Below are 117,484 nucleotides of genomic sequence, written 5' to 3' on the forward strand. Positions count from 1 at the left end.
CCCCCGGCTGACCTTGGTTGCTTAACAGATAACTGAGGGTAGAACATTTTGCTGTGCATGCCAGCGCTTTCAATGGGAAGAGAAATGCTGTGGCCTTGAAATTGTGTTGTGAAACATGAGAAAATACATCTTGTGATTGTAATATAATACAGACTCCATTAGCTGATTGTGTTGGTTGTTTCCATGTTCTCCCAATTATATTTAAAAGGAACAGGATCTATTTTCTCATGCTGCGTATACAAAAGTGCCAAGACCAGCCAAAATTTCATTCTTCCTGACCCACTGTCAAAACAGAAAGATATAAAAGCTGAAGGGGGGGGGGAACCCTTACTTTTTGCTACAAAAGGCATTTAAAAGAGACAGAGAGAGAAGCGATAATAGTTCACGTATTCAAATCATTGCCTCCCACTGATTTCCTTTCTTCATAGCAGTTTTTCTGTACATGGTCAAAGACACGTTTGCTATTAGGAATTTCTGATCAGAAAGTCCTTTCCTTCATTCAGAGCAAAGGCTATTTTGCTGCTCGATGGAGGTCAGTCCCTCTCACTGCCTCTAGCTCCATGCAAGCAGAAGCCGTCGGGGATAACTTTTAATCCATACAAGACTGCCGGAGAAAGGGATAACGCCAGACAAACTAGGGTCACAGTTATTCCTGACTTTTGGATAGTAAACCATAAACAACTACTCATTACAGAGCAAAATAGTTTAACTAGGATCCCACCTTCCTGTAATTTGAATCCATTATTTTGTGTCTTGCACTTGGGAGCTATAGAGAACGGTACTAACTTGTGTGGCAACTTAGCAGGTAATTGAAGAGTGCTGTTATATCCATTCCTCAGTCTTTAATACTCTGTTTCCTTCAGTTTCTATTCATAGGGCATTTTCTAATCCCTTGATCAACCTTGTCCTTCTCTGAATCTGTTCCAGTTGTTCTGAATAATTCCTAAGGTATGCACCCAGAACTGGACACAGTACTTAAGCTGGGCTCAGCATTAAGTCCAACCATTGGAAGAGTGTGGGAGGCCACTGCTGAACAGTGCCTCCAAAGCCCAACCCCACCACACAACCCAAAAGGATGCTATGGGCAGATTCTTACAACACTTGTTCTGTAGTGTAAAGAACCTTTGTGTTCTGAAGATGCTTAAATGAAACGGGGTGATCTAGTCATAGCTTGCATGCTTGAAGGGAGAATTATTTCTGATGCTCTTCTCTGTTCATCCCTTTACAAAAGGAAATATGGCCTTCTGTCAAATGAGTCTGCCCAAAATGTATTCTTGTCAAAGGTTTTCCTCTGTCGCCTCACATCCTTTGAAATTGATGAGGGAGGATTTCCAGGGGGGCATGGCAGGCTGAACAGCTGTGCTCATGGGCTCAGCGGGCAGAACTGACAATGTGGCAGTTTTTTTGAGCTCAGGCAGGTTTTTCCTGAAGCCCAGGAGTGTTTTTCTGAATAAGGAAAACACCTGGAATTACCCCATCTGTCCTCTGGATGGCTGCTTGCAGCCAGAAGATCACAAACAGTGTTGCGCTAGACTGGTAAGAGCAGCTGGGAGGCTGGGATGTCACCATTTCCAAGCCACGCTGTAGCCTTGAAGGGACACTAAGACCAGCCACCCCATTTCTAAATCACCCAATTCATATTTCTTTTAAGTACACGTACCCTAAGAGAGGCTTTCTGCAGCAAGGAGAAGGGAGTTCTCTTGGTACTTATTATTTTGGGGATTAATTTTTGAAAAATTCTTTTTAAGTTTTGGACTTTGTTTCCATTCAAATATTAAGGAGGATTGAGAGTAAATAATTGTCTCCCTGTTATTATTTTTGTACTAAATTTGAAGATATTAGCATTTTCCTGCACGTTGAATTGACTGTTTTGAACCTTCATATCTCACTTCCACTTGTGTAAGCACATTCAGGAATTCTTTCATATCTTTGTCTTTTGCTGATTAAGCTCCTAGGGGGCACCATAACCTACTGTGTGAGACATGGAGGAGTTTAAGCAGACTTTCTCTGACTTTCACTGAGATTTCAAATAGATTCTTTCTGATTCCTGTCAAGTTTTTATGCAAGACATTCAGGACATTGTGGAAAATATGAGGTCTAAAATGTGTCATCTGGCTGGGGATGTTGTGGAGGAAACTGAGGAATTTAACAGCAACAGAAATGTCTCTTCTAAGGGTGAGATCAGGACTTCTGTTGAAATGCTGGATGAAGATCAGATAGACAAGTTGAAGAAACTAAAGGGAGAGATCAAGTTGCAAGCCATAAGTGAAATTGATTTTCTGATGGAACGCCATGGAAAAGAAGGGGTTATTATGTATGGGAGGTCTCCTGAAGGGAAGTCGGAGTTTTTGAGGGGGGCAGTTGGGCTGTTCGATTTTTTAAAGAAAAAAGTTCTGTGCGCATTGTGGGGATATGAAAATGCTCTGGTTTATTTTGAAGTGGGATAAGGGTTTAAGAATATTTATCTGGATTGCTTTTAGGGTTTGGCTGATTTCATTTATCTTTAATGATTTGGATTAAGATTATTAAGGTATAATAAAAAATAAATGTTTGGTTTTGGGTTTAATATGATTAAGATTATTAAAATTGTTGTATTATCAAGTATAATGGCAGACAATTTATGTTTTTTAGTTTGGTCTTTATTATAGTAGACAGGAATGTATAGAATAGTAGTAGGAAGGACATAAATAAATCTTATCTTTGGCGGGGAGTTGATTGGGAGGAGTGTGTATGTGTGTGCACGTGTATATACAGACACACGTGTGTGTGTGTATGTTTCTTTTCATATAAGGGGAGGGAGCAACTGTATTTAGTGATTTTTATAATGTGTCAATGGAATGATTTATAGAACTAATGTGATTTTGGTTTAATATAGAGTAAGGGATGGATTATGGAAAATTGTTATATGTCCTTGCTGTTAAAAGTCGGAAATCACCTCTTTTTGTTATTTTGAAAATTTTTCTCTTGTGTTTCTACACTTTTTAATTTTTTTCTTTTTTTTTCTTTGTAGTTTTTTGTTTTTCTGTAGCTTTTATCTTTGCTTGAACTTAATACAATTCTTACAAAAAATGAAATTGATGAGGGAGAAAGCATTCTTGGGCTGCAGTATTTCACACACGGAATGCCCTGTTTGGAAGGGCTCTCTGAGGACCATAATGGATGTCCTTGAGATTCCAAGTCTTTAATTCACCTGGGCATTCCAAGAGAGTTTTGTAGCTATTACTAATTCTGTAATGCTTTACCCTCCTGAATTTTATAATTATATCATGCTTCACTGCTCATGTGAGTATAACATTAGGATATTTGCTTCTAAGTTTCAGTCACATTTCAAATTCCTTAAACTCTTGAACAAGATGTTTTAATTAAAACAAAATTATCCAAAATATCAAGTATAACAGTAAAATCAGTACAGTTAAAACCAGAATTAAAACCAATGTAACTAAAGTCAGCTGATAGTTAAAAGCTTGGCAAAAAGACACATTTTTGCCATTTTCCTAAATACCTCCCTGGCATATGCATTCTGTAGCTTGGGAACTGCACAGGAGAAGGGCCTCTCCCATGTACCAGGTAAATGACTTCTGGCAGTGGGGGCATCTTCAGTAGGGCCTTTCCTACTGTTCCAAATAATCAGGAAGATTTATTGAGGGAGAGGCAGTCCCTCAGATAATCACGCCCAAAGCCATTTACGACTTAAAAGTCCATACCAGTACTTTAAATTATGCTCAGTAGATGATTGGTGGGCACTGCAGATATTTCAGTACAGGGATCATTCAGTCTCTGTTTCTAGCAGGGATTAACCTGGCCTTCACTTTTTGCACCAGTGGTAAGCACTGGTACGGTGAGGACTGTAATCAAGGAATGGATAACTGTTGATAATTCTGACCGCAGGGACAGAGTTGGTGGGCTGCAGTAGTTGTGCAAACAAGCTCCTTGCCACAGCCTCACCTACAGAGCCAGTGACACTGGGGATAAAGGAGCACTCTCAAACTGCAACCTCCTCTTTTTAGGGAATTCAGCCTCATCCAAAAAAGGCTCTACGCTAGTCCCAGAGCCCAGCCTCCATCTTGTTCCAGTGGAGTCCCAATTGAGGCAAATGTAATTGACTTTGTCTGCAAAGAACAATGAAAATTCCTCACAGACTATCTTTGTTCCAGCTCCTCTCCCCAACATCTTGATGGAGGAAATGCCACACAGCATGGTAACACATCATCAGCTTGCTTTGCAGAGATCTCCTGCCATGGAGTAGGACTTTGGTAGGCCACAAAAATAGCCTCACTCCTCATGGTTTTTATCGTTGTAAGCTGCCCAGAGTCACTTGCTGAGATGGGCAGCTATAGAGATTAAATAAATAAATGAATAAATGTGTTCTGATCTGTGCTAGAAGCCCCTTCACCCTAACCGTCTGCCTGTTTGCTTCGTTGTGCTCAGTTCCCTGGTAAAGCAAGGTGCCAATTTAGCTTTGCTAGAGAGAACAGGGCACTTAGGAGCAGTAGTGTCAACTGGAGGATTTCAGTAATATTGTCAAATGACAATGCAGGAAATTCCTCAAGCACATGTAAAATACTGTCTGGTTCTGTCAGACAAATCTAGAGAGTGATCCGTCCATGGCAGTGGAGTCACAGAGAGCTCCTCCACATTTAGATCATGGCTCCATCTGAATAGAAGACTAAATAGAGTTGTGCCTGGCTACATGCGTAGGGTCAGAACCAGTTGGAGCTGGTCTGTGGGTGTCGAGGTTGACATAAAATCCTAAGCTATCTCATCATAGGGATTTGGGTCTCCTAAGTCAAGATGTTTAGAGAGTAGTGACCTTAGCTCAGAAAGAGAGACTTGTGCAGCGGGTGGGACAGTGCAGGACAGAATCCCTGCATGGTTCCATTGGCTGTGACACTACAGCAGATGCTCAAAATTAATGGAGCTTCTTGTCAATTGGAAATTGGTACAAATTATGGCCACATCACCTCCTTGCCTTATCATAGCCTGCAGTGACACAGAATTAATGGTTAACAAACTTCCTTTCTCTGCTATGACTCAATAATGCGTACGAGGTCAGCACTTTCATCCCAGATTAAATCCTGGATAATAGATGTGCCACTAGATGTGCATCAAAGAATAGGACCTTTAGGTTAAAGGACCAACCTTCATACTGCCACCTAGGTTTCCTTGATTAGACTATAATCCTGAAAAAAAGGGAGGCCAACCAGTAGCCTGTCCTTCTTTCCTTGAAACAACCGGATGGTAGCCTCCAATCACATCTTCCCCTGGCAGTGGCTACATCAGTATTTATTCGCAGGCTACACTCCATTCTTCACACCCCTCCATCTCCCTGATATTTCATAAAAACCAATAGAAACACCTCCTCCCTAGTTGTATCGTAGTTCCCTGTCAGTGCTTAAACATCAGGGTGAATGGGTTGGCCACCAAAAGGGGTTCCACAGCTGCAAATTCCTTTGGGATAGCCTCTTCAGTGGCAATCTTGCTACCTGAGGGCAGTGCTCTTTTTATAACTGGGAAATTGATCAAATCTCTGCAGTTATTTCAGCAGAGCAGAAATTTGGCTGTCCTGGCCTGCAACGAGGGCTGTCAGGGCAGTTGTTAGCTTCACAGCTTCTCTCCAGATGGTTGCTGGTGAATGAAGAAAGAACATTAAATTCTGTGCTGTGTTTGTACTTGTCCGGCGTGTGTGGAAGAAACAAATTGTTCCATGCACTGGCCAAGATCCGTTGTTGCTTTACCGCTACAGATAAGAACATAAAACATTTTGTCCCAGATATTTTTATTCACCTTGCAAAACATAAGAGGTACCATGAAAAGTACCTCTTCCTCCCAAGAACATCTGCCTACCATAGGCGGGGGATGCTCCAGGTTCCCTCTTTCAAACCTTGCTATCTTATGGGTCCTGGCTGGCCTGTGCTCTGGAACGATCCCCCTTCCCCTGAGACACGACAGGCCCCAACTCTCCTTGCCTTCAGAAAAACTGCCACGATCTGGCTTTTTACTCCAGGCTTTTGGGTGCAAGTTGAGTGGAGTCCCCTTTTGGTTGTCTAATTATCCTGTTCAGTTGCCATTTTAAATATTCAGTTCTTTTTTAACGTTGCAATTATTTTTCTTGTTTATTGTTTGTTTCTGTTGTACACCACCCAGAGTCACAAATAAATAGGAAATCCATGCTATTTATGTACATGCTTCGGTTCAGGCGTATGGTTGGAAAAATGGGCAACCGGCTGCTGTTTTTTCCCCTGATAATAATTCTGAGAGAGAGGCTGGCTTGAGAGATGAGGGCTGACCACAGATCATTCACTTGTTTTCATGGTTAAATTGGGATTTGATCCTAGTTATAGTCAAAGCAAAATTTCTGGTTTGCCTGCTTAAAAGCTGCGACTCAAATTCCCAGCCTTTTGGGGAAAAGCCAGTCTGATCTTTTAACTATTATACTACGCTAGCTCTGAGTCAGGAGGCTAATATGAATGCTCAATTCTTTGTGTGTGTTTAATGAAAAATACATATGATTGAAAGAATTCTTATTTCTGAAACACCCAGATATGGAAGTGTGCAGATAATTTAGCAGCTGAGGACTTGCTTGGCTTGCGGAGAACTAGTTTCCAAGGCAACAGAGTCCTTGATGGAATTGCAATGTGCATCTTGTTTCCAGCTACTTTATTTGTCATTAATCAGGAACTATGACTTTACCAGGAAGACCTCTCTTGTGTGCTTTGGTGGCAGTTTGCACAGAATTTCATTATCTTTCTGTGCTTTTTCCTCTTCCACAGCACTGCCTGAGTAGTTTCAGTGTTGGTGTTGAAGTGTTAGGCAGCATCCAAAATGGTACAACTTAATTGGAATTTCTTCAGTTCTATTATCTTGAAAAGAATTTATCAATTCTTTTATCTTGAAAAGATACTTAAATATATCCTGGATATTTTCCAAGAAAGCATTGTATCTGTAGACCATTTGCGTGCTGTAGTTCAAATGGGTCAACTAATGTTTGTATCCCATTTCGTATTTCAGGAGACCATATGTGTCAGTTCTCAGTTCCTCTACTGAAATAAAATATAAGCTGTCTGTTGCATCTATAATACCTTTATGGACTTGTATGTATGGGTAAATATTAGTTTAATGGATATTTTCTTGCTATTCAGACAAAAATGTAATAGATTTTCCATTCCAGAGATCATCAAAAAATCATAGTGGAATTAGTTTTAATCAAAATCTGAGAGATTTGGGGGCCAGTTTCTATAGGGATTGTGATATGGACTAAGTTTTTCTGTATGGTGAAGGTGTTGTGTTATTTTCTTTTCCATGAGAATGGTTTACAAATATATAACCTCCTTAGCTAATTGAGAGGAATATTGTTCCCTTTGCTCATCTGACCATAAAGATACTTTTACACCTTGATATAATAGATTTCAGTAACTGACAATTAATGGCTATCAAGAAAGTGGTACTCATACCAAATCATTGACTAACCCAGATGGAGACAGGATGTGGGACTGGGGCCCCTCCATACCAGTTCTTCCTACAAAACCTAAAGCAAAAAAAAAAAAAAATCAGTGAAGCAGGAAGCCAGCTCTGAGTCAGCTTACAAGTATATTGTGGGGCTAAACCCAGTGGTTTGCCAATTATGAATTCTCTTTTGGCTCGAGAGTTGTGATTGTCACACTTCTTCAACAACATCCAGCCATTCTCTCTTGGTTTGGTAAATGTGATTGAGTTGAACTTATGATGCTCAAAGCAGAATGATCACATTCATCTCAAGGAAGACCCTGTAGGATTACTCCTAAACTCTCGAACAGGATGTATGGGTCACAGCTGTGGATGATTGTTTTCGTTACTTTTGGAAGAAATCAAACCCTGAATGTGGTTTATTACCAAAGTTGAAAATCTAAAATGATCTCACTGCCTCACTGTACCCTTTCATTAGCTAATCTGTGTGTATCTCAGCATCATGCTTTGCACACAGTTTGGGAATTGTGGACAGAAGTTGATGAGTCACAATTTGCAGGCTGAGCTTGTGTGAAACAGCTCCAGTCATTGCGGTTGCTAGATACTCAAGTGGCGGACCATTCCCTATTCGATTCAGAACTATTGGTTTGACTGCACTGTTTTTAAGGTAAATAACTTAATATATATATACATGCCCTATTTCATTTTATTTCAGGATTTTTTTAAAAAAACAAAAATGCACGCTTATATTTTACAAGGAATGCTTAGTGGCACTTTGAACAGAAATTGTGGCGTGATTGTTCTCTGCAAAGGAGACTGGAGGAGATCAGCTATGAAAAAAATTCTCTTTTAGAATGTTTTATTAATTGCATTGTATTCCAAAAGTATTTGTTTGTACTCTGTGCATTGTCAAGTTCACATTGTATGCAAACTATATAATCCTGATTTAATATGCATTTCTCTTTTAGCATGTTCCTGGGGGTAAAATTACTGGATTCAATCAAGAGAATCCTAGGCATAATATAGGATTTCATGTAAGCAGTCAGACCAGTTTCTGTACAGCAACCTCTCCACTCACCTAGTATAGCACACCTCCGTGGATTTTTGATCTTCCATTTTATGCTGATTCACTGATTCAGCAAAGTTGGTGCTTTCTAGCCTAGGTGTACCCATCCTTCAGGTTCATGAGATGTACTTTACTTTTCACCAGAAATTCAGTATCCTGTCAACTTTAGCCAAGAGCTACATGCAATATGGTGGGCTATAGCGGTGAAGCTAATTAATTTGCATCCCATGATATATGCAATAGAATATTTGTTGCATTTACATTTGAGCTGCTAATATAGACCAGAGACTAATCAGCATCCAGGGAAAAACTGTTGGAATTGTGGCAGATAGTTTGATGGATGCGGTGAACCCAGCTTGCTATTGTGTAACTAAGGAATAAACTTCATATACTAAGGAATATTTAGAAAGTTAAAAGTAAACTGCCAGTGCTAGAAAGCCAAAAATGTATTGCCTGGTATACATGGAATGTTATGTACAGTTCTGGTTTCTACACTTCAAAAAAAGATGAAAAACATCTAAAAAAGGACAGTCAAAATATAAATAGGCTGGACAGATGTCTCTACGTAGAACAATTTTGGGCATTTTAGCTTTGAAGAAATGTTAAGAGATGTGGGAGAGGTGTGCAGAATTATTCCTGAACATAGCAGATGGCAGCATCTAGCTGACTTTAGCTGATCTTGAAAAACTAGTAAGCAGGGTGAGACTTAGTTAGGGCTTGAATAAGTAACCAGCTGCAAATCCTGGGATTGTAGATGAAACTGGGAAGTTAAAGCATCCCGGAATAAGGCAGTCCACTTCTGTATTGCTGTGAAGAAAAGTATATGAGTGGATAGTTTTGGAGTTGCAAAGAAACTACTTTGAGGCATTGAGCTTGTCCTGTTCAGACTATGCAACCAGGCGGGGTATTATCAAAAATACTCTTTATTAAGTAACTATTTACAATAATTAAGTCCTTGTTATATGAAGACTTGGTTCAACGAGCCCAAGTAGGCCACAAGAAGGCAGCAGAACAGGCTTGGAATTCGGAACAAGGCAGGACTCGGCTGGATGCCCCGGATTGGGCTGGATTCTCTGGACGGGGGACTTGGAACAAGGCTTGGAACTTGGAACAAGACTGGACTCGGCTGAAAGCCCCGGACTAGGGTGGATTCTCCGGACTGGGGGCTTGGAACAGGGCTTGGAACCTGGAACAAGACTGGACTCGGCTGAAAGCCCCGGACTGGGCTAGATTCCAGATCCTGAACAAGATAGGTGTGAAAGACCTGGACACTGCTGGGTGTACGAAGCACGGTTGGACAGGACCGAGGCGAAAAGGCGGCGCTGGAGTTTCAAGGCACGACTAAGCTGCTGGGGAGATCACGGAGTTTCAAGGCTGGATGCAAGGCGGACACTGCTGGGCATGGCTGACGCAGATTCCTTGGCGGCAGCAGAGGCAGATTTCAGTGCCTCCTCAGAGTGGAGCAAAGGCACTGATTCCTCTTTGGCAACAGACACTGCCTCCGACGCAGGTAAGAACCCTTCTTCTGAAGCTGCAGGCTTGGAGGATCAGTTGCCTCCGGCAGCTCGCTTTTTGCATGGCTGCTCTTTATCCCGATCTTTGGCGTGCTTGGACTCTCCTGTAGCCAGTCGGGCTGCTATCTCCTTTGCATGCTTTTCAGCCCATCATTGGTGCATGCTGATTGGAGGATTCAAATCCTCCCCTGAATCTTGGCCAATCAGTGCCTTATACTCTTCCCGCGCTGCTGACCCAGCCGGGTAAGTTTCCAATTCCTCCTCTGACTTTGAAAGAGTTTCACTTTCCGAGTCAGAGGCAGGCTTGGTTCTGACAGAGCTTGGCTTGAAGGAATCTTGACCTTTCCATTTTAGAGGAATTAGGTAAGGAGAGAGCCTATGAACTTGAGAAAAAAAGACTCAAAATAGATAAAAGGGTTTCTGCACATAGTGCAGAGTCACACTAAAGGCATATGGAGTGAGTATTGCAAACGTCGATAGGACAGTTACCACCTTCTATATCAGAGCAGGATGACTCTAAATTAGCAGGGGAAGCTACCCAAGAAGACTTGGATGCAAGACTCTGATATCTTGTTTACGAGCTTCCACTAGCCCTCCGGCTGGCTATTCTGGGATCACAGGAATGTGATCCAGTGAGCCTCCTCTTACTGAAAGGAGGAGCCTTTCATTTTCATTTATTTAGTACTGGAAAATAGGAAATCAGATTCTCTTTGTGATCTGCAGCAAATCATCAAGTTATGAGTAGATCCTGATTTGCCTCCTGCTTGCTATAAGTTCAAACAGAAGGGAGTCCAGCATTAATACTGGGATTCTGGTTCCATTTATTCTTTCCTGAATGTGCCACTTACAGAAGAGAGTGTTATAAGGATGCCATTTTAAAGAGAATTTTGATAAATTGGAAGGGACTGAGAAGAAGCAACAAGAAAGATCAGAGGACTGAAATGAAAAACCACCAGGAAAGAGTGAAGGAATTCGGTCTGTTTAACCTTGAAAAGACAGAGTTGTGACATAATAGACTCATACCAAAAAGAGTGTCACACAGAATGTCAGTACCTGGTTTCTACTGTCCAGGATGAAAAATCATGATCTTAGGCTGCGTGACTAGATTTCTCATCTAGAAATAGACCATTCATTCATTCATTCATTCATTCATTTTCTATAGTGCAAGGACATGTCTGAACTAGTATTCGTAATCTTATCCAACATGGCCAATGGCACTGGATAGTAAGAGCAGTACTTTGGATGGTTTGTGTGACAGAACCTCAATTTAATATTGAAAGTATCTGTCTGTAGAAGGTGCCAGACTTCTGAACTGACCAGGGTATGTATGTATGTATGTATGTATTGCCTTTGAATCAGTGTTCACTCCTGGTGACTACCTGGACTAGTCCCTGTGGTTTTATTGGCAAGATTTTTGGAAGTGGTTTGCCATTGCTGCCTTCTGAGGGTGAGAGAGAGTGACTGGCTCAAGGTTACTCAGCTGGCTTTGTGCCTAAGGCAGGACAAGAACTCATGGTCTCCAGGTTTCTAGTCTGGTGCCTTAACACCATATTTACATTTATAGAAATAGCTCTCTCTAATTTGCTATTCTCAGAAAAAATGCCAAACTAAACCCTAACCCTTGCATTAAACTTTATATATAGATATATAAATTAGAAAAAGTGGACTACAATCAACAGGGATCCCAGCTGAACAGAAACTGGAAAAGCATATTTGCCTTTGTCTAACAGGAGAATTTCTGCAAAGACGGGGTCTGAATTTGGGCCCTTCCTCCTTACACCTCAACCCTCTGGGTGGTTTCTCTTTTTAATAGTTTTTTTTTTTTTGAGCATATGCAATGCATATCACCTTCACCTTTATCACCATCACTGTTGAACTTTGTAATGGAGACAGCTTGGTCTTTCTGGGCCCTTCTTCTTTTGTAAGAGTTGAAGACTTTGTATTACAGTGATTCAGGAAAGTTCTTGCGAAGTTTATCTCCACTAGACCACTTGTAGCCAATTGGAGAGTGGGGAAATGGCCAGAAAACAGTAGGAGGGCTGGTAGATGGAGCATTCTTTTTGAAATTGAAATTTAAAATGGCACCTTTTACTGGGATCCTTGTTCAACAAGTTGTTTCACTTTGCTCAGTGCCAGAGCTGTTACAGAAATGGGGCGGAGATGCATGTAAATGGGCCAACCAAAATAGCACCAGAAAAAGTGAGAACAGAGCTTGAAATGCAAAGCAGGGCCCCCAGGGAGAAGAGTAGGGAATTTGGCTGTGCTCAGTGGTGCCTTAAAACCATGTATTAGCATTTCATCCATATAATCCTCAAATTGCAGTTAAAGAATTTGGGATGGGTCTACTATATAGGGAACACTCAGCTTTCAAACTGTCAAGAGGAGTGCTTTCTATCTTTATTTTTTTTGCAATTTGTGCAGTTGATCAAATGAATGTTAAGTATTTAGTGTTCTAATCAGAGAAAGCAAAATCACAAATGGTAAAAAAAAACAATTGGGCATTGTCTGTACAGTCTGTCCTTCCTATTAAATTCCATATATAAGCCAAATAAAATTTCTAAATCAAACCTATTTAATTAGAGCATAGTCCTTCCTGATGTGCAAGCATGGTGGGTCCCTTCAAACATGATTTCTCCCTTCTCAGTATTGGGGAGGCATGGAAGCAGTTGCCTTCTCCAGGGCAGTTTGACAAATGGGCAGCATTTTATGTTTCATCTGCTTAACTTTTCCTTTTCCCATCTTTTTCTGTTACATTATTCCCATGCCAAGTTAAGTAAAGAAAAAGGCCTATCAAGATCCCTTTTCATGTGGGATATTGGGAAAAGCTACAATGTTTTATGTATTAATTCTGAATGTCCTAATCATAGAGGCAAAGAAATACCAGTCACCCTTTTTAGCAACTACTAGGCAGTCCCTTAGCTTGTGATGTTATGATTCATAAGATATTGCTCTGGTATTTTCAAGGAACTTGATTTTGCTATACAAGATTCTGAAAGAGTGAACTGTTGTTAATAGTATTATAGTTTCTGTTTCTTTTTGTATTACCTTCTCTCCTGTTAAAAACTAGTTCGCATAGTGCAGTGTATTAGTGTATTAGAATCATAGAGTTTAGAAGGAGCCTTGAAGATTAAACAAATCAAAGACTAAGTATAGTACTTAATCAACTCTTTCCTAGGCTAATCATACGAGCTCCTTCATAAACCTTGGCCTCTTTGCTCTTTCGGCATCTTGTTTGCTTTCCTCTGGAGTTACTTGAGTTAGCCAATATTATTCTGAAATTTAGTGCCTAAGACTGGACACAATAATCCCAGTGAGGTTTGACCTGAACAAGTATGGTGCTAGTTTTTTTTCATCCATCCATTCATTCTAATAGTGTGCAAAATAAATGAAAAACAAGGTAGGCAGATTTCTGTTGAACGTTAAGAAAAACTTCCTAATGATAAGAACAGATCAGCAGTGGAACGAAGTTCTAGAGAGGTGGTAGACTCCTCTTTATTGGAGGTGTTCAAGTAAAGGCCAGATAGCCATCTCTCTAGGACCCCTAACTTAGATTCCTGCACTGGCCAGAAAGTTGTACTTGATGGTTTCAAGGGCCCTTTCTAATGTAAGGATGTTATGGTATGTTAAATGTGATGTTTGATCTTGGGCACATTTTTAGGCATTTTAAACACCCAATCCAAGCACAGGGATTGGACTCAGTTGAGTATGTGGCCCCTTTCAACTTTATGATTCCATTTTTTAAAAATTAAAATTGCTGATAAAAACATAGACTAGCTAGGCTGACCTCCATACTCTTGTATAAGTCATTGCTAAGGTTTGTGTCTTTTCAGGAAGGCAGTGTGATCAGAGGACTTCCACAAAATAGTCCTAATAGTAGACTTGAACTATATTGTTCAGTTTAACAGTTGCTCATCCTAAGACTAGGCTTGCACAATGCATTAAACGAGATTTAAATGGGATTGGGTAGTTTTTATTTCTCTGTGATGTGGCTTTTCCCACTCAGCCTTAAGATGTTGTGTAACCCAGTCTATCATGTTAACTATAAGATGATTTATTTATTTTGACATAGGTGGTCATCCAAACATGTAATAGTATATTATAAACCTGCCTTTAAAATTAAGATGTGGTGTGAACCCGGCCTATAAATGAAGTATTTCTGGAATAATATGAATACATTTAAGCTATATAGGAACATTTATATGTAAGACTAACTTGTTTCCAGAGGAGGGGAGATAGTCAAGGAAATATATGTGTTGTATAAAATAATTCAGAGTTTACAATTGGCTCAATTAGGCATGGCTAATTTCCCCTCTAATGTGAGAACAAAGTAGAGGATATTTATTTGAAACAAATGGATTTCTTATGTGACATATAATTAAGAAGTGGGACTTGTTCATTCTGGAAGATCCTTGAATAATTGCAGCAGAGGAAACACAGGGTGATCCAGTTATTTGGAGGAACTATTTCTCAGCTCCTGAACAAAAATACTTTAATGGCCAGAAAAGCATGGAAGCAGTGGCTATTCCTATAGACAACCAGTGGAATGGTAATTAAAATGCATGGCATATGTACTCATTTCCTTGATTGCTTCCTGCTTTATAGTGCTTGGTTAGCAGCATGCAAGACAATTGGTTCCCTTCTATACCATTTTCTTTTGCATGAGATCTGCTGGAGGATGCCTCCGAGCATCAGTGCATCTACAGTATAACTCACCTGTTAGACCCTCCCAAGAAATTACAAATTACATTTAAATCAAATTTCATTCAAATTTAATGGGCAAATTGAATCAGGCCTCAATCCTGTGACACTTCTACTGCTTGAGTAGGGAAATTTCACAAAAAAGTTGTATTTATGAGATTTCAGGCTAAAATACTGACATGGGATTTCACAACTTTGCATGATTCAAGTAATGGGGGGAGGTGTTTGCATATGAAAGTTATCTTTGATAATACAGAGATTACATTTATTAGTGACTAGAAACCCCTTGTGGACTTTTTGCTGAAAAAAGAAAAAAAAATGAATTTGGGATGTATGGGTTTGATGATTAGAAAGAGTAGCTTATGGAAGAAGGAAATTATGATGTAACCTTAGAGAGAGAAAGTAAAATGTAAGTGTGTTTATAATCGTTGTCAGAAGCTGCTTCTTTATAATCTTTTTTTTTCTTTTTCTTTTCTATTTCTTTTGCAATTTTTTCTTAATTTTTATTTTCTTAGACTCTTTTCTAATGTTTGTATTGCTTTTATTTTGTTAAAATTTTCTTCAATAAAAATTATATTAAAAAAAGATGGTAAAGAAATCGATAAAGAGCTTTACCATGGCTTGTTGAGATTCACACACACACACAAATCAATAAACCTATTCTCCAGTCTTTTATTATGTATACACACACACACACACACACACACACACTTATTTTAGGGCCAGATTGACAAGAGATCATGATTACAAGACTCAGCAATGGAAGACTTGTAAATAGAATTAACAGGCAGCGTGATATTACCACTCGCTATTAGCAATGATAGGAGACCGCAATTACATCCAGGCTCACCTTCCCCAGACCTGTCTTCAGATGTGCTAGGAATGCATATCCAAGAATTCCTAGCCTTCGGCTACCCATCCGATAATTTTGTTCATCACAACACAACCACATTTGGACAGTACCAAATCCTGAAAACCAAACACTGGGAGTAAGCAATAATGTTGGGATTTGTTTTTCTTGGTTGAACAGCATTTCTTCCTTCCTTATCTGGAGTGGTATAACAAATAAAGTTCCCCCAAGTCTACTCAACAGCCCTTGGAGTTTCTGATGATATACATCTTACTAAGTAGGGCCAATCATATTTGACTTTTCATTATCAGCCAGAACCCTATCAGTTCAGATCGAATGCCTTTTTAAACCAGAGAGTCCAGGCCAAGAGTGAAGAGGCCAACTCCATCTCTGGAAGTAGCATTGGCCTGCCTTTTGTCCCATATCCCTTTCACTCCCACAGTGACTGGATCTTAAGGAAATAACACTTTTTAGAAAGTTCATGTGTAGCATTGCTGGGAAGTGGTGGCCACTGCGTCACTTCAGGACCCTTGCTGGAGTGTAAGGCAATATGAAAAAAGTGCCGTAAGATTGTGAGTGCATGGGAGGAAGCATGTTAGAAACACAAGGTCCCTCATTCATCTAACCCATTTTCCAAAGTCAGTGAAATTTTCCACCCCTCACCCAATGAAGTTCTCCCATATTCCAAATGTCTTTGTGAAAGAGGCAGAAAAAGCAATGACTTTCGCAGGGTGAAGGATTTTATGAAAGTCAGGGCAGGCTTCAGTATAGTACATAACGCTTTGCAAAGAAAGAGGAAATAGTTCCCTGCCAAAAGGAACTTGTGGTCTAGAAATAGATGTAATGAACAAGCAGAAGGAGGTTAAAGAAATGGGGTCAGAGGGAAGAACATGTGATAATTGCAGCTATTTGTTCTTTGGCTACATCGCAGTTAGCTACTAGGAATAAGGATTTGGGGGTGGGGTTTCCAAGGAAGTAAAAGGAGAAATGTCCATAGACATTCTGAGAGCCAGTTCCATGCGTAAGTGGCAACATTTTGATTGCCAATTATGTTCACCACCATAAAGTCTAGAAATTTTTCTTAAAAAAATATTAGCTGAGTTCTCTAAATACTGATCTCCCCACCTCATTCTGTACTTCTCTGTACTATTTTCTTTACTCACACAGAATTGTTACACACATACAGCATTGTTCAGATTGGAAAATTCAGCACAGGGAATATTATCCTGTCCAGGGAGATTACGTTGTTGTGAATGAACAATATAGAATGAATGAAACCAGGACTGTAAGCAGCAAATGCTGCCAGCGAGCACACACATTGCTTTAGTGTATGCTTTTTCTGTTTCAACAGTTTTTGGACTGTCTCATTGTTGATGCAGTTCTTTTAAATGCTGCACAGAAACAAATACAGAGGGAAGGTGCTGTGTGTAAGAAATTAATCTGAGAGAAGCTATTCTCAGAAATGTTCCAGTATTTTTTCAAGCTCAGCATCTTTCAGGAATCCATCTTTCTTTTTGCAGGGACAGGTCACAGTCTGCAAAGCCAAACTCCTTACTCTTTCCTTAATGGACCAAAAATGGGCAGGTGTCAAATTATTTCTTGTTTTTTATTTCCTGCCACCACCACCCCCGCCCCTTCAGGGAAGTTCCTATCCTGATATAGGTTTTTTCCTTATGTAAATTTACCAGAGGGCTTTGGCTACTGTTTCTGCTGAAAACCTGCTCAGTTCCTTAGAAGCTGCTCTGAAGTTCTCTTGTCATTCAGATTGTATCAAGCATGCATGAATAATAATGCATAAAAGGGTTTGGGGGTAAATTCCCATATCGCTGTGGTTTCTCACCCCTCCATTTCAGAAACCGTTTCCTTCTGTCCTCTGTGTGATACGGCAGGAGCACAAATTTGAGTTTTAGGTCTCCTCCCACCTTGATTATGACCTGAACTTTGCTTTCCTTCTAAATTGAGCATGCAAATTAAATCTTGGGTGGGGTGTGGCAGCAGCCTAGGACTCGTCTCGTCATGTGGACCTTGTGTTTTCCCTTGGCTTGGTCTTTTCTTAACAGCTCCAGGGGTTGCAGGGAAGAATTTTCAGGGTCAGGGAAGAACTTTCAGCTGGAAGGGAAGGAGGGGTCCAATTAGAATTGTTGTGCCTGACCTCACTGTCAGGTAAGTGAAATAATGTACATGATCAGATAGAGTGGGGAGGGAATGTGCATAAGAGGATTAACCCAGAATTTAAAATAACCCATCTGCAGTGTGCAGTTATATTGCATGGAAACCTGTTTGTTTTCTTCAGGAATTAAATACAGTTGCATAGTCCATTTGCCTTCTCTCCCTGCCCCCAGGGCCGCAACTAGGGTCAGTGTCACCGGGGGCAAACATGGATTCCGTGCCCATTTTGGTGCCTCCCCAGTGCTCATTTTGGCGCCCCCCCCAGCGCGGTGCCCGGGGCACATGCCCTGCTTGCCCCCCCCCCAGTTGCCACCCTGCCTGCCCCCCCCAGCTGTGGAATCTTATCTTGGGAAATGCCATTTAATTTCCGCATGTACATACTTCTTTATTTTAATTCTAAAAATAAAGAGCCGCTCCAAAGCAAGACGTCTTTTAAATTACCTTTCCTCTCCCCCCCGCAATGATTTCTGCTCTTTTTCTCTTCCCCCGTTCTCTAGTTTTGTGATTCTAATGTGTAACTCTGGGCCAACTTCTCCTGTACAATTAGGGAAAATAAAGGTGCTTCCCAGGGCAGGTTGGCAGATTTTGTTTTCACACAAGCACATTTGTGTTTTGGTGCCGTGCTTTTGAAGTAAGCAGTACATAACTCTACAGTGGTAACATCGAAACTTCTCTGCAGGAAAGAAATTCTTGGTATTCGGGTGTCTGGAGGTTGCAGGGCAGGAATAGGCAATCTGAGGTCCTAGAGGTTTGGGACTGCAGCTCTCCCAAGTGTCAGCCAGCATGGCTAACGGTCAAGGGTTCCCCAAATTATAACCCTACATGAATGGAGGCTGCCAGGTTGCCTACCTTAGCTTTGCCTTCTCTCGTAGTTTTCTTTGCTGAATGCTACACAGACCTTTTTGCGGTGTTTGGAAACCACATTGCTCTGACGTAAAACTCTCTGAACCAGTATGCATTATTACCTGGTCTTCTTGCAATTAAAGTGTGTTTAAATTGATTTGTAGCGCATCATTGGCTAATTTAAATCTGGCCAGTTCTTGCTTATGGGAGAAAATACTGTTGTTCCCGAGTGTAAAATGTGTGGTCTTTTTTGCAAGGTGGGGATGGGGATAATAGTATGTCTTGCTTGGGTGCTGTTTGAGGGGAAAGTGTTAGAAGTGTCTTCCGGAAGTATTGCTGGTAGAGAGTGGTTGCTACAGGTACAGATGAAAAAGTTCTACTTTAATCTCACCTCAGCTACCAATGCACTGTATTCAGATGCCTTAGTTGGGTTTCCCTTAGCTTCAGTCTGTTCATTCTTACCTGCTAAAATTATATTATAAATCAGTTCCCAACACCTCACCTTTCCGTAGTCAAGTGCACAACTTTTTTTTTCAGCTTGTTGTTTGGGCCTTGGGCTAATATACGTAGAATATTCTTTCATCAGATCTTTTTCAATTTGCGTTAGACCTTCTGATGCTGTAGTTAAACTGAAACCAAGTCAAAGCTGAGCTTCACTTTTGGTGGCTTCATGGATAAGTCCAGGCTGTTTTCTTGGCAACAATATGGAAGTGGTTCTCCATTGCTTTTTTCCAGGATGTTCTTTCGACTTCCCAGTCCCGTGGGTTCCTGGCGGTCCCCCTTCCAAATACTGGTCAGCCTGACCTTCCTTACCATGTTTTTAATTTAATTTAAAATAAATATTTCAAAAGCTTTTACTCATTATTTGATACAATGTACTACCAGTGCTTGACCTGAAATATTTGAGGAGAGTAGAATTAAAGTATACTGAATATGGGTTACATAAATGTCATATTATATAGAAAAAGTAATACAGACATTTAAAGATATTTTGTCCAATCAATACCTCCTGAAGCCTGAAAAACCTAACTACTACTTATTTTATTTATTTATTAAACAAATTTATATGGCCTCCCAACTCACACACAGTGACTCCGGGTGGCTTACAGAATTAAAATCCACAATATAAAAACCCGTCAACCTCCTAAGTATGTTCAGCAAACCTGCACTACCTCTATTCCAAGAAATCCGTAATTATTTAAACGAAGCAAGTAGCCCTTCCAAACCAAGGTTATTCAGATATATTGATGTGCTAAAGACTTTACGGACCAAAAGAACTGTGCATGCAGAGATGTGGGGTGGAAAATTTATCCAGAATTGTTTTGCCCCGTATCACTGGCATGAAGTAATGAAAGCATTATGAAGGACTTCTTCTTTGCCTATATTCAAATAAATGATGGTGAAGACTCCATAGATGTATTTCTCTGGCAGGGAAAAAGGATCAGGATCTTTGCTTTAGTGAGAGGCACTGATTGGATTTAGACAACAGGATTAAGTCTGATTTAAGGTTCACTATGAGTGGCTCCTTTCGAGTGAGCAGTGTTAGCTTGTTTTGAGCTTCCCATGTCATCAGAGCATTAAAAATAGCATCTTTGAGATAGAACAAGCCAGAAAAGAAAAGAGATGAATTGATTACAGCTGTTTCATGTTGTCCAAATGTGCCCACTGATTAAGCTAGGCAGCTGAGGCAGAGACATTGCAGGCTGCTTTCCAAGAAAGTATCGAGGACTGGGTTTGACATATCCTGCAAGCGTTTGGATGGTTGCAGCCAAACAAGCCAGTAAGTTTGACATGGATCCTCTTCCAAAGAATTCTGAAAATTCTTGTTTGGTGGCAGGTATGCTCAGCAGACAGCAGGGTCTAATGGACTGAGCTTTCCCAAGGGATCTGGTTAGCAGTCATGGGATCTAGTGAATAACTGAATTAGGATTGCTTGCTGGTGATTTCTCTCTTCTATTTATTTTTAAAAACATTTTTGGAGTTGTTTAGGGGCTATATCCACGACTTTCTGTGGTGGAACCTTGTCCTCATACCTCTTGTTATTCATCTCTGCTTTAAGCCATGATTTTTAATTACTGTTTCTTGAATAAATAAAAAATGCAGGCCCTGCACTGTAGCTTAGTGCAGCGTGTAACCTGCAGGACTCCCCTGTGGTTCACTTGGCCAACTTGACCTAGAAACTTTCCTAAGCAGCTCATCAAGATCATACTGATACTAGTATTGGAGGGCAGCCTTGAGGCTGTCAAGTCTAAGCCGCCTGCCCAGTACAGGAAAGTACTCTTATTACCTCTCTCTCCCTTTCTCCAGGCCAAATACACCTAGCACCTTCAATCTCTTTTCATAGCACTTAGTTTCTACTCCCCCCTTTGCTCCAGTTTCTCTAAATCTTTATAGAGTGCAGTCCCCAGAACTAGTTCCGGTATCGGAGGTGGAGTCTGAACAGATAAAGAACAAAGAGAAACCGTTACTGTACTTCCATCACTGAGTTTGCAATTAACTACTATTCCAATACCTTTTCCACAAGTACTATCCCTGGAATCCTGTGAAGAGTGGTTAAAGGAACTGGGTATGTTTAGCAGAAAGAAGAGATGTCTGAGGGGAGACAGGGTAGCAGTCTTCCAGTACTTGAAGGGATACCACAGGGCAGGGGGTGTAGATTTATTCTCCATCGTTCCTAAGGGTAGAAGAGCCAGTGGGTGAAACTTCACAAAGAGAGATCCAAACTTGAAATAAGGAAAAATTTCCCAACGTGAGAACTATTAGGCAGTGGGACAGCCTGCCTTCTAGAGTTGTGGGTACTCTATCACTGGAGGCTTTCAAGAAAAGATTGGACAGCCATTTGTCTGGGGTGGTATGTCGGGGTTGGATTCTATGAGCCTGCTCTGTCCTCTTGGGATTAGGTATCCTGTCTGATGTTGCTGCTTTCTGTGTAGTTTTCCCCTTATCCCAGAGCTGGTTGGCAGTGCACGTATGCTATTGGATTCCTCCAGGTCTGTGGTTTTAAACCACTGCAGGCTTAAACTGGAAGACTGGTAGAAAAATAGCTGTATCATCAGGAGCATAATCTTCTGCTTTGCCTTGTTGGCTGCCCAGATTAAAACTACCAAAACTGAAATGTGGCAGGTTTGGGCCAGTAAAGAGAAGACTATTGGATGTTTATGGTGTCTAAACACCTATATAACGACAGGTTTTCACATTCTAAAACTGATGTGCTATCAAAGCCTGTTCTGTTAAACTATAGTGATAGGTAATGGCCAAAGTTTAGGGTAGTTGAACATTTGCCATTATTGTCCCCACCCAACTCTAGAATAATAAAAACGGGTAATATTCCAATTTCTGTTCCTCTATTTGAATTGACTGTATATCATTTAGCCAGGGAATGTAAGAATCTCGTCACTGTGTCAACCTGATTCGTGACACTGTTATTTTGATATAATCCTTTACTGTAGTCAGTGGGGTAGGGAAAAGATTATGCTGGCATGAGGGTGTGCCTTTATTATACAATTCCAGAAGCAGACCAAAGCACACAGCCCTGTCTTGGCATACTGTGGCAGAGGTTGTAGCAGGGAAGCAAATGCACATTTTTTCTACATGCAAGGGGGTGAGGTAGCTCAGAACAATTGTCCAGAGCAGGTAAATAAGGTCACGATGTTCCTGTTTGGCTTGGGAAAGGAGAGCAATACACTGATTTCTTTAAAAGAGAAAAGCAGCAAAAAGATAAGAAATAAAACAGATCCTCACAGCTTCAAAAAGGTTGGGAAAAAGTCCTTTCCTGGCATTGGGAAGACATTAGCAACTATAACTTAAGCTCATTTTTTTTTTTTTTTTTACTGAAAGAGGTAAAAATGTAAAGTCAGGGTTGACTCCTGGAGATTACATGGGCTTGACCAGTTGTTTCTTGGCAGCAGTATGGGAGTGGCTTGATTATACCCTTTTTCACAATATAATTTTTGAAGTCCCAATTAAACCTACAACTCTGGGCTCTCCTGGTGGTCTTCTGCTAATCAGGTTCAGATCTGCTTAGATTTTCAAGGACAGCCATGTGCTGCAACACTTACTAATTTTTGAAAGAGGTACCTCTTGGCAAATAACAGGTAGTCCAGATATAGATTAAATGAATGAATACATACCTAATATTTTCATGGGTATCCTTTTGGGGGGAGATGGGCGGTGAGAGAAATGTGAATAATTAATCAATCAATCAATCTCTGGCAATATTCTATTAAAATGTAAGCTTGCATTTTGGATATGGGAACAATTTGCTGTGGAATGATTCATTTATTTCCAGTGTTTATATTCTGCCTCAGTCCTGACAATATCTGGGTGGGCAACAGTAAGATAAAATATTCAGTACAAAAAAACTTACACATAAAATAAAAGTACATAAACAGGCTGCTGAGGGACAATTAAAGTTGTAAAACACATTCAAACAGAATGGCTTTTTTGCAAAAAATAAGCAAGGTCAGGACCATTCACGGGTCTGAGGAGAAAATATTCCCAAGAGTTGGAGTGACCACTGAGAGGACCTTTTGCCCGGTCGATGCCCTATGAATGTCATGACAGGCCCTCTAGATGTCGAGACCAGACTGTCCCCTTCTGTTCTGTCAGGGCATTGCCTGATAGTGCACTCGTTTAAGTATTTACTTGAGGCAGTAGGCACTTGGCAAAAAGTTTATATGAGGTTGAGTCTGGTGTTTGTAAAATATTGGGTGAGGATATATTCACCCAGTCAATATGTCAATAATTCTCCACCCTTATCGTGTCCACAGAATGCTGCCCGATGACCCTGTTTAAAATCACTCAATCCCTTTTGGGGAAGGTGGGCCCAGTGATCCACCTACAGGGCAGTGCAGAGGAGTTTTTGGAGCATCTGCAGGATAAAATCGCTCGAATCCGCTCTGTTAGACTCCAAGCATGTCCATGGAGATACCAAGGGAGCGCTCTTACCCAGTTATCTGGGAACAGTTTGATCCTCTTGGACCCAAGGAAGTGGACAGGATCCTCCAGACAGTAAATGCCACCACTTGTCATGTAGACCAATGTCCCTCCTGGATGGTGAAAGCAGCTTGGGAGGTGACGTGGTTGGGTCCAGGTGAAGGTTAATGCATCCTTGAGAGAGGGAGTGTTTCTGACAGCCTTTAAGGAGGTGCTGGTGCACCCACTCCTCAGAAAGCCATTGCTGGACCCTACTGTTTTGGACAATTTTCATCTAGTTTCCCACCTCCCCTTTTTGGGGAAAGTGGTTGAGAAAGTGGTGGCATTGCAGCTCCAGAGGGTTCTGGATGAAACAGATTATCTAGACTCCTTTCAGTCAGGTTTCAGGCCCGGATATGGGATGGAAACAGCATTGGTCACACTTATGGATGATCTCTGGCGGGAGCGGGATGGAGGCAGTGCATCCATCCTTGCTCTCCTTGACCTCTCAGCAGCTTTCGATACCATCGACCGTGGTATCCTTTTGGGTTGGCTCAGGGAATTGGGGGTGGGCGTCGTCGTCTTGCGCTGGTTCACCTCCTTCCTCCAGGGCCAGTCCCAGTCAGTGGTGATAGGGAGTGAGAGATCCAACCCTCGACCCCTCCATTGTGGGGTGCCACAGGGTTTGGTGCTCTCTCCACTCCTTTTTAACACCTACATGAAACTGCTGGGCGAGATCATCCGTCGCCACGGGGTGAGGTATCATCAATATGCTGATGATACTCAGTTGTATATCTCCATCCCGGGTGAGGTAAGTGATGCCGTGACCGCCCTCTCTCGGTGCCTGGGGGCTGTAGGGGTCTGGATGGGGAGCAACAGACTTCGGCTGAACCCTGGTAAGACGGAGTGGCTGTGGGTTAATGGCTCTTCCGTATCCAGGACTTTGCCATCTTTGGTTCTGGATGGGGTTGCATTGCCCCAGACAGATCCGGTGTGTAACTTGGGGGTCCTCGTGGACTCACGGCTCCTGGTCGAAGAGCAGGTGGCAGCCGAGGCCAGGAGGGCCTTTGCACAGCTTTGTGTTGTGCAGCAGTTACACCCTTTCCTGGATCGGGAGGCCCTTCGGACGGTCACTCATGCCCTTGTTATCTCCCATATAGACTACTGCAATGCGCTTTACATGGGGCTACCCTTGAAGAGTATCTGGAAGCTTCAGCTGGTCCAGAATGCGGCTGTGCGGGCTATCTTTGGTGCCCCTAGAAGGGCACATGTAACACCTCTGCTCCGCGAGCTGCATTGGGTACCAGTTTGCTTCCGTGTCCAATTCAAGGTGTTGGTTATCACCTTTAAAGCCCTACATGGTATAGGGCCAGGCTACCTGAGGGACCGCCTCTTCCCCATTACATCAACCATCCCACCCGATGATGCAGAGAGGGCATGCTGCGGACCCCGTCAGTAAGAGAATTCAGTCTGTCAGGGTCCAGGAGGTGGGCCTTCTCTGCAGTGGCACCCACCCTCGGGAACATATTGCCCCTGGAGGTGAGGTTGGCCCCATCCCTCCTGGCCTTCCGGAAGAACTTGAAGACCTGGCTCTGCCACCTGGCTTGGGGTGGGGAGGAGAATAGTCATGCTTGGGGTTGGCTAGTGCCCTGAAGTACCCCTTCCACGCAAAGACTGAACCAGAACATAGCCATCTGGACTTTACTTTTATTTATATGTATTAGTGATAACATAATTTTTATAGTGCATTTTTATATATTTATTGTCTTTGTGATTATTTTGTTGTAAACCACCCAGAGTCCCTCTGGTGGGAGGAGATGGGTGGTGACAAATTCAATAAATAAATAACAAATAAATAAATATATCCATTAAATCAATCTCTTGGAGTGGTTATGTGTTACTGTTATTTATTCTAAGATCTGTACCATGCCAGCTAGCAAGAAATCCTGAGTTCTGGCATTAGCTATCAATAATTTGGAATACAGGTTCATATGTAATGGAACCACTGATAATTTTCTTAGTTTATATCTCATCTTTCCTCTGGGAGCTCCGTGCAGCTTATATGGAGATCATCTCTCTTCATTTCATCCCACAACAGACCTGTGAAGTGGGTTGAACTGAGAGAGACTAATTGGTCTAAAGTCACCCATTGAATTTTCATGCCCAAATGTGAGCTTGGATCTGGGTCTTCAGCTTGCCATCGTTCTTATAATAGTTTGTCTCAGCCTTCCACAAGTTGGGTATTTACCAAAGATGTGGATTACAACACTCAAGAATTCCCCAGCCAACTTAAAGTAAAACAGAGTTTGACCGGTAGCGGAACCCAACTGTACAACTCAGCTACTGTACACTGCTCCCACGTTAACATTATCTGTGAGACAGACTCTTGCCTTTTGGTTTTCAAGTCTGTTGAGTAGGATCACTTGTAATAAAATGTCTGATATGCTGTACTTCCAACTTTAAGAACTCTCACGCCTCAAATACAGATGAACCAGAAAAATTATGGGTGGTTGTCCTCTATGACAGCTTGGGAGTACTGTTGGGACTCATATGTAAATCTTGAGCTGAAAAGGCGCCACAAAAATATGGGCTCCAGGTAAATTAATTTTTTGGTACAAGCTTTCAATGTCTACAAGGGTGAATAATAAGCCAGCTGTGTTGTCTTGCTCCATTACTATGTTTGAATGTCACGACAAACCATAATTCATGAACCAGCAGTTCCTTCAAGCTCATGAGCTAGATCAAGCAACATGAAGTGTAAGGGTCATATAACACGACCCTGCTTCCTTCTCTTTGTTTTCATTCTGCACACGAGTGTAGGATTTTCAGGGAACGTTGGTGCCTTTGTCCCATTCCCTCCTTTGATGTTTCCCACCTGTTCAGTGTATAATAGGAGATTTTTTTATTTATTTCCAGTATTTCTGTAACACCACAATTACACAGCTCTAGGTGGTTTACACATGAGGCCATAAAAACCATAAGCATAACTGCCGCAGGATGAGGCTAGGCCTTTAGACCTCCTCTCCCAGAGGCCCTGTGGAACTGCCAGCCCTTTGGCCCTGCTTTCCTGCTGTGGAGTTGCTGGTTGGTAGGTACTGCTGCCACTGCCAATCTATCTGGGGAGTTACCTTCACTTGACATTCTCTCCTGTAATCCCACTATGGGACAGATTGCTATCCCACAGCCTACAGGGAAACAATAATAATAGTAATTCGGTAGCACCAGCTCTTTTAAAGCATGTGACCAAGGAGATTGTGCCCTTCCCCTGTTTTAGAATATGATTAACCAGACAAGGAATAATCTAACTTTGTTAAAAAGAAAAAGGAATATAGAAATTGCTTCGGAATTTTAAGGAGTCACATTGAAAATACTCAGTGGTAAAAGACTCGGAATTGCTGAGCTGCTAAAATATAGACAGTATCTCCAGAGAAACTCTCACACACGCACACCCCACCCAGAAAAAGCAGACAGGAGAAGTTCAAAACCAGAAGATTCTGAGCAAAACACGACACAAGTTGCAGGCCTGGTCTTCTGGAGGGAGTGTGACCCTCTTCAGAGCACCTGGGGGGCCATCCAGCTGTCATGATGTTGACAGTTTATGGTAGTTGTGGTGGTCATGAAATCCCAGCAATGTTGTTTGTTTATTCAAGCTGTATGGCACCCAAATCATCCTGAGGAATTATCCACTAATGCTGAGGTGAGACTGGGCAGCCGGTGCAGGGGTGCCACAGTGCAGCTGGTATAGCTTGTACCTTCGTCACAAATACACATACTGAGTCTCACATCTGGCCTTCAGTGGAACAAGGCTGATGCAAGAGCTGAAACCCAGATGATCGTATTTCAGCCAGGGTATCCCCCCTGTCTTCGACCAGGTTTCAGTAATACCCAGTGAAAATGAGACAAAGTTAGCCTGGCATGACTAATTAATGACAAATCCATGCTGATTTTTGGTAATTGCCACATTGTTTTCAAGGTGCTCACAGAACTTTGTATATGTCAACAAGCATTTATCACAGTCTCTCAGTTGGAGAGCTATCTAAACATTTGAAATGTATATACAAGTGTGTATCTTTAATTTCCCATGTTGTTTTAACTGTAACTTATGTAATATGATATAAACATTTCCATGAGTCTCAGTTTTGATTAGTATGTGACAACTATATTCTTGAGAGGAGCTTCTTTTTTTTCCTTTTCTACCTTCCTTTTGTATGTGAAATAACAGTTCAGTTTCAAAAAACCTTAGTAAATGATTACAAAAATAAGGGGAACAAATTTGTCCAGAATTCATTTTTTCCAGGCATGCGCATTTAATTGTATTTTAATTTCTTTCTTTTTAGTCTGAAGCATAATGATCAAATGTATCAAACATAATGCAACTGTGGTGGGGTAGTCAAAGAAACAGTACTGACCATGGCAAACCAAGATAGTGAAGAAAATTAGTCAAAGGAAATAATCTCAAACTCGAATACAGAGCTAGGAATCATAGAACCTGTTGCTTCAGACATCTGGTCAGGTGCTCTGAACACACGTGATCTTTCAAATGGAAATCTTAGGATCTGTCCTCTGAAAAGTGAGTGCTGTATACTGGGTGGTGGACACAAAACTTGAATCAGCAGGATGCAGTAAGAACACTGTCCTATTTTGGAAGGTCATGGGAGGGGGAAAAAGCAGATCTAGTCAAAACAAAAACCATGTGCATTTGGGCGATTATATCGGGAACTGGCAAACCTTTTAGTTCCATATCCTCCAGAATTACGTGAAGCCTTACAGAATTATCAGATCTGGCTGAGATTAACCAATCTCTTACTAGATTGGGCAATCAGCCAGTTCAGAAGCATTTTTAAAAATTTTCATTTCGTTTCAGGGGACTGCAAATACCTTTGAAGGGAGCATTACGTTGCCATTATCTTATTTAGATGCAAGCTGAGTGACTCTGAAGAAGTGGGGTGTGTGTGTCTTACTATCAGTCCAAATAGCTAAGACTGTGATCCCAAACTGCCATGAGTTTAGTACCAAAGGAACCAAGAGTTAGAGGAACTGGGGACTCTGATTTAAATAAAGGTGGTCCCAGTCATGCAGAGATTAGGATTGAAGACAGCAATAGAGGATCAAAAGAGCTGGAAACACGTGTGTGTTCAAAGTTAAGCCAGGGTTGAGAAATCTGAGGTAGTACTCAGGATAATGGAAGACAGAGTTTTGTTTACTTTGGAAAGCATGTTTTATATGGCCAAAGCTTTTATCAGGCTAAAGGGATGTTTATTGGCTGCTGAGATCAGTTGACTGAATATTTAGGCCTGAACATTCCATTTGCAGAGAAAATGCAATTACCCATTTTCTGGGTTTGTATGCTAAATTGAGCCATAAAGCAACTAAACAGGCTTAGCTTGCACAAAACATTCACACACACAAACCCTGGACAAGATTACCATAAACCACCATCTACAAGTGATATGAATACAGTCACTATGCCTTTAATCCAGTTAACTATCCTAGTTAAAAACATGATCGTAATCTTGTTATAAGGCACCTTATATAATTATTGTAGTAAGGCATGATTTTGTTAACCATGATTTCTTAAGCCAGTTAGGTTTGTACATCACACTATGCCATAAATCATGGTTTAACAAACACAGCAGCTGGGTTCTAACATGTTAAGCCATAACAAATTAAATTTTTGCTTTGTGAAATATGTTAATCCAGTGTATAGCCATCTGGTATTTCCAGTTTGAGAGGCAAAATGAGGATAAAATAATAGGGCTGTGTGCTGAGTTCCTTTGCTAGTTAGAGCAAATTGGACTAAGTGTAGCACTGGGAAGATGCTTATAAAGCTGATGCCTACTGCTAGCCTATTATATACCAGCTTAACCTAGTAATTTTCTGGCTTCATCTCCAAATATTGTATAACTCTAGTTAAAGCGTGCCTTGATGAATGACAGGAATGAAGATAATTACCAGTGTACCCCTGGATTTTTCATTTGTTCACATGGGTATATAAATGCATGCATTTATTTTTATAGCATTGCTGGAAACAAAAAGAATGGGAGCAAACAAGAAGTTTCACAGTTGTTGACAGTGGCACCCTTTCTGATGACCCCGTGTGAAGTATTTTTCAGGATAGTGGCTCACTATTTTTGAGGTGGAATTAAGTTTCATTGCATGAGCAACTATACCATATATCTGTATCTGCTGTGAGCTTTACATGTGTGTTGTAAGAAAGCAAACAAAGGACGTACATGTGCTATTTTAGCTTGCAGACTCTTTAAAATGCCTCCTACTTACAGAAGGGGCTTGTGGAGTTGGGGAAGGAGCTCATCTCTCATGAGGTGCAGAAGACATTCTGTTGGAAAGCACAGGCAGAGTGTGGAATAATTATTTTAAAGCAGTTACTCTGAAATTATTATTTTAAGGATTTTCAACAATTACAGATAGAATTTTGTCTAATACGCACCAATGGCAATATAATCAACTTGTCTGATTTCTAAGTATGGATCAGATGTCTTAGCTGCCTGAAAGAAGCCTGAAATGGCATCATTTTTTGTGTTTTTGAAATTAAACCAATTTTGAAATTATATCAGAAATTGAAAAATATTTTTAATGTCAAAATTAATGATATTTATGACTTCTGGAATAAAAAGTTGGAATACCCGATAATGGAATATCAGTGGATCCAACCTTTAAAAAATGTTAAGTTTGTATCTTTGGACTTGAAGTTGAAATTAATCCATCAAAAAGACTGTACTCCAAATCTGTTGAATTCTTCAAAGAATGTATCAGAAAGGATGGACTGTAAATATTCTCTGTTGGCTGTCTAAGAAATTTGAGGATATATTAACTCACACGATCATATGATTTGGTCATGTCTGACTTTGCAAAGAATATTATAACATATGTAAGTAGATGTCTGGATAAATGTTTTCCAGTTATATTACAAAATGTGGAAATATGCGTGTTTTTAGGATTTCTTTTTGTTTGCTTTGCTACTGTAATATCATAACTAATTTTGCCTATTATTGTTTGAATTGTTTTTGTATTTTTTTTTCAGAATTTCTCTTTTAAAAACAGCAATAATTTTTGTTTTACAAAATCTCTCATCAGGCGCTGTTATTCCCCCACCCCCACCCGCACACAAATAACCCACAACCTGTCATGAGTAAGGATGGCCAGCAGGGGGCTCCCATCCAGACTGTCAAGCGCATGCGTAGCACTGAGGAATTGGGCAGCCATTCCAAGAGACACAGATCGGGCCCGCCTTAACCTTTGGGGTTTATATGGCTGGGTTTTTCCCACGCTTCTTCAGTTTGTTAGGATTCCTGTTACGTACTAGCAATAAAGCATTAGAGACCAGTTCCTTGTCTCAGCGTGTTTCCTGGTTGTTAGGACACAACCCTAATGCAAGCTGAAGGAGGCTTTCCTTGCCAGTTTGTACTTTTGGTGTGAAAGAGAAATAATGAAAAATATACTTTCACCTGCCATGAGAGAAGCATGCCGTAGGCTGTGAAGGCTCCTTGCCTTGCAGTGGTGTTCCTGTTTACCAATATAAGTATACCTTCAGAAGCCTACAAGAGTGAAGGCCTGCTGGAAAAAAAATTGTGGATGTGTTGTACTAATGTAATTTGGGGACTTAGCTGATTAGAAGCTCCTGTAAGGCCAACGTGCAGCCAAGGGGGGTCTGCCCACTGGGTCTCTGTCAGATACCTCTCCCTGTCTTTCCTCCATCAGCCTCAGTCATGGGGGGCAGGAGAAGATGGAGTTCTGTGTCCTTGTACTACTTTTATTTGAAACATTCAGCCCTTCCCAGGACAGCAGAGGTTTTTTTGCTTTTGGAGAACCTGCCTGCTTTGTTACTCCGTGAGTTATTTCTCTGGACTTTCCCCACAAACCAGAGACACACCCAGATCAGTGACTCGTAATAAAAAGTCCAGCAATCATTTCCCCTGGTGATGAACTCTTTTTGTTCTGCCCTACTCTAAAAACTAAACTTTCTGGGTGGAAGGAAGAAGGAAGAAAATCACTTATTTTAAGCAATCAGAACACATCATAATGAGCTCCGTCTTCACTGCATCCTATCTATTATGGTCCTATCTATTGTATAAGAAAAATAATATAGGATTGTTGCTTGATGAAAGGAGCCTGAATTGGTTAAACTCTGTGATTTTAATTCATTAATTCTACATATCTACATGTTAGGAAAGGTAGCGATTCTGGAAAGTGATTCTCTTCAGGCATTGTTTTAGAAGAATTGCTTTCTGTGACTGGGTTCTTATATCGTGCCATCCTGTGCTTTATCTATGGTTTATTTGATAAAACATTGTCATAGAAGCTGATAGTAGTAGTACTTAGCTGATCTTGCTAATCAGAAAAGCTAATCAGGAATGGACGGGGCCTGTCCTTGGATGGGAAATCAGGGTCATAGGTTAGATAGGAAGTAAAAAGAAGAATCCTGGAAGAAGGCAGCAGTAAACCACTTCCATATTGAGGCCAGTAAAACTACATAGGTGTGTCCATGAAGTCATCAGGAATGGCTTTAGGGAAGCTATATGACCAGCTCTGAGGCAGCATCTGGTCAACCTTGACCGATCTCAAAAACCTAAGCAGGGTCAGTTCTGATACGTAGTTGTATGGGAGACCACCAAGAAGTCACAGAGGTGTGGGCTCGGCTATGCCATAAAACAACAAATAAATAAATCCAGAAGAATGCAGTGGCAAATCTAAGCCAAGAAAAGACCTACACAAACAAGCCCACGTGATAATCAGTTGAGCTGGACTCGAAAGAGTCTTGAACTTCTTATTTAATGAACCAGAGTGACTGGATTCATGTATGCATCCATATATATATAGATGCACATATGCGCGCGCGTGCACACACACACACACACACTTGCGTAGATACAGGCCCAACGCACTATTCCTTTTGGAGTAAGGAAAATTATGCACAGCGCAGAAAAGAGGTCAGAAATAGTAAACCAAATGAATTAAAATCATGACACCAGAAAAAGGACACATATCTAAAACAAACATACACCAACACCATTAACTGTCCATCATGCTACTTTTCTATCCTGGCAAACCGTCCTTCTACCACATCCATCCACTGCTTCGTACGTTGCCATTTTTTAATTAAGCTTCTCCGCTCTCTGTTCTTGAGGCTTTCATTACTCATCAGCTAAGACTTTCTTCTTTCCCTTTGACCCATTTACTCTTCTATCATATACTGTGTTTGTTTTATGATTCAGTCCTCATACATTCTCTCTGTATGACCAAACCATCCCTGGGTCCTTTTACTGGTCACTCACTTTTTAGTCACTCCACACCGATTTAGTACTCATTCATCCTTGACCCCATCTTACCTTGTTTTACCACACACAGTTTTTGGGTATCCCATTTTCACCCTACACCCAACTCAGTTCTATGTAAGAAAGTGGCCAGGAACACAATCTTATATACAGCCATTTTTGGTTCTTTCTGAAACTTTCATTCCTCTCAAAAAACTATGCACTATCTTTGTATCAGCATTTGCACATGATAAAATCTATCCATTCATTTCTTAGTTAATAAACATACCACCAGGATGCACACATTCATCTACTTGCTCCAGCCTTTCACCATTTGTGTTTAACTTGCAGTTATTTTTTTTTCCTGTCAGACATAAACGCCTTGGTCTTTACTTTGATATATTAATTTGGTCTTCGATACATTAATTTGCATCCTACAATCTGTGTAATATTCCCTGGAAACCATTCGGGTTTCAGCCAACAACACAGCACCATCTGTGCGCAAGAGTAGGCATTCAGCATTTCCTCTAAGCCAGGGAAGCAGATGCACCAGTCATGTCTTCTGAGCAGCCATTTGAGTTGTCCCAGGCAACTCTGGGCCAAGGGAAGAAATTCTTGAAAAAAGTACATAACATACTTTATAAGCTCCCAAATTATTTTAAAAAATGAGGTTACATATTTTATTCAACTGAAAAGTATAATTGTACATACAAAATATATGTACATATCAGTTGTTGTTTATTCATTCAGTCGCTTCCGACTCTTCGTGACTCCATGGACCAGCCCACGCCAGAGCTTCCTGTCGGTCGTCAACACCCCCAGCTCCCCCAGGGACGGGTCCGTCACCTCTAGAATATCATCCATCCACCTTGCCCTTGGTCGGCCCCTCTTCCTGTTGCCTTCCACTCTCCCCAGCATCAGCATCTTCTCCAGGGTGTCCTGTCTTCTCATTATGTGGCCAAAGTGTTTCAGTTTTGCCTTTACATTTCAGAGCAATGTTAAAATGTAACTTAAATAGGAATACCTGAATACCTTTTCCCTCTCTCACACCTTAACTTTCTCCTTTGTGTTTTTTTTCCCACCACTGCTCTGTTCCTCCTTTGGCTGGGAGCCCAGGAGAAGATGCCCAGGCTTCAGCTTAGCTCCCGGTGAAAAGCCTCCCCCGCTCCTTTGCTTTCCCTTTTTCTTCCATCTCTCCTTTGGTCTGGAGCCTGGCAGAAGTGAGAAGCCTCTCCCGCCCACTATTCCCTCACTTCTCCCCCCACCCCATTTTCTTTCTCCGTCCTTCCTCCACTTACCCCTTTACAAAAACACACTTCTTTGGCTGTAAGTAGGAGACTGAGTTTTATGCACAAATGTTCTGTTGTTGATGCATGGCCATGCAGGTATGTAGCTTAGAGGGAACGTTGTATACATTAATGTCCCCCAAAACACTCTTCTAATGTCACCACAAGAATTCATGCATTTGCCATAAACATACTAAGCAACCAAGGGGAGATATATCCTTCGCTTTTTCCCAGCTCAGCGTTGGACTATTCATTAAGTATTCCTTTTATTCTCATGCATACTTCACTTCCATCATTCTGTACACTGTTGCTATCACATTTAGCGGTCTTCAGTTCTCTATTTGTGCAAATGTTTCTTAATTCAAGCCTACTCAGTTTATCATCAAAATTAAACTTTCTGCATTCACACATTTCTCAGTGAACCGCTGAAGAGCAAAAATCTGGCCTGAACATCCGCCCTTGACAAAAAGCTGCACTGACCCTCATAAATTTTGCTCATTTCAGTCACAGTTCTGCCAAACACCTTCCCAGGCCCACTGAGCAAACCCTGTAGCTTCTGCAGTCACTGTTGCTTTCTTCTTTCTGTTCAGAGAACAGAAATAACATTCTTCCAGTCCTCAGTCACAGATGGAGTCTCCCAGAGCCATTCAACAAGTCATATAGCCATTCCATGCTAGATCAGATTCCAAGCCCTGTGGTGTAGCATGCTGTGCAGAACTCGTGTGAGAAAAATGGAAAATTTCTTTCACTGGGATATAAATCAGTTAGGTTTTTAGATACACGAGACACTTATTTTTCACAACTGATGGTTTTTGATAACATTGGGGTTCGGATAATGTGCTAAACTGTAGGTAACCAGGAGGCTGAGAGTTCTAGTCCCGCCTTAGCCCTGAAAGCCGGCTGGGAGACCTTGGGCCAGTCCCTCCCTCTCAGCCCAAGAGCCAATCAGGCGTGGTAGGAGAGTTCTAGTCCCGCCTTAGCCCTGAAAGCCGGCTGGGAGACCTTGGGCCAGTCCCTCCCTCTCAGCCCAAGAGCCAATCAGGCGTGGTAGGAGAGTTCTAGTCCCGCCTTAGCCCTGAAAGCCGGCTGGGAGACCTTGGGCCAGTCCCTCCCTCTCAGCCCAAGAGCCAATCAGGCGTGGTAGGAGAGTTCTAGTCCCGCCTTAGCCCTGAAAGCCGGCTGGGAGACCTTGGGCCAGTCCCTCCCTCTCAGCCCAAGAGCCAATCAGGCGTGGTAGGAGAGTTCTAGTCCCGCCTTAGCCCTGAAAGCCGGCTGGGAGACCTTGGGCCGGTCCCTCCCTCTCAGCCCAAGAGCCAATCAGGCGTGGTAGGAGAGTTCTAGTCCCGCCTTAGCCCTGAAAGCCGGCTGGGAGACCTTGGGCCAGTCCCTCCCTCTCAGCCCAAGAGCCAATCAGGCGTGGTAGGAGAGTTCTAGTCCCGCCTTAGCCCTGAAAGCCGGCTGGGAGACCTTGGGCCAGTCCCTCCCTCTCAGCCCAAGAGCCAATCAGGCGTGGTAGGAGAGTTCTAGTCCCGCCTTAGCCCTGAAAGCCGGCTGGGAGACCTTGGGCCGGTCCCTCCCTCTCAGCCCAAGAGCCAATCAGGCGTGGTAGGAGAGTTCTAGTCCCGCCTTAGCCCTGAAAGCCGGCTGGGAGACCTTGGGCCAGTCCCTCCCTCTCAGCCCAAGAGCCAATCAGGCGTGGTAGGAGAGTTCTAGTCCCGCCTTAGCCCTGAAAGCCGGCTGGGAGACCTTGGGCCGGTCCCTCCCTCTCAGCCCAAGAGCCAATCAGGCGTGGTAGGAGAGTTCTAGTCCCGCCTTAGCCCTGAAAGCCGGCTGGGAGACCTTGGGCCGGTCCCTCCCTCTCAGCCCAAGAGCCAATCAGGCGTGGTAGGAGAGTTCTAGTCCCGCCTTAGCCCTGAAAGCCGGCTGGGAGACCTTGGGCCAGTCCCTCCCTCTCAGCCCAAGAGCCAATCAGGCGTGGTAGGAGAGTTCTAGTCCCGCCTTAGCCCTGAAAGCCGGCTGGGAGACCTTGGGCCGGTCCCTCCCTCTCAGCCCAAGAGCCAATCAGGCGTGGTAGGAGAGTTCTAGTCCCGCCTTAGCCCTGAAAGCCGGCTGGGAGACCTTGGGCCGGTCCCTCCCTCTCAGCCCAAGAGCCAATCAGGCGTGGTAGGAGAGTTCTAGTCCCGCCTTAGCCCTGAAAGCCGGCTGGGAGAGTTCGTGCTGGTCCCTCTCTCTCAGCCCAACCCACCTCACAGGGTGGTTGTTGTTGTGGGGAAAATAGGAGGAGGAAGGAGTATTAGGTAGGTTCGCTGCTTTGAGTTATTTATAAAAATAATAAAGGCGGGATAGATAGATAGATAGATAGATAGATAGATAGATAGATAGATAGATAGATAGATAAAAATGTAAGCAGAAACTTCTGAACTAGTGATGGCCCCAGAAGCAAAACTAGTGAGTCGCCTGGATTTAAAATAGTTAAAGATTTTAAAAACAATTAGCTAGTATCAAGAACTTCCTTGATTGTTTACTTTTGTTTGTTTGTTTTTGGAACTTAAACCAATCCACAACGCTATTGCAACCTTACCAAAAGAGAATACAAGTATGAGAATTACTTGTACATGTTTGTAAGACTCCAATAAGGACTAAAACCACATTTGCTTTTTATCTCATCACTGAATGTTTCAGTTCCTTGGCTTAGGAGTGTTGAAAAGATGGCTGGAAAACTGGGGTTTTCATCCTTAAAATTCCCAAAGATGTGGTTTCTTTCTTCTTAAATTTCCATCTGGCCAGACAGCTGCAAGTGGCTGTTTATTTATTCAATTTATATAGCTGCCCATCACACCAAGGTGACTCTAAACATTATACAGAAAGTAAAAGATGTATATGCTCGGAAGAGAAACCAGAGTTCCTGTCAACGAAAGAATATTTTCATCATGTATTTTTTTCCTACAAAAAACCCCCTAACACTAGACAGTTCAGGTGAATGATTCCATCAGACTAGACTTGCTGTCATAGAAATGATTCTGATACTGATTGAGCAGTTTTGGTAGGAATTTGTCAATCTACTAGTTCGTTTTTTCTTAATGTTGCTTGTTTATACACAGAAAAGTGGCAGAGGAACAATGTATTAAAAGGTGGTCCATTTCAGTTTAAAAGGGGAAGGCAGTCAAAGGCATGAATAAGTGAAAATTATTTGCATTTTTGTTCCATTGTAATCCAAGAGGATTAAATTTATTAGATACCCTTGTCTCTGGGTTCACAGATCAATTAAGTGATACTGTAGTTTCTGTGGCTATGGCCTATGATATAAATCCAGAGAATTGTGGTAAGTAAATCGTGAATAATGTGTGATCTTAGTCTCTGCATGTAAAGCAAGTGTATATCACTTAACTTATTTGTTAGGTTTAATATCAATACTGGGAAACATGTTTTCTACTTTGTCTTACTGCATTTGTTAAACCCACAAGTCAGTTTCTTTAACCTCCATGTCAAATTCCTAACATCAAGACTCTGATTCTAGGCTTTGAGTGCAGTTGATTTGCACCCAGTAGTTGCTTTTGAAACTAGGTATATCACTTTGGGATCTGTTGTGGCCAATCAACCTCAGATTCTGATTGTTGTTCTCATTTGGAAAGATTCCCAGATTTTTTCCAAGTTTTGGAAGTCCATCATAGTTAATGCAAAGCAGATCTGATAATCACTTTACAAAATGGTGATCCCTTCTCTTTACAAAATGCTTATTCTTTCCAATTTCTGTAGTTCACATCTGTCTGGATTAAGAGCTTTACCTACCTTCTTCACAAAACTGGCACCCCTGTAGGGCTCCTTCCCCCACATCCTTGGCAGATAATTGATTACATCAGCCAGTGCTCAACAACTTTTCTGTAATTGGCAATTCATGGAGTTCCAAGATTGGTAGGGGAAGGGAGGGGTTGGCTAGAGGGCATTGGTGGAGCTATGTTGAAAAGGTGCCTGCCTGATGTTTGCAGCCCACACCCTCAGGGCTTTTGTCCAAGGACACCAGGTGTCCCCCAAGGCACATTAATTAAGAAGCAGAGACCCATCCATTTAGATAAAAACAATAGGGAGAGGTTCTGTGAGGAAAAATAGCATGAGGATCCACTCATGCTGCTCCTGTCAGCGAAACAGTATTTTCATCATGTTCTTTCCTTCAAGAGAAGAAGCTAACACCAGACAGTTTAGGTGAATGATTTCATTAGAACAAGCTAGCAAAAGCTTTTCATTTCAAACCTTTAATAAATACTTTTTTAGATATTATTTCAGCCATGGAAAGAAAAGAAAAGAAAAAAAGAAAAGGAGATAATCAGGTTACATTTGCAGAACTGCTTTGGACACAGCTTGCTGCTAAATCAGGAAGAACAATTCAAAATGCAAGACCTGTATGCAGTTCATTAAAGCAGCTGCATTTTCCAGTCCTAAAAACAATATGGCTACTTTAATGAGTTGCACACAGATGCTGAGTTTGCAGTGCCATGTGTTCCAAATCAAATCTGAAGCATTGGTCAGTCTTCCTCAAGACTGTGGTCATGGTGTGTTTATATTCTTTGTGAGATTGGAGGCAGAAGCTTAGGAACAGAAGGAGGAGGGTGTGATTGTACTCCTGCCTTGCTGTGGTTTTCCTAGAGGTATTTGGTTAGACATTACGGATATAAAACACGGATAGGCCTTTGGCCTGGTCCAGTGATTTCCTCTTACTGCAGGTTAGAAGAAGGTTACTTAAAGTCAAAGCTGGGGAGAGAAGCAGTTGACTGAAGAAAGATTTATTTCTTATCTTTAATTTTGTAGTTAGCTGTGGAGGAACAGCCTAAAGATAGCATGGAAGAAAGAGTAATTGAAAGTTACTCTTCAGTCAGGTTTCTTCTCTGAATACTCTCTCCATCCTAGCATTAGTGAAGAGTGAGAAAATTACACCCATGTAATTCTCCTTTTTGACATGGTGATACGTATGTCACATATATGTTAAGTCATACATCAAAAGCAAAGTGCCTACTCTGTGGACTGTAGAATAAAGAATGGTGGATGCCGTTTCCTTGTGTCAGTTTCAACATATTTTACAACAAATTGGGGTTCTTTGGGGAAAAGTGGAGGGGTAGTAATATATTTGGACACATCTGTAAATTGACTTGGTCTCTTTTTGGCTTTGGACGCTGGAGTGTGCCATATTATTTGAAATTTGGATTGGCACAATGGAGTACAGGAAGTGACATTCTCAGCAGATTGACCAAACAGGTGTGATGGAAGCTGGTTGTGTGCAGAGAGCCTGGACAAGATTGTGTATGTCCAGTCTCTCAGAAAGTGTTGGCCCTGTTTTTCAGATTCAGGCAGGCCAGGCTGATCCAGTATGCTCATTCCTAGACCAGATTAAATGAAGCGCAATTGATATGCTGATATGACATGCTGTGCCTGAACAAATAAATGATATTATTGTTTAATATAATGGCTTGGTTCACATACTCTGTGAAGGCCCTGCTGGGTTCCCACAACACACTGAACTCTAAAGTACCCAAACTCATTTTAAGCATGTGTAGTATCCTGTGTAAACTCATCTTGAGAGAAAGAGAGGAAAATAATTAATTCCTCATAGTAACAAGTAAATCCGTCACTTTCAGATTCTTTAACAAGAGAGTAGGTAAGTCTAATTTATAGTTTGAAGGAAATCTTTACCAAGAATTCAAGAAGGTTAGGGTAAAAGATGCATGAAATACATGAAAGAAATGAAGAGTCCAGGAAAGGTGGATCAAGAGGTGGATCAAGGTCTGAACGTTGGACACCTGGAGTGCTCCAGCCAGCATTCAGTATCCACAGAATGTTTAACTCCTGAGGAGGTAATCATCCCAGGGAGCCTAGCATTTTAGGCTAGTATTACTACATTATAGTGAAGCCTTGATTTAACGAACCAGTTGTGAGGAGGGAGTGTCTATTACTCCCAAATGTCCATTAAATACAAAAGTTCAGATACTCTAACTTGTCTGTTATTTTAGGGTGTCGGGGTGTATCCAGATGGAAACATTATCTATAACCTCTGTCATCCACTAAAATGGAGTACATTAAACTGAGGTTTCTTTGTTGTTGTTTATTCATTCAGTTGCTTCCTACCTTTCCTAATCTTCAACCAGTCTGTTGTTCTTTGGCCTGTTCTTACCGTTGCTACTTGGTCGTTACACAGATTCCTCAGGAGGCAGACAAGATGACTTGGTATCCCCATACCGCTAAGAGCTTGTCACAATTTGTGATGGTCCACACAGTCAAAGGCTTTAGAATAGTCAATAAAACAGAAATAGATGTTTTCCTGAAACTCCCTGGCTTTTTCCGTTATCCAGTGGATATTGGCAATTTGGTCCCTAGTTCCTCTGCCTTTTCCAAGCCCAGCTTGTACATCTGGCAATTCTCGCTCCATGAATTGCTGAAGTCTACCTTGCAGGATCTTGAGCATTACCTTACTGGCACGTGAAAATGAGTGCCACTGTTCGATAGCTTGAGCATTCTTTAGTGTTTCCCTTTTTTGGTATGGGGATATAAGTGGATTTTTTCCAATCTGATGGCCATTCTTGTGTTTTCCAAATTTGCTGGCATATGGCATGCATCACCTTGACAGCATCGTCTCACAAGATTTTGAACAGTTCAGCTGGAATACTGTCATCTCCTGCTGCCTTGTTATTAGCAATGCTTCTTAAGGCCCATTCAACCTCACTCTTCAGGATGTCTGGCTCTAACTCACTGACCACACTGTCAAAGCTATCCCTGATATTGTTATCCTTCCTATACAGGTCTTCCGTATATTCTTGCTACCTTTTCTTGATCTCTTCTTCTTCTGTTAGGTCCTTGCCATCTTTGTTTTTGATCATACCCATTTTTGCCTGGAATTTACCTCCAATGTTCCTAATTTTCTGGAAGAGGTCTCTTGTCCTATTCTATTGTCTTTTTCTACTTCTGCGCATTGCTTGTTTAAAAATAATTCCTTATCTCTTCTGGCTAACCTCTGGAATTTTGCATTTAATTGGGCATATCTCCCCCTATCATTGTTGCCTTTTGCTCTCCTTTTTTGGGCTACTTCTAGTGTCTCAGCAGACAGCCATTTTGCCTTCTTGGTTTTCTCTTTCTTTGGGATGTATTTTGTTCTTGCCTCTTGAACAGTGTTGCGAACTTCTGTCCATAGTTCTTCCGGGACCCTATCTACTAAGTCCAGTCCCTTAAATCTATTCTTCACCTCCACTGCATATTCCTTAGGAAGATTAGTGAGCTCATATCTAGCTGATCTGTGGGTCTTCCCTAATCTCTTTAGTCTGATCCTAAATTGTGCAATAAGAAGTTTGTGATCGGAACTACAGTCAGCTCCAGGTCTTGTTTTTACCGACTGTACAGATGTCCGCCACCTTTGGCTGCAAAGGATGTAGTCAATCTGATTTCGGTGTTGTCCATCTGGTGAAGTCCACGTATAAAGCCGTCTCTTAGGTTGTTGGAAGAGAGTGTTTGTTACGCAGAGTGAGTTGTCTTGGCAAAATTCTATCAGCCTATGTCCTGCTTCGTTTTGTTCTCCCAGGCCATGCTTACCTGTAATTCCAGGTGTCATTTGACTGCCCACCTTAGCATTCCAGTCTCCCGTGATGAAAATAACATCTCTTTTAGGCGTGTTGTCCAGTAGGTGCTGCAGATCCTCATAGAACTGCTCTACTTCAGCTTCTTCAGCATCTGTGGTTGGGGCATATATTTGGATCACTGTGATGTTAGATGGCTTGCCCTGAATTCGAATTGAGATCATTCTATCGTTTTTTGGATTGTATCCAAGCACTGCTTTAGCCACTTTACTATTAATTATGAAGGCTACTCCATTTCTTCTGTGGTCCTCTTGTCCACAGTAGTAGATCTGGTGGTCATTTGATGTGAAGTGGCCCATTCCAGTCCATTTCAGTTCACTGATGCCCAGAATGTCTATCTTTAAACTTGACATCTCACCAATAACCACATCCAATTTGCCCTGGCTCATAGATCTTACATTCCAGGTTCCAATGGTGTGTTGATCCTCAGAACATCGGATTGTTCTAAGTATAGTATACTTATATTATGTATAGTAAAACTGAGGTTTTACTATAGCCTATTCTCTGCTCTCCACCATGACGTAATTCTTGTGGATTTGGAGCTATAGTATTGTTTCAGAATTAGAAAACAGAGTAGTAAAATTTATGAAGGTGCATCATGTCCAAGCTCATTCAGAGCTTCCACATTAAGCGGATTAGAAATGTTAAATAGCATGAGATTTTCTCCTCTCCCTCTCAATCCCAGGTACAATTGAGGAACTCAGAAGTCAGCATTCTTCAGTGCAACAGTTTAACAATAACCACATTATTCGCCTTCCATTTCTTGTTCAATGATTGAGGGTGCCCAGTATTTTTGCCCTATACAACTCAGCTTGCTTTACATGCATCTTTCCTGGCACATCATGAAAAAAACACAGGAACATTTATCTGTTGCGCTGAGCTGCCAAACAGTGAAAGGTGGTGCAGCAATTGCTTGCTTGCTTGCTTGCTTGCTTTATTTATTTATTTCTCTCTCTCTCTCTCTCTCTCTCTCTCATTTATCCCCATCCATCTCCTCCTGGTTTACAACAATCGATTAAAACCATCATAATAATACCAAAAGTAAAATACAGTAAAAAATACTATAAATAGAAATAAAAAATAAAGAATATAAATTCCAGGTGGTGAAGCATCTAAAACAGTCCAAAATGTGGGAGGAGTGGTCTATAGCAACCATCCCCATGTAGCTCTATTCCCCTCTCCACCCCAAGCGAGGCGGCAGAACCAGGTCTTCAGACTCTGCCGAAAGGCTAGGAGCGATGGGGCCAACCTCACCTCCGGGGGCAGCATGTTCCACAGGGCGGGCACTACTGCCGAGAAGGCCCGCCTCCTGGACCCCATCAGACGGAATTCTCTTGCAGACGGGGTCCGCAGCAGGCCCTCTCTGCATGATCGGGTGGGATGGGTTGATGTAATGGGGAAGAGGCGGTCCCTCAGGTAACCCGGTCCCATGCCATGTAGGGCTTTAAAGGTGCTAACCAACACCTTGAATTGGACCCGGAAGCAAACTGGTACCCAATGCAGCTCGCGCAGCAGTGGTATTACATGTGCCCTTCTGGGGGCACCAAAAACAGCTCGCGCAGCTGCATTCTGGACCAGCTGTAGCTTCCGGATACTTTTCAAGGGTAGCCCCATGTAGAGCGCATTGCAGTAGTCTGTATGAGAGACTATCTCTGCTTTATCCTTTTCTTTGCTCTGATACCTTCTGTTTATAGTATATATAGCCTACAATTGTCTGGGTGGCTGCAAAACAAGGTGTTCCTGGCCTCTTGCTTCTGAACCAGCAAGCTCCATAGCATATTCAGCAGTGCCATAGAGAAGAGTCATTACGAACAGAGGCAAGAAACATAATACTGATCTTCTCTTTCCCTGTCTATAGAGAATTACGGCTTGCATGAGCCCAAGTTCCTCCAGAGAGCCCTGTCCAACCATCCCTTGAATTTTCTAGTACTCCAGAGTAGAGAAGGGAAATTAAGAGGTGTGGCAATTTCTAGTTCTCTTTCTCTATTAAGCTAGGGCAGGGGACCATAAAAAGAGGGGAGGGCAAAGCAAGCTTCACTAGCAGATGCTATCAGGATGTTGAGTTCCTGGCAATTGTCCAAGGAGACTGGGTGCTCACATTGGCTTTGCTATCTACTAGGAAGTCATTGCCCTGACTAAAGATTTCCCTCATGGCCAGTAAGGAATTCAATGAGAGGGTGCCTGGCAGATCACTTGTTTGAAATCCTAGCTTGTCTATTGGTTCTGCAGACAATGCCCAGATTTACAAAGTCATTGAGAGTTGGGCAGCATACAAATTTAAATTATTATTGTTACTATAACTATTATTTCCACTACTTTGACATGTAGAAAACTGCCAGCTTCCTACAGGTCAGTCTTTTTGTCCAACAATCCAAGAATATGTCTCTGATCAAACAAGAGAAAGCATTTGGGAGAAGTATTGGAGGGAAAAGGAATGACATTGCCATAGGTGTGTACTACAGGCCACCCAACCAAGCAGAGGAAATAGACGAACTTCTTCAAATCAGTTAGCTGAGGTGTCCAGGAAACACACCACTGTAGTAATGGGGAACTTTACCTGACATCAGCTGGGAAACAATCTCAGCATGGGTCTGTTAAGAACAGGTCATGCCAAACAAATGTTACTGACTCCTTTGATAAAGTGTCTAAATTAGTGGACCAAGGAAATGCTGTGGATATTGTATACTTGGATTTCAGTAAGGCGTTTGATAAAGTAGACCACAGCCTACTTCTTTGTAAGATAGAACAATGTGGGATAGACAGTGGCACTACCAGATGGATTTGCAGTTGACTAACCAGCTGCACTCAGCATGTGGTCCTTAATAGAAATGTATCTATGTGGAGGGAAGTATGAAGTGGGGTACCTCAAGATTCTGTCTTGGGCTCAGTGCACTTCAACTTCTTCATAAATGACCTAGATGAGGGGATTGAAGGGCTGCTCATCAGATTTGCATATGACACAAAGCTGGGGGGAATTGCTAACACTTCAGAAGATAGACTCAAGATTCAGAAGGATCTTGACAGACTTGAGCATTGGGCCCTATCCAGCAAAATGAAGTTCAATGGCAAGAAATGTAAGGTAGGAAAAACCAGATGCACAGGTACAGGATAGGCAGTACCTGGCTCAACAGTAGTGCCTGTAAGAGGGATCTAGGTGTCCTGGTGGACCACTGCTTAAGTATGACTCAACGGTGTGCTGCAGCTGCCAAAAAAGCCAATGCAGTCCTGGGCTGTATCAACAGAAGATCAAGACCATGGGAAGTGACAGTACCACCCTGTACCGCACTGGTGAGGCCACAACTGCACTGCATCCAGTTCTGGTCACCACAATACAAAAAAGATGCTGAGGCCCTAGAAAGAGTGCAGAGAAGAGCCTCAAAGCTGATAAGGGGCCCGGAGGCCAAATCCTATGAAGAACGGCTAAAGGAACTGGGTATGTTTAGCTTAACGAAGAGAAGACGGAGGGGAGACATGATGGCGGTCTTCCAGTAGGTGAAGGGTTGCCATGGGGAAGAGAGCGTCAATCTATTCTCCATGGGACAAGAAGCAGTGGGTGGAAGCTCATCAGAGGGAGATCCAACCTGGAAACCAGGAGGAATTTCCTGACAGTGAGAACTAGTAAGCAGTGGAATGGCTTGCCTCCTAGAGTTGTGGGTGCTCCATCACTGGAGGTTTTCAGGAAAAAGATTGGACAACCATTTGTCTGAGATGGTATGAGGACTCCTGCCTTGGTCAGGGGGTTGGACTAGAAGACCTCCAAGGTCCCTTCCAACCCTATGATTCTATGAAGAGGCCATCTGCCAAAAAGCATGTGCTGTGTATTCAGCTAGTCTCCTTTTGCAAAAAAGGAAAATCTGTCCCCTTTCTAGATTTGATGCCTGGCTTGGAATTTTTTTGTGGGGAGGAAGGGGAAACATACCAGACCATGGAACAGCCTTCCCTGATCCTGGTGCCCCCCAGAGGCAAGCCAGCACGGCTAGTGCCGAGGGGAAGGGTTTGTAGCAGTTGAAATCCTACATGGTGGATTGGGTTGGAGAAACTGCCCTAAATCCATTTTCTCTTTTATAGTGACGCTTTGTGATTCTTGCTGTTGAAACCAAAATGAGATTTGTTTTGCCAGCTTCGTGGACCAGTTCCACCAAGTGCCAGGTGGAGGAAATATGAAGCCCTATGAGTTGAAAATTATAGGTGTGGGGAATGCTGGGCAGCATGCCACAGCAAATATGACAAACCTCTGCCCTTGATAATCGTAGGCGGGTGTCGAAGTAACTTACATTTCTTCCTTCTTGAAAGCAGTCTCAGATGCCTCAACTGCTTGGGATGTGCCTTGAGTGACCCTACGAAGCAGAAATTGAGGAACAAGGTGAACTCTGAGAAACCCTCAGTGGGGATAAGGTTGGGGGAAAGAAACAGGAAACTTCATTGTTTTACTTTTTGTTTAGCTGAGTTTGGACTGCAGTGATGGGGAGTGATTGTGGGTTGAGATCTTTCCCAGCTAGAAATTATTTCTGATAAGATTTTCATGCAGAATGTGTTTTTTTCTACTGAATTATGTCTTCTCGCCCTTCAGCCACAATGCACCGAGTCCTCCATAGGTCTGTTGGGGAGGAGGCCAAACTGCAAGAGCAAACTGTCCGAGAAGGGGCCCCACGATAAAACATCATCTTGTTACCAGCAGAAATGAATCATCTGAGGGATTCTCAGTTTTTTATAATTTAAGTCCCAGCAGTCACACTTTAAAAAAAACCTGGTCCCACAGTAATAGAAATAAAAGCCCTCTTGTTCCAAGAAGGACATTTATATTATTAAAGCCATTCTGTGATATTTATTATTCACGTAAGTTGAAAGACTTAGTTCAACAATTTACTCTGTGTCCTACCTAAATGACTTCTGAGTGCCAGGGGGAAATGCCTCGCTGTATCTCACTGAAGTTGGGCTTTTGGGATACCTAGAAAAGCTGGAAAAATGGAGTAGTTTGTTAGGGCAGGAGTTGGGGAACCTGTGACCTTCCTGAAGTTGCTGAACTACAAGCTGAGCATTTGGGGGAGTTGTTAAACATCTGGTTGGCCTCAAGATGCCCCTACTTATGGTCAGAGCAGAGTTTCCAAACCTGGACAAACTCCAAATGTATGGACTTCAACTCCCAGAATTCTCTGCTGTGGCCACGTTGGCTGGAGAATTTGGGGAGCTGAAATTCATATATCTGAATGTTGCAAAGGCACATTGACAAACACTATTGTCTTTGTGAGGCATTATTAAGATAGGTTATTACTATATTACCCCCCTTGTCTGTCAAATGAAATGAAAGATTTTAATTTCCTTTTCCTGAAAATATGTGTTTTCCTGAAAACAGGTATTTTTAGAACTGACTTTCCTCTGCCCACACGCTATTTTATCGCCTGCTTCACATCACATGCTAAGCCATTACATGGTGTGTTTGGTTTTTGTTTAGTGTGATGTGTGAAGTGTGGCAGTTGTTCAATATTCAGTAAGCCACATTTAAGCAAACAGTAGTTTAGGACAATGCTGTGTTTGCATGAAAATTTTTATTAACTAAACCATGATTTAATAAAGTAATCCAGTTTTCTGGGCTTGAATGATACATTAAACCATTAACTGGGCAGGCTAGGTTCACACAACACGCTAGTTAACATGTTTGTTATTTTGTGGTTCAGTGTCCCTTGTGAATAAAGCCCAGATTTCAGATATGTTGGCTGCAGAGTCTTCTGCACGTTTCAACAATTATTCATCCCATCATCTTTTTCTTACAGTCAGCCTACATCTCTGCCTGCTCAAATACTTTTTGCTATTTTTCTCTTCGTTATTTGGTTTCAGCAGGTAGCAGCATTTGTCTGACACGTGCCTGGGTTCAGAACCTAAGGCTACTACTTGGATAGGAGGAACCAGGAAATCCTGGCTGTAGGCTAGGCTAGGATGTTGAAAAGCATCCTGGAAGAAGATGTATGGCTTCGGTACTGTTGCTAAGGAAAATGCATGGATGTGTCCATAAAGTCCCAACGGAAGGGTGTTGTTGTTTATTCGTTTAGTCGCTTCCGACTCTTCGTGACTTCATGGACCAGCCCACGCCAGAGCTTCCTGTCGGTCGTCAACACCCCCAGCTCCCCCAGGGACGAGTCCGTCACCTCTAGAATATCATCCATCCATCTTGCCCTTGGTCGGCCCCTCTTCCTTTTGCCTTCCACTCTCCCTAGCATCAGCATCTTCTCCAGGGTGTCCTGTCTTCTCATTATGTGGCCAAAGTATTTCAGTTTGGCCTTTAATATCATTCCCTCAAGTGAGCAGTCTGGCTTTATTTCCTGGAGGATGGACTGGTTGGATCTTCTTGCAGTCCAAGGCACTCTCAGAATTTTCCTCCAACACCACAGTTCAAAAGCATCGATCTTCCTTCGCTCAGCCTTCCTTATGGTCCAGCTCTCGCAGCCATATGTTACTACAGGGAACACCATTGCTTTAACTATGCGGGCCTTTGTTGTCAGTGTGATGTCTCTGCTCTTAACTATTTTATCGAGATTTGTCATTGCTCTTCTTCCAAGGATTAAGCGTCTTCTGATTTCCTGACTGCAGTCAGCATCTGCAGTAATCTTTGCACCTAGGAATACAAAGTCTTTCACTGCTTCTACATTTTCTCCCTCTATTTGCCAGTTATCAATCAAGCTGGTTGCCATAATCTTGGTTTTTTTGAGGTTTAGCTGCAAACCAGCTTTTGCACTTTCTTCTTTCACCTTCATCATAAGGCTCCTCAGTTCCTCTTCACTTTCAGCCATCAAAGTGGTATCATCTGCATATCTGAGATTGTTAATATTTCTTCCAGCGATTTTAACTCCAGCCTTGTATTCCTCAAGGCCAGCTTGTCGCATGATGTGTTCTGCATACAAGTTGAATAGGTAGGGTGAGAGTATACAGCCCTGCCGTACTCCTTTCCCAATCTTAAACCAGTCCGTTGTTCCGTGGTCTGTTCTTACTGTTGCTACTTGGTCGTTATACAGATTCTTCAGGAGGCATACAAGATGACTTGGTATCCCCATACCACTAAGAACTTGCCACAATTTGTTATGGTCCACACAGTCAAAGGCTTTAGAATAGTCAATAAAACAGAAATAGATGTTTTTCTGAAACTCCCTGGCTTTTTCCATTATCCAGCGGATATTGGCAATTTGGTCTCTAGTTCCTCTGCCTTTTCTAAACCCAGCTTGTACATCTGGCAATTCTCGCTCCATGAACTGCTGAAGTCTACCTTGCAGGATCTTGAGCATTACCTTACTGGCATGTGAAATGAGTGCCACTGTTTGATAGTTTGAACATTCTTTAGTGTTTCCCTTTTTTGGTATGGGGATATAAGTTGATTTTTTCCAATCTGATGGCCATTCCTGTGTTTTCCAAATTTGCTGGCATATAGCATGCATTACCTTGACAGCATCATCTTGCAAGATTTTGAACAGTTCAGCTGGGATGCCGTCGTCTCCTGTTGCCTTGTTATTAGCAATGCTTCTTAAGGCCCACTCAACCTCACTCTTCAGGATGTCTGGCTCTAGCTCACCGACCACACCGTCAAAGCTATCCCCGATATTGTTATCCTTCCTATACAGGTCTTCTGTATATTCTTGCCACCTTTTCTTGATCTCTTCTTCTTCTGTTAGGTCCTTGCCATCTTTGTTTTTGATCATACCCATTTTTGCCTGGAATTTACCTCCAATGTTTCTAATTTTCTGGAAGAGGTCTCTTGTCCTTCCTATTCTATTGTCTTCTTCCACTTCCGCACATTGCTTGTTTAAAAATAATTCCTTATCTCTTCTGGCTAACCTCTGGAATTTTGCATTTAATTGGGCATATCTCCCCCTATCACTGTTGCCTTTTGCTTTCCTTCTTTCTTGGGCTACTTCTAGTGTCTCAGCAGACAGCCATTTTGCCTTCTTGGTTTTCTCTTTCTTTGGGATGTATTTTGTTGCCGCCTCCTGAACAATGCTGCCAACTTCTGTCCAGAGTTCTTCCGGGACCCTATCTACTAAGTCCAGTCCCTTAAATCTATTCTTCACCTCCACTGCATATTCCTTAGGAATATTAGTGAGCTCATATCTAGCTGATCTGTGGGTCTTCCCTAATCTCTTTAGTCTGATCCTAAATTGTGCAAGAAGAAGTTCGTGATCTGAACTACAGTCAGCTCCAGGCCTTGTTTTTACCGACTGTACAGATGTCCGCCACCTTTGGCTGCAAAGGATGTAATCAATCTGATTTCGGTGTTGTCCATCTGGTGAAGTCCATGTATAAAGTCGTCTCTTAGGTTGTTGGAAGAGAGTGTTTGTTATGCAGAGTGAATTGTCTTGGCAAAATTCTATCAGCCTGTGTCCTGCTTCGTTTTGTTCTCCCAGGCCATACTTACCTGTAATTCGAGGTGTCATTTGACTGCCCACCTTAGCATTCCAGTCTCCTGTGATGAAAATAACATCTCTTTTAGGCGTGTTGTCCAGTAGGTGCTGCAGATCCTCATAGAACTGCTCTACTTCAGCTTCTTCAGCATTTGTGGTTGGGGCGTATATTTGGATCACTGTGATGTTAGATGGCTTGCCCTGAATTCGAATTGAGATCATTCTGTCGTTTTTTGGGTTGTATCCAAGCACTGCTTTAGCCACTTTACTATTAATTATGAAGGCTACTCCATTTCTTCTGTGGTCCTCTTGTCCGCAGTAGTAGATCTGGTGGTCATTTGATGTGAAGTGGCCCATTCCAGTCCATTTCAGTTCACTGACGCCCAGAATGTCTATCTTTAATCTTGACATCTCACCAATAACCACATCCAATTTGCCCTGGCTCATAGATCTTACATTCCAGGTTCCGATGGTGTGTTGATCCTTAGAACATCGGATTCGCCGTTCACCACCAGCACCGTCGGCCGCTAGCCGTCCTTTCGGCTTTGAGCTAGCTGCGTCATCACGTCTGGGGCTAGTTGAGCTCATCCTCTGTTCCTCCCCAGTAGCATTTTGACCATCTTCCGACCTGGCGGTCTCATCTTCTGATGGTATACCGACATATCTCTGGTTGTACTGATCCATTTAGTTTTCACGGCAAGAATACTGAGGTGGGTTGCCATTACCTTCCCCAGGGATCGCATTTAGTCTGACCTCTCTGTCATGACCTTCCCGTCTTGGGTGGCCCTTCACGGTTTAGCTCATGGCATCACTGAGGTGCTCAAGCTCCAGCACCACGACAAGGTAACAATCCTTTGCTGAAGAACGGAAGGGTATCTCCATTGTTTTGTTACTCTGTCTTGATTCCAGCATGCTAACTGTGCTGCTGTTGAAGCCAGAGCTATGGAGAGAGGGAGGGCGTAGCTGAAAACTTGGTGACTTTGCTTTTAGATATTATTTGCTTACCCTGTCACATTAAGTCTCTGAAGCAGGACTTGTTAGTCAGACTGACTATAAAAATAATTCTCATTGTAACCAGTCTGTTACTATAGTAGAAAGAAAATTAGTGCTTTCTCTGTTTTTTTTTAAAAATAAAAGTGTTGCCAAGAAACACAATGGGGACAAACAACTGCATTTTTCTGGGGGTGAGGACTGTTCCTGAAACTAAGGTCTACAGGGCCATAAGACAGAATTGATTTTAGTCTAATTTAATTCGAATGTATTACTTATATGCTACTTTTCTCTTGAGACAACAAAGCCCTAATTAGCAAGTTGAAATATAACAGAAATAAACAGAAATAAAAGCAAACTGTTCTATCAAATAAAAATATTTATATGCCACTTACTTTCCAGATTCAGTGCAGAGTGCTTTGAATTCTAGCTGATAACACAACCATAGTGGCCAGAACTTTTCAAATAATTTCTGAAATTAGAAATCTCCATCTCTATGGCATCCTGTTGCTATCTTACAACAATATCTATTTAGATCAGAATAAAAAGAACATTTTCTATGTGTGGTAGACATACTGCTTGGAAAATGGAGAAGGAATGTTTCTGCTTTAATCTGCCCAAGGGGAATCCTGGAAAATAATACTTGTGGAATGCTAAAAAGATTTGTAATGCTGAAAAAAACCTCTGGTTTTTCATCTATAAAATTAACATCCTCTTCCATTAGTTCAGTATCAGTTAGACAAAATGAGGATTTATCTTAGCAGCAGGTGTGAGTAAAACAGCTATTTGTAGTGCTACTCATTCTCTTAGTCAATGAGGTTAGCATGAACTTGAGCTGACTAATACAGATATAAATGTTTGGCTCCTCTAGTACATTCCAGCTTTATGGGTTGTGGGCTGGAGACAGGCAGCCTTTTTTGTGTTTCTCTTGACCCCCTCCTTCCTGACTCAAGTATAATAATTTCATCCAACTTTCATCTATGTTCAGAGGATTGGCTTTTTTTTTTTTTTAAGGGGTGGGTAGTGATATCCACCGAAGTGGGTAGTGATATCTGCCAAAGAATTGATGCTTTCCAACTGTGGTGCTGGAGAAGACTCTTGAGAGTCCCTTGGACTGCAAGGAGGTCAAATCAGTCCATCCTACAGGAAATCAACCCTGACTGTTCATTGGAAGGACAGATACTGAAGCTGAAGTTCACATACTTTGGCCACCTAATGCGAAGGGAGGACTCACTGGAGAAGACCCTGGTGCTGGGAAAGACTGAAGGCAAAAGGAGAAGGGGACGGCAGAGGTTGAGATGGCTAGATAGCATCACTGATGCAATGAACGTGAATCTGAGCAAACTCCGGGAGACAGCAGAGGACAGGAAGGCCTGGCATGCTACGGTCTATGGGGTCACGAAGGGCCGGACATGACTTAACGACTGAACAACAACAAAAGTGATGCCTAATGCTTTGACACCTACAAAACCAATTAGACTTTCCGGGATGTAGGCAGTGAGGTCTTCTGTATGTGCCCCGTACAGGTGTTAACTAGTAGTATTGTCTGATAACAGCCCAGTGTCCAGTCAGAACTCCCTCTCACATAGAGAAGAGCCTATCAGAGCTATTATTCAATATTTGAATGCCAAGAATTATTTTACTATTTCAGTTTCTCCCACATATTCTTGATTGCTGTTGTTGACTTTAGCAGACAAAAAATGGAGGGTGGCATACCAATTTATTTATTTATTGCTTGCAAATTTATATCTTGCTTTTTCTTTAGAGATGTAAGATAGCTTACGTGGGATCAGTCTCCCATTATTTTATCCCCACAGTAGCAATCTTGTGACGAAGGCTCATCTAAGAGAGAGGGGCTGGACCATAGGCACCCAGTGAGCTCCATGGTTGAGTGAGGTGATATCTCTGGTCCAATTCTGGTACCTTTTGCACTTCTCTCTTTCTCTCATATAATGGCTCATAGTAAACATCCTCCGTGAATTGTAAGCCATGGGATTGCATGCACTCACTATGTTTATTTCCTGAGAATGTAGGGCTACTACATCTGGACTGTAAAATCTGATCGTTAGATGGCAGTAAAGAGTTTTCTATATTTCTGTGCTGCCACCTAGGAAAATGGGTTAATTCAAGAAACAGCTGAAATGCGTGAACACAGTTTGTAGATATATTGATGACATTTAATCTGCCACTCTTTACTTGCTCAAGAGGAGAGCTTGGAGTCAGAGCTGGCCAGCTTTTCATGGATGTGTGTTTCCCCTGGAGTCCAGAGAACAATTCCTGTGTGCACATTAGTTCCCAACCCCAATGTTCGCAGTTCCCAACCCCAGTGTTTTGGGGTGATTTTATCCTTTATGAAGCAATCTAAGGTGATCTGGTTCTGTTTCCAGAGGAGGGTGCACTTACCTTCTGGCGGTTGCTGCAGTTGCTGTTCCTTCGGTTATCCAGTTGATAATTTTTGTGATCCAAGGAGAATGTGGTGATTCAAGAAAAGCTGAAGAACTTTCATTCTATATTTTAACAAATCCTGAAAGGAGTTAATTTCACCACCACTACCCCAGTAGCTGATTGTATTCCGTCCAATTATTTTTCTCGTCACGCACGAGAAAGGACCTAGTTTCTTTTTTTGTATGTATGTGTGCGTGTAAGAGAGAATTCTTGTCCTTCCGTTCTTTACCATCCCTAACCCTCCATAGTGTTTCAACTCAGATCATACTGAATTGGATGTATTGATTGTATTTACCTGCTGTGATTACGTTTTGTGTTTAATCGCGTTTTTAGTAGTGGTTTTAGTGTGGTTGTGCATTTGTTGTTTTTATTCATATTTTTTATTGTTCTTGCTGTTTTTAATTGTTGTAAGCCACCTAGAATCACATATGTGAGATGGGCCACTATACAAATTGAATGAATAAAGAAACAAACAGGCTCCAGAATGAGATCAACTTGAAAATGGTTTCTGGCATTATACTTTTACAGATCACCCTCTTTGCTTTTCTCTCTTCCTCTTTGCTTCCCCCATACTCTTTTTCTTTTTCGGTCTATGGAATTTTCCTGGGCTTTGGGCATTGCCAGGATCTTGCATTTGTCAGAAGCAGCATTGCATGAGAGCCTGAACAGCTACTCATTGCAAAACACGTGCTGTGTTCTCCTGACTAATTTCCTTCTGTGTATAATTGAGGGCTGACTCAAAGACAGATTTGGCTGCCTCCTTGCAGTGCTGAGCAAACTTGAGCTCGGGTTGGAATTTCCATCAAAGCAAGCAGGATACCCCACTCCGTCCCATGTATAATGCACAACACCCAACAGGGCTTGGACGGAGAGGAAACCATTCTCCGCAATTCACCCTGTGGTTCGGATGAGTCAGGGGATGTGCTTTTGGTGATCAGGGGCACGTGGCCACCTTTGTATGCTAACAGGAGGCGAGGTCCCTTGTGGGGAATTGATGTTTCCCATTATTCTTAGTGAATGATTTCAAGATTCAGAGAGCCGAGTTTCTGGCTTGCTATGAATATTACAGGAGACTGTTCTCGTCTGGCAGGCAGGTATTCTAGGTAGGGGATTTTTTTTTCCACCTAAGAATGAAACTTCTGGAAAAGAAAAATGAAAGTGCTGTATGTCGCACTTTATTTCTCTTGCCTTTCTTTCTCTCCCTCCCTCCCTCCTCTTTCTGTGATCTTTGGAATTCTTCTCCTGCCTTCTTTGATCTCTTCCTCTCTTGTTCTTTCTCTCTATCAATTAACTTTGGAGTCAGGACTATTCTAGGATGGGATATACCTAATCTGTGGACGGACTTGGTAGGCTTCTTGGAGGCAAAAAATGGATAACAACATAAACATTTGTTTTCCAAAGAAGAAGCTATCAGGAGAGTTCACCCCCACTGCTGTGCTATGTTGGTTTGCAGAATTAATCAGTGGGATGCTCAGGAAAACCAAGATTGAAACCTGGAACCGTTGCTGTATGTGAGTGTTTTGAACCACATGGCTGATTGGTTGTATGCTTTGCTTTTTTTGCTTCTTTACTAGATAACGTGTTTCTAAATTTGTGTTTGCCAACTGATGCAAAGGGGTGGGGCTGTGGTCCATTGGTAGAGCACATTTTGCCTGCCCAATGTCTCAGATTTGATCCTTGCTATCTCCAGCCAAAAAGGTAGGAGATAGATTTGTTGCCAGTTGGGATACACATACTGGACTATGTACACTTGCTATCTGGCCAAGGTCAGCTAAATGACAGAAAGCAGATTCCTGGTTTCCCATTATTTTATTGAGTTGATCCACTTGATGCTGAACATGAGCAACTTTTCCTGGTCTTAATCAGGCAGTGAGTCCCAGCATGGCGATAGATATCTCATTCCTGACACCTTGCTTTTCTGAAAGTCCAGCTTGGGCCAAAAGATAACATGTTGGCGCTGGGAGATTTGGATCTAAACTCAGACTTGACTTTGGGTCCATCATCAAGCTGTTGCTTTCCCCTCAGCCTCAATGTTCTGATTCAGGGTGAATTATAGTGTATGAAAGTGAAAGAATTCAGAATTTAGAGCACGTGACAAATGAAAAAAAAACCTGTATGGATATTAATGATACTTTAGACTTGGAACCTAGTGCCCTCTAGATCTGTGGGATTACAAGTTCCTTCATCCACATCCATTTTGAAATGTAATAGGTAGAGAAGGCTTAAGAATAGCTTGACAAGATGTGAGCTTATGCAATTCTGTTTTACAGTTCTTTAAGTTTTCAGGTAGACCAAATGGTTAACTGTTCCCTCTCCTATTAGTCTCCAGCATCTGTTCCTCCAGCGAAGCTTCTTTGTTGCTTCCGTTCAACCCAAATGGATCCAGCCTCCACAACTTTGAGCATTCAGTCAAAGTATTACATTATTAAAGTGTATGGGTGCAGGCAGGTTTGTGTATTGGGCCAGAAGAGACTAGGATTGTTGTAATAATGGTAAAAAAAAAAAAAAAAAAGGAATACTGTTGTTGGATTGATTGGTAATAGAAAGGGTTTTCCTGTGTGAGTAGGTGGTGAGTTGAGAACCTGTTATGAAACTGGATTCAAGACAGCTTCTTGCATCACTGATTGGCAAGAAAGGACAGGGACACAGTTTAAGCAGCCTCATTGTGTTACAGCTAGGAGTATGTGCTAAGTTCTGCAATTTGTACAGTACAAACAGTTTGTACTGGATTTATTATATTTCCTTTCCCACTTTGCTTCTGCGGATGAAGATGGAGAACCTGGGCTTGGAAAATGGAATACAGCAATAAATGTTTTCATTAAAAAAATGAAATGAAATGAAATGGCTCTTTCATAACCTTTTTGTGTAGATGTGGGAGTGGCATCAACAACAAATGCTAGTTCTTAAGAGCTTGTTGGTCTTTCCACGGCATCTGCTGAACTGCCATCAGTAGGAAGGAGGCGGCTCTTGCAGTGGAGGGGAAGAGGAGGACAAGACAAAAAAATCTTTTGGGAGAATTGCTTTGGGTGAATTGTTGACCTCCCAACTCAGATAGCAGAATGAATTGGAAATGGAAGCTTCATTAGCGTTTTTTTTTCCTTTTCATTTGCCTGCAGCTGATTCAGGAGCCTTCCAGCAGCAGATGAAAGGAAGCTGCAACGTTCCTGACTGCAAATGGATTTGGTGCTTGGGATGAATTTAACCGCCGCCTTGTTGAGGACTATACGAGATTTCAGTAGCTTAGCCCCAGTGGTAAGTTAAATGCAATCTTTTTTATTCTTTATCAATTCTTTATTACCCTTTATGTGTTACGTTTTTAGCATGCTTTACAACCCAGGCCATTTTATTACTATTCCCATTTTAGAGATAAAGAACTGAGGCTGTGTAGCACTGTGCCCAAATGGCCACTTTCATCCTCCTCAGCCAAGTTGGAGGAGGGATGCACCAAGCCCAGATGGGGAAAAAAACAGGTAGCAGTTCAGAAAACCCCAGGTAGATCGTTCTTAATTCACCTTGTCCCATGATTCACGAGTGGGAAAAGCCTGATCATGCTTTTCTCATTCTATCTAAAATAGAAAGTTGCTTCTCATATATCTTTTGGAACCATTATACTGTGATATGAGACAAATGTTTGCTACCCTTTGCAAATGTCATAGGTGGTTACTGCAGTCATAACCCCATCTCTTTTCATTCCTGTATCACATATGGAAAGGTGGGGAGATGCTAAGAGATGGTGACTAGTTGAAGAAGAGCTGGTGAGTTCATGGCAAAGACAAGGTTTAGATTTGAAAAATAACATGCTTACTTAGTTTATGATATTGCTTGCATATTTTGATTCTCAGCATTTCCAATGCGAAAGAGACAAAGGCAAATGCATTTTCTGGATGAATAATAATGCCTTGTAAGGCATTTTAATTTGATTGTGGCCTGTATCATACATTCTGGCCTGCATCAGCTTGTATTACCAAAACTAATCTTGCTTGAGATCGGCATCACCCTTTGTAATTTACTTACCGTTCTGTGGGTGATGGTGGCCATTTTAAGTTGTGTTGTTAAGCCGCTGTTATTTTTTCAGGAAAGAGATGGACCACATTCTTTGCCAAAATTCTCCATCCCAGTTTTGATCCCAGAAGACTTTTTGGAAGTGGCCTATCCAGTCAAATATTTGTGGAAATAATTGGCCAAAAATTTGAATTGCTATTTCTATTGACATTAAATATTTGGCAACCCATGTTTTTGGAATTTGAGAATTGATAGGAGATTCATTCAGAAGTAGATGAGTGGTAGCTGGTTTGCAGTGAAATTTTGTTATTGAATATATTTGATAGCTGACATATGACAGTTTAGTTTATGCAATCAAGAATATTTGATCAAAGAAAGATGAACTTTGGGGCAGAAGAACATCTGGAATGAGGAGAACATGTTGTGGTACTCACACAATGATTAAGTGGGGACATGACCTCATCAGAAGTGATCCATTTACTAGAAGACAAATTGGTGAAGTTACTCCCTCCCATTCCACACCCATCCATCCACCCACCCACCAACACACACAACCTAGATGTTTCTTATATCCCCCCCTTTGTTTTTTGAGGACTTGGGCATAGTTCCAAACAAAACATTGGTCTGTAGCCTCCCAACTTGTTTATGTTCCAGAAATGACTACAGGGGTGTGGGGAGGTGGGTAATGCCTCTGAATAAAGATCAACCTGGAAAGCGATGCTTTGGTTTTTAGTAGATAGTTTCCCATTTGCTTTTAGTCAAGGAATCGTTAAACCCAAAAATTAATAAGTGGAGGTAGGGCGAGAATGGCCACCAAATTCCCAGGAGTATTTTTGGGTGCATTGGTGCTCCTGAGTACCATCTTGATTAGACATTTCGTTTTCTAAGTTGCAGCGAAACCACAGCTGGTATAGGGTCCATGTGCAGCATACTGTAGTTTGTTCAAGGAGCAAGCCATATTGTTGCATTTGGATGCTGCAACAGACTTCAGTTTGCTGAAAGTGCTAGTTTTAATTATTTTTATTTATTAAACAAACTTACATAGCTGCTGATATACCAGAAAGAACTCTGAGCGGCGAACAGAAAATCTCAATACACTAAAAAGACCATTTAAAAGAATAATGTTTCCATGCTTCTTTCAAATGCATAGAAAGGGAAAGGAAGAAGAAAGAGGTTGCAGTTACATGATATGCTTAATCAAATCAAGTGGAAGACCTATTAGCTACATTCACACAAGATACTAAGCTTTATTAGTTTTAACTGTGGTTAGAGGGGGTTTTTTGGGGGTAGTTTAACTTGTTTGTGCTAACACGTCCCATTTGGTTTATGGTTAGATACTCTACATAAATCAAGAACATAGGTTAATTTAGGAATTAGGGTAAGTGTATTGTGTAAATGCAGCCAGTGTATATGAATCTTTGGATTATTATGGATCTCAGTAACATGATTTTTTGCAACTGTATTATGTCACTGTCTCATTTTATTTGATTGGATTTATTTATTTATAAAATTGATATAGCTGCCCATCTCACAGAGTGACTTTAGACAGCTTACAACAGATATATAAAAACACAATATTGTATTTTTTTTTTTAAAATCCTCAATATTACAATATAACTGAGGCCCCTAAGAATGATCTCACAGTCATATTCCCATACATGCCAGTCTCAACCAACAATCTGGTCCCAACACCTGAGGGAAAAGCCAGGTTTTCAAGGTTTCCCTGACGGTTAACAGAGTTAAGGCTACCTGCATCTTTGGGTGGAGACTATTCCATAGGGCAGGTGCAGGAACAGAGAACGCAGGTTTGTTGACGACTGTTGTTTAGACCATTGTTTGAGAATCTTTTTTTAATAATATAATTGAAAAATATCTTGAGAGTGTGTTATATACTCTGCGTGACTGTTTCATGAAAAATGGGTTATTACCGTTTTTTTTGATAGATATATGTTTCCCCACTAATTCGAAGAAGACAAAAGAAAATCTTTATTGTGGTCAATGATCAATACATAGTAAAACTCAGTAAACTAAAATGGGCTACATGGATAAGGGCAGATCATAAAATTAACTAAATATATTACTTCTTGGCTTTTTTGGTTAAGATTGTGTGTTTGTGTGTGTGTGTGTGTGTATTCTTCCCTTTTAAAGTGCGTTTGTGTGTGTGCACACCTTCAAGTCAGTCTTGACTCCTGGCAACTGCCTGGAATAGTCCCTGCGGTTTTCCTGGCAAGATTTTGGATATGGTTTGTCCTGGCCGCCTCCTTCCCAGGGCTGAGAGAGAGCGACTGGCCCAAGGTCACCCAGCTAGCTCTGTGCCTAAGGCAGGACTAGAACTCACAACCCCCCAGTTTCTAGCCTGGTCCCTTAAGCACTACACCAAACTGGCTCTTCCCACTTTTTAAAGTAATTGAAGCTAAAATAATAGGAGTGCTAACAAGCTAAAGGTTAAAAAAAAAGTAAAACTATATATTTTGAATATAAATTTGAAGCTGACTTCAGCAGCAAAATTGAGTGGTTTAGGAAATTCTAAATATATTTGGAAATATTCCTTTCAGTTCTGTTTTATTAGGTTTGTCCTGAAATCCAAAGTGAGGACCAAACCCAACTTTTTTAACCCCACATTCTCGAACATAATGGCTGCTTCTCTAGCAGTGTAGCCCTGTCTGATGATAAATACCACACTGCTGATATTTTTTGCCCCTGGTTTTAAAAAAATTGCCAAATTCTTCCCTATATCACTGCAGCTTGAAGCTGGTTTGCTAAGGAGATGAGTACAATTACAGACACGTTTATTCAAAATTAGGCCCATTGAGCTCATTAAGACTTACTCCCAGATCACCCTCTATAGGAATGCAGTCTTTTCCATAGAACTCTCTAGGATTTAATTTTAAGCATCCTTTCTTAAGATTCCAGTATGACCACTCTCCATATATTCACTGTTGTCATGTGCCAAAAATTGAATTTGGGAGCAAATGGTGGGGCAGTTAAACGAGGTATTGAGAGCTTTAAGTTGAGCATGACAATGTGGGAAGGCTAATTCTGCCTGAGATCCTGAAGAACTCTTTCCAGTTAAGAGTGGCCAGTCTGATGATTAAAAAGCCTTTAAAATTTTTAACCACCATGGCAACATGTAGAAATGATTCAGGGAAGCTTAACGACTAGTTTCACACAGCATGTTATAACTTGAAGCCCAGGTTAAGCAAGCACCAATGAATTGGCAGCATACACATTTTGGGAAGGAAAGTGCAGTGGCCAAATACATAATTTAACCCGAGCACTTGGTTTAACCATCACACTAAGACTATGGCTGGGTTTTTCATAGAAGGCTGAACTGACCTAAGGTTATGAGTGGCCCATTAAGTTACTGTTTTTAGAAATGATACTTCTGCATTCCTGAAAGCAAACTTAGATCCTCAACAGTTCTTTGTGCAATCCTGGAAGAACAGCATAGACAATTTGGAATGGGATAGAGAAAGTAAATAAAGATGGTCAGCAGGATGGAATTAACTCCATGGAGGTTTTGGCTATGACGTGGAAGGGATTCAGGCATCTATCTATCTATCTATCTATCTATCTATCTATCTATCTATCTATCTATCCATCCATCCATCCATCCATCCATCCATCCATCCATCCATCCATCCGTCTGTTAGTTAAATTTATATTATTTGTCAGTTCTGTCTAGGATTGAATTTAGGACCATTTGCATACAAAGCAGCTGCTGCCCCACTGAGCTGTGTGGGGAGTGGGTGGCTTCTTGATTGCTGGAGGTTTTCAATAGAGGCTAGAGAACCATCTGCTGAGGATGTTTCCTGCACCAGCAGTGGCTTGGGTTGCATGGCCCTTATAGCATTAATACTAGGTGAAATAAACCATTCATAAGATTCACTGGGAGAATTCTTATCCATAGATCTTGTCAATAAATTACATAAAGTCCTCAAAAATACCTGTGACTTTTTAGTTTTCCCGAGGTCTGTGTTCCTTGGGTCTTTGAGGACAGAATGTTTCTAGTGAGTAAATCCACCAAAAAACATGGGAGTCAAGGTCATAGAAAGAGTCATTTCATGGTGATTCCTGTGTAGGTGGAGGTACATCCCAAATAAAAGGGAGAGGGTGGAGGTAAATACATTACTTGAATTCATCAAAGAAAAGAGTGTGGTTAGAAATAGGATCTTACTTTTCTTTTTGAATTCTAATTTGTTTTTAGCACTTTGTTTTTACTTGAGGACTTTTTGTTTTCCCCTTAAATCCTAGAGTCCAGCAACCTTGTCAAAAGGCAGGACTCATTCCAGGAGAAATGCAGTTTACTCTTATCTCAGGGAGGGAGGAAGTGCAGCATTTTTATAGCTTTGTGATTTGTAACCATCAGGCACAAAGCAGAGTAGTGTGGAATCAGATTTCTTCCAGCTGAGACCAGTGGAACTTAATTGTTGAGAAAACCTGAAGCCGACCACATCAAAGAAAAGAGGCAACTCTATCTTCAGCTAATTGCTACCGATCCACCTACGTGGTGGGGGAGAGGTAGCACTCTGGATTGGTTTACTGCAATGGTTTTATAACATTAGCTCTTCTCAGCAAATGAGAGCCTACAGTGAACATTCTGGATTTGCTGAACGTTGCACATAAAATCGCGTTAAAAGGGAAATATTGCCTTCTGTCAGAGATGTTAGTACATTCACACGAAAGAACAGATACGAATCCGATCTCCCTTGCATCATTCCCCAAAGACAGCTGGAGGCTGGGTTCCCACAATAGACTCAACATTACTGAGATACTGAATTAACCTAAATGCTGGGTTCATACAATACATCAAATCATAAATGAACCCCAAAAACTGGATTTGCCCAATATGCTGGGCCACTGAAAAACCCTAACAATAAAAAAACCCAGTAAAACTTTTTAAGTATACAAATGCAGCTGCTGGATCTTAAATGTGCAAAGTTTGATTAATGTTAATCTCAGAGGGGTTTTTTCTTTTTGTTTTTCTTGGCATTGTTTCTACAGACCCTAGTCCCTTGGATTGGTTGATGTGACTCAGGAAAATGAGTTAGTTCAGGAACCAGGTCGGCATGTTTGAATGCAGAGCTTTAATGTAACCTTTTTAAAAAAAATTAAGCAATTGGTACAAAAATAGGCCTCCAAAAATACTATTTTCCAGCTGTTTTGGATACAAATTCTGTAATTCCCAGGCAGTAGCTGGGAATAGCATATCTAGAAGAATACCAGATTGCAAGAGGCTGCAGGGTAAGAGTGATCCTGTAAAGTCAGTAATGCAGTTCTTCCCATATTCTGGGCGTATTCAGTAGGGAATGGTTCGTAGACAGTGGCCCTTTGATGTCTCTGCTGCTCAGCCTCAATGCTGTGGATGTCATGAGTACTGATGGCGAGCAGGAGGGGGCCCCTATCCAGGGGGGAAAACGCATGTGTAGTAGGGAGGAGTTGAGCAGCCATTCAAAGAGACACAGATCAGACCCGCCTTGACTTTTGGGGTTTATCTGTCTGGGTTTTTCCCATGCTTCTTCAGTTTGTTAGGATTCTGTTTTATGTAGCAGTAATAAACACAGGGACGTGGTGGCGCTGCGGGTTAAACCGCTGAGCTGCTGAGCTTGCTGATTGGAAGGTCGGGGGTTCGAATCCGCGTGAGGGGGTGAGCTCCCGTGGCTAGTCCCAGCTCCTGCCAACCTAGCAGTTCGAAAACATGCCAATGTGAGTAGATGAATAGGTACTGCTTCGGCGGGCAGGTAACGGCGTTCCGTGTAGTCATGCCGGCCACATGACCACGGAAGTGTCTACGGACAAATGCCGGCTCTTCGGCTTGAAACGGAGATGAGCACCGCCCCCTAGAGTCGGACACGACTGGACTTAATGTCAAGGGAAACCTTTACCTTTACCTAATACACACTAGAGACCTACTCCTCGTCTCAGCGTGATTTCTGACTGTTAGGACAGTGTCTTATCAGGCTGTTGAGGTCAGAGATGTTGGGGGCGGGGGGGAGTGGCAAAACATACGTTATGTTACAAAAACTTCAATTTATGTACTTGTGTCAGACATTGAGGTACAAATATATGAGGATAGAGTTTGCATCCTGACATCATTTTGGCATAATCTCCGCTGCAAAAACTTAAGCATAAGATACGCAGGAGTGTCTGCAGTGATGCCCCTGGCTTCAGAATGGCTGGTGTGACTGGATGATCGAAGCCCTGGCCCTCTTGACATGCGTGCAGTGCACGTGATGCAGTAAAAGGGGGCGTGGCTTTGACTGGCTGGCCATACCTGTGCTTTTTAAGTCATGGACCATCATTGTGAACGACCCTGGAGGTATGTACTCTCTTTGTCAGTCTCTTAGCCTCTGCCTAAAACTAGTTCTTTCTCCGAGCCCAATTTTCGGTCTCTTGAGGAAGAAACTAAGAAAATAGGGATGGGGTTACAAGAATTTCAGCAACTGAACTGTTTCCATTTTCAAACCAACCAACTTACCCCTCCTTTACATTAACACAGAGATTTCTTTTTTAGTTTATTTCTAATGATGAGGAAGCAGTTGTTTTCACTAATAACAGAGGAGTTACAGGTGGCAGTTTACAGAACTAACCCCCGAATCCTTATCAGCTTGTGAAGCATTATACCCTTACAGCTCTTTAGCAGTGCAACAAACCCAGTTTTTCTTAAGACTGAGAGTGCCACAACCAGCAGTGAGGAAGGATGAGTGTGATCATATAAGTAACCAATAGGGCCAGCACCAAACCCTTTCAGCAGGAAGCGTGTTCCATTCTGTTTACACACAACCCTAGTTTTCCATGTCCCCATCATTTGAATCTTCATCTCGTGGTAACTGAACCTTCATCAGGCTGGTTTTTTATTTAATTTTTATTTATTTATTTTATATTTCAAATTTAGTCACTGCCCATCTCACTCAGAGAGCAACTCTGGGCAGTTATGATCACATCCTTTAGAGTTTTCCCAAATGATGGTGATGTAGAATTGATAGAACTTGGATTTTTTTTCCAATTGTTGTTGTTAGTATAATAATACTAATGTTTTTATAAAGCTTAGAGCTTGCCCAGGGCTGCGCATAACGATTGTCATGCACCTCTCTCCGTCAGAAGCTGTAATACACAATAGAGGAGTTGTAAGAAACAAAAAACGTCCCAGGTTGTGATACTAACAAAGGCTTTGGAAAGTAGGCTTCAGACAGATGATCTCGGACCATATCCTCACTTCTTCAGGTGGAATGGGAAGAACCTCAGCCCAAGTGCTGGAGAACTGGTGTTGACTGACTTCAGCAATATGGGGCAATATAAGGCATTCCTAACCAAAGCAACTACCAGTGCTGTAGACATGCTACCACAAGCTCCTATCTGAGAACATGATAAATCTTGTTGCCAGAATACCATTCTAGAGATGAATGCATTAGATTGCAGGGAAGGTATGTTTGGTTTTTGTGGATTCACCAAAACACGTACATCGGGGGCGGATGTGTGTCTGTTAATTCCAGTACAGGCAAGTGTATCTTGTTTATATGTGTGAGTACTGCATTCTTGTCGTTGAGGTGTGTTCGACCCTTGCCCAGTTCCTTTTCAGACTTCTTATTTGGCAAACGAGAAGGCTGTATCAGCACTGACCTGTAACAAAAATAATACCTCTAGGGACTGTAACACTTCTTGGTCTGTTGGCATGGGTCTTGGATTCTTCTCCATCATACGCTGTATGTGGCAAGCAGTTTATTTGTTTATTTATCAAATTTATATAGCTGCCTATCTCATGAATGCGACTCTGGGCGGCACACAATAAAAACAGAACAATTAAAAATAAAACTTTAAAAAACTATTAAATTAAAATATAACTAAGACCATGGGAGAGTGCCTTCGAGATCTTACATACAGAATAGCCATTTCATGAGCTTCCCACTTTCATGGGATCCCCAGACCTGCTGACACAACCAAGTTTTAAGGGATTTCCCAGAAAATCAGTAGGGCCAGGGCCACTCTCACCCCAGAGGGGATGATGTTCTGCAGGGCGGGTACCCCAGCAGAAAAGGCTCCCCTTCTGGGTCCTGTCAGATGGGACTCCTTAGCAGATGGAACCTGTGATGTGCCCTCCTGCTGGACCTGGTGGGATGGGTAACCGAAATGGAAGTGAAAGCCAGAATGTATTGTTTCGTACTTGCAGAGGCAAGTGATTCATTTTTGGCCAGGTTAATTCGTATGTTGCTGATGTGAAATGTTCAGTTATTTGCTTTTCTTTTTAGGTGTGTAATCAGTCTACTGAAATACTACATTACTGAAGAGCAGCAGCTTGCCAATGAATTTTGGTAGCATGGCCGTGGAACAGGGGTGGGGGGCAGAGGGGTGAATGCTAGGGTTTGCATTTACACTGGTTGCTATATATACAACTTTCCTATGCCCAGCCTTCCCTTTGGCCAAGTTTGTTGGAAATTCTGTGAATTGCATTCCCAGCACCTAGAAGAAACCAAGTTGGAGGAGGCTGGAGTGTAGATTGTTTAATATTCCATACTATTAGTGTTTTGGTATTGTGGAAATGGTGATATGATATTGAACCAACCTGTTGGTCTGATTGCCTTCTGGTTAATTAGAAATGCCACCATCTTTGTGAATTGGTACACAAAACTGAAAAGAAGCTGTGGTGGTTCATATGAAAAATACAAAAATCTTCAGTTGGCCAATATCTTTATTAGGATCAGACAAAACTTCATAAAATAGTAAGCAAACATTTGGGTTTCTCCAAATTTTCATGTGTAAGATCTTAAGCAAAATTGTGAGAGGGAGAAAAATGTTGGCATGTTATTACTGCTACAAAGTCTATTTGATCCTACTTTTAGTTAGATAGAACATAGGAGATTATGTCTATGTCTTCCTCCTTGAGAATAAAGTGTTAACTCTGTAACTTATTTCTGAGTCAATGTGTTTAGAAGTGCATTGTTAACTGGAAAAGATTCAATGATATACTATGGGGATATTAGGATACATCTAGGATTGCTGTTACAAAAAAATAAAAATAAAAAAATAAGCACAATAGTTAATAATCTCTTTTAGAAAATATTAAATTCAGCAGGTCCTTGACTCTGTCCTAAACTTTGAATACAGTAAGCCTTTGTTAAACAGAAAATAGAAATAAACATGCTAGCTTGCATATATATCACTTATAAGTTGGTTTTTATTTCAAAAAGAAAACAGTAGAAGCCAAATGGTAGAAGAGGGAATTTATCTCTCTCTCCCCTCCCCTCCACCCCCAAAAAAATCAATACAAGATTTTGCCTGGTTTGAACTTCTGGAATTTTTACTGGCTTGTCCTCCAACGTTGATGGTGCCTACAGATGGTAGCATAATCCAGGTGTGGTTTTTCCAGATGCCGTATGAAAGCTCATAGGTAAAGAACTAATCTCTGTCCTCCATTATTTGACCTCAGCATTTTGCTTTTTAAGATACAGATTTCTTCCTTAAATTAAAGCTAACATGGAGAATAGCCTTCAACCTTCCATTGTCCTGTTTAGTAGGAGACTGCAGTACCTCATCAGATCACACGAAGTAGGGATACACCACACTAGTGCTTGGAAATTGCAGTGCTGTAGGACCCAGAAGTTGAGAAGAACTCTCAGAAGAAGGCAGTGGCAAACCACTTCCATATTGTTGCCAGGAAAGCTACAGGGGCATATCCAGAAAGTCATCAGGAATCAGCTTGTACTTTTATTTTAAGATTGCGCTAAACTGTTGTGCCATATTTATACAGATGCATCTTAAGTTTTGTCTTTAAGCAGGTAGAACAGAGTTACGTGGCCACTCTGCTATTCGAGAGGGAAAGCAGTTCTCCTAACATGGGCTGGAAACAACCACCTGTACTTGCAGCAGAATAAATAGACTGCCCTGAGCACTAGAATGGGGCTGCAGTCCCAGATAACGCTGGATCAGACCAGTCAAAGCCAAACCATCGAAATAAGCACGAGTGAAGTTACTAATTCCTGCTGATCTCACTGGATTTACCTGGTCTCAACCCACATTTAATTAGAACCTGCTAGATATTATATCCCTGTGAATAGAGAGATCTTGTAATTTCAGCATTAATATTTTTTTTAAAGCACAGAAAGATTCTCCACTCATCTAGACCCCTCTAATCAAGAGCTAGACCAGAAAAAATATTTTTAATTCCTTAGGGTAAGTCTTGGTGTTAAGGGCAACTGAACCATGGATTACTTGACGAGGGAAATGGACTCTCCTTCACTGAGGGTCATCCAGCAAGCGTAGACCGTCATCCGTTGTTGCTCAGAACAATTTGGAGCTCAGCTAAGATGGAGGCAATAATTTAAATTTGATTCAGTTGTTTCTGATGTTCCATAAAAGTACTTAATTAATTAATCAGTGACAAGTCCTGGAAAGTGGATGTGGGAGGAATAGAGGCAGGGGACTGAAAGATAAATTGTCAGTTGTGGCGTCTCCTACTTAAGGCTGAACTGCAGGACTTTGTATGTGAGTGCATGAGTGTGTTTTGCCAAGACTTTTGTTACCAGGTGGAGGGAAGCACTCTTTCAGTGTGTTGGTGTGGGAAGGGTGAACAGGAGCATAAACAAAAATATCTAGGAAAATAGGAAGGCGAGTGGCATGGGGGGACGGTTAGCCCTGCCTTTAAGCTTCATTATCTCACCAGTACTATTAGCATGGGGAGATTCAGTGCGGCCCGACTGGCTTCTTCTGTCTGAAAATGTTCCAATTTGGGGGGTTTTCCTTTCCCCAGTCCAAGTATCGCATTTGCCTTTCTATTTTTTTCATGTTCTGCATATTTTTACTTCCCTGGTACCTTGAGCCCCGCAGATCAAATGCATTGCCCCATTGGCTTGAAAGGAGGTGCCCCATTTTGAAGGGAATGGAATGTTTAATGAGGCAACAGGTCCCAAACCGTATATGAATAAGGCTTCAAATGTATAGTGTTACAATTCACAGGAGCCTGTGTTCTCTTCTTAACATTAAGAGAAAATGTAAGGGAAGGGTCATGAAAAGAAACATTTTTATTTTAGTGCACCAGTTTAAGTTTTGGAATGCTCAGATTTATGTAGCTGAGACAGCAATGACCATGCAACAAGAGGGAAATACTGGCCAATTTGAGAATGCTGAAATTGCTGAAACGAGCAAGAAACCAACGTTTAGCAGGAAAGCATCCTACTCATAGAATCGAAGCAAAATCATGGCAGGAAGCAGTCTTAGTCTTTAGTGTCACTGAACTGCTACGGACGAAATGTTGTTATGCTCTAGGCTGGTGTTGCTCAACCTTGGCAGCCTGAAGATGCATGGAACAGGAATGAGAGCCAGTTTGGTCCAGTGGTTAAGGCTAGAAACCAGGAGACGGAGAGTTCTAGTCCCCCCTTGGTCTTGAAAGCCGGCTGGGTGACCCTGGGCCAGTCCCTCCCTCTCAGCCCAACCCACCTCACAGGGTGGTTGTTGTGGGGAAAATAGGAGGAGGAAGGTGTATTAGGTATGTTTGCCTCTGTGAGTTATTTATTAAAAAAAATAATAAAGGCAGGATAGAAAATAAATAAATAAATTCAACTCCCAGAATTCCCCAGCTAGCTTGAGAAGGTTGAAAAACAACTGCTCAAGCCTATACAGCTCCCTCATTATGAACTAAGCCTTATACTTGAGGCTTTACTTGCAGTATAGCAGATCTCTGTGTTTCAGCTATGGGGTACTTGTGCTCCCAAAGGCCTGTCAGGGCCTTATCTTCCCCAGCCGAGTAAGTATATACCCATAAAGAGACGTACTGCAGATCAGACCAAGTGTTTTACAACAACCCTGGATAATGTTGTACAGTGATGTTAGATTTCCCGCAGATTGGAGATTAGGCTGGAATGAGAAGCTGTGTTTGTACAATATGCTTAACCAGATCAATTAAAGATCTCTACAACATGAATACCTTGCTGAGTTTTGAACCTTGGTTATTTTATTTGTGGATTAACAAGTTGTGAGAAGGCAGCCTGTTTGGTTAGTTAATTGATTAATGGAACCCAGAAAATGTGATTAATTCTATAGTTCAGGTTTGGAGAGAGCTGGCTTATGGAATTGCCAAGGGTTGGATACGACTGAATGGATAATTCGATCGATTCAATAGTTCAGGTTAAGCATGTTGGGTGAAAGCTGCCATTGTTTTAGAGACTAGGTCATACTGAGCTAAAAGGAAAAGTGATTCTTTTGATATAATGGATCAGTAGTTGAATCAATATAAAGGAGTTTAATTTATTCATAAAGACCTTCATGCAACATTATTTAGATATATCATGTGACCTGGTTTATATGTTGCAGAAAGTAATGGTTTGTTTAACCATGACTTGTTGAATTAGCCACAATTGACTATTCACAGAGTGCACTAAACGATAAAACATGATTAACAACTCCATTGGCTGAGTTCACACACAAATGAAGCCAGCCTTCCTCAGTTGGCACACTCTCCCAATGTGTGGGCTTCAGTTCCCAGAATTCTCAGTCTCGGCTGTGCTGAATGGGGAATTCTGGGAGTAGTGATCCACATCTGAAAGACACCCACATGTAGAAAGTCTGCATTAACCCTAAACAAGGCACCGTGTGAATTGCATCTGGACTCAAAGATCATTACGTAGAGATGAAAGACAGACAGTTTTTGTCTCCGTTGGATGTTTTCATGCGTGCAACTTACCAGCTAACGTAGCAATCAGATGTTCCACGCAAGGCACATGGAAGCTCACACTAAAGCATTTAGGGTGCCATGCAAAGGCTTCCAGAGCCCTTAGGGAGGGAAGATGGAACTGGTGACCTCTTTTTAATAGCAGCTGGCTACAAGAGCAGGAACTGAATTGAAAACGTTGAAGAATTAAATTGCACACAATACTGAATAGGAAAGCGGACGGAAAGTCTGTGTGTTTCGGGTGCGTGAGCAAGTGATTATGTGAGTGGGTGGTTAATTAAGTTGGCAAGTGGAGGAGAAGCAGGCACTTAGCTGAACAGTTGGGCGAACATGAATTCAGAAATGGGCCAACTTCATTAGCAACCACCGTGGTTCCTTCACAGAGTGGTATGGGGGGCATAATAAACCCCGGGAGGAACTTGGAAGCCTCTTTCTTGAACAACAAGGTCTGGGTGCAAACACGTGGGGTTCCTCCCTCCAGCTGGGCAAGGGAAGCTGTTGTCAGGATTGAGGGAGGAGGGTTAAGCCTCCCTTCCCTATACCTGCGTTCCTCATGAAAATCACAACCCCGCCTGAACGGAGTATTACATTTTTTAAAAAAAAAGAACAAGGTGTGGTTGTTACCCCTACAATAAACCTAACGGCTGGTTTGTTTCCAAGAGGAATCAAGAATTACACTTAAATCTGCCGCCTTTTTCTTCTGCTGTATCCTTTTGGATGCCTTTGCTGTTTCTTTAAGTTAGCTTCAGTCAGGTTACCTGGTGGGAGACCCCCCATGCCATTTTTTCAAACATCATAACCAAAGGGAACCATCTAGCAGTAAGAATTTCACAAGGATGACGTGATGCATTTATTCATGCTAAGCTATCACCGATCTAACAGTGGAAATATTTCAGCTCATAAGATAGAGCTAATAGTGTCCCCCCCGCCATTCTCTTTGGAATTATAATGACTAAAGTTTAGTGTGCAGCTGCAGTGGGGCTGAGAGTGGCCTATGTGGCCAGATTGGCTCTGGGCATCTTTCCTCAAGAAAAAATGTACCTCCCCCAGAAGTCACTTTTATCGTCTTATGGCAGATAGAACAATTGATCAGGCCTTGAAAAAAAAAAAGTGACGAATTTTTGTGTGTGTGAAGGAGAGAGAGAGACTGTGCTCACACAGCACTTTTAATAACCCATTTTTAGGGTTGGGACAATTTATTGGAGCATAAAACAATCAAAAGAGTTGAGTTTGTGCAATAGTTATTAAACCATAAAAAACTAACAAGGATTAAGATCACCAGGTTTAGGAAGTTGGGCAAATGCAGCCACTGGGTTTTTAAGTAACTTGATGAAAATTGTTATGTAAACCAAACCATAAAGAGAGTGAGGAAAGAAAAGAGAATTGCAAAGAGATTCTTGCAGGAAAGAAGACAAGTAAATATAAATTGTTGTATAAATCATACAGTTTTGTTATCATGCATTAAATAATTATAGGAATATTTGAGTGGTGGGTTTCGGTGATGGAGTTTGTCCCTTTTTTCTGGTGGATTCTTCATTTTTAGAAAGTCCAAGGCTGTGTCTCTTTTCTTTTTCACTGGCTTCTACTCTAAATTGCTTGAAATAACTTGGCAGGTTGCATGAAGGTAGACAGCACTGTGAGAATGAGAAGAAAAAGACTTTCCACCTCCTTTATATATAATTTTCCATCTGTCTCCTGTCTTCCTTGAACAGGGAAACCTAGAGCTAATTCTGGGGACTGTGTTCAGAACAGAGGCCACTGGTTGCCAATCCCTAAGGCAGGCAATAATTTAAGATGATAAGAGGGATCCCTCTGGATAATACGCTATTAAATTTAATACTGAACTCTGTAACTATATGCCTACTTAATTTGGAAGCGAACTCCATGGAACTCAAAAGCTGGTTTCCACAATACACTAGAACAGGGTGGTGTGATATGGGCTAATCGCATGTTCGGTGGATCATGTTCTGAGAATGATAGGAATTGTGCTTTGTGAACCCGAGTATAGGGTTTAATGAGTTGTATGCACCCAGCCATAGAGCAGTCTGTGTTGCATACTGTCACTGACTTCGGCAAACAGTCTCTTCCATTTCCCAAGTTCCTTGCGGTCTCTCTAGAACCAAGTCAGTTCTCATTTTAACAGCTAGATTTCCTCCTAAGGAATTCATTGTCGTCTTTCCTACCACACTCCCAGTTTTGATGTTGAAATGGATGCCAAGGTTTGAATACCTGCTTAATAGTAGAGATTTTCTTTAGAAGTTGAGAGATCTTCCGGTACTGGGCGTGCTTAATCCTTAGTTGTTGTTTGCTGTTTAACTTGGAACGTCAAGGTTACAGTCCTGCTGCTGTGACCTTAGCGGTCCACAATTGATCTATTGTTTTAGCATTATTGCTACAACTTCCTGTTTGATTGTATTATTAAGTTATGTTCAGTATGTATTGGAGCGGAAGACTTGGTGGGGGGAATTTGTGATCTTAAGAAAGCATCCTTTTGAACTCGAAAAGCAAGGAGGCCTGTTTGTCTGAAGGCTTGGATACACAAAAATAGTATAGCTTATTTGTATCTCGGAAACTGAACCAGTGATTTTCCTACTTAGTAAACTTATATGGGTCAGTCATTCTCAGCCTTAGCTACTTAACAGGATTGTTGCATTGATAAAATAACATTGAGATTATGTGTACTAACCCGAGTTCCTTGGAGGTGGAATAATTGTCGTGGACTGTATTGGGTATTCACCAGATTATGTAAGATTTGTTTTGTTTGTTCAGATCACTGTCTATTCTAATATTAGTTTTCCAACAGAGTTCGTTATCTCTAGAAGCACACAGTGCCTTTTCAAGTACCTGGTGATATACTGACTCTGAAAAAGGATGATCTATTTATTTATTTATCATATGGCACATGCACTTTGCTGTTCAATAGAATAAAAACACAGGAGATAAAATACAAGGTATAAAATGTTGAGTATAAAATTACAGACATGTGTCTAGATTACAAATACAATTTCTTGCTTCATTTGTCACAGCCAGGAAATCAGCAAAATCTCCACCATAGGCTCTGTTTTGACACTCTGTCACTACATGTTGGATAGTTTGTTTTTCAGCCCCACAGTCGCAATTCGGTGATGTCATTTTGCCCCACTTATAAAGGGCGTCAGCACATCTACCATGGCCCGTGCAGATTCTGTTAAATGTTGGATGATCTATTAAAAAGGATGATCTACTAAAAGTTAGGACAGATAGTTACTGACAGGTCTGTCCAGGTCCCTTTTGAAAGCCATCTAAACTAATGGCCATCACTGCATCTTGCATAAAGAAATATATTAAATTAGTCCTACTTTTTTGTTTTGATTTTTAAACGTGCACTGTTCTGACTCTTATGTAAAGAGGGGAAAAAATGCAGCCCCTCCCTTCATTCCAAATAAAAAAGTGTGCTGCAGATTAGGAAAGGAAATAACTTGCGAACATTGTGTTCCTTCTAATCTTTATGCGACCTGTGGAGGCAGGTGTTTTGAAGGAAAAGAATGGGAAAGAATGCCATGTGTTGCGCAACATGAGGAGAATATTCTAGATTTCATTAAATACGTCTCAGCTGTTAAAGAGACATGAATCTAACCATTCTTTGGAGACCTTCCACAGATTAGAGAGAGCAACATATGGTCCTTGATCTAATTTCAGAAGCCTTGCTGCCACGTTTGAAAATTGGGAACTTGTGGCTTCTCTCACCAAATGGCTGCCATAGAGGTTTGCCTGTTAATCAAATGGGCACATTGTGGATGATTCTGGTCACCAAACACCCATTTACTGGAAGGAGAATTGGGAAGGCTCCTCATTCTCCCCCCCACTCCCCACCAAGTCCCAACCAGCTAAGAAGGCCTCCACATTTTCCCTTTGCCCTTTTCTTTCCTGAGCAGTTGGAAGTGATGCATTGGAAGTGATGCCTGCCGTTCTTATTTTCCAGGGCTAGAGACCCAGATTTGAAAGGCAAAATTTGTGGGACTGCCTCTCCCTGAGAGTATCTGCCTGTCCTACTGGATCAGATAGAGTAGGCATGCTCCAGGTCTCTCCCCTGAAACCTTGCCATCTTGTGGACTTCGGAAGCGTGCCTTTTCCGTGGCTGCCCCTGCCTCGTGGAACTCCCTCCCCCTGGTGATTTGGCAGGCCCCCACCCTCTTAGCCTTTCCGAAGGCCATCAAGACCTGGCTCTTCACCCAGGCGCTGGGATAGAATGGGAATATCTGGAGCTGGTTGTGGGGCTAAGGGATGACTGAGGCTCCGGGTTTCTGTTTTGTTTTTTGATTTTATGGTTTATGATTTTATAGTTATTGGTTTCATTGTTGTGAGCCAGCCAGAGTCATGTGTAAGATGGGCGGCTGTACAAATCTTTTAAATAATTAAATAAACAAACAAACAAACAAATAAATAAATGGTGATTTAGAGTGGATGCAAGCATGCATGCAACATCTATCATGAACACCCTGGACAAAGCTAATTTTTGTTTTGGATGACATACTTAGCTGTGGAGGGCAGTTGTGAGCCCAGAAAAAGTCACAGCTGTGCTAAAGGGCTCCTAATAGATGCTACATGGAGGCATGCTTGAAACCATTTTGCTTTTTGAATCAGGATCTCTGCACACCCTATTACTTTTCCATTCAATGTTTTGTAATTAAAAGAAGATAGAATAAAGTCAGATGGAGCAAGGAGTCAAAGGGTCATCAAGGGAAGTGGACACGCTTAGGCCTACAGTGGATTGTTGTGCCAGAGGGTCAGTCTTTTGTTTTCCCCCCTCCAGGCATAAGAAAGCTGTTCTGAGTCAGAAAAAAAAATAATTTTATTCTGTTATGTCCTGCATATTTCATATTTTCTAGCCTGTTAGAAGTATGTTGTAGGGAAGGAAGAACATTTGATCCATCTGGGGACCAGTTAAAACATGGTCTGTTTACATTAACTATCTAATGCTGAGATAGCATCTGCTCAGAAAATAACCAGGCAGGCTCAAAGAAATCAAACAATTTTTAGCAGGTTATAAAGCTTGCCTTAAAATACTGGAAAGAAGCAAAGAAATGAAATATCCTTTCCATTTGTGGTTTTGTCTGTGATACGTTGCTTTCCCCTCCCGTCCATATCCCAGGCACGTGTTTAATGGTCTGCCCTATAGCTATCTAGAAGATGTACTTCTTTGACAGCAAAATTGAAATTTTATTTATAGTTTCCACCATCATTCTGGGCTTAGTAGTATCCTGACTGTTGCAACTTATAAATTGTGTACCACACATGGCAGCACTGACTGCAGCCTCCCTGAAGGAAATCAGAGGTAGAAATGTGGCTGTAGAAAACGGAAAATAATTTGCGTGCTTAATGGAAATGGGGGTATCAACATTGAGTGAACAGTTGTCCCCATGCAGGTGCAAAGTTAACAAGTTAGCGTCCTTCTAAAGGCTTGGTAATGCTTGCTGTATCGCATTCCCTTCTTCATGCCCTGCTGTGGCACTGCTAGTTAGATACAGCATTGCACCCAGAGAGGTCAAGTTCTGAGATGGCAGTGTGAATGTACTACAGCTACCGACTGCAAGTAGGCACCATTGCTCTTTTTCTTTTTAAATGTTCCCTAATGTTCAAAAGTGCAAAAGCTGGCTTGCAGCTAAACCTCAAAAAAACCAGGATTATGGCAACCAGCTTGATTGATAACTGGCAAATAGAGGGAGAAAATGTAGAGGCAGTGAAAGACTTTGTATTCCTAGGTGCAAAGATTACTGCAGATGCTGACTGCAGTCAGGAAATCAGAAGACGCTTAATCCTTGGGAGAAGAGCAATGACCAATCTCGATAAAATAGTTAAGAGCAAGAGAGACATCACGCTGACAACAAAGGCCCGCATAGTTAAAGCAATGGTGTTCCCCGTAGTAACATATGGCTGCGAGAGCTGGACCATAAGGAAGGCTGAGAGAAGGAAGATTGATGCTTTGGAACTGTGGTGCTGGAGGAAAATTCTGAGAGTGCCTTGGACTGCAAGAAGATCAAACCAGTCCATCCTCCAGGAAATAAAGCCAGACTGCTCACTTGAGGAAATGATACTAAAGGCCAAACTGAAATACTTTGGCCACATAATGAGAAGACAGGACACCCTGGAGAAGATGCTGATGCTAGGGAGAGTGGAAGGCAGAAGGAAGAGGGGCTGACCAAGGGCAAGATGGATGGATGATATTCTAGAGGTGACGGACCCGTCCCTGAGGGAGCTGGGGGTGTTGATGACCGACAGGAAGCTCTGGCGTGGGCTGGTCCATGAAGTCACGAAGAGTCAGAAGTGACTAAACGAATAAACAACAACAACAATGTTCAAAAAGAAATATCCTACAGACGGAACAGCACAATCAACAAGGGTGTGATTAAAACCTTTCTTCTTGACAAACTAGTTGTCTGTCTTGTATAAAATAAACAAACATGTATAAATATTTATGTTGAGATGGGAAGTGCAGGCTGTCATCTCAATATTCTATCATACTGTCTGATGAATCAGTTACATTCTCTCTGTCTGTACACAGCCTACTTTCTTGGTTGGTTGGTTGGTTGGTTGGAGTTACAGCCCACCTTTCCTTCAGGAGCTCAAGGAAGTTTATATAATGCTCCTTCTTCCCATGCCTCCCAAAAAACAATCTTGTGAGGTAGGTTGGGCTGGTAGAGTGTGATTGGTCCATAGACAGCCAGTGAGCTTCCTTGGCTGAGGATGAACTCGAACTTGGGCCTTCTCTCTGCCAGCCCATCCCCTTAACCGCTATACCGGTTGACCTGTTTTTTTGATTTGCACAATGTACTAAACAAAGTAGCCAAAAGAAGTTGGTTTCTTAAATACACCAAGCGCCCCCCTCCCAATTAACTATGACTAACACAGATTTTTCACTTTAGGTAAGTGCAACCCCTTGGTCTGTACCTGACTAGGTTATGCATTAGCATAAGCTAATTATGTAAGCACAATCTTTATGGTCAAACCTGGTTACCCAGGAAACTCATGGCCAGACTGGGAAGCAAATACCTGTCTATCAATCACTTTCACTTTGATCTGTTGGGGAACTTACGCTCAAACAGGGGAAGTTCATGACTTTCCTTTGTGAGCTGCCTGTGGTTGGGTGCATCTTCTTTGCAGAGCAGAACAGATAAGGTAACCTAAGCCCTTGGATCTGGAAAACTTGGTATGGTGGAAGGCTCCTTTCCTCTGGCCAAGGACTCCAAGCTGAAGGGCACACCTTTCAAAATCCAGTCTCAGATCCTCGGCCCCCTAACTTGAGACAGTCCAGTGACTTTGAAGAGAGGTCATCGTGGGTTTAGAGCTCCTATCCATCCATATAGGTGGCGCAGCGAGTTAAACCGCTGAGCTGCTGAGCTTGCCGATCGGAAGCTCGGCGGTTCGAATCCGCGTGATGCGGTGAGCTCCGGTTGCTAGTCCCAGCTCCTGCCAAATAGCAGTTCAAAAACATGCAAATGTGAGTAGATTAATGCTTCAGCGGGCAGGTAATGGTGTTCTGTGTAGTCATGCCGGCCACGTGATCATGGAAGTGTCTTCGGACAAACACCGGCTCTTCGGCTTTGAAACGGAGATGAGCACCGCCCCCTAGAGTCGGACACGACTGGACTTAATGTCAAGGGAAACCTTTACCTTTACTATCTGTCCATATGGCTGGTCAGGCACTAATGGCTGGATTTACCACGTGCTTGACTTGGTTACTGAAGTAACCCATGGGGGGTGGGGTGTTGCAGTGTACATTAAATTGGACACTAAAGCATTGGCTGGGTTTGCACAAAGTAAGTTACCCACACACAAATGACCCTTGTCAGGCTTCGCGTGTTGTATTTGAATGGAATCCCTACTAGACCTTTAACTGGTCTGGGTAGATGCGTTAACTGGCAATAGGACAGGAATTGCTTGGTCTTGAAGGCCAGGTTTGTGCACAGCTGCCTCCATATGCTAAATCGCTGAAGGACGCATCATAGCTCTCGCCTGGGCCCAGCTGCTCCTAGCAACTTCCAGATATATTGGACTATTGTCCCATTATCCACAGCCAGCATAAGCCTGCCGTTGCATTGGGGGCAGCTGATAATCTCAGGACCTGAAATGATTCAGCCTACCAAGACTGGTCATTGGATACTTCTTGATGGAAGGAAGTATCAGAGAACTGTGGCCCCTTTGCTTGGGCTCAAAGGCCAACTCTTGATTTGTACCACAGTTGCTGCCCTCTGCCTCAGACCTCTGCCCACGCTGAAGCCTTCTGCCCTTAATTTGCACACTGAACTGCCACTCCTTACAGCTTTTGGAACCCCAGTTGCTTCTCTCCCACTCGTGAAGGTGTCAACCACAGAGGAGAGAGTCCTAGCTTTGCTGAAGAGGGACAGTCTGAAGCTGAAATCTGTTTCAGGTTTTATCCATCCAGTGTGCCTGGACTGGGGTCATACAGAGGGGCCCTTTTTCTCAGTTGCATGTGAAAGTAGCTGCCTGTGAATTCTAATGCATTAGTAATCTTTCTCTGTTTCACAAGCACTGGAGGTTTCCCAGTTTCATCTCATGCCTTAGAGGTGACAGGAAAAGGTTGTGTGTGTGTGTGTGCGCGCGCGCACGCGTGTGAAGTGAGTTACCCGGAAAGGCACCTCCTAATTACTTACCTTGTAAAATATGTGTAGGTAATTGCTTTTACAAGCAGCAAGGCGGGGCAACCCCCCATTTGCCTCCTGGAAACTGGATGTGTGAGGCTAAAATTAGAACGCAGTCCAAAAAGATAAATCCTATCCTTTCATCTAGTTACTCCATCTGTGTGTGGTTCTGCTTCCAGTAGCTATTTGCATGAATAAGTGTGGTGGGGAGGTCAGTGCTGCAAAGGTCCAGTGTTGTTGACTGGTGCTTTACTCAGGATAGCCACTGTAGCCCTGTGGATTTTTAAAAAAAAATTGGGATAAAATACAGAATATTTGGAGGATGTCTGAGTTTTTTATTATTAAGTGTTTTGTAGTTCCCTCTGAAGTAACAGCTTCTCTAACCTTGCTTCCTTCGGTTGAATGGGTTCACACAAGCCCTAAGCCTAGGTTAACAAAATGTCACGTTAACAAAATGTAATGGTTGTGTTCAGTTAAGGTGCTCTGTCCCAGCATTTAAACCATGTGATGGTTAAATGGGAGGTCCTGTTCCACACACCATTCTAAGGTTGTGGCCTGGATTCCCTCAACATCTGAAGCGCAACCCCCAATTTAGCCTCGTATAGAATGTTACATGAACCCAGGCTATGTGCTGAATTCCCACGGTCCCAGCCAGTTGGCCTTATTTTGTGGGAGTAATAGTTCCAAAATACCAAGTGGATACCAGTTTGAGGAGGTGGTATTTACTGCATATTTACTCAGACAGCATGTGCCAAAAAGTACGTGGGGCTTACTCCAGGGAAGGTGGGGATATAACCGTTTCCTATGTTGTTTGTTTGGTTAAGCTTCCATATGAGAATCAGTAGTTGCACTGGGATAGGAGCATACTTTTTATTTTTAAGTGATGCCCTTAGAGTTAATAATAGGTATTCCCATTTATCTCTCCCACAAGAGGGAAACCCTCTCAGGAAAGCTGATGCTTCCAGCCATTTACCTGCCTCCAGCTTGGTGCCAGCAAGGGACATTCGAGGCACCCCAACTCTCTCTGCTTTTGTTACCCAGGTGCAGTCACAGAGGCAAGGCCGTGCATCCCCGTTTTTTTTCCCCCCGGAGAGAAGCAAAGGCTTGTCTCAGCTGTGGGTCTGCACTTGGAAGCAGAAATGTAGACCAGATGGCAAATGCTGCATGTCTTTCACCTCTGCAGCTATAAGAGTCAGGAAGCTTTGGGCTCGCTTAGCTCACTGGGACCTGGCTGAGCCCTCGCTCCGAAACTCTGTAATAGTATATGTATTAAACTGAAAAGTAAATGGATTTGAAAGGGAGTGCCATAGAAAAGGGCAACCTCAGTAAAAGGCCCAGTGCATCTACCATGACATCAAAATGTGAATTTAAATAAAAATTATATAAATTTGTTTAATAAATAAATGCATGAAATGCAAGGACCTTCACTGATGATCTGAGTCATGAGGCAGATTCATACCAGCATTCTCCCTCCCTCCCTAGTCCCTGTGCACGCCAGAAACATGAAAAAGTAGTGCAAAAATTAGTTTTAAGGAAGGATCTTGCCTTCTTGCTTCATCCTGCTGGTTGTCCCTAGAAGCCATTTGTCGGGGGAACGGAGATTGGTTTCTGAGCCCACAGGCACAGATGCACGGGTTCTGTGTGCGCAGAGTCCTTTTCCATCACCACCTTGGCTCTTCAGTCTGAATGTCTATAATCCCTTGATACCAGGTGTGCCTGAAGTGGAGCATGCGAGAGAAGGTGGCCATCGCTTCAAAGTAGTGAGGTAAAAGGGATGGCATCTCTGATTAAGGTAAAGATGCCCTCGGGTTAAGCTGAAGTTTTGATGGCTTCATGGACAAGAAGTTTTTGTGTTAATACTGTGGAACTGTATTCCACTTCCTGATGTCTTCTTCCAGGATGCTTTTCAGCTTCCCAGTTTAATCTGGGGTTTACCTAGTAGTATTGACCTCATCCAGCTGTTAACCAAGTCTGATTTTACTGATTGACTGATCGGTTGCAAGTATTTTTAGGCTGGTTCAGTCAAACAGAACTATATGATTTAAAAATAAAAAACACCTAACACCATACAGATAACAAAATCATATAAGAAAGGATTTAAACCAAAATTCTATCAGAAATAAAATCTTTATAAAACCAGAATAAATAGCACTGTATGCATCGTAAGTACCTGCTTGTCACATCCTTAGCTTGCTTAGCTTTTGAGCCCAGACATAGTTGGCCAATGTTGCTAGCTCCTGCTAGAGAAAATAATAGAAGGATGAAGGTTATTCTCCACCTGGTTACGTGCACAGCCAGCCCGCCAATGCTCTGATTAGAAATTTAGATTTCTGAAAAACAGGAGAGAGAAGAAAATGGGGCCTTTAATGCAGAAAATTATGAAGAGGTGAAGCCATAAATTCCCTATGAATTTTTCCTGTACAGGATACCAACAAATTACTTCACACGTATGACACTAAGACAGTTGTTAAAGAAACATGTCTTCAAGGGGTAGAATATCCTTTATTCACCCTGTCCCATTTAACTCAGGGTGGGACAAGAAAAGTTATGGCAGGAGGATAATTAGAAACAGCGGGTAGGGAAGAGGTTAAAGATCTTGTTTCTCCATCCCAAGTTCCCTGTTTCCTTCAAATGTCAGTCAACTACTTGCTTTAAATATTAGTCAAGTCTACATTCAGTGCCTGCTCAGTCTAGTGGCACTTTCGGAATTCTGAAAATGTGTTGTGGGTACTTCCACAAAATGCTTGCCAGGTGTGTTCACTCACAGCATGGCCACCATTTTTTATTCATTTGTTTATTTATTTGAAAGACTAAATGTGCCATAACCCTGGGTGGTTCCCAGCAACAGTAATAAAAACACACAAAAGCCAGCACAAACTGGCATCCAAAAACAATGCTCGGTGCCCTGAACAACACTCCCTGGTAATAAGCAGTTACCATCACTGGGCTCCAGCCTCACCCTTTCCCACCACGCGGGGGACAAACCAGTCACGATGCGGTGATTTACCAGAACGCGCTTTGCCATGCTCTCTAATCCTTCCCATTTGTGGATTTTTTTTTCCTGAGCAGGTGGGCATCCTTCCAAACAAAGTACTGGACTATAACTGTCCAGGATCATCTTTTTTTTTTATTATGAGATCTATTTGTTTTGCAGCAAATCCAGATTTTGGATTTCAGATTCCATGGCCTTCTTTTACACAGTCATACTGCTTGCCTCACGATTTAAACAGGCATCCCTGAAAGCATCGATCCACATCCTCTTTGGGCAGTTTTTTCCCCAGAGCACCGTGTTTTACCGAACACTATGATATTCATGAGCAAGTCTTAGAATTTTGTAATGGGAACATTGCATAAGACTTGGGGCAACAAGATTGCTTGTCATGAGAGCTGCATCCCTGCCACATTTATGGAGCCCCTTTTGACAGAATTACAGCCTCAGCACCATCCCCACAGTCCTCGCCAGAGCAATTTTTAGATATAAGGCTACTATCTCATTTGTGTTGATTGGTATCATTGTTCTTTAAAATTTCCCCTACCACAAAAATAGGAACATGCATATTTTAACAATGTTCAGATAAACCCAGAAATGGTTAGGTAGTACAGTAGCAATACTTGGAGCTTCTTTTGAGAATTCTAGTGGGGATACCCAGAATTTTGGCTGTTAAAATTCTCCAGATATTTCAGGCAGAAACTTTCAGATTAAAGCTGCTGTTTCTGAATTTTGGTAAGCCCTCTGGGGGCATTTGTGGATACTCATAAGTCTTCAGAGTCCTTGGACAAAACTTCAGAATGTTCAGAGTTTCATATGAAATAGAATATCTGACAGCAGCTTCCAGGGGGTTGTATTTTTATGTCACTTTTTCAACTGGTGATGCTTTAATGACAGCAACATGACATGCAGGACTGAACTTGGGGAGGGTTTTTTCCCCCTACTTTTCCATGCTGTCAAATGCTCAGATTGAGGATTTAAAGGCATTTGAGAACAGCTAGATTAAGAAGAGTCAGCTATACCCAAGGGGAAACACCACATTCAGCATCACCAGAGCATCTTTGCATTGGAAAGGCCATTTAAGTCAACCCCCAATTTAATGCAGGGATCTAAATTATTAGGGCATCCCAGACAGAGGGCCTTCCAGCTTCTCTTTAAATCCGTCCAGCGAAGGGGATCCCAACATCTCTCTGTCCCTGGTTTCATTGCCAATTGCTTATACTGTTAGGAAGTCTCTCCTAACGTTCAGCTGGAATCTGCCTCCCTGTAACAAATCCATTATACCGAGGCCTGCTGGAACGAGAGAGAACCGGTATTGACCCAGCCTTCTGCATGGCCTCCTCACAAGCACTTGAAGCCTGCTCCTTCGTGTGGCCCCTCAGCCTTCTCAGGGCTAGACATGCCCATTTCCTTCATCACCTCTTCATAGTCACTTTATCAGTCTTGATGCCTTTCTCCAAATCTGTCGCAATTTCTCTGAATTGAGTGTAGCCCCCACAGCTGGACACAATACTTTGGGCAAGGGAGGGAGGGTGCAGATTCTGACCAACCACCACTGGCTCTGATTTGAGAACTGTACTTCTAATAGATGTGGCCTAAAATTACATTTTTACTACTCAGGCTGTGAAAAAACGAAAAAAGGAATAGCATTGTTTTCCTAAGAAGGATGTAGCAAAGACAGTACTGGGTACAATGCAGTCAGTGACTGAATAATATCAATATGGCATTGAGGACAGACTTTTAATATGATGGTTATCCCAGTTTATGCTCCAGCCACTGATGCAGATCCATCTGTATAGTTTGTGGAGTCCTTGGTGCTCTCTGAGCCTGGTTGTTTTCTTGCAGACGTTTCATTGCCAGACTAGGCAACATCTTCAGCGCTAGCTGAAGATCCTAGCACTGAAGATGGTGCCTGGTCTGGCCATGAAACATCTGCAAGAAAACAACCAGGCTCAGAGAGCACCAAGGACGCCACAGTTCAACCCTGAGCTACCAATATTCGCTTCGATTGTATAGTTTGTTTATGATTCAGGGTATCGTGCAAATCCAGACAGTAGCTTATTTCAGGAACTAGGTCAGTGCTTCCCAAACCTGAGTAAATTACCCAAAATTGGGTAAAAGTGGTTTTTATTTGGGTAACAACACATGAACCCATTAAATTGACTTTAAGTGTTTTACCTACATTGGATAAAAAGGACTTCTGATAAGCTGTTTTGGGTAATGAAGGAAAAAGTTTGGGAAGCCCTGAACTAGATTTTTTTTTAGAGTACAGCCAAACTGAAATGGTTGCAGCCTATCAAAGCCCTGACATCCTTGTCCTATTTAAAACTATTGTATCCTTATACAACTACTGTTCTACTACTGGGCAGGAGAATGCTACTGGGAGTAATTGATAACTACCCTGATTTTTTTTCTTAATCTGTTCAATCGTGTCCGATTCTCAGAGACTGCCTGGACAAGTCCCTGCAGTTTTCTTGGCCAGGTTTTTCAGAAGTGGTTTGCCATTGCCTCCTTCCTAGGGCTGAGAGAAAGCGACTGGCCCACGGTCCCCCAGCTGGCTTTGTGCCCAAGGCAGGGCTAGAACTCATGGTCTCCCGGATTCTAGCCTGATGCCTTAACCATTACACCAAACTGGCTCTCTTTTAACTACCATGATAGGGAGTTGATTTCTCAAGCCAAAAGTTGGCTTGGCTTTAGATCTTTGTGAATCACATTGAAGAAGAACCTGTGAAGAGTCATTCTGTCAGCAGCTGTTAGTTGGGATAGCTGAATGCAGGGGCCGTGTTTGCCAGGTAGGAGGCTTGCGTTCGAGATGGTGATCTTTTGGAGGTCCATTGTTGAAGACAGAACCCTGAACTCAACAGGCTTTGGCTTGCTCCAAAAAGGTCATTCATTCTCCTCACATAGCATTTCTTGCTTCCTGGTTTTTTAAAAAAAAACTGTTTTAATAATACACTCTTTCTCCTTGCTATCCTTACCAAAAGCAGAAGTGAAAGCTGCCTTTGTCTTCTTCAAAGCTGCACTGGGGCGGAGAGAGGAGCACATGTGTTTGGGGGTAAGGAATTTAGGGTTGCCATAATGCTGAATCATAGTTTAGTATGAAGTATTATATCCCAATGTGGCTTAGGTTGGGGTTACTTTTCAGACTTGAAGTTGAGTTCACATATTTGCTTGGTTCTCCACATGTACAAAGTTAGCAAGACGGTGAGAAGAGTTTAGGAGAAAGTTTTCTCTGATGTACTAGGCTCTCACGAGTAGAAGACTTTGTGGGGAGGAGGGAGGAAAAGCTGCTTAATATGATTCTGCTACACATTTACATCTGCTGTAAGCTCAGATTTGGTTTAGGTATTGAAATGCAGTTTCAGTGAGGAAAGTACAGAGGTGTTAAAATGTGTGGAAGTATTTCTTTGCTGAAGACACATTCCAACTTTTTTGCAGGGAGGGGAACTCTTTGGCCAGGTCCTTATCACACACCAGACTAAGCTAAAACGTTGGATCGTTTATGGTTTAACATACTGTGGGAATCCAGCCGCTGTCATAGCATGTTGTTTTATACTGAACCATCATATTACGTTGGGTCAGATGGCTTGTTACGTGAATGCAGGAATGTTGTTTTATCAATTTAGGGTAAAGTACTGTATACTGGTAAATTATGAAGGTGGCGACATTATTATTAACATCTCTTCGCCTAATATTCTTTTTCAGTTGTTTGTGGTTTTTTAATGTTTTAATAATTCTTATAATACTGTTTGTTTAGTGTTTATTAACTACCTGTTTCAGTCTTGTTGTACACTGCCTAGAGTCACTTGTTGTGAGGGGCAGCTATATAAATTTAACAAATAAATGAAAACAAATGTTCTGTGAACTCACATTTGAGTCTGTATGGCTATATGTCCTAAGCTTTCAAATTCCAAATACTTTGAATTTTTATTGAATACTTAAAAACCTCTCTGTTAATTATGAAGTAGCACAAGGATTTATATGTAGCACCAAAGCTCATTCATCATTTTTTTGCTCCCTAAGACTGCACTTGAATAACGGTTTCCTTGCTTCTAAGCTTAAGGACTAGAAGCGTAATTTTTGTTTTTAAGAAAGAGCAGCGCTTCTCAGATCCCCCCACCCCTTTGGATAATGCCACAATCTATGGCTTTTTTGTGCTTCTGTGTGCACACGCCCAAACACACAGTACACACACTTGCCCTAGGGAGACTGGCCTCTCTCTGGGAGGTGTGAGCTGCCATGTCCACCAGCTGGGCCCTGTTGCAGCTGAATGCTGTTGGCACCAGTCACACAATCAGTCCAATTAGCAAAAGCTTGCCCATGTTCTCTCTCAAGAACATTGCAGTGCACGACTCCCAAGCTTTTCAAAACTTCAGTGCTAATTATGCGGCTCTTAGAAATAATGATGGGTCCCAAAACCTCTGCTGTCAAGCCTTTGCAGCCATTGATCGGAAATACTTTCCTTGGGTTTTGTACATCTATAAAGGTCTGTGGGCTTAGTTCAGCATCAAAGAGCCCTGAGCAATGCTGGACAGAACCAGCGTGCCAGGAAATGCTTTTACCAGAAGAAATGGGGAAAGAGAACCCCTTTTGTTCATATGGGTTTCAGTGAATTTGGATGATTTTAATGGGCCTTCCCATCGCGCATTGCCAAATTATATTGTGGGTTGGATTTGAAGCTGGTGTGTCTATTTGTGAGAAGAGGTTCAGATTCTTGATTTTGGATGCTACAAGGCATCTGGTTTGCATGTAGGACCACTGTGGTTGGGTTCACACAACACACTTCTCCTAGATAGTGAATTTAACTGCATTCTTAGTTCTCACAGTACACTGAACTATAACTAGGTTGGAGATTTGCACAACACGCTTAGTGACAAAAAACAAGTATATATTTCTGCACGCAATTTTTTTTTTACTATTATGCTCAGTTACACTTTTTTTTTCTTTTTGTACAACTCTTTCTTGGATTGTTATTATACACAAACTTCATTGCAAAATTCTGTAAATTTTGAATGAAATTTTTATTTATATATTGGTTCAGAAATGCAAAATAAGATATATTCATGCGAAAAATCACCAGATAATCATGCATGCATACCTTCTCTGCCCATTTCCCTTTCATGAGCGCCATTCTGCCTGTTGGGTCATCTGCATGTATTCCTTTGGCGTGTCATTCCTCGGCTTAGACAGCCTAGAGGACTGTCTGCAGACCACAGAAAATAAAACACGAGTCTGTGTTAGCAGCTCAGTTTGTTGTAGTTACAAGGAGGGTAATCTCCTTGGGCAGACCAGTTAACCTCTGTCTGAGGTACTCCTGCAAAATGGGGATCCGGTGCTGAAAAGGGTGATTGGCTCGCCTTACTATGAAGCACCATGGGGCTATCAAAGTGGGTCGAAAACCATCAGCCCAAATTTCCCTCCAAGTCATTTTAAGGACCCTTAGCTTCTCCACCAACTAGGAAAAGTCTTCAGTCCAGATTTGCTTTTGAAAACCTCCGGTCCCTTTGTCAGGCAAGCAGTAATGCCTTGCAGGCTGAGGGAGAACACTGACAGTGCTGAAGATCCAGAGTCATCAAGGTTACCATTCTGATGCGAGGTGTGCAGAGATGCAAACATTGCTGTGGCGTTTCACTTGTATTCTAGATTTGCAAAAAGCATGCACGATTTGAGCACAGCTGCACGATTGGTCCTTCTCCTAAACCTGCTTTTTTTTTTGCAACATCTTGCAAGGTTTGAAGATACCAAATGTTTACAAGGATGGGTGGCCCTTTAGCTGGATTAATAATAAATGGATTTTCCAGTGTTATACGGAGATGTTCAAAAGTGCTCAGAGCAGAAAGATGCAGAAGTTTTATAATGTCATGTCCCACGTATGGGGTCTTACATTACTCCCACCCACTCGTACCTTTTGGGGAGGGGAGAATTTCTCTACTTTTATTTTTCTCCCTATCTGTAACGGTTTGAAATAATAATCCCTGCCTTTTTCTCCCATGCAGTTACCTCCTTAAATGTTTTCCTTGATTCCACTGATGCATGTTTGAAAAGGGGAAAAGAGGAAGATGTATTGTAGGCACCAACAGATTGGTCAGGAAGTATTGAAAAGAGCACAAGAGAATCCCAGGGAACAGAAGTACCAACTGTATTTATGTTAGTTTATTTTTCAGGAAAGCAAAGTATAGATTTTAAAAATACGATAGATTAGAGAAGCTAAATATTTAGTCAGCTAGAACTCTTGGAGTATGATGGTGGGTAGGTGACTGCACTGCTTTGCCAGCTGCTAAGCCTCCTGAGTATTGTTGTCTCAAGACAGCCGGAAGGTACTAGCTGGGACACGGCTGGCATAAGATGACCTGAAATGGTGTTATTGTTACATCATAGCCCTGATCAGGGGAATTGTTTTGACAGTGAATAGTATTTTCATATCCTAAAACTATGCTAAATCCTAAGCTAACTATGGAACTTCTGCCATCTGTTAAATGTATTCAAGAGCCTTTATTGGCATTGCCCATTTTATATTAGACTGATGACATGTATTTGTCTTGGGACGTAATTCTTCACAAACTTTTACAGTAATGGTGGTGCATTATCTTTACTGCTAGAAATACACAGCTGTATGCCCCATGCATTCTACATGCAGTGCCTCTTAACCTGTGGGTTTTATACAAACGTGCATAGTGTAAGAGCGAAGATGTTGAGGACTTTGGTGCTTCTTTGTTACTAACTCTTTGTACCAGATGGCCAACCAGTCTGGAGAAAACAGGAGTTCTTAGAAGTCCTTTGTACACCAGAACTTGGGAATCAATTCCATTGAACTTACCAGGGAGTTCAGTATACAAATATGCGTAAGTTTGCACACTGTGTTATTTAGAGCATGGTCTTTTGCTGTTTAAAGGAAGGAGAAAACCCTCAAACATCCCAGTGGGCATACTTAAAATAGACGTTTGGTTCCTGGCATTGATTGTTCGTGTAGGTTTTTATTTGTTTGGTTTGATTCTCTTCTGAATTGATTCCGGATTTTAATTGGTTCCATCAGTGTGCTGTTCTTGTGTTTCCCAATAAGCTCCTTCATGTTTACTCCCTTGTTTTAAACGTCTGAGTAGAATTACTAGCAGACTAGTTACTTCTTTCAGTGATTTTCTGCTGATGTCCTGAAACAAATGCCTAAAATGATCAGAAACACCTTTCCCAGAATTGGGTTCCCTCCCCGGCTTCTCTCTTTTATACCAGATCACCAAGAAAGCTTGCAAAAAGTGGGAGGGTGAGGAAAGAGCAAACGTGTCTCTGGTTCATTAAATTAGATGACGGAAATCAACAAAATTCCAGAAGTTACTAGCCTTGTACGGTATGTACAGGGCTGTTTTCTGAGAAAGGGCCAAAGGCCTGCTTTCTGTCATTCCTTTGTTCAAACTCCAATTTTTTTCATAATTTTTTACAGGGTGACGCTACAAATCAGCCATCTTCTTGAGAACTTGTTGGGTGGGGGTACACAGTCATGAAGCCCCCTCCCCCTTTCATGACGGGCATTGGAAGTGGGGGAAATTAGAGCTGGGCAGAGACTTCATTTGATCCAGCTCAGCAATTTTGGGCTGGCAACTCGCAGGGATAAATTCAGCTTAGAGTGGAAGTTGAAATCTCTTTTGCAGGCACGCTGGGACGCTGCATTTCCTCTGCTGCAGCTTTCCATCTGCAACCCCAATTTAACAGGGTTAGCTTTCTTGCAGGATTGTTGTGGGGGTCATAAAGGTCACATATAATATATAAATAAAATTCTTTGACCTCTTTTTGAATTCATGTATTAGGCTACATAGGATCATTCTTTTGCATACGTTTTTAGAAATAAAGGCACTTTAAATGAGAAGGCTACGGCTTGCCTTTAGCGCCTTTCAAAGGATGCCGAATGAGAGAATCCAGTTCTGATAGTTTTCAGGAATGCCAGAGCCTCCCCACAATTACGTTGTCATCATTCATCATTCAAAGTGACCCCACTTGTCTAATTCAAATGAGGAAACTAATAAACTAAGAGAAAATGAGTTGGTTTTCATACCCCAGTTTCATAGTGGTGGCTTGTTTGCTTTAAGGATAAATCCCTGGCCCATGAGAATTGGGATGAAATGTTTCTATCCAGTTGCTTTGTGAAAAAGGACCCGTATTTCAGTGTATTTCGCCATTGCTGTCACAACCATGATCGGCAACGTATAGGGAATGCTAGCCAAGGAGATGTGCAAACTGAGACCTGGATTGCATGGTTTAATTTAACCCAAGCCTTAAGCCGTGGTTCCTGTCCCAAGAAAACCATTCTGAAATCTACACTTTTCATTGCACAGGTAATCATAGAATCCTAGAGAAGGAAGGGGCTGTGAGGGCGTAGAGCCCAACCCATTGCTTAGTGCTGGAGTCCAAATTAAAGTGCCTCCAACAGGCAGCAGCAGCAAAATGGTAACCACTACCCCTCTGGGTCAGTGTTTTTCAACCTTGGCATCTTTAAGATGTGTGGACTTCAACTCCCAGAATGCTGGCTGGGGAATTCTGGGAGTTGAAGTCCACACATCTTAAAGTGGCCAAGGTTGAGAGACAGTGTTCTGGGTCATTGCTGCCATTGTTAACATTTTAGGAAGTTCTTCTAACGTTTAATAGGAATGTTGTTTCAGGATGAGTTTATGAAGAGCAGTACAAACCGTTGGGGCGAGAGAAAGCTTAATTCTGTTTTTCAAGGCTCGGAGTAGTAGATGGTAGGTAATGAATGCAGAGGATTTTTGCCAGCATGTTTTGAATAATAACAAAGCTGCTTTCTAATTTCAGGTGCAACTCTTCTCAGGATGATACCTTGAACCAAAAGATGATTGTTACAAAGATGAGGTGGGTTTTGTTTTCCAATACTTGGGCTTTATTCCTAATGCTAATACATAACCAAACAGGTTTCATTCTAAAATCAGGATAATGGGCCTAAACAATGGAAGCTTCAGAGCCTTCTTGTGAGGTTAGCTGAAATAAGAAGCTGTGGCGTCCTTGGTGCTCTCTGAGCCTTGTTGCTTTCTTGCAGACGTTTCATTGCCAGACTAGGCAGTATCTTCAGTGCGAAGAGGGAGGGGGCCCACTCCCACTCCCTCTTTGCACTGAAGATGTCGCCTAGTCTGGCAATGAAACGTCTGCAAGAAAACAACAAGGCTCAGAGAGCACCAAGGACGCCACAGTTCAACCCTGAGCTACAGATAATCGCTTCGATTGATAAGAAGCTGTCTTGGGAGTAATTCACAGGTGGCAATGACTAGCTGACCTTGGCTGATCTCAAAAATTTTAAGTGGGGTCCAACCTGGTTAATACATGGAGGCCACCAAAAAATCCTAGAGCCATAAGTAGAACTGGAATTTGAAAAGAAGGCAATAGCAGTCCACTTCTCTGCTGTTGCCAGTGAAACACTGTTTTGCACAACGTGCTGAAACACAAAGCGGGGTTCAAATCAATCAAGCTCCATACATTGTGCAGTTACATCCTGACCTGATTAAGTATTGCGTGAACTGAGCCATTGAGAAAGGTGAATCAAGAGGAAGAGACGTCTAAGCTTCATTCCTGGTGACTTGATAGAGTCAGTCCCATCTGTAGTCCTGGAATTCGGGAGCGATCTCCCATCCAGATACTGTTCAGGTCCAGCTGCTCACAGTGCTTTGAGATCAGCCAAGTTTGGTTAACTGCTGCCCCCTGCTGTGGCATAATGGAAACTGTACTCTAGGAAATCAAGAGGATGAGAAACGGGTGAGGGAGAGAGGAGGGACGTGATTTGGTGTTGTCTTATGATTAAGGGGCTTAGTGAAAGGTCTGCCGAAAGAAGAGATTTGAGTTAGGTTAAAAGGTGACCGAAAGATGGCAGAGGCATCCTGGAAGGAAGCATGTTGTTGATGTTTTCTGTCCTTCTTTCAAAGGCCTTCGTGCAGAAGTGGGAAAGCCACGGTGGATACTCTAGCTTTGCATTTCTAGATAGCCCACAACCCCCCTCAATCTCCCTATTATGCCCTTAATGCCTAGATGGAGTTACATGGGAAGCAGAGGAGGGTGGGCAGAGTCACGATGGCCTTTGAAACAACATCCCCCTAGAGGTTGTGATCTCCCCAACCCTACAACTCTATAGATGATCTTTAAAAACTTGGCTTTTCTCCCAGGTTCTGGAATAGGCTGATGTTATGCCCATGTGGTGCCTAGTCTCCCTTGATGAGGGTCTGTTCCCTCAGTCACATTTAGCTCTACGTGATGTTATTTTTATATTTAATTTTTAGGTATTGTCCCCCTTTTCAGGGGGAGATGGGCAGTGACAGAAATTGGAATAATAAATAAATAAATAAAAATTGTATTGGTTTTAATTGTATGCCACCCAGCATCCATGCTGAGTGGGCAACCTTTATAAATCTGAATTATACCTGAATATATGATACACAGCAGGAAACCTAGATTAGCCAAGATTGCTGCACTGGAGCAGTGAAAGATCCATACCACGGTATAATGGGCAATATGGTTGAAAGTCAGAGCAGAGTAAGTCGGTGAATATTTCATTAAAAAAGAACTTTAAAAAAGAATTCCTGTCTCCTTTCCTGATAGCAGCTTCATTCTGAGTCTGGCCCACCTGCAGGAATATGAAGGGAAAAACTGCCCTGTAATTTGAAAACCACATTTTTATATGCATCAGGGGAAAAGTAAGGGAAGGAAAAGAGTGATCTTGATATGTTTTAAACATTTCATAAAGAAATGCTATCTCCTTCAAGAAACCTCTTGAAGAATTTGCCAGTTCACGTCACTTGTGAAGAATCTCAGAGTCTCACTTTCGGGATACGTGCCGCTGCCACTGAGGTTACGGATGGCTTCTTACTTAGAATTTTAGTCAGAGAAACGTCCTTCTCTAGGGAAGGGAGAAGAAAGAAGTGTTCAGCTGGGGAGTACACTTTGAATGTTTCTTATTCTTCACAGGTTGCAAGACAAGAAATGAAAAAAGAAACAGAATATTTCAAGATGGGGGGGAGCAGCGTCTAAAGGGGTAGCTCCAAAAAATCCAGTGCTGTGGCATGCACTATTATTAGGTGGATGTCAGATTTGGGTACTTCAAAGCTTCGAGCGTTTTGGCCTTGGTCAAGAAAGCACCTGTTGATCTCAGAATGCAGAGCGGAAAATCTGCCTTGTTGCTGCTGGTCAGCAGCTGATGACATCCTCTGGCCATAAGTCTCAGGGCTGCATCCTGGAAGCCGCTTCCGTGCGGTTGTCCAGAAAACTGCACGGGCAAGTCAGCAGGAGTCGCGCCCAACACAAAAGAGCTTGACTTTTTTTACACTGTAGCAGGTTGTGTACACTTGTCCTTTGGGCTCATCCCACACATCCACCAAGCTCTAGTTCAAAGAGGGTGTGTTTATCATTTGCTGAGCAAACGCCTTCATAATACGGAGTCTCCATCGCTGAGCCAGTTGGCCACTGAGACAGGCAAGATGATCCAGCAAGAAACACGTTTTTTCTCTGAGAAATTGGAAGAAGGCCTCGTTTGCAAACATGCTGGCCACCTGGAGGAGGAACTTGAGGGAAATCCCCACCAGCGCCCCAGGGCTCCCCTTGTCCTGTGCGGGAGCCCTTCTTCCCTGCTGACTGTGGGGCTGGGGCAGGGCTTTTCGGCAAGCACACCGGTAAGGGAAGGGGGAGCTGAGGGAGGTCCCTGCTTGGTTTGGTAAAAATGTTCACACCTGTTTGCTGGCTGCCACTGAGGCTTTCGGAATGCTCACACAACCCCAGAACCTCAAGTTCTACATTTTGGGATTAGATACCAAGGTAGGCAATACGTTACCCTTGCGCCATGCTTACCGACTGCTGTAGCCTTCAGGTCTGTTGCTGTAAACGGAAAACGGGCTAGGCAGACAGCTGCTGCTTCCATGTGGGCTCAGCCGTGTTTTTCTTTTCGCAGCTTTCTTCACCCTGAGAGTGGTTAAATGTCTCCTACTGCAGGCTCGACACTACATTTCAGCTGTTTCAAGAGTCAGAAGGGTGCCACAGGAAGAGCCTGGCCTTTGCTTGGAGAGTCTTAACTGTCTCACGCTTCACAGTCAGCACGGCCCTACGAAGAGAAATGAAATGAAAAGGAAAGGAAATAGCCAGCATACATTAATATCTGTCCTTCTATGTCCAGCTATGAGGAACCCTTGGTCTGGAGCTTCTTCAGGAATCTGGTTTCATATGGTGGTTTAGATTTAAGTACACAATGTCTAGCACCATTTGAAATCAGTGTTTTTGGGTGAAGAATGGCTGCACATCGACCAGTCCTGGAGTCGACTTTGGTTCTGATAGGCTTCTGATAAAAGCTTCTGCAACAACTTCATTTACATGAATTTATTGCCTCCTTTCACGTACAACTTCAGCAGCAGAATTGAGACAAAAAGCCAGTTTATTTAGACAGTAGAAACGAATCTCTCCCTTACAAAAATATACCTGACTTCTTAGGCAAGTGAGGAAAATATTGGGGTTTGGAAGTGTGTGCGTGCATACATAACTATTACAAGAATGTCATTGACAGATTGCAAGTAGAAGAGATTCAGAGCTGGCTATAAGAAAGATTTAGTAAGCTGACTCAGCAGAAAAGCTCTTTGTCAGAATGTTTCCTGTGCCAGATAAAATGTGTTGCCACCATTTCAAATAAATTAAATTGGCAAGTGTTTAGGGCTTGAAGTTCTGGAGGATGCCTCCCCAGGTGTGTTGGTGCAGCTGGCTGGGAATTTGCGGGATTTGGGAGACCCCAAATTAGAGAGAGATGGCAACTTGAGGCATAGTGGTATATAATGCCAACATCTGAAATGCCGAACAAGAAAGGAGTTTGTTACAGTGATATAATTAAAATCCCATTTCCTAATTGGGCTTCATAAATACGGAAGTAGGGGTGGCTCTGCCAAAATATTTCAGAGATTCTCGGTATACGTTGTATGATTGTGGCCAGCCTTGGCCTTCGCAGATTCCAGTGACCCCTTTAAAGGATAACTGATTTCTTCTGGTGTTCGGAGTCTATTCCTCTTTCTAGCACCATTTGAAATCGGTTATAGTGATTGGGGAATGTCACCATGTTTGAACACAGATGAAGAACTGGTGCCAGTGGTAAGATTTAGGAGTGAAAACTTAGGCCGCCATGCCTCTCTTTGGTGGGCCTTTGCGATTACGAGAGAGTCGCAACTGGGCCACACCGTTTTTCCCCCGTTTGAAGTGAAATGAGAAACAGCCTACAACATCAGACGGTTGTGAAGCCAACTGCAATGAAGGCTGCGCTTCCCAGCAGCATAGCTGAGTGGAACGCCTTCCTCTCTCGAGCGTGTGTGCCTGTGTGCACATGCATGCAGAGAGAGGGAGAGCATGGCATCTCATTACAGGAGCACATTCCTTGACAAGACGAGTGACTTGGGTGCTGCTGAGGAGGGGAGGAAAGGGCTGTGAAATACCCAGCAAATCTGCTATATTTCTCCCCTTTCAAATGGTCATTCACCAAAACAGTAACCACACTCCACAATGTGTGTCACTGGCCACGGATACGGCGCGAGCCGGTTCGTCTGACGCTCACACCACTGGGAGGCCCCTCGCCAGAGCCATGCCCCGGAGGAAGTTCAGTCGTACGCAGTTAGGGTTCATCACCTTATGGACATTAGCAAGGGCAGAAACGGAGGGGGTCACAAAACAGCAGTCTCCCTGGAGTGATTTAGTGCAGCCTTTTCTGGTTTCTGATTTGCAGGTGTGTGGTATTAAAACTCCCATCGTCCCCATCTAACACAGCTGGGCTAGAGAGGGACAGTGGGAATAACAAGCTTGACGTTTGGAGGCTGCCTCCCTGAGCAAGTCCGGTTTGGCCTGTTGCTGATACTGGTTTGCATCGGGTTTGTGGATCTTTTTGCCCCTTCAGCTGGAACTGTGTGGGTGGCAGCTCTTGCCTGGGCTCAAACACTGTATGATTATTACTTGGATGGGGGACCACCTGGGAACTCCAGAGTTGTAGGGTACGCTAAGAAGTTGCAAAAACATCTGGGAAGAAGGGAGTGGCAAGCCACTTCCATATTGTTGCCAGGGAAACTATAGATGTGTCCTTGAAGTCACAGGAGTTGAGCTCAACTTGAGGGGGTTTTTATCTGCAAAGCATAACTTGTGGTTTCCTCTCCAAAGAGGTAAGGAATTAAAATTATTGAGGGTTTGCTACTCTTTCATGTTTGTCTCTCATAACCCCAGATACTCTGTCTCGGTGGATCGAGGCCGTGCTGGATCAGAAAAGTCTGCAGGGCTCAACATTAAAGCAAAGGGGGAGAGGAGTTTGTACTCTGAATGACTGGAGATCAAGTTGTGTGTGTGTGTGTGTGTACAGTATGTGTGGTTACTCATCTGGGGGAGGATCTTGCAATCAATAGGCTTCAACCACAAACATCTTCCCTCTGGGTAAGGCTGAACACAGGAGCTCTGCAGTCACCTTGCGGAAAATAAGCAAATGCAGGTGGTGGAAAGTCTCAGGGCTACGCAGGTCCGGTATTTTGCCACTCCTGCACCAACAACCACTAGTTTGGTGCAGGGGTTTAATCAGGAGACCCTGAGTTCTAGTCCTGCGTTGGACCCCAAGCCATCTGGGTGACCTTGGGAAGCAGCAGCAAGGCAAGAAGGCTGCTCCCAAAATGAAGAAAACTGCAGGGATTTGTGTTGTCTGCAGGAGTCAAGATTGACTTAAACCCCCCCCCCCCGCACCAAAACCCTTAATGTGTCTGCCACATTCCTGGAGGGAACTTTGAGGCATCCAGGGGGGCTCCAATCAATGCTCTGACTTGCTAAAAACTGCCTCCGCTCAGCCTTCTAAATTGTGCCCCCCCCCCCCCGCAAAAAGAAGTGTTAACCTTGCATTACTCACTAGGAAAAGTTGTTCCTCACTGGGAGGAGGCCATGCTGTGTCCCATGTTAGCTAGGCATGGGGGGGGGGGGGGGCAGCTGGTTCTGCCAGCCCAAGCAAATGATTTCTCCTCCCCTGCAGCTGGTTTGTTCACCGCGGCAACTGAGCCCCTGTTCCGTTTTGAAAGTTTGAGAACAAGATACAGGCGCTCACAACAGCTGGCCCATCGCCAAAAAGCTATAAATCAGCAGACAATGGGATGTCCGCCACCTGCACTCCCCTAGAAGCTTCCTCCGGTCCCAGCTTTCTCTTTCGGGACTGATGTTTCCAACGAAGGCCCTGAACCACCACAGTCCCCACTCCTGCTATTTGGTTTTATTATTTTTTTTCCTCATAAAACCAGAGACGTTTTTGGAAATAAAAGACAAGGCAGCACGTTGGCTTTCGCTCCTTTTTTCCTGAACGAGCCTAAGCGGAGCGGTGTGAAATATCCGGGGAGCGCTGGAAGGCAGGCGGTACCTGGCGCACCGCGATGCCAACTTTAGACCGAAGGGTAACGTGGTTCCGCGGCCCCTTTGTGAAAACCTCCAGCGGGTGCCAGCCTCGCCCAGCTGCGCCGCAGAGGAGGCGGCGGCAGGAAGGCGGGGCGGCCGGCGCCCCGGTCCAAAGCCGGCTCGGCATCGGTCTCTTCCGGCCTCTCCGACTGCAGACCCGCTCCCACCAGAAGGCGGTGAGAAGACGCGGCTCCAGGGAAGAGGGCGGTGTCTGCCAATTCAGGCCACCTTCAGATGCGCGAAGGTCGGAGCTTCTGACGCTCAGGGCTTGCTTCCTGACTGCAAAGCAAACCCGCTGACCCTCATGGGCCTCGTGCTTGCACACATTTCCTTGGTTCGTTCTTCATTCGTAGTGGATGCTTCAGACGGACGCCACAGAGGAACCAAATATGCCGTACTGTGCACGAAATAACAACGCGTTTCTGAAAAAGGCACGACTATATTCTGTCGTTGCTTTAGGTGGTAATTACAGCCTCTGGGCACAAGGGGGAGCCAGAGTTCATATGAGAGCCTGATCGTGGCGCTCTGCCTTTGCCTGCTTCATAACTGACATGGTCGTGTCCTTGTGACATTGTGGCTTGTTGAAAATACTACAGTTCCCAGATTCATATGTGCAAAATCATACTTTGTATGCTCAGACAATATATTTAGCCTTACTGAATTATTGCTAATGTAGTTTGCAAACCGTGGTAATGGTTTCACCCTGCCACTTGGGGCTGAACTGGTTAACCATCATTAATATAACATGAAACCAGGCCGCTGGGTAGCAAGGGAAGTGCACACGTGTCTGTGACAGACGTCAACAGCAGCCTTCCAGAGAGATCTCTGCCTGATCTCTACCCACCTATTGCCTTCTCTGAGTTCCAGGGTGGGGCTACCCTCTAGGTGGAAAAGCTCCACTTGGGCCAGGCAGTGAATGCCATCGGTGATGCCCTCCCTTGAAATGGGGGGGGGGGGGGAGAACAAGAGATCCTGCCTTCCCCGGAATGAAGCGTTGAAACAGATGGCCTGGTTTCCCTATTTAACCCAGGTCACCAGGCTGACATGGGTTTGGAGCGCATGGTGCTAGTAGAAACCCAACACGGTTGTAATAAAGGGTTATGGATTTTTATTTTAATACAGGAAACAAGGGATGCGAGAAAATGGGTCAGCCAGCCCTAGTTGCCAAAGAGAAATTTTCCTACTAAAGTTAGTAATCATTAACTTGTCAACAGAAAGAACAGGAAGAAAGTAAAAAGCAGGGCAGAGAATGGGAGTGGATACAATGGTACCTATTAGAGCAAAACCGGCTATGGAAAGAAAGAACAGAGCCAGGGAGGTCTGCCTGCGTCTCCCTGCCAACTGGAATCTCTTACTGGATCCAGTAAGAATCCAGGCTCGATCAGGAAAGCACCTGCTTCTAACTATCTGGCTTCTCCAGGACCGGTGAGAAGCTGACTCAGCTTAGGGACAAAGACACTCCTAATGCTTCCCCCAAACCCGACCCAGGCTCCAATTGGAAGTGGACTATGATAACACTCTGGGCTATCGTGGCTCAAGAATCCAGCTAGCCTGCAATTCCCTTTATCTGCTAGCTGTGCTTAACTTAAAAGCTTTGTCTCTTATTCCCCTGATCACCTTACTTTGCCCCTTTCTAAGCTAAATGTTTCCTTTCGCTTGTTCCCTTTTTTGAAACCATTGTTCTCCAGGCTAAACGTCTCTTTTCTCCCCCTGTGCACGTATCTGTCTCTTTTGTCAGTGCCTTCCATGCACCCACAGCTTTGTATAACTTTCTGCTACTCTTCTGAGATTCAGTTCTCTCCTCTCTACTCTTTGGGACAGATCCCCTCCCTTCCAGGGGTCCTCAATCCTGCTTGCCTTGCTAACTCCAAACGGTTTGGTGGAAGCTTCTGACCACTCCCCCTAATCTCTGCCTTTATTTACCTTAGCATCTCCCATGATCCGGCCTCCTTTCCTTCTGATTTCCTCAGCTGCGGAACTGCACAACCAAATCCCAAGCACCCCAATTAATTTCTTCCCTTGGCCAACTCCTACCACTCGGCACCGGACTATTTCTCAGCCCCACTGTGTGAGAAGACTGCACCTGTGCCTGACAGTTGGAAGAATGCCACCAGTGTTCCTTATACAAAGGGGAAGGTAGCAAGTCAATGCAGAAATTATGGTTGGTTGGTGGGTGGGTGGGTGGGTGGGAAAAGGACCCACTCTTGTTAAGTAGGCCTGGGAAATTAATTAATTAATCAATCAATCAATCAATCAATTAATTATTTCCTGCCTTTATTATTCTTATAAATAACTCAAGGCGGCGAACCTACCTAATACTCCTTCCTCCTCCTACTTTCTGATCAAAATTTGGCCATTTTGATCAGAAAGCTTGAAGAGGTGAAAAAGAGCAAAATCTGGGACATGGAGGCAGCTTTATGTTATCCAGGAGAAGTGCAGCTAGCTCTTTGTTCTTCAGCAATTAATTAAGAAATGCATGAACATGAGGAAGACAGTTTATGGTATCTCTGTTCATTTGGGGAAAGCATATGATGAGTAGGCTGGAATTATGAATTTGTTGCATGAATATGAAATGGGAGGCTGATTGCGGAATGCAGTAAGATCAGTACATGTGGAGGTAAAGTATGATTAGCAAATGGTACAGTATTAAACAGCAAGTAAGTTAAGGAGGTATGATTCCCCTTGGTTGGTTAATGTATTTGTGAATCATTGTTGAAGAAATGTTTGTGGTGGCATTGTGAGTGTGTTGGTACTGGTGAGAGTGCGAATGGATTGAAATCATACTCCCACACTCTGTTGGGAATGTGATTTTCCATGTACTTTTGTATGCAGATGATGCTGTGTTTTTAGCTAAGAATCCAAATGATTTGCAGTGAATATCTGGCAGATTGTATGATGCAACGAGGAGTATGGATCTGAAAAGTGAAGTATCAAAGACCAAGGCAGTTGTGCTTGACAGGGAAAATGGGGTAATTATTGCAAGCAAACATAAATGGCCTAACCAGAACAAGTAGATGAATTTGTGTATTTTTGTAGAATGTTTACTAAAGATTGGGAAATGGGCAGAAATTTTAAGATTTGCAAATGTCGGTAAAAAGGTAGTGAGTAGTTACATGGTTTGCTGCAAGGACTGAATGTTTGTCAAAAGAAGAGAAGACAGCTGTGTAGAAGAGCGTGCTTCCGCCCACTTTGTTGCATGGAGTTGGGTACATCAGCAAAAATATAAAAGTAAGCTGAATACAGTTAGATAAATATTCTAATGGAGTAAATAAATATTCTGTTGAGGACATATGTGACACCACAGGAAGAGAAAGGACCAAGGATGAATCAGTGCTGAATGAATGTGCGTTGAATACAGAAGTGAAGTAGCAGTAGGAAGGAAGTACATTGTGGTGGTGGTTTGGTGATACGGAAACAATGAATGACGATGAAATTGGGAAACCAATCCATGAGTGAAGGGTGAATGGACCAAGACCAGGGAAGTCATGGCTGGGTGGAGCTGATGGGCGCCTCAAAAGGCAAAGCATGAAGTGGTGTGTGTGGATTCAGTGGAAGCAAGCATAGCAGGTAGAGAAAGGTTTGGGGAGGTACAGTAAAGAGCGCTTGTGTAAGTTAGATTTTGCCATGTTTCCCCATCTCTTCTTAATCTCATGCCTTAATTTCTTTGACTTACTATTTCTTTCTCCTTTTCTGCACTCGGCATAACATTGTTTTTCCCCAAAGGGAACATCATAATGAATATTTAGGTATGCATATAATATTATGTGTATATAATAAGCATTTTTTTTCCACACTGAAGTGGTCCAAATGTAGACATCTTTAATAGCATAAGGGTAGATTCCTGCCTTTAGGTAGCCACAGTTCCCAATGACAAACTGTTCCACTACACACCATCCCTCCATATGCATTCAGTGCAAGGGCTGAATTAATACAGAAGGAGTTGCGAAGTGTAAGGCCCGTGAATATCATTTTGCCTGGACCCATCCACCAAAGCAGTGCCACCTTATGGGCAGAAATTAAGTTGGCAGAGAAGATTAAGGCAGAAGCAATAGCCACTAGGAAAAGAAATCCACAGTTCATTTTATTGTGCAGGCAAGGGTTACGACCGCCACATGGGGCTCTCAGCCCTGCAGATTTTTCTTTGCAAATGTTCCCTGGCAGTTTATACCCATTTCCCCTGACCAGACTGTACGAATGGAAAGTAAATCTGAATGTAGAGACAACCACATGGAGAATATTTGTAGAGAAGAAAGATTAAGTGCTTCTGCTCACTGCTTCATCCAGAATATCTGTGCTGAAAAATCTGCATTTTTTAAAGTATCTTTCAGTTTGATGGAAAAGAAATTACTTAAGAAATGTCTTGCAAAACAGAAGAAAAGTTTGAGAAAATCTTCATGGGAAGAGGCTCTGGCATGCAAGATCGGTGGTGACTGAGAATGTCCTTTCTGGCATTGAACAATCGGCAGCATTCCTGATTTATTTAGTTACCTATTTTAGGACACTGCCTGCATCTGACAAAGACAGCTCCTGGCCACTAATATAGTTCCAGTTTTCTCTCTTCCCAGGTTTTAATTACATTTTAAGGGAAGACATTATAAAGAAACTCTCCCTAGAGGCTTTTTTGTGGGTCAAGAAGAAGGATAATGATAGTTGTCTTCAAATATCTGAAGGGCCGTCACATGGTAGAGGGTTCGGACTTATTCTCACTTGCTCCAGAGACTAAGGCTAGATCTCATGGGATGAAACTTCCAGGATGTAGACACAGATTAGACACGAGGAAGAGCTTCCTGAGACTAAGAGGTGTCAATCCGTGGCAAAGGTTACAGAATGGGGTGCTTTCTTCCCCTTCACTGGATAGTCAAACGGAGGTTGGATAGTCATCTAGCAGGGATCCTGCAGTGTGCATGGAGTTGCATTTGATGACCTCTGAGGTCCCTTCCATCTCTGATTCTGTGATCCTTTAGCTTTAAAGAATAAACTTTTAGACTGCCCGTAGCAGTTGAGCAGTTAATTAAAGCTGTACTATTTCTGCAAAACCAGCAGATTCAGTTCAGCGCCCCACTCAGGGAATATATCACAAAGAAAAGTGGAACATTACTTGGAGCTCTGCCAAAAAGGAGCTTCTATTTACATTTTCCCCCAAATGAAGAAACCCACTTTGAATTCAGAGACTTTGCACGGGGTGGGGGTGGGGGTGTATTCTAAGGGAATGCCTTTGCCTATCCTGACCATCCCTATCCGCCTATCTCACTCTGAAATGGCCATAAGCAAGAGAATAAAATTTCAACGAGATGTGCCTTTGATAATGGATGCAGAGAGATTAAATCTTGACTATTTAGGGCTACTACGAGAAGAACTGGCTGAGTGCAAAAGAGCCAGACTGTTTTTATTAGCAGAAGATTAAAAGCTATGCAAATAGCAGCTGCTGGAAACAGGGCTGTCAATGGCCACCGGAGGATCACCCTTGGTCTCCCCCTCCTCGCAATACCCAAACAACTGTTAAGATTTGCTTCTGGCACTGCTGCCATCACCTCCTCTTGCTTCCCAATTTTTTCAGTCTCATTGATGAAGGAACATATGAACTGTAAATTCTTATGAGAAGAACAAGGGGGGGGGGGGGGGAAACATGCAGAATGGATTTTTCCACCATCGCTACTTGTTACGTCTCTGTGTGCGAAAAGAGAGATGTCTGATGCCCTTTTGGAAAAGGAAAGGCTGATGGGCAAGAGCCAGGCTGTGTGATGGAGTGGCGAAAGTGTTGGATTAGGCGCAGGGAGACCCCAGCTGTGGGGCTCCCTCCACTACAGGAGCTCCCTGGGCGGCTTTGGGCCAGCCCCTCCCTCTCGGGCCAAGAGCCAGGGTGGAGGAGTGGGGAACCGGCTGGAATACAGGAGGGGAGGCCCAGCTTTGGGCCTGCCCACGGCTCGACTTTGACACCGAGGCCCTCAATGGTTCTCTCTCAGCCCTAGCCCTACTCACAGGGCTGAGGTGGGGAAAAATAAGAAGAGGGAGGGTCTTGAGCTTCCAAACTAAAGGCAGGATGTGAAAAATAAATGTGTTTCTGCTTTCCAAAGCTTCTGTCTATGACGGTGGTTGGCAACCAGGGTCTTGTAGGTGGTAGAGCAACCATGACGTCTTAAAAGGCATCAATCCCCCCAGCTGAATAAGCCTTGATCTTCCTTATAAATGGCCAAGATCATAGGGGGTGCAAGTCAAGTGAGTTCACCATTTCTGGATTAAAGCAGATGCTGTAATGTTGCAAGCCCTGAGTGAGAACAGCATTCATGGAGAGTGATCTCGTGGGCAAGAGCCACTGGTCTGAGATGGGCAGCTATATACATTGAATAAAATAAATAAATAAGATTGCCAGAACGTTCCCAGACATGATGGTCTCACCAGATTGGGGGCAACAACAACAACAAAATGGGGGTTACTCCTGCCATCCCATGAGACATCACAGTGGCCTGCAAAATCCTTTGTGTACAAGATTTGGTCTACATTGTTTGCAGAGTTTCTGAGCTCCACAACTGTAATATTTTTATGAGGTTTTAGGTTAGCATTTTGTTCTAATGAAGTCTTATCTAATGGGTATATGATAAATCTTATGATATTATCTCTGGGTAATTATTTTTGCAGTCAAGGAGCAGGAGGTTGATTAACCTGCTCAGCTGAGGAATTGGTGAATCTGTGGATTTTGCTTTTCCTCACAACTGTATCCATTTTAATCTCAAATTCTCCCCATTTATGGAAAGGAAAGATACATATTGATGAGTTTGTATTAAAAATGAGCCAAACATCTTCTCATGAATCCACACCAACCAAATTCAATAATCACATATAATCCACCCACGGAAGACCAGTTGGGAATGGTAGTTCTTGCATTCTAAGAGCTGTAATAACGGCCTAAAACATTTGCAAAATTTAGCACCAATTTTGCTCTTCATATTCCTCAACTCCAAAAGTTGCAAAAAAGGGGAGTTGGGTGTTGTGGGCATGCGTGAATCCCCCATTCCCCCACCAATTCACTTTTTGCAACTCCGTCTTAAGGTTTGGGTGGCCTATTAACTCCAGGCCTGACGTGGGTAATGAGCCACTGGAACTCTGTTGCCAATGTTGAAGATGGGAAAGCTCTCGGAAAACAGTCACAGTTTTTGTCAGCACCACAAATATGGCCTGAAAGCCCAGAACCTGCAATCTGAATTTGCAAAACCAGGATTTTAAGAACTAAGCCCTCAGAGTCCCTTGCCATTTCACTTTCTCCCATATCTACATTTCTAAGATCTCTTTTACAAATAACAGTTGTAGCAAGTTCTTATTTTTTTAAAAAAGGCCAACAACTTAATAAAAAATTCACTTGCCTCCAGCTTCCTAATTGATGAAAGACATGGTGCATTACAATAAGGTCGGCTCTATCTTCCCCTCGAATGCCACGTGCCACACCCAGGCTTCTGATGTGTGCATTCCAATGAGATTCGGGTACACAGGTCCTCCAGCTTGAATTGCAAATTTGAGGTAAACTAGGGTTTGTTTTTTTAAAAAAAAATCATGACTGATGTTTTAGATCAGGACTCATGCTTGCATTTATTGCAAGAAGGGATACCTTCAGCTCCTGGGGGCAATCTGCTGTTCCTCTATAAATCCTAATTCTGGAGAAACTTTTCACAGGCTGCACTCTCTTCCCAAGCTCCAGAGTTTTCCACACCATTCTCGTCTTCATCTTCTCCTGCTCCAAGGATTGCACAGCCAAAGGTGAGTCCTGCACCCTAAAAGATGCCTTTAGGAAGCGGTCATTCAGTGTGTTTGGAATAGCTGCTGCATATCATAATCCATCCTAAACTTCTGGGTCAAAATTCAAGCTCCAATGGATTCTTTATTTGGCAATGTTTGCATTTGGGCAATGGAAGCTACCTAGCTTGGTGATAGACCCAGTTCATTATTTTCTTGCAAATGAAACCAGGTTGCAATTCAGAAAACAATTGTCCTGCTTGGAGAAGCAGCCTCTGCAGATGAGCATCTCCGTTTCCCAGAACTGTGGGACCAGAGGCTGGTTTGTATAACAGGCCTTCCTTGTTTGCTGGCTTCTTCCCTGGGACCACAGCACACCCTGAATCAGAAGCTAACCAAATGGCTGTGTTTGCACAACATATCAAGCCACACGAAAGCTAACCAAGGCTGAAACTAACAACATTTGCAGGTTGTATGAATGCAGCCGTAGATGTTTAACTGACCTGGTTATGGACGTTGTGGGAAGCGAGCTGTACAACTAGGACGGGTGGGCTGGGGCAGAAAGGGTGAGCGTGAACAGCAAGAAAAAAGCACACGCAACAGGGTAGAAAAGAAAGGAGTGGCACCCTCCCTCCTTATGGTGACCTCACTCTAGTCATCCTGTCAATGACCGAGTAGGCCTGATGGTGGAGGAAGTGGGCTCTTGCGCAGTATTGTGTGAAACCACCGATGGTCCCAATCAGTGCCTTGCCCCAGTTGGAATCTGGCGGGGATCTTGATGGTCACCTTCCTTCCAATTCCCAGAGCTTCACAACAATGTTGCTGCTGCCCCTGCTTCTGCCGGTTGCCTCGTTTCTCCTGCCAGCAAAGGCTGAAGTGGTACAAGACTTCAAGAACTGCCTCGAGTTCTTTTTGGATAAGTTACCACCTGGAGATTCTCTGACGCCAGGCAACCCTGCAAGGATTTGCCAGTTTTACAAGAACGCCTACCGTTTTGCCACCATGTACGACCGAGAGAAGCGCATCCCCATCTACTCAGCTTACAAATGCAAGCCCGGACAAGGTCCCAGGTACCAAGGTTGGATGATTGAGCCTCAGGTAAGGGTGCTCTTTCCTCACCTGTCCAGCCCTAGAGATGGTCTGCCTCATATTGTTTCTAGCCATTGATCCATCTAGTTCAATATTAACCAACACGGGCAACTTCCAGATGTGTGGACTTCAACTCTCAGCCTTCTCAGCAATGGGGAATTCTGGGAATTCAGGTTGGGAAGCACTGGGTTGAGCACCAAGGTTTCAGATCGTTTGTCCTGAACCTGTTGGAGGTGGAACAGGGGTTGAAACTGGAGCTACCAGTGTGAAAAACCAGCGTTTTCCCAGTGCTGTTCTTCAATTTGTGCCCGAGCGGAATGTCATAATAGTCTAAAGCAGCATAGAACATTTTGATAAAACAAAGTTCCTTCTCCTTTTCTGCAATTTTTCAAATATTATTTTTAAAGTGTGCAGGAAAATGCATATGCGTTATTCTTCACATAAAAATTCATTGGCAGTGAACTTCAGCACTATGTTTACAAGCACTTTTCCTAAACATGTCTTTTTTGTAACTCTTTTCCAAAATATTACATTTCCTCTAATATATGCATTATGCTTATTTTTTTTCCCATAAGAAAACTGTAGCACAAAATTTAGAGAAGCCAAAAAACTGAAGGGTAATTCAGCAAAAACAATAGTTCAGCCTCATCCCTAGGTAAGATAAAGACTTTTATGCGAAATCATCCAATTTCATCAGCATGAAATTAGCAGAAAATAATTTTGTATAATGAAGTAGCAGAGAAAATGAATTAGTTTTCCTACAGTTAAAAGAAAAAAAAGAGTAGATTCTGGAATGGATAGGATAAATCTGTGGCTGAGATCATATTTCCAGCCTGCAAGAGCTTTTGCTGACCCATGGACTTTATCCCAGATCTCCTGGTGACTTCTATTCCTTTTTGGCAAATGTTCACAAGTTGCAATGCATTATTTTGGGTGGTTTGACTTCCCAGGCTAGGCTACATCCCTGAAATGGGTCTAACTGGGTTATCTAACTGGGGCCAATAATACTTAACTTTTTTTTTGTTTTAGCTCATCCAAAGTTGGCTAGGTGTTGATGCTTCATGACTCCATCCGTAGAGTTTTCTTGCCAACAATATGTGACTGCTTTGCCCTTGCTGTCTTCCAGGATATATTTTGGATTTCTCAGTCTGGTTCCCTGGGATTTTCGTATAGCCTCCTCTCCAATGTGCTAACTGGTTCTGATCCTGCTTAGGTTTTTCAAGGTCATATATGTGCTATCACCTGAGCTGGGCTGGTACCACTCTGCATAATGGGCAATTGCAAGAGGAGAAGAGAGGCTGTGACAACTAAATTCTTCCAATCGCACATCTGCTCTCTCTCTCTCTCTGTTAGGAGAATATCTACCACAAAAAGCTTTGCTATCATGAAATGCTTAACTTGGTAACTAAATTAATCTAGTTTTGGGCTTCACACATGATTAAATGCTACACAGACAACAGGTTTAAAGAGACAGAGGGAGAGAGACCCTGTCAAGACTGAAACCAGCCAAGCTTTGCCCATTAGGTCTTTACCTGACCTAATTAAATGTGCGTAAATGCAGCCAAGATCTGCCTAATATGTATATGCTGGTTTGATCTTACATTATAGGAAGGCAGATTCTGACTGAGATCTATCATCTACCTATATCTCCGTCTCTATCTATCATCTATCTATCTATCTATCTATCTATCTATCTATCTATCTATCTATCTATCTAGTCATCCTTCTCCCCCCCCACCCCCGTTCATGTTTCCTGTGAGCGGCTAACTCCGTTCCATTTGTTTTCCAGCTTGTAGATCTCACTTTAGGCAAGAGCATGGAAGATGAGCATCAAGCCAACATTCCTGCTGATATGATAAAAAAGAGCCAGGCCACTTATGGAGATTATGCCCATTCCTTAAATATTGAAAGGGGACACTTGAACCCAGTGGGCCATCAACCTGATGAAGACAGTCGAGCTGCAACTTCCACCTTGACTAACATTGTGCCTCAGTTCAGCAAACTCAACCAGGATGCCTGGGCAAGCTTTGAGAATCGGATCAGAAAAGAAGCTCAGGCTTGCCATGATATGTACGTCATTGTGGGGGTTGTTCCTGGAAAGGAGTACCTCTTGGATCACCGGGTCAATAAACCCAGCCACATCTGGTCTGCAGCATGCTGTGTGAAGGATAAGGAGAGGAGGACTTCATGGGCGGCCATTGCAAAAAACAGTGAGAATGAAGTAAAAGAATGGAGCTTGGAGAAACTACAGAAGGTGCTTGCTGAACTCTATGGGAGGGAGAAAATTGATATATTCAACGGCTCCTGTTAAGAGATACTGAACTGGACCAGGAGCGTGCATGGGGAGGGGGTGTCAACAAAGTCAAGATGGCGGCTGTGTCCATACCATTGAAGTCTTGCTTTTTTTTAATGTGCATCGCACATGCAATGCACATAGAAGTAGAGCAGAGCTTTGATTGTATGGTGCAGCCACCATACTGATTTTTTTTACACACACAATCACCCCTTAGCTGGACATAGTTTTTTTCTGGTGGGCAAATGTAGTGAAAAGCTCCCCCAAAGAAACGCCAGCAACTGGAGAGAATCTGAAGGATCATCTTAGTTCCAAAGCTAGCAGGTTACAACGAGTCACTCCCACCCAGGCAGGCCAGAAACAGGAACCCCAACATTACATAGGTCTTCTCTAGAATGTTGATTAAAGAAAGTGTGAGCATGCTTAGACACTAATAGGGGATTCCAAAATAGAGAATTGCTTTATAATTGAGAAGGGAAACGTGGTAACTTGAAGACATGGGCATAATTCATGGTGTGCAGATAACACAGACCCTTCCTTGGAATGCAACTTCGCAGCTTTGAAGGCTCGATCTGTTCTTCTGAGTAGCTGATCCTGTTCTTTACAGCAGCAACGTACCTCCTGAATTTACTGTTTCCAGTCTGGGCACACATTTCTAACAAACCAGCATCATAACAAGAATTCTTAACTTGGAAGTGCCCTCAGAGAAACACAACTGAAAGCCTACGTAATCCATATAAAAATACTTATATGATCGTATAATTAATTCCAGCTAAATTCTTACACCCAGTTACCACACGGAAATGAAAAATAGATAGGGGTTTTCCCAAGAGATATGAAGGAGAAAAAATAAGCTGACCGTTGCACAGGAGTGCACAAGCTCGTCCTGTTGTTGATTCTGATTGTTGATTTTAGATATTCTCTGGAAAAGGCATTGGAGCATTTCCACCTAGCTATCTACCTTCTATAGCTTATGATTTTATTACTATGGCTTTCTATAAAGCCCATCTTACCTTATCCTGTAGTTGTTGATTAAAAAATAAATATCAAGGAAGTCAGTGAGGGTTCTAAGTATGCAGAGAACAATTTCTGCATCCACAGCTAATGTTTTGCTGGGGGGGAAAAATTTGCTGTGGGAAAAAAATATCCTCAAAATAAAATGGTAATTGCACCAAATATTAGGCTGTGTTTCCAGGCTCTTGTAGAGATGTGACTGAAATCTCACGTTCGTTTCTCTGGTCAGGAAACCTTGGTCCGAATTTTGATCTGTTGCCAAAGAAGGCCACTTGAAATCATGGGTGATAGCTTCCCAGTATTTGTGATATATTCAGGTCTCTGGTCTGGATATCACAAGCTGGAGTTCAGTGAAAGAGAAAGTAAATATTTGCAAAAGTCTCCCAGCTATTCAGGACAAGAACAGAGGAAGGAAAGCGTGAAAACCGCTTGCTTGCTCTGGCTTGTTTCAACAGGTGTGCTTTGTGTTATACTGTATACAAACAAGACTAACTTCACCTTCCAACTCCCTCATCCATTTGCCAATATCTTGGCAGGAATACACGGATAACCACATACAATCTGCAGTTGCCACTGTGTAGGGGTATTTGGACGACTTCAATGTATTTTATCAAACGTTAGCTGTGGATGGGGAAATGGGGCTTCTCTTCCACAATTACCAACCCCCAATAAACAGAGGAAGACATTCATTTAACAACCACAGAATTAATGGTTCTCCAAAGCAACTGTTTTCCATCCCATGCCCTTAATATTTATGTTGGAACAATAGCAACGTAATTTTAGAAATGCATTGGAGGCTTACATGATACTGGGAACAGATACACTGCCCTTTAATAGCTCAATGAAGTATTCCTTGGGGGCAAAAAACCTCTTCAAGAACATATACAGTAAATATACATGTATTTCCTAGTATGGCACAGTTAAACAATTTGGCAAAAGCAATTGAACATGGGTGGTAATATTATGATGAAATAGGCAGGGATGGGGTCAAAAAAGTCAAATGGTGGCGATAACCAGACAATTGAAGCCCCGCCCTCTTTTTGCAGGCACCAGCATATGTTAAAGGGGGTGGGGCTTCAATTGCTCAGCCTTAGCTGCCATCTTGACTCTTTCTCCTTCGCTGCAGATGCCTCTGGAAAGAGAACAGCCTGAGAAGGAACATATGAGATTCCAGAAATGATCCAATATTATGAACGCAGACTCCGTTGGATCTGAACCTCACCAGAGAAACGCTGCTTTGAGGAATACTGCAGGCGGCAGAGACTTGCAAACTACATCTACTGCCTCCTAGTGGTAGCTTGGGGAGTTCAGCTTGGGGAGTTCAGCAAGCTGGTGCAAACAAAACTGAATTCTAGCACCTGCTCTGGGACACCCCTTTGCCAGCCTGCATGCATGAATTAGGGGTTACTCAAAACCCAAACAAACCTTGGTTTATTGTGAAGAAAGACTTGAACCTGAGTTTCTCTGTTCTTAGTCCAATGCCTTCATCCCTATTTTTAAATTAAACTATCTAAATAAGTGAATACAAAACTTATAAGTGTGAATCTATACTATACTTATTTTGAAGTGATATTTGAAAAGAAAACTGAATAGTAAAGCTGAATTTCTACTATAATTGGAAACAAGCATCTGCAATACCCCAAGGGTGCCAGATAATGACTTTATTGACATTAACAAACATGGTCCATGTTTAAAGTCAGGGAAATTAAAAGCACCATTATCATGCAGCTTTAAATTTTTAATCTTAACTGCTATTGGCCCGAGTTTGGCTAACTCAGAAAAGGAAAATGGGCCGAGTATGAAAGAAATATGGACAGAAAAACTAGGGAGTGCCATGACACAAATGTCATGGTGGATGTGGTGCCTAGGGGTCAATAGACACAGTGATATCTGGACTGCAGCCTGTTGTGTGTGTCCCTGCAATCACAGGGCAGTTCGTCTTTTCAGCGGTCCTTGTTAACAGGCAAAATGCTTCAGGTGACCATCCCTCCCTGCCCAGACCAAGGTTGCATTCCCAGAACAAACACAGCAGGGTCAGTTAGAAGTCTAGCATTTTATCTTCATGACATGCTAAGCTTGGTTAGTTTAATTTTGGTTTGTTTTAATTTTTGGTTGTGCAAATCCAGACTGCTTGATTAGCTTTTTTCAAACTATTGTTACAAACCCAGAAAATGGGTTAGTTTAGTAACTAGCTTAAGTGTGCTATGTGGATACAGCCAAAGCAGTACTTTGTTTATTTCTCTTCAGTGGCTATATAGATGGGCTTCATTAGTCTAAAGGAATGTACAAATGAGAACAAATGAAACATTTGAGATAGACACCCACAGACACACATACCTATCCAGGTCAGCATACATTCAGTTCTTAAATCTATCCCCTCTCTTAGCCATTATTACCTCTCTCAGTCTCACAAATATATTAAAGTTATTCACTTTGCTTCACAAGGCTCTTCTGACGATATAAAAGCCTGGCAGAAACACTTAAGCCAACGTGAGAAGAGATGGGATGAATACAGTAAATATTTACAGTATGACAGCTTTCTCTAATGGTGGCAAAAAAGAAAAATATTCATAACTCTTCCCTTTTCCTGACATAGCATTTTTGCTTCACTGAAATGGAAGTTGGTGGCAGTCCAAAGGCTAAAAACTGTTTCTGCAAAAGGTTTTCAAAACCACAAAGAAAGCTGTGAAAAATGATTTCCAACCTATTGCCAAGAAAACAACATGCCATGTATTCCCTGGGAATAAAGAATCAAGCTGGATTCAAGGAAATCTTTACTTTGTAAAGTCAGGCGTAAATGCTGTATTTCTGGGAGCTGTCCCAAGTCCTGATTTCAGTCAGGGCCTTGCTTTGTGATGAGACAGATGCAAGAGTCGCTCCCAAAAAGAGAGGTGTCCAGAACATGGCTGTATTAGATGTTACCGAATATAATAGAATGTGGGGCACTAAAATCTTAACTCAGGAAGACATATATGATGTGAGAGGCATCACCGAAATCTGAGGGGATGACACTCATGATTGGCACACAGCACATTTCCAATAGAAAGGGTGGGGATGTATCACCATGGACTTTGTTTGTGGGGAGCCAGCAGGGAAGGTTGCAAATGGCCATCATGTGGCCACAGGATGCTGCGACCGTCGGAAGTGCGAGCTGGTTGCCAAGCACCCAAATTGTGATCATGTGACTGCGGGGGTGTGTGCGTGTGTGCGACGGCTGGAACTTAGAGGACCAGTCTTAAGTACCACTCATTCAGTGCCATTGGAACCTCAAACAGTCACTGAAGAAGTGGTCTGTAAGTGAGGACTACCTGTATTCTTCTGGGAAACAGATACCAAGGGACTGATTATAATGTGGAGAATGCAGGACTCAAAACTTGGTTGAATTCTTTGCCTTGGTGGATGAAGGATGTTCTATTCATGCTCATGCACACCCTTTCTTGAGGCAATTTTCAAAAGAAAGACACAAAAGCAAGGATGGGCACTTCTTAGCTCATGGGATGCATAAATGCCAAAGAGCCCTATTTTGGTGGTCCCCAAACCATCCCCAGATTATGCCTCTGGATTTAATTGGGAAAGCTATCACATTTCAGTGGTACGATTTCATGCATTATCTGGCAAAGAAAATGTGCAAGATAGGTGTGTTCAGCCTCCATGAAACTAAGTGCAATTTTGCATCTTAAACTACAACTTTTCCAAAAAGTAAAGATAAAAATCTTAAAACGTTAAGCTTTGTCATCAGGGGGACATGAACCTGCCAAACTACATCCCTTCCTGCAGCCTCCTCTGCTTCAGAGGAGCACCTTGTACACCTCTTGGAAAAGACAGAAAATTTTGGATTGAAGCATCGAGGTTGTAGCCAGATACTTACTGAAATGATTGAGGCTGGAATTTTAGATATCTTAGGGTGAGTTGGTAAATAAGGTGAGACAATATGGCTATCTATCTCAGACAATGGTTTGGACTGAAGCCCAGGCAAAGGCTAGCAAAATTGGATTGCCAAAAGCCAGACTACCAGCAGATGGCAGCAAAGAGATACAGACACCCAGAGTGCTTAGTGCCATCAAGTGGTCACTTGCTCACTGATAGCCCTGATCTGCTAGCAATAGCCCCAGTGGACTGGAGGAAAGTGAGGATGGGAAAGTGGGACATGTGATGCACGGGGATGCCCAGCTGTTTAAGGGCTGAGAAAAGAGGGCAGCTCATGAGATTGTGAAACCTGGCATGGCTCTATTTCTAGGAACAGAAACTAGGAGTCCCTCCATGAAGCCCTGTTCTCTGAGATCTTGAGCCTGTTTGCACAACATATTAGAGCTCTCATTTTCTCAACTTTTTGACCCTGGAGGAGCCCTTGAAATACTTTCCAGGCCTCGGGGAACCCCTCCTGCACATTCAGGCTCAAAGTATAGGCTGGAAGTTACAAAATCATCATATTCATTTCATGGTAGGCCTGTATATACTGCATGCATTAACAATGTTCCTAAACTAAAAATAAGGAAGGAAACTTACCTCTTTAATGTGAAGTTGCCCAAATTTGAAATATTGTTTTAAATAAATCATGATCTCCCAGGGAATCCTTAGTGATCCCTCATGGAACCCTAGGGTGCCACGGAACCCTGGTTGAGAAACCCTGTATTAGACTAATATGGAGTCTGGTAGACCCTGATTTAGCATGTTGTGGGAATCTGAATTAACCCACATCCTGGGTTTGCATGATGCACTGAGTTATTAGTTGAATCACAAGCCAGTGGGCTGGCTTTGCACAATATGCCAAGGTACAGCAAGCCTCCCACTAACCAAGCCTGACATGCACAAATGTAGCCACGGGGTTTTCAATGCCTTGGATAAATGCACTCTGCGAACCCAGAGACTAGGTGATCGAACAAGGCTGGAATTTTGATATCTTATCAAAAGCAAACTCCAGCCAAGGGATGAATGCCCCAGTGAAAACAGGGCAAGTTGTTCCTGAGCAATGCCAAGCACGTCTCCTTTGCCACCCTAACCAGCCTTTGGACTCCTTTCCAAAACCTTCCTTAGTAAGAATGTCTGATCAGCCTATCACTTATGGTAGAGATCGTTTAAATATAAAAGAAAAGGAGCGGCAAAAGCTTTCAAAAGAGTATCCAAAAGGTGGCGGGGGGGGGGGGGGGAGCAGAAGCCAGGCACTGCTACCCTCTGCTGAAAATATTTAAAATGTTAATCTCATCCCTTTCCTCAAAAAGGTTCTATTAAGAGTCTTGCCTAGCCACATCACTGGAAAAAACAACCCACTGGCTACTTTTTTTGATAACCCTGATGAAGCTTGGAGGCCTCTATTCATAATAAAAATGTAATTTTTAAAAGAGCCTCCTTGCACTTCCCTTCCTTGGTTTGGCTCTGACGCAGAGAACAGGGTTCACAGTGTGTGTGTTGGAGAGGGGGCTCTTATATAACTTTTCTTTTCCCTGCACTGTCTTTTCTACTTCTTTGTTTATCTTGTATCTCTTTTTCTTTTTAAAATTACTGTAAGTTTGGTCTAGTGGTTAAGGCAATGGGCTAGAAACCAGGGGACTGAGAGTTCTAGTCCCACCTTAGGCATGAAAGCCGGCTGGGTGACCTTGGGCCAGTCCCTCCCTCTCAGCCCAAGAGCCAATCAGGCATAGTAGGAGAGTTCTAGTCCCGCCTTAGGCATGAAAGCCACCTGAATGACCTTGGGCAATCACTCTCTCTCAGCCCAAGAGCCAATCAGGCATAGTAGGAGAGTTCTAGTCCCGCCTTAGACATGAAAGCTGGCTGGGTGACCTTGGGCCAGTCCCTTCCTCTCAGCCCAACTCACCTCACAGGGTTGTTGTTGTGGGGAAAATAGGAGAAGGGAGTAATAGGTATGTTCTCTGCCTTGAGTTATTTATAAAAATAACAAAGGTGGGATAGAAAAGAAAGGAAGGAAGGAAGGAAGGTAGGTTTATCTTTTATTTATGCGAAAATCTTTAATAAAACTTATAGTTAAAAAAAGAGAAAGTCTCTTTAAATTCAATACTTCAAAAGCACACAGGTGATTTTAGAAGTGGGGTGGTCGGAGTTAATGTCCATTTTTTGGCTTCGAGGTCGCTTGGAAGAGATGGCAATCCTGCTTCTCAGTTGATTACTCACCGTTCGGTCACTGGAACACCATTTCAAGATCCTCTGGCAAGGAGCAGCTGTCCAGAGGGCACCGGGAATCATTCCTTGAATTCTCCTTTCTCGGAGAATATTTTTGGGCTCTAAGGTCCTGCCTGAGCCACCAGACAAACACCATGTTGTCGGTCCTTTCCCCGGAATTTGGTAGCACCGATAGCTCTGCCGTTTTCCTCCACTGGAAGTCACCTTTTTGCTTTTCAAGTACTGAATTTAAAGAGGCTTTCTCCAGAACAGAAATATTGATTCTCTTGGTTGATCTTTCATTCTTTTTTGTATGTTTTAGCTGCTTTAAAGGAGTAAAGTTTGAGCCAGGAAGCTGAAAGTTGAACTGCTTTACTAAAATTCTTTTTTAAGGGAATAAACGTTGTGAGTATTTTCTATTTTCAAAACTTTTTTGAGTAAAAGATTTTGTCGGATTTGGGACTGATGTTTCTTTAGTTGCTGTGGGAAAGTATTTGCTGCACTCATTTTTTCAAGCTGGGATCGGTTACTTTCTTTAAACACTGATAAAGAAAGACTTTTGATTTCAACTTGTGTCTTTGTAACTGGATACTTCGTAATTGGAAACTTTCTCCCCCCTTCAACTACTTTCTATTACTGGAGTCATCTTTCATTATAAATGCTATTATTGATCACTAGAGGGAGCCAAAGTATTAAATTTTAAAGCATTGAAGCTTTACATCTCTCTCTCTCTCCCTCCCTCTCTCTCTCTCTCTCTCCCTCCCTCCCTCCCTCCCTCCCTGTAAAGGCAGGGGAATATAAATCAATGCCACTGGAAGAGTAGGAAGATGAGCCTCTGGCAAATCTGAGGGACTAAAGAGCACGTTTGAGGAGTTCATGGCTAAATGTACGCAGTCTATTGCCCAATCTTTTGAGGTTCTTGAACAAAAGGTGGATACAAGATTTACTGACTTTGAAAGAAGACTGGAGTAGAAATTAGAGAAGATGGAAGGAGATATGAAACAAATAACAAGAGTCCCCCTTTCTGGGGGGAGATGGGTGGTAATAGAAATTTGAATAATACATACATAAACAAATAAACAAACTAGCGATGTATTGGATAGTGAAAGGGAGAAAGAGCTTGACAGAACTGCACTGCTTGAATTAAGGGATAAAGAATTTTGCTTAAGGATCAGGGGGATTCCTGAAGCCAAGGAGGAGAGTCTTAAAGATAAGATTTCAGAAGCTCTGACAGCTTTAATTGAATGGGAGGATGACAAAATGATGGAAGAAATAGAAAAAGTCGCATTAACTCGAGGTAAGCAACTGTAAATAACAAGCTGAGAGATGTTCTGGTCCAGTTTGCTAGGAGGAAAACAAAAGAATTTGTCCTACAAGGTCACTTTGACTCTAAACTTAATATTGACAAAGTGGATTTAACTGTACTGAAAGAAATTCCTGTGAGAATTTTAAGAAAGAGAAAAGAATATACTTCCTTAACTGATGTTCTGAAAAAGAATGAGATTCCTTTTCAGTGGGAAAAATTGGAAGGGGTAAGCTTTACTTACCAACAACAAAGGTTTAGACTAACTTCAGTCCCTAAAGCCAAATATGTCCTTGTCAAGCATAGAACTAAGCTGGAGCAGGATGCAACTGAAAAGTTTGCATCTGAAACTAAACAAATGGATTCCACAATACAAGATGAAGAGGTGGGTGCTACATTCAAAGACTTTGGTGGGTTGTTTCCATAAAAATGGCCTTGAACTGTGTTACATGGAATATAAATGGGGCAAATGCCCCTCAAAAAAGAAAAAAAAATCATTATTTGAAAAAATTGAAACATGATGTGATATGCCTACAAGAAACTTATATAAGGAAAAAAGATACAAAATATTTGATAAATAAAAATTTGGGACAAGAATTTATTTCAGCAGGTCTGAAGAAAATTAATGGCCTTGTATTATATGTTAAACCACATTTGAAACCATGTTTATTATTAGCTGATGAGCATGGTAGATATGTAGCAGTTGAAGCAGAATTTTATGGACTCAAATCTATTATTCTGGGAGTTTATG

At 42.4% G+C, this 117,484-nt stretch overlaps 1 protein-coding gene and 1 long non-coding RNA gene across 2 annotated transcripts; both read left to right on the plus strand.

Annotated features, from left to right (window-relative positions):
* Positions 1-17,624: 17,624 nt before the first annotated feature.
* LOC134501188 (uncharacterized) lies at positions 17,625-92,844 on the plus strand. Its single transcript, XR_010068317.1, has 3 exons — positions 17,625-17,734; positions 56,604-56,739; positions 92,732-92,844. It is a non-coding gene; the product is annotated as an uncharacterized LOC134501188 (long non-coding RNA).
* A 12,751-nt stretch (positions 92,845-105,595) lies between these two features.
* LOC134501187 (endonuclease domain-containing 1 protein-like) lies at positions 105,596-108,749 on the plus strand. The gene is made up of 2 exons (XM_063308795.1): positions 105,596-106,018; positions 107,799-108,749. The coding sequence occupies exons 1-2, from the start codon at positions 105,650-105,652 to the stop codon at positions 108,318-108,320; spliced, it is 891 nt and encodes a 296-aa protein (XP_063164865.1). The 5' UTR covers positions 105,596-105,649; the 3' UTR covers positions 108,321-108,749.
* Positions 108,750-117,484: the final 8,735 nt, after the last annotated feature.

The sequence above is a fragment of the Candoia aspera genome, chromosome 7 (assembly GCF_035149785.1).
Source record: "Candoia aspera isolate rCanAsp1 chromosome 7, rCanAsp1.hap2, whole genome shotgun sequence".
NCBI lineage: Eukaryota > Metazoa > Chordata > Lepidosauria > Squamata > Boidae > Candoia > Candoia aspera.

Excerpts from the sequence above, each read along its gene's own strand:
- LOC134501187 (XM_063308795.1), top strand. The coding sequence starts at position 105,650 with ATGGTCCCAATCAGTGCCTTGCCCCAGTTGGAATCTGGCGGGGATCTT. Across the intron at positions 106,019-107,798 it reads GTTGGATGATTGAGCCTCAG|CTTGTAGATCTCACTTTAGG; the intron begins GTAAGGGTGCTC and ends TTTGTTTTCCAG.